Source organism: Lonchura striata, chromosome 4, assembly GCF_046129695.1.
Source record: "Lonchura striata isolate bLonStr1 chromosome 4, bLonStr1.mat, whole genome shotgun sequence".
Taxonomy (NCBI): Eukaryota; Metazoa; Chordata; class Aves; order Passeriformes; family Estrildidae; genus Lonchura; species Lonchura striata.
Genome location: NC_134606.1, coordinates 23,998,467 through 24,142,645, shown reverse-complemented (window position 1 = coordinate 24,142,645; position 144,179 = coordinate 23,998,467). Strand labels below are relative to the sequence as shown.

At 36.3% G+C, this 144,179-nt stretch overlaps 2 protein-coding genes across 10 annotated transcripts in view; one reads left to right on the top strand and one right to left on the bottom strand.

The window, feature by feature from the left end:
• The first annotated feature begins 33,518 nt into the window (after positions 1 to 33,518).
• ATP8A1 (ATPase phospholipid transporting 8A1) lies at positions 33,519 to 139,112 on the top strand. Of its 9 annotated transcripts, none has more exons than XM_021553144.3 (37): positions 33,520 to 33,765; positions 41,438 to 41,552; positions 42,712 to 42,811; positions 45,278 to 45,376; positions 48,448 to 48,493; positions 52,221 to 52,261; positions 55,793 to 55,866; positions 57,252 to 57,321; positions 57,919 to 58,046; positions 60,200 to 60,311; positions 61,125 to 61,290; positions 63,466 to 63,593; positions 66,231 to 66,308; positions 68,708 to 68,796; positions 69,331 to 69,375; positions 71,962 to 72,034; positions 73,821 to 73,926; positions 75,121 to 75,203; positions 75,371 to 75,420; positions 80,837 to 80,906; positions 81,893 to 81,977; positions 85,491 to 85,630; positions 87,514 to 87,652; positions 88,852 to 88,916; positions 94,519 to 94,691; positions 97,242 to 97,425; positions 97,529 to 97,639; positions 104,153 to 104,227; positions 104,348 to 104,470; positions 106,971 to 107,049; positions 110,915 to 110,976; positions 114,151 to 114,207; positions 114,662 to 114,769; positions 126,114 to 126,202; positions 126,627 to 126,719; positions 134,226 to 134,317; positions 134,659 to 139,112. In XM_021553144.3, the coding sequence occupies exons 1-37, from the start codon at positions 33,717 to 33,719 to the stop codon at positions 134,754 to 134,756; spliced, it is 3,495 nt and encodes a 1,164-aa protein (XP_021408819.2). In that variant the 5' UTR covers positions 33,520 to 33,716; the 3' UTR covers positions 134,757 to 139,112. The 9 variants fall into 9 exon arrangements, with proteins under 9 accessions (XP_021409623.2, XP_021408819.2, XP_021408024.2 ...); XM_021552349.3 differs by lacking the exon at positions 55,793 to 55,866 and adding an exon at positions 53,184 to 53,257 and having other exon boundaries at positions 33,625 to 33,765; XM_077782824.1 differs by lacking the exons at positions 33,520 to 33,765; positions 55,793 to 55,866 and adding exons at positions 38,295 to 40,403; positions 53,184 to 53,257.
• A 3,488-nt stretch (positions 139,113 to 142,600) lies between these two features.
• Positions 142,601 to 144,179, bottom strand: part of SHISA3 (shisa family member 3) — a 2,950-nt gene continuing 1,371 nt past the window's right edge. Inside the window, exon 2 of the mRNA XM_021555719.2 lies at positions 142,601 to 144,179. This exon is cut by the window's right edge and continues 214 nt beyond it. Within this exon, the coding sequence (XP_021411394.2) occupies positions 143,942 to 144,179 (238 nt within the window). The 3' untranslated portion in view covers positions 142,601 to 143,941.

Genomic DNA, 144,179 nt, shown 5'->3' with positions numbered 1-144,179 from the left:
GGAGACACACAAAGTTTGCATGTTCTTGTTTACCCTGTCTTTCACACATTTTTGGCATGACAGACACCTGCTAAACCAGGGTGGAGGTCCTACCTGAACAAAATGAAAGTCTGTCCCTGGATTTTCATTTGCCTCATGGCTTCAAGACCCTGCCTTTCAGGCTACCAGAGTAAAAAACCTGCACAAGCAGAGGTCTCATGTAAGACATGACACTACATGAACACGTTGGGTACCCTAGAAGGGATTTCAGTTAACTTTTACTCACTAAGGTAAGTGTCCTAGAGCAGTGAATAATGCCAGCAGTACTGTTTACAATTTTCCTTTTAAGGCGTGGTTGTTCTGTTCATAGGTGTGCCAGGAAATGTTGTCCATGAAGGCTCCCTATTTGTTCTAAAAATGCACATACACAAGGGAAAAAGAAAGTATAGAAAGTAGCAGGAACAACATAGAAATGGATGGAGACATGCCTTAGGACAAGGCAGGCTTTTTAAGATCACATCACCCAGCACTTGCACCTTGTAAAGGTTCATTAATATGTCTCTTATGAAACCTGAAAATGGCAAGGATTTGTTGCCATTCTTCTAAAGATTATGTAAAGATTAAAGGTCTATCAGCCCTAATTGAGTATAGCTCAATCCTCCTTCAGCTCTAAAAGCCACAGCAAATAAATTCATGTACCCGGGTATGCAGTATGAAAATACTGCTTCTTTTTTATATGCACAATAATTTGGACTTTAATTTTACATGGAGAATAAGATAATAATTTGCTAAACATACGAGAGGACAGATGCCTGTTAGACCCTTAAATTTAAATCTGCTGTTGCCATCAATAATCATTCACCAGTTCACCAGTTCTGTTCTCTGTTTAAAAAAGTATTAAGCTGATGTTTTAACTAAATGGCCAAATTCACTAGATCTCTTTCCAGTTCCAGTTTTCATCTGACATTCATTTCACAGAGCATGTCTCAGCATTACAAGTCAGGTACATTTCCTTCAGTGAATTGCCCATCTCACTGAAAGCTGCTGCTTCAAAACCTGAAGAGATTGTTGCCATCCGGTCTTGCTTCCTCTCAGCAGCACTTCAATTCCATGGCTCCCTGCTAGGATGCCAGCTTGTCATTCCTCACACAGGGCACTATTTGCAGGGATTGAAAGACATAGGCCATGCCGTGCAAGCAAAGCCAGTTTATTATACCAGTCACCAGTATTTATAGTTCTCTAAGTTCCATACAAAATTTTCCTTTGCCCCTACTTCTGTAGCAACACAATCTTTTTGGTTACCAAGTCCCTGTTACATTCTTGTGCCAGCAATGTCCTTGTTACATCTTCTCTCATTAAAGTGGTCAGAGTGACCAGACATGATGTCTTCACTTTTGTTCTTGCCTTGAGTTTATCTCTGCCATGGTTTCCACTGTACCTGGGCCAAGATATCAGCAATGCTACCCAGCTCAGCTTCTGTAGCTGTCTGATGTTCCACACTCCCCCTCCTTTTATAAAAAAAGTAAAAGGTCACCACCATAAAATACCAATTTTTCTTGAAGCCAAATAAGCATCATGTGTGTCTCTAGCCCTGCTTTCACTATTACCATCTTCTTAGAGCACTTTGCTAACTACCTCACTTCTGTGCCTTCCTGACTGTCTCCTTGCAGCTCAGCTGGCATAATCCAATATCTTCTATTGGACTTCTATACCTTTCTGGGGTAATCAATATCTTCTATTGGACCTCAGAGCTGATTTTGATATCATCACTTGCCCTTCTTCACTGTCTACAAACATGCTGGAAGAAAACAGTACAAGTCTAACTATTGCACAAAAGATACAAGCCGTAAAAAAGCATCAGCAAACAGAAACAATACTTTAAAAACAAAACAGTTGGATATTCTACAAGAATGTGTTTTTTGTCTTGAAGTGAAAAGCACAGCAGATTTCTCTCATATGTTTTTCAGTTGCTCATCTTTATATCTTTATATCTTTATATCTTTATATCTTTACCTAGTAGGAGATCGCCTTAGAATAGAAATTAAAGTCATTCTCCATATGATTTCACCTCGTTACAACATTGTTTTGGTGGATGAGCAGTGTATCTTCTCAGTCTTGCCATGTATACAGATCCATATCTTGTCTTTCCTCATCCCTGTGGCTTTTTCCAACCAGCATCAGCTCTGCCGTTTTATGATAAACATTCTTTATTTTCTTAGACTTTCACATCAGTAGATTTCATCTCGGGCCAACAAGAGATAAACTGCCCAATAGAAAACATTAGTCAAGGGTGAAATGGGTGGGGGAAAGAGGATCAACTGAGACTACAAAAATTATTAGTCAAATTAAGGCACATTAAGGATGAAATGGTTCAGATTTAAGGCAATAAGAAAAAAAAAAGTGAAGAGAGTAAAAAATCCAAATAACCTAAAAAAAGAAAAATCAGCACCAAAGTTAAAATGGACTATGAGAATCAACTTACATCCCTGGAAGTTCATACACATATGCTAACATGGGAGTTGTGTGAGAACAGCATGGGAGTTGTGTGAGAAAAATATTTTACCATGTATAGCTGTCAGGATGACAGCAGGTCAGTGGCAAAACCACAATGATAATTTGCTCAGAGGGTGACAAGTCCTAGAAAAACAAGTGAGATAATCCCTTTTTATTCAGGAAAACAAAGCTTATGATTCACTGTGTGAAATATAGAACCAGTGGGTCAGAGCTCAACATTAAATCATCTATCTATAAGTACTATGCCAACAAATGGAAAAGCAGACCTGAGGAAAGAAGAAAATGAATTATACATAAGCATTTCTGCAATATTATAAGCGTTCTAAAAAAGTAAGTATAGGAATGAGTGTGCAAGCAGCTTCTTTCTGTGTGGTAAGGTCTACTTAACAGCCTGGTGTAACTGGAACCCTTCCTATTGCTTCTCCATGTCCCCAGGGTGTGTGCAGAGACTGGACACCAGCTCTTAGGAAGGGACATGCTGCACCATGGAAGAGTAAATCTAAGTATGAGATTGCTTGGAAGGATCCATGAAACACCCTCATATTTCTCCCCCATAGGCAATATCCTGCTAGTACATTACTGAAATCTTCAAAAGGCAGGATTTTGGAACTTATATATTTACACACACCAGGAGCATACATATATTTACTTATATTTCAAACTATTGCCATTACCAAACAAAACCATGGAGTATGGAGTTACCCAGGTAGTGGAGATCTTGACAAATTGAAACCGGTGGGAGGTCTGCACAAAGAGGTACTTACAGTAACAGAGGGAAGAGAAAGGTTTGTAGGAGCTAGGTGTGTCCAGTTAAGTATGTAATTTCAATTACCTAAGTTTAAGGACATTTTCTCCCTTGAAACAATACTTTTTTTTTTTGCTTCTGTGTTCCTACCTAGCACATACCTAATGTGTCTTACTTTAATGCATCCTTCAGAAATGGCCAGGCTGTATATACTGGGCAAAGAATGCAAAGTGACTCCCTCCTATAAACTACACAAAACACATGGGAACTAAAACCCCAAATATTATAAAAAGAATACATGTTCTGTAGGTGTGTGGGCTTTCACCATGAAACAGTATTTTTATGGGAATCTCTCCTCTTTCATGTGAGCACACTCTGCTGAGAATTACTGCCATGTTGTATTACATATAGCTGCAGTATAAAGGACATACAACAGAAATATCTCCTGTGCAAATTATGCATATTTTGGTTAGACTTTAATCTGTTCTATTTAAATTCATGACTCATTTCTTATGTGTAGATGAGATTTAAGGATCTACATTTAAGTTAAAGACTGTGAAATTACAATATTTTGACAAATCAAAATGGTTAGTGTTCCAAGTTTTCTACTTCAATAGCACCATAGATTTTTAATATGTTATAATTCGTCACCAAGTATTATTAGAAATTAGTCAGTGGTTTTAATGAACTAGACTCTTCCCTATTAAACAAAAAGAGAGAAATTTGAACAAGAATTTGCATCAAATAGGCAACTCTCTAAAACCCATACTGTATGTTTCATTTTCAATCATCTTCTCTAAAATTTCAGCCTGATGACCTGGATTGAACCCTCCCCAATAGATCTTCCAGCCACACCTACATTTCCACAGCACTGTATCCTTCTCTTTCTCACTCTGCCTCAGAACTGGCCAGCATTTGGTAGTTCCACCCCAAATATGAACTATCTGAGGTGTTTGTTCCTATAATAGTATGGATATAGGCAGATCTATCCTATAATTTCTCTCCTGTAATGCTGTCTCCAAAGTAGAATCATGGTCCTAGTACCCATATTATGCTAGATGACTGTCCTGAGGTGACACACATAGTTATGGCACAGAGTTATAGCTTATTCCCATTATCTAAAAACCCACAGACAGTCCACCTCCAAGCAGGATTGCAGATACTGGTTTCCAAGACAGCTTATTTCCATGACAGACAGAAGTGGGGGTGATAGAGACAGGTCAGCAAACTATATATTTGTGAGCAAGCTGAGCCTTCTGGAAGACTAGGTTTTGGAGATCCTAACTCTGCCATTGCAGAAAAAGGAGTGCAACCACACGGCTGCACTGGCATGCTGCTGCTCCTGGCATGTTCCTGTATGAATTCCAAGAGGCTTGTGAAAAAACACTTCAGTGACAGCTGATATGTTCAGTAAACACCAGTCCAGCAAGTATATTTGCCACCTAAGGAAAACCCCAGCCATTAGCTTACACCTGCATCTGGTGACAGGAGATGGCTGGGTTGCGTGGCAGTTTCTGCATGGAGTCCAGGAAGCTGTGATGTGCTGATTGTTTTATTTTCTTACCTATACAGCTTTGAAAAGACTTCCAGATATGCAAGACAAAAATATTGTCTCTAGTTTTGACCCCACGCTCTATGTGCTGGAAATTTGCTAAACTTATAACACAGGAGTTGCAAAGTCAGGAGATACAGACTCTGGTCCAGCAGAGAAAGGAGCTGACTAAGCAGGCCTGGCACCAGTAACAGAGAGATTAGATTAATCTAGAGCCAGAAGTGGGAAATAGTTCTTTCTCAGCAGCCACCCTGCAACAGTAGTTTCTGGTTTACGAGCCCTCAGGGAGCACTGGATCGACAGCAGCTGTGAGAGCTATTTGTCAGGAGTATTCAGTCTGATCCTGAGCCTTCCCTTACTTTTTGCCATTTACAGTGAATGCTGAACAACATAAATTCTGGGCAAACCTAGCTGTCTCAGGGGGAAGTGGGGCTCGAGTGAACTCTCTGGTAAATCTCTCACCTCTCAGGTTCCAAGAGAGAGCCTAAATTACATTGAAAACTCCTCTACAACAGGTGAGTGAGCAGGATTCAGCTGAGTATCCTGCAGTAGTTGGGATTTGGCACACTAAGATTCCCAAGGTATAGTCCTAAACATTCCTGGGAGGTGCTGAGGTTAATGATGGATGTGTGTTTCTTCTGATGAGAACCATACATGGGAAAAGGAGGCACCTCTGTTCAGTTTGTATTTTTCTGTCCTGCAGAAAATAAGGCTTTTCTTAGATATGTTTTCATCAAGGCATCACCAGCTTGGATGGTAGGCTCAGCTCCTCCTCAGAGGTCACTCTGCATCCCACCCACTTTGAACACCTTTCCATGAATACCCTTATGCTTGGGCTTTACCAGCTCTGAGAATGGCACCAGACAGTTAGAGCTGCTTCAAATGGCAAGTATTTGTCAAAATTATGTTCTGTGTAGGATTTCAAACAAGTCAGCACTTAAAGCATGGAAAAAACAATGAATTAATTTAAAGATTTTTCCAAAATATCTATTTGTGCAGTATGTGACAGGACATAACACCTACACATTATTATAGGGCAAAAGTTTTTTGCTTCCACAGTCTATGTATGGATATTGAAAAGAGCAGAGGCAGACAGTCTTAGGAAACAAACTAAGAGAACTCTCACCACTGCATAACAGTCTGCATAGTAGATCAGGGAAGTGAGATTAATAGAATGTAACAGGATCTCCAGAGGGACGCCTGCATCTAAGGAGGTACCTGTAGCACTGTCTTCCCTGAATATAGTGAGATGTCTTGCAGGTCTTTGTCTTGTACCTCCAGTGGCTGCCTGGAGACATCACTTACAGGTCTTTTTCATGCCTTCAAATAACCCACGCAAAGTTTCTCTCAGGCAGGCAGAGAAACCCTTGTAATCGTGACCACAGAGGCTGGTATGCAAAATATCTCAAGTTAAAATTGTGCTGTAGAACATTACTTCATAGTCTAGACTTATCACTTCTGCAACAATTTAATCAAGGTTACATAAGCTACAGAAAGCTCTTCACTATATGAAGATAAGCCTTAACAGAGTTTTGTAATAAAGCCTAATAGCATATACTGATGGGTGGGGGGAAAAATAAAATAAAATTTAGTTTCCATTGCAATAGGAGTACTGTGACTAGTTTTGCTTTCTTTCTTTTATTGTTATTGCTGGTTGTAAAATATATGAAGGAACAGCTAAAGTGCCTCTACTCTAGGAGATACAAGAATCCATCATTCAAATTACATCATCCATCAAGGATTAGTTTCCAGAAGTCCAGCTTAGTGCTACTTTAAGCAGTCCATAGGTGGGAATGGACATATAGAGCAAGAAGAGCAAGGCAAATGCCAATCTTCATCCAACCAGCAGCACTGAAGCAATAACATTAGATTGTCAGCAAGACATCATCTTCAAATTGAAATGTTCTCAGGACTCATTTTATTGTACAGATCAATTACACAGAGCCTCCTCCAGTCAATGTTATAAAAAAGCCACCTTGAAATTCATCTGAGACTCTTTCACCTAAGCCTGTTCTGTGTTTGCTGAAAGTGGCATTGGACCTTTCATCCCCTGTGTACGGTATGCAGGAAGATGGATAGAGGCCAGGCAGCCCAGGAGAGGAGAAGAAGAGCATCTTCACTTACAGCTGTAGAAGAGCATCTCCCACAGTCTCCATCAAGCAGTGAAGCCTCGCTCCTATTTTCCCATTAGGACTCTGGCATCAGTCCAGCTGCTGTATGGAATTGGTAAGCTCCTGAGACTTCTGCTGCTACCTGGCCTCTCTGAGAGCTGTTTTTGGGACTGCCAGCCTTATGTCACTGGGAAAGGTTTATGGAGTTCCAGGTCATTTCTAGATAGTTCCAATCATCTTTCAGGATGTTGTTATGAACGTGCAGCCTACCTGAAGAACAGAGGTAGTACAATACAAGACCAGCTGTAGTTCTCATTGCTGCTGCTGTTGTTACATCCTTTAACTGCATGTGGATTTCTGATGGAACTGGCTTCCATCGCTCTTCACCACTATCAAACAGTAAAGGCTAAAAAGCACTCATTCTTAAAGAAATGCACTACTTAGTTTTCCACTCTTACATAAACTTGGTACACTTAATCCACTTAGTCTGACATGGCAAAGTCTCAAATGGCTGGTAGAGGATAAGACAGCAGTTCTGCTTCAGTCTCAAGTCACCAAACAAGTATTAGTTTTCTAACTGTGAGTACTTTGTGGGAGGGAAACTTTGTGGGATAAAATTTCCCTCTAAAATGGGAGAAAGGCTGAGCTGGTACAATGGAGTAGATTAAAAATTTTATTTGTTTGACTAAAAGGTGGGAGAGATTATTTGCCACATGGTCTGTAAAAAAAGGGATCTTTTACTTAAGGCTTGGCCATGACAATTTATGTAATTAAACTATGTAATACTTGTGTAAGACATTTGGAAGAATTTATGTACCCCTCAAACATTAGAATTTTCATTTTGGTTTAAACTGCAATGATAGTAATTTTTTTCATATCAGATACTGATGAATTTTAGGTTCATTATGTTACATCAGTATATTCTAAGACTAAGCTTGTATAGGTCATTGGTATGAGATTTTTCTTCTCTTCTGGCATTGTCTACTTTCTCCGATTTAATTTAAGCATTTTACATTGTTTCTTTGCTGTTTAAAATGGCACATAATTACTTACAGTCTAAGACTCAGCAGAACACTCAATCACTTCCTAATGTATGAGTGTTACAGGTTTACTAGAGGGTAATAAAAAATCCAAAAATGTCACCTGGCTAATTGTTTAATAATACTCATGCATTTATTATGCTACATCCTGCCACTGATGCTGATAAAATGGAACACAGATGAATAGCTGTAGGCAACTTGCAGAGAAAAACTTCAGCCCCCTTGTTCAAATCTTCCTATCCTCAGAGTTTGCCCTGTGAGCACAGTGTGCACTGGAGAGCTGCATATACACAGCAATAGACAAAGCTGGCAATATCACCTATTGTCAGTCTCCTGACATTTCCATTGAAAGACCCTATTTTGGTTGTCCCTGCCTAACTGGACTAAAATGTTCTATGGCAGGTTCTCTGCCTCAGGCTGAGTTTTATTGGAAATATTACAGGGAAAAAGTACTCTGCTGTGTCAGAAAGTAGAGTTGGAGGAGGGGAACACATTGCTTTTTTCACATTACCAAAGCAGTTTAATTATCTAAACTGGAATCTGCTTTACCACTGCTCTTCTCAGCCCTTGCAAAGTGCTGTAGCTGATCAAGTGGCTGGGCCCATGTGACTATGGAAAAAAAACACCTGGATGATGAAAATTGCTGTGGAACAGATGTGCTTGAGTAAAGCAGGTTTCAGATCTCCATTTTTGTTTCAGTAAGACGATTCCCAGCTAGAAAAAGAGGCTAGCTCTAACCATTTAGAGAGAAACTGGTATCTCACAGTGGAGAAGTAGGACACAGTATTGGGATGAGACAGAGAGAATACACACTTGAAGAGGAAAGGAGAAAGGGAGAAAGGGAGAAAGGGAGGGAGAAGGCAAAGGGGAAGTGAGCAACACAGCCTGGGGCTTGCACCAGACAGCAGTCTATACTTCAGACCCTGATGGAGACAGAGATCACCAGGTTCCCTACCCTTTCCCTGCTAGCAGAAGCTTATATTGTCCTCATCATGTGGCTTCTCTGAGAACAGAATGACAAGTTGTTATCTCACCCACTGATGGAGATTTGTGTATTGGAACTGAAATACTCAATACCGTTGATTGACCCTGACATGTCAATATAGTTAATATGATTCCTCTGTAGCAGCAGTGGTTTCCTCAGCTCTTGGAATGGTTAGATCTAAAAAATATGCAGGAAAAAAACATAAGATAAATTGCAAGTCATATATATTAAACTACATTAAAGACTGATTCTGTATTTCTCATCACGTGCCATGTGGGATTGATCCATTTAATTTCTCACAGCAGTTAGCTGCCAAATTCTGCTTCCATGTTTGGAGCAGGGACAAACAGGACCAATGGTCTAAAATGGGATAAGGGGAAGAGCCTGGGCACTTTTCAGTTTGCCTGGCCCTTGCTCCCTTTCAAAAGTATGAGGAGAATTGATTTTGTATCTATGATTTAAAACCAAACAGTTGGTAAAATTACTGTTAAATGCATGTGTATATATAATTTACCATTTGTCTTAATTTCAAACCTCCATTCCAAGCTCTTTCAATAAAGAACAAATTTCTTTGGACAGACTTTTTTATTTCTAGTTCCCTACTTATCAGTACAGCAGGCAGTGAATGCTGGAGTCGTCTCTCCTGTCTTCCTTTCTTCCTCCCTCCCTCACATGGAGGGTGCATTTACAAATCATGTTTTACAGGAAACTTCCAGACTCTAAACAACCATAAGCAATGCAATGAATCACAAGCACAGACATAATGCATACACAGGAAGCTACTGAAATCGCTCAAAAAAGTAACTGAAAAAATAAACATGTTCTGTGGTGGTGTTGGAGGTGATGGAGAGGCAGGAAATGCTCATTTCTGAACCTGTTCACTCTGAGTCATTTGAGGAATTGCAAAGAAAACAGCTAGCATTTGTACCTCCCATGTGATGCTTTTCATCAAATGAAGGGTGCTAGCCAGAGACTAACCACTTCATCAGGTGTCAGGCTCAATGTGCTCTTCCCCAGCTCTCAAGGAAATGTGTTCTGCAGTCACACTGGTTAGGCGGAGGGGAAAAGGCTTATTTTTAGTGGTAGACATTTGAATCACTCTGATTTCTGGCAGTTCAGAGGCGGGCAGCGAACGCTCAGGCCGAGCGTAGCAGGTGGGGACTCGGTTGCCTCTGAGGTGCCCCAGCTGGGCAGGAGGAAGAGGCAGATGGCTGCCCCAAAGCCCAGCCCTGGGGAGCTGCCTCGGGAGAGCAGCCACTGCCTTAGTACCAAGGACAAGGACTGGGGACGGGGAAGAGCATCTCGGAGCATGGACCAGCCAGCCAGCTCCGATTCAAGCGCCTGCTGTTCCCTTTCATTAGAAAGACAATCAGACTCAAAGTCAAAAGCAGCGGTGTTGGATATTTTTATTTCATAACTCAATCCAAATGGTAGATTTCATGATAGCCTGAAGTGATGAAATTTAGCAAATCAAACAGGAATGTCCATTTAGGCAGCAGTAGTTACAGCTGTGTATGTGCCTTTGCATCAGAGCATCTTTGGGACCTGCTCCACCTATTCCTGCAGCTCCTCACAGGCAGCCAGATCTGCTCTACTGAAGTGCAGTGTCATTTGCTCAGTGCAGCCTGTAAGGTGACTCAGGTCTAGTATGCTCATCAAAAACAATATTAATACATTAATAGGACACAGATTTCAGATATATCAACAATTATCTGGAGCACAGCACAAGTCTTGACAGAAAGTATGCTCCTACACATTAAAAAGATTGAGAGCTAAAAATCAGTTAATGGTAAAATGGAAAAATATAAAAGAATACCACAAATAAAACCCATCTCTGCTGTGGGCATATTTCTCTTTAGTTCAGAGATCATTTCCAGAAGCTGCAGGAGGAAATAATTGTGAGTCTGCCAAACAATCTGTGACACAAAAGCCTGGAGTGGAATAATAACCAGAGAAAAGCACTTTATTCCCTTTATGTGATATATTTGTTTTCCCATCAGAAACCACAGAGCCATGATAAGCTGATGTTAGAATTCTGCAGCTCTTTCTTCATGAGGATCATTAAAGAATAGAATATAGCTATATTAAAAACTTGTGGTGGTGAAAATTAGCCATCCCTGTCCAGGAAGGGCTCTTTTTAACTACACAGGAGCATCTCTTGGGTGTGAAACAGCAAATGGCATACACAGGTTTTGCAGTAGACTAGTGTAGGAAGGTGAGCAATTCTGGTAACTAAGAAAGGGCTTCATGGAACTCATTGCTATTCTGGGACTGCAGTGGTTTTGTAGTTTTATAGGAACATTTCTCCCTCTAATGCAATAGCCAGCAGATTCCCTGCAAACAGCTCATTTCCTTAAGCCACGGGTGAGAGGGACATTTCTGACCTAAAAACAATATCTGACCTAAAAACATCTCAGAAAAGAATGGGGAAGTGAATTGGGAAAGGTATTTTTTCTGGAAAATGGTCTAATCAATCTTCCTTTCTTCCCATGATGTGTATGAGTGTCTTCCAGACACTGAAAACCCACCGAAGAAACAGTCCTCTCTGAAGCAACAAACAGCAGAAGGTGCTGCTCTGAAGTGTTACTGCATGCTTAGCAGAAGCAGAGAAGTGGTTTATCATGTAATGCAGCACATAAAGCCCTCATTTGAATTAGCCATGTAAGTGACAAATAGGGTTAGCAGCCCAAATGAACCCAGGGAAATTTGAGCAGAATTTAATTAATGACTTAAATCAATAATGAAACTACCTATGTTAATCTTTCAAAAACAGTCATTAATTTTTTCCTAAGCTCAACCAGTACATGGATAAACGGGCAAAGTCAAAGCATTATTTTTTTTCTTGAAGTTCCTTACTACAGAAATTTCAAACTGCAGTGAACTACCTAGTGAAATATTAATTCCATTTTCTTGTAGCTAAGCATAAGGGGATACAGCAGAGGAAAAGAGAGATGGCAATTAATAAGTTAATTTATTAAAAATTAAATGTAAAGTAAAAAATTTAAAGTAAACACATGTGGTTTATTTCTAATGCTATTGCACCTAATTCTATCTTGTGATTATCAAGGGAATGCACTCAATTGCAAATAAAAGAAAAGTCGTTCACTTGAGTCTGGAAATAGAAGAGATTGTGAAGTTTCTTTTAATGCAGTCCACTCTCTGAAATTGCAAAATTCCTTTCTATGTGAAGAATCTTTATCAGTAGTGAATTAATTGTATCCATATTAATATGAGTTGACATCATAAATTCACTTTGAAAGTCAATGACCAGATTTTTTCTGTGCAGCTACTGAAAATGAATATCACAAAGTATTTTCTTTTCTCACTCCTTTCTTAGCATATATATATTAAAGAAAATTTTAGAGGGGATATAAAAGCTCCTTCAACATTTTTCCCATCTCCAATGTAGTGCACACTACATAACAGGTCGCTTGCCACTTTTGCAAAGACTGCATTGCAATGTAATATTCTCCTCCTTGCCACTGTTTGGTATACAGCTTTTACCAACTACATCACAGTACTCTTTTATTTTGTCCATTAAGGAGTTGATAACGCTCAGTGCTCAAGGATGCTGGGTTTGCACATTTCTCAGTGTGCCTTTTGTACTGAGCTGTGCCAGGAGGTTTGTGCCCGATGCTGAAGCTCAGTTCTTAAGGATACATTCTGAGAAGTTCTGCTCTTCAAAGGATTTTGGGGAAAAAAACCACCAAAATTTATGAGTAGCTTCTCAAAAGACAGTCATAAATGAAACTGAAGAGTTAAATCTTTATCTAAGCTACCTCACATGCATATCTCTGAACACCAGCAGAGAAAAAGGACCCTGCCTTGGACAGCCTCCACTTTAAACAAGGATGGCTAGAAATTGCAGAAGCTGATTTGTCAAGAAGCAAACTCAGTTTACAGCAATGCAGTTGTTCGATCTGCTGCAGACTAACAGAATATTTGACTGAGGTCAGGTTTCCAGAGTACACAGCAAATACAGACCTGTAGACCTGGTTCTTCAGAAAGTCTTGGAATTGCTTACATCTCATAGTATTTTCTGATTCCTTCTGTTGATTTAGTAAGCATAGGAAAAAGAAAAAGCATGATGATTTAAAGTAGCCTGCTTTACATTGATTAATCTATTTAGACATCGAAAGGAGTTTATATTCTGAAGATGCAGAAATTCCCAGACCTGCGTTTTTTTGTAGACCCTTGAAAACACAGGTTGCCTCAGTGTGATTAGAGGTATGGAAATAAACTGAGGCAAAAGTGGAAATGTAAGTTATAAGTTAAACAGTGCACTCTAAACATATAGCTATGTTTAAAGGTCTAAAATCAATTGTTTGACCATCTGGAATAACCTTTAGTCTAAAATAATACAATTAATCTGGAAATAAAAATCTTATCAATCTAGAGTGGTTTATATTATTGCACATTACCTTATCAAAGTTCCTTCACAGTGACACTCATTGACTGGTACAATTTCTTTGCACTTGGCATGCAGGGTACTCAGTTTTCCTCTGGGAAAAAATAGCTCTAGCTCTGTGATGCCAAACACAAATGAAGAATTGCTATCCTAAACAGCTAAAATAGATGAAAAGTCTAATTGAAGGAAAGCATGCCACCTCTTCTGCTCAGGTGCTCCTGCCAAATTGCATGAAGGGCCACACTTTACATCTGGGTCAGGTCACTGGTGGTTCTTTACCCTGCCCTTTGTCTCAATCAAACCCTCTCCCTACACTCAAAGCCATAACAGTGCTTTGTTAATCATACATAATAAATTCTCCTCCCAGACAAATAGCAGGAGAAGAAACATAAAGAGTACCCTAAATCTTTACTTCACTGTTACTTGTTTTATACACAAAGGTAAAACAAAGTGAGGTTTTAACAGCAGCCACTGTGAAAAAGTACATACATATTTACATGAAATGGTTCAGCAATTGTCCAAGGAGGAAGAGTTATATCTGAATAATAAAAATTAAGGTTAGTATGGTGATGATGTTACTATGATACAATAACATATAACACAACCTTTGCACTAACAAAGTTTGCTAGATTCTATCCCTCCTTTCCCCTGTTCCAGGAAGCTTTGTTTCATATTTGATCTTTTATCCATAAATCAGGTCTACAGGTATTAGGTTCACAGCATCTGTGAATAAAACAACTACATAAAACCAAATAATATTAGGCCTAAGATTGCATGTGAATGGGGAGAAAAGAGGTAGCTGGAATACCAGAGACAGTAACAGAAGACTGGCCACAGACTCATTTTAGTCTGTCTTTCTGCAGTATGGAGTACAATCCCTGCATCATATTGGCTGGGAAGTTGACAGACGAGAAAAGCAATAAGGGGCATTATTGTCTCTCCCATCATCCTGTCTTTAATGATCACAAATTCAAACCAGTAATCTGTGGTAGTGCATGATGTGAGGTGGCACAGAATTGCTTCAAGTAATGTGGGTAATATCTGACATAGAGGGAATAGCTTAGATCAGTGTTTAAAATTTAATTTCCCAGACATTTCAAATTATTCTTCACTTAACACTAATTTAATATTTAGATATAAGTCTCCTCAGGGAAGGGAAGAAGGAAGAAGTGTGACTATGATACCAATGAACAGGGTGGTTAGAATGAAACAGCTAATCTAGAAAGTCAAAGCAATATAAAAGACAGAATTTATAGCAAGTGTTCTTATTGGCTCAAGTGGAAAAATTACACAGATGATTCTACTGTTTTGAAATACAATTGTTGAATTGAATGTCAAAAACCTTATTGCTGGCTCAGAAGATAGAGTGGTATCATTCTGCACCCATGCTGTATAATCCTAAATTTCTTAGCTATTGAGATCCTGCTCCTAGAACATCATGTCTCTGCTCTTACTTGAGCCTGTAGCAAAACCAGGAGGCAAACAGCAGAGAAAAAGCTCTTCCAAAAAAAAGAAAAAAGAGGGGCACAAACCCAAAAATTCTTCTAGTCTTTCTAGTTATTTTTGTAACAGAGATTTATTGTCTTCTCAAGAACCAATTGAAGCAGATTGCCATCTTCCAGATGTAAAGAACTATTTAAATGAACCAGCAGTATTAAATTGTTCTGAAGATAAAAAAAAAAAAAAAAGTGTAACCATGTTGCTGCAGGTGAGATACTGAAGAGAAAAGTCTGAAAGGAAGTGGAAGTACAACAGCTTGCACCAGTTTTTCCCCTGTTCCCTATGCAGGACCCATCAGAGATACAGACTGCAGTGAGAGGATTGATGGGCTGGTCACTAGAGATAGTACTTCTGTAGTAGTCCCTTCATCTGCAATATGGATACAAAGGCTAAAATATAATTTTCTCTATGGATAGTTTCACCTGCGTTGGTTCTTTTAAGAGAACCAAATTATTCCAATTATCTCCACAGCAGAGATGTCCAGCATTGCATGTGATACACAGACCCTGGAGGAAGCTTGGACGTCAAAGCCAAATTCTACCACTCTCCCTGAAAACAAAATAAGCCCAAAAGAATGAAGAATGCTCACCACTTCTCTAATCAAGCCATAGGAATCTGCTGCTGTGACATTCAGTGAAATGTTTCTCTTCTGTTCTCAGGGGAGCCTGTGCAATGTACAATGCTTCTGCTTTCTTCCTGTTCTGCTGGGCACCAACAATCCCATCAGAATACCTTTTGTCCATCAGAATACCTTCTGTATGTTCACCATGTATCTGTGACAGCAGTGCTTTGTAGCAAGACCTTTCCAAATGCAAGAAAGTTTAAAAAAAATTTGAAAGTTACCACAAAATCAACCCACATATTTTCAAGGACGGTATTTAAATGTAACAGCAATTCTTTGTCATATTGTCAAGAGAGTTTTCTGTATTTTTAGAAACTAAGCAGCCAAAAATAGAATATGAAGTCTAATATTACTCTGCTCTCTTGACATGTAAGCCATTACAAAACCAGTTAAATTAGACTTTTTAAATTTATCTAAAATATTTTTCTTTTCTTGTTTTATACTGTAATTCACCAAATTTAACTATGAATTGGAACATGTCTTGATAGAACAATATACAATAGAAGTCAGATTATATCGTCTTCCCTTTCAAAATTAAAATAATAATTTGCTTTAAGACAATAGACACTTGAAGCATCAGGAGTGCAAAAAAAATTTATTTTGCAAAAAGAAAGGGGAGGAGAAAATCTCAGATATAATTCCTGCAATCTCTATTCATAATTGTTTATGTCAGATGCTCTATGGTTTGAATTGCTAAAGTAAGTTCAGGAGTGGGTAAATCAGGGGCAGGAGGGGTGAAAGAGGTAGGAAGAAGAATCAAATGTTTCAAACTGGAACTCTTGAATGCAGGTAATTTTGTCAGTTAATTTGACACAGTCAGATTCCCAGTGCTCCTTGGATATTGCTTTTCTAAGGTCATTTAGTACCCAGTTTAAAAGAAAAATTTTAAATTACAATGGAATTCCATTCCTATGACTATTCCATTATGTTTGAGACAAACATGCACTGTTCCACTATCTTAGCTTCTTGAGTCATAAAAGAACAAAGCAGGCAAAGCCAGGAGATAAGGCAAAACCACTACTTGAATTCAGGTTGATCCTGAATTTCTAGACTGAGGCTTACATTTTTCACTTACTACTGTCTCTTTATTTTTTCTTTCCCTTTTGGTATAGTGTGTAACTATGTTTCAAGAAAGCAGAAACTTAAAAACAATAAAATACTTTTTCAGGGAGAAGTTCCCACATAAAATACAGGAAATGAGGAAAAAATTATCCAATAGTATATAAATTTCAAATGTGTCCTCCAAACAAAGCAAAGTCAATAGCCCAAGCAAAACAACTGGCTCACTTGACCAGCTTTTTCCTTGTGTTTTAGAAGAAAGGATTAAAAAAAAAGTTTTCTTAAGAAAAGAAGACACAAACAAATAAAAATTTGGCAAGGTTAGAAAATGCAGAGTCAACATCATGTTAAAAGTATTTAACACAAGGGAAGTACCCAATATTGCTCAGGGATGGCAGAAAAAAACAAAGAAAGGTAACTGATTTTTTTTTTAAAAACCACACATTCATCAAGATGTTCTGATGGGGAAAAATTAATCAAATAGGAAAAAGCCTAAGAATATTTCAGTCCTTCTATAAAAAGTATAATTTGATCTACATGGATGCTGGCAAGTTTTGCATTCTTACATTCTTAAAGCAGCTTTTTTAATATGTCACATAACTTGTAACCCAGATTTTTTTCCAGCCATGTCCTACACTGTTCTCCAGCATGCCTCAGAGTGGAGAGTTGCTGAATTAATGAAATAAAACATTAGGACTTCTATGGTTACTTTTTTTGCTTTCTAGTCTGTCTCATTTTGTGAAAACAGCAAAGACTGGAAAAGTAATTAGGATGAAAGTAGTTCCATTGCCAAATAAACTTAATGGTGTCATTAAATCAAAGTATGCAAAGAAGACTCAGGTCAAGTAGAATTCTAATGATGTAAACCCCAGAAGTAGAATTCAAGGCCTACTCATGAACACAAAAGGGAAATCTTCCTCCTCTCCACAGAAATGAGAATTTCCAGATAATAGCATGTAAATATAGCATCACAAATGTAGCTACAGCAATGCCTACAAAATATATCTCAGATAATAGTACTTTATTTGAAGATGTATTACTTGGTTTTTATCTTTAATAATTAACATATCTGGGACCTGGACACACAAAATCATCTGAAATTATTTCCTTCTTTGTTATTATGAAAAAATATGGGCCTGTTTTTCCCATGTGTCCTCCATACATATGCACACATCTATACACACAAAAGCCATTTTATACCACACTGAGCATTCAGTCTTTGCTCTTTTCTCCTACAGAGACAGAAGAAGCTCTCAAGAAGAATGATGTGAGTTTGGAAGTGGGGATGGGGAGGCCTAGCAGGGCAGGGATTGCTGGGGTGAATATGCACTGTTTCCCTGGGTGGAACCTTAGCTGTCCTTTGGGTACACCAACCAAAGGATTGTGAAGAAACTGTGTTGGTCTGCTATTAATACAATAGTCATCTCTGTGATTGCTAAAATTGATTCATGCACATATACTATTTTTCCACTTGTGTGATTTTCAGGTGGATTTTCAGTTAGATACTGAATACTCCTATATAGTTAAATCTGTGGCAGAATTATCCAGCAGTTTCCTGATATGCATGCTCTACCTTATATTTTCAGAATAATCAGGTGCACTCACATTGCTATGCTATCAAAAAACTCTTTTTGACAGGGATTCTTTCAGCCAATTCACATTGCTGTTCCAGAGACAGGATTTGTGTCAGGTCAAACAACCCTCAATTTTCTTTGACAAGAGGACGATGACAGATTAAGCACACACTGAAAATGAGCACCGAGAATGAGGGATGTTTCTAAGGGGGGAGAAGAGGCCAGCTTTCTTCTTGGAAGGCAAGTGCTTAGGAAAACTACTGGGCTTTTTTGTCAGCAGGCTAGCTCCTGATCCCAGCAAGCAGCTGGCAACTGTGCTTGCTTGGCTGGCTGTGGCTGCAGAGGCAGCGCAGGCGCGGCGCTGCGGTGGAGCACAGGAGCTCCCAGCATGGCAGCATCGCTCTTCAGCCACTCAACTGTCTGCTGCAGAACACAGGACTGCAAAAGAAAAATATCACATCACGTGAAGGGCATCTCTCATTTCAATTGTGTAATGAAAGTTCTTCACTGCAAACCTTTTGCGCCCACTTTAATCAAGTCACTCAACAGAGCAGTGACACCTTCACTTCAACCATATAAATAGTGGTTTTGAACTAATATACTACATATTTCATGGTGAAATAAGAACTGTAAAATACTTGGACTGTTTTAAAAGAATCTTCAATGCATTGAAGTCTCAGGACTGCAACCCTGAGACAAAGCACAAGGTAGCAGTAACTTGTGCCATAAATCACTGCATGATAATCCAGCAAGCACCTTAAAATCATCCAAACTTTCTTTATCCAAACAAATAATAATTCTTTATTCAGTATTTTGACAGACTGATCACCAAATTGTATTGATTTGTATCAGGTCATAAACATATCTCAGTTTGAACTTTACTTCACTATTGACAAAACGCCTAGATTAAAAATGTTTAAAACCTAGTGAAAGTGTTTCAAGGCCTGGAAATAAATCCACATAAGCTGTGTTTAATTGGTGGCAGACAAATACTTTTAATATTTGAGACAGTAGTTTTTTTAAAGTATCAAACCTTTTTTAATTTATTCATTTCAGAAGTCTTGTCAAGTAGAAACACATATGGGGGTTCTTGTAAATTCAGTGGTAAGAAGCAAAATACAAGAACTAAAGCAATAATATTTGACATTCTGGAAAAGAAAATCTGAAGTCTGACAAATATCAAAATAAATTTAAAAGTATCATAGCATATGCTCCTATAACATCCAGCATTTATCTTCTCAAATACGATTAACTGAATAATTCATAATTGCTGAAGATGGGGAATGAATGAGTTTGCTATACTAATCTTTGTGAAAGTGATTACCAGCATTGCATGGGGTTTCCAGTACTCCCTTTTACACTTTGAATGGATGCTTTACTTCAGTTTCATAAATGACCACTCACAAGGACTTTTTTTCTTCTGTGTCATTGTTATGTATGGAACATAAGCCATTGCCAGCTATTTTTTTTTTCTTTTTGTCTTGCAGTTTGTATTATTTTCAAAAATAGTGCAATATTACAATTAGGCATTTGTCTTCCATGGAAGCGAAGATTTTCATGCATAGGACTGAAACCAAATTCTCGTTTTACAGAAAAAAGAGCATGCTGAAGCTGTTGATTGGGTTAGAGATTGTGTTTAAACTCAGGACTGCTTCTTTTACTCTCAACTGTGTGTACAAAGCAGGGACTTCAACTGAAAATATCAATTTTATTACCTGTCAAATGTAGTATATAGCAGGTGCTTTTTCAGTGACAGCATCCCTATCCTCAGAATGATTTTATCTCAGAGCCAAGTAAAGATAATGTTCCTGTGCAATCCACAAAAATCCAATTAGTGCATGGGTCTCCTTGGCTTTATCTCCACTCGTCAGGCCTTACTAAGGGGATCCAGCTCTCTCAGCCTCGCTCAGCCTTGTGCAAGCAAACGTTTCTTGGAGCAGAGGACTTTGCATTGGCCAGCACACTTGCACAGCACAGTGCTTTTGCACACCTCTTCTGCTTCCCCTTCAGATGGGTCCTGCTTCTATCTTTGCCTGTGATCATACTACCCAAATGTATCTGACACCCTCTGTGGCCATTGTTAGTAGAGGCTCCAGCTTTCTTTCCAGGTGGTAACAGGCAGTTCCCGTTGGGAACAGGAAGGCAGTAAGAGCAAAAGTTCTGGGAGTGAAACTGCTGGCTACCCACACGAGAGCTGAGAGCTGGGTAGAACACCTGCAGAAACCTGAACGAGTTTCTGTTCTTTTTTCTTTCCCTATGAGAGAAAGGAATAAATTTATTTTCACTGCCACATTTCCTTTAGGAAACTAAGGCAAAGGTCATGTGCTGAATGCTGAGTCACTGTTTTGATTTATGCACCCATTGCAGTTTGCGTTTTATCCCTGCATGTTGAGTAATCATGTGACACTGCCAACTATTAGAGTCAACTGATTTCCACAATTAAAATAATTCTCCATAAATATACAGGAAATGCTTAGCATGATTGTAAAATAGCACATAATTGTATGGACTTTTATTTTTGAAAGTTGTTCTACTTAGTTTTCTATATTTGATCCTTTACAAGGGAAGAATGAAAAGTAAGCAATACTATTATTTTTTTTTCCTAAACTAAGTATTTTTTTACTAAGTACTAAGTATTTTATAGTATTAATAAGTATTATTTACTTAATACTAAGTATTATTTTCTAAACTAAGTATTTTATAATTGTTTCCAAAAGCTATTATTAAATACAGTTTACAGGTAAAGACACAATTGTGGAAATCACTGCAGGAAACAAGAGGTGCTATCTGGAGCTATATTAATGTTTTCCTTCTAGCTCACTGAAGGAAACAATTAATAAAACAGGGATCCTATCAATTGGACACATGGTGCTCTTCCACAATGGAGGATGAAGCACCTTTACTTTTCTCCCTTTGGTGTCCCAGAAAAGCATCTGATTTAGCAAAATCATGCTTTTCTTGTATTTTGCTATGGCAAACTATACTTTCCCCTTAAATCAGCTCTGCATAGAGTTCCATTTGGGTTCAAGACCACTCAGTTCTCTGGGTCCTAAGTACACTGCAGCTGTGTGCAGTACTGCTGAGATATAAATAGATCATCATCTCAGCAGGTTTTAAAGCTACAAATAAGCTTATTAAAATTGAGACATTGCACAAACTGCTTTCAGTTCTATTAATGATTATCCTTTGATTCAGTAACACTGAATTCAGTTATTCCATAACATTGCATGGAAAGGTGACAGTCACAGTGATGTCTCTGGATCTAAGTTTACAGTACATATTTCTCTGAGTAGGAACAGCTACTTTTCATCAGGCAAATGTCTGAGAATTGAAAGAATATATAACGCAATTTTTTTTTGCTTAGAGGAAGCTTACCTTTATATCCTCGTATCAAATTCATCTTGGTAAGAGAGACAAAATGTACAACAGGTATTGCTGGTTCTGGTGGAAGTTTAGCAACTAGATGAACTGTTAAGCTCCCACCATGGTAAATGCTGTTCTGTGTTTCAAAACCTGAATAATCATCTGGTTTAATTTCCAAACATCTGATGTAATAGTGATTTCACTTGGTAGTCTTTTATGATGACCCTTTTCTCTCAGATAAACATTAGATTAGTCTCTTGGTGTCTAAATAAATGCTAATATCTCTAAAGAGCTAGAAGAGAGATGGAAATAGAAGACTTGGAGAAATTAAAAAATCTTTTAATTTCTCCTTCAATTTCCCTTTTCTGGAATAATAGAGCTTTTTGACTTCTTTGAAGTCTTACCAACCTTCCCCTACATTTGCATTTTATAACAGATTTTTTTATATTTAGCATTTTTCTTTGGCTAGCAGAAGAGGTTATGATATTGGATTAGTGCTTTATTCATAGTAGGATTTCAGATGAGTCATGGATATATCGCTGCAGCAGCTGTTGCAGACCTTGTAATGCCATTATGCCCTGACTCTGAGAAGTTGCACTGAAGTACTGTGGCTATCCTCTTAGTGATTTCTACAACACAGAAGCCCTTTAATGTAGATGATGGGAGACTATCAAAGGAATTTTTATGTAGAGCATATCCTGCAGGCATAATGCACACAACATGCACTTTTCATGTTTTGTGACCTTTTCAAATCTTATATGGAAAAATACTGCAGAAGATGAGGAACATGTACTTGCAGAAGTTTGTAGCTATGACCTGTCAAAAAAGATTCACTTCCTGAATAGTGAAAAAAAACAAAATAGAACATTTCCTAACTCAATAAAAGAAAAACAAAAACCCAAAACTCCCAACTAGACAGTGAAAGAAACAAGGAAAAAAAAAAAAAAAAAACCAATAACAAAAAACAACCAAACAAAATGCTTCCATGCTCATAGTAAGGAAAAAAAAAACACAAAAGAAAAAACAAACAAACAAAAAAAACCTCCTCTTTGCTGATGATTTTTAAAGTCCTATTTCCTTGCTTATGGTAAAACACCTCTGCAGCCCCACTAAAGACCATTAATGTCTACAAGAGCTTTTAGAGGTCTTGCTGAAAAAGTACACAGTTGCAGTACAGAAGGAAATAGGTCTCATTTGACACCATAAATTTGGTCCGGAATTTAGCTGAATGTCTGCAGAAGATTAGAAAGCATCTTATACATTCCCAACACCATTATAAAATTCTGAGTTCTGGGGAAGAGTTATCATAAGCATAGACCCAGGTAATGCTTGACATTTTAAGCTTCAATCCCAAGAACTCTGCTAAGCTTCCACCCTTGAGTGATGCCATCTGCACAGGAATATTAATCCAGTATTTACCTCTAAGGTCTCTTATGTTAAAATTGTCACTCTCAGCTAAATTCAGATTTAGAGCAGATAACCTGCTACACCTGGGGAGAGGTACATAAAGTACAGCCACTTGTCCTAAGGACTCAGTAAATAACAGCTGTGATCACTTTTTTCTGTCAAGTCATCCAGTCAGGTAAAAGGCACTGCATTAGACTAATGGAAGATATATACCTGGCTTCTTGCATACATTTCTAACATTAAACTTTCTAGTCAATGCTAATTTAATTTGATTTTATTCCACTGCCTTTATTTGAGTATATCTCGAGTTAATCTGGTTTGTGAATATATAAAAAAAGTAATAGAGGACATGCATACAGAGATTTAATAGTAGCAAGTTCTCACTGCCTAATACAAAGGAAGGGGCATCTGTCATGTTACGCATTCACTCTGTATCAGAACTTCCTTCAAAGCTTTTCAGAGACTCCCATCATGCTGCATGTTTTGATTTTGCAATGAACCCAGTACATGGACATTATTTTGTTTAAAGGTCATGCAAACGTTGGCTGAGTACACTCTTAAACAAAACTATTTCATAAATACACATGGTTAGAATATTTCATAAGGGCCCGGTGTTGCAAGGTTTTGAGTATATGAGCAATGACCTTATTCCCCAGATTAGTCTGTATTTATCACCTACATAAAAGGGAATAGACATTGTAAATACTTACAAATACATCAACACAGATCAAAATAATCTTGTGCTATAATAGCAAATATTACCTCTGGGCAGCTAGGTATAGGCTAGATATAGTGTGTGTGAACAATAAGGTACTGTTCAATTGAAAGTTGGATGTTTTAGTTTGTTACATTGAGTGTTCTAGAGTTCCTGAAGAAAGTTACAACAGAATCTTCTTTCTTTAAAATGTATTGCAGCTGCTGTTCTATCTAGGTAGCTTTATATCTCTTGTCACTGTGATATTGCAGAGCTAAATGAATGCTGAACACAGACTTTATTAGAAAGTAAAATACCATGCCATGAGCATCTAACTTAGAAATAAATATAATTATATTCTTAATTTAAGAGTGGCATTCTTTTAAAGATTACGTGAGCATGCCCTTCTGCTCTTCATCTGTTTTTTTAATTGTGCCACATACATTACCTTACCCTAGAGAAGATAGAAAGGAAATGGATAGTGCAATAGGTCACTTCACTGATGAATAATCCTGATATATAGCATAGTATTATTTGGCACTATGTTTTTTAGGCAGAAGCAGGTTTTTTGTTTTTTTCTACTGACTAGAAAATAACACGATGGGTTTAAAATTACTAAAAATAAAACAATCTGGGCAGCATCCTTACACGCCTAAGGTTAATAGCAAAAAGGATGGTCACATTTGTCATGTCCAAGATTTAATTTTGAGGTTTTCTTTTTATTGAAGGATGTGGAATATATCAGAAGAAAGTTTTCACAGAAGCATATGAACACAAAACTTCTTTGGGAAGTTGGGAAAAGTGGTTTGTGAACAAAGTCTAAACTGAGCAGGGCTTCATAGGTGCATTAAAGCCTGTAAGGTTCAACAGGCAGCCAGGATACTGTGCCTTTCAACTCAGGAAAAACTGATTCTGTAACCCTTACAGTAAAACTTCCTAGTTTTTACAGGCATTCTAGAGCCGAAGATAAAAAAATCATCATGCAGGTTATTTTCAGATTTAATTAAAATTATTAGATTTCTGTCTAAGACCTCTTTAATGTCAAAGTTACTGTTTTACAGGCAGACTAACATTCTCCTGGAATGGCTTGATGAAATGTGCCATAAACATCATGAGTATTCTGACACTCCTGAGTATCAAATCTTACCTGTCATAAGAGCTGGACATTTGGTTATTACCCACAGCCCAAGAGCTGAAGCTTTTAACCAAGGACTATGACAAGTACCAACTCCAATGCCAAATACCAGACATTTGTCCACGAGTGTGTAGAAAGCATGAGTTTCTTGATGCCCTAAAAGAAGTGTACTTGTGTAGCTTAAAAGTTGTTGTTGTCTTAAAAGACACTTTATCCATTATTTTAACTACTCTCTCTCTTCATTTGCTTTGTACAATGTTCCATTACTCCTACTCCTTCCCTGTCTACAACCATCTCCTGACTCCAGTCCTCAGTGCTGCAATCACACCTCATCCTCCTTGGCATGCAATTGTCTCCAAAAGTGACACTGAAAAACACAGGAAGTTTAATTATTTCAGTTGTTCAATGTTAATCTAGTACATTTCCTCCTGGTCTGAGAAAGACACTGTGAAAAGCTAGTACAGAGGGGAATCCTGCTCTGTCCTTCAAGTCCCAGCAAATGGTGTAACCTTCAGAGATTTGGCTGTCAAATTCTGCCTGCACTGAGAATCTGCAAGCTCAGATGGAGTCATGACTCGCACAATTTCAAGTTGACTTTATTCTCAGCCTCTTTGGAGCAATGTCATAAAACATTCCTCTGACAAATAGGCAGATCAGCTGCAGGTCTGCAAAGGTTTAGCAGTTTCTTAAATAAACAATCAGTGAATATTTAAAATAGGAGTCCCTCACCCCACCATTTTCTCTCTCCCAAAAGGTTGGCTGCTCATATTTGAATGCAGTGAAATCAGGAAGTGACAAGAAGGCACAGAGATCAGTTTCCAGCCTCCTGCTACACTGCAGGAGGGCACTACAGACAGTGCCCATTGTACTGCCCTACTACTACAGAGTGACATCTGCTCACTCTCCTCAAACCGTGGAGCTGACTCATGCACTGTATTGCTTTATTTAACAGATTTTTTAATGAGTGGATTTCAGACTGATAATGCGTTTTTGGTTTATGATTTCCTTCTCTTTACTCATATTTGAATATGCCTGCTATCATACCTCTTAACTATCTCTATCTAGATACTAGGATAGATACTTAAATCTCTTATCAGTGCTTTCTGTAACTGACTGCCTGTAAAACTGAAAGCATTTCTTTTGGTACAGGTTCTCCTTATTTGCCCTCCTCATTTTCCCAAAAACATGTGTCTAATTGGATACAAGTATTTTAACAGTGTTTTTTGGAAAAGTATCCCAGCTGTTTTCAATTCAAACTTCAGCAGCCTTCCTCACCATCCAGTTATTCTATACGCAGTGTCATAACATCTTTAAAATTGAAAGTGTTAAAGCCAGCATAAAATGGAGGAAACAACAGTGAATTCTACTATTTTTATCAATGTAAAATTATATAACTTTAATTTGCACTGATTTCTTAGAGTGAAAGTAATCACTGAACAGAAGAATTAAATAGTCATGCTGTGTAATTCAGACCTGTGTGTGCCACCAGTCATTACCCTTTTAGCATTTTCTCATAAGAATTGCCCTTACAGAAGAAACCAATCTAGTATAAACATCTGCATTTTGTTTCTCTTCTGTGGTTTTAATCTAGTATTTGCATAAGCATGTGATCAGCCACAAAGAGGCCATCTGGCTGGCCACACTCTCCCTGATCCATTTTCTTTATGTGCCAACAGTGCTTGCTCCTGTGCCATCTTCCTTGTGGATAAGTCTGTTCACCATAACACTGTACCCAAACTATCAGCATGACTGTTTCAGTTTCTGTCTGCTGAGCAATGAGTACTTGTGTATTTGCCACAGCTTCACAAACATCAAGGAATTCCTGCAGAATGCTACAACAGCCTTGAACCCACTGTGAAGGCCAAGAAGTCTGGCAAGAGTTCAAATCTTTGCCTTGTTGGTTTGTTTTTTAATTTTCAGGCATGATGAATTTCCTCTTATTTTCAACAGCTGTGACTATCAAGTGAGTCGCATACACACTTCCACTTTCATGTTCCCCTTTAATGTCTGCTCTTGTATGACTGCTCTTCCTGTTTATCCAGTTTACCAGTTATATCATGACAAGGTCCTGTGAGGTTCAGCAGATAGTTACTGGTAGTGCTGTAAGACACTCTGTCTACTATGGAACTATATTTATGACTTAAGACCATGGAAACCCAAGATTATGATCATTTCAGTCCAGCCTTGCATGGTCTTCAACACCTGCAAAGAGACCTTGACAAACTAGGCAATCACCAGTTTGAAGTTCTGAAGTATTGACGGGGCTATTACCAACCAAGTAAATTCAACATGGAAAGTGCCAGACTCTGCACCTGGAATGGGGCAACCCTGGATGTACAGACAGACTGGGGAATGAGATGCTGGAAAGCAGTGCCACGGAAAGGGACCTGGGGGTCCTGGTCAACAGAAAGTTGAGTGTGAGTCAGCAGTGCCCTGGAAGCCAGGAGGGACAACCCTGTCCTGGGTCATCAGACAGACAGGCAATGGAGGGGTTTGTCCTGCCTTGCTCTGCACCGGGGTGGCCTCACCTCAAGTCCTGTGTGCAGTTTTGTTCAATATAAGAAAGATATAAAAATACTAGGGAGTATCCAAAGGAGGGCAACAAAAATGGTGAAGGGCCTTGAGCAGAAGCCACATGAAGAGCAGCTGAGGTCGCTCGGTCTGCTCAGCCTGGAGAAGAGAACCTGACTGCAGTTACAGCTTCCTTTTGAAGGGGAGAGGAAGGACAGACACTGATCTCTTCCCTGTGGTGCCCAGTGACAGGACCCAAGGGAATGGCCTGGAGTTGTGTTAGGGGAGATTCAGGTTGGATATTAGAAAAAGGTTTTTCAATTGGTTACTGGAAAGGGCTATCCAGAAAAGTGGTCACAGCCTGACAGAATTCAAGAATTTGGACAATGCTCTCAGACCCATGGTGTCACTCTTGAGGAGGGAAGGTCAGAAATGAGACTCAATGATCCTTTCAACTCAACTTATTCTCTGATTCTTTGATTCTGTGACTTCTTCTGAAGGGCTAAGTACTATTCTTAGCATTATTGAGGCCAGGACCTCATTATAATAGGGCTGGCATTATTCATATTAATATCAAAAGGGAATAGCAAGGCACCTTAAGGATATTGTTGTTCCAAACTCCCTGCCATGGACAGGGAACCCTTCACTAAACCAGGTTGCTCAGAGCCTAATCCAGTCTGGTCTTGATAACCTCCAGGGATGAGGAGTCTACCACCTCCCTGGGAAACCTATTCCAGTGCCTTGCCACCTTACAGAAAAGAATTTCCTCTTCATATCTAATCTAAACCTACCCTTTTGATTAAGGAAAAAAAAAATCTGTTCAAAAGATAAATAAAAGTTGAGAATTTGGAATTTGGAAGTCATGTGTGACAGCTCATAAAGTATATGGCACAATAGACCAGGAGACAGAAGACAGCAGAGGTCTCCAAAGATCTCTTCCTACATAAGCTCTCTCTCTGATTATATCCATCCCTCATTCTTGCAAATTGAGTTCTAGCAAGGCCTTTTTTGGGAAAAGATAATGAGTAACTTCCCCTCCCTCCACATTTAAAAAAAAGTTATGAAAGAAAAGGATAATGAGGTAGACTTAAAGAAGTACTGATACACTAACTTTATTGACCAAAAGGAATGTTTCTGCCCGCATATTTAATAGTATCTGGACTGTCTTTTCAAGGCCAACCTACAAAGCAGACTAAGAACTGACCATAACTGTATAGCACCATTGTGGACATCTAGGTTGACTGCTTCCAACTACCACAAATCCTTTTTTCAGGATCATACCTTTTCAGGAACTTGCATGTATGATGTGGGCCAAATGATGCTGCCACACAGTTTTTCAGGATGCACATGAGAGAAGATGCTCTTGCACACTTCCATTGCAAGCAACCACGTGTTTGGTTTTATCCTATGGAATTTTATATCCATAAGCATTTTTTTCCTTCAGTGCCATGAACGTGAATCTATAAAAGTATAAAGAAAATTTGAGTAAAAGATCTTTAGGCTCAGGTGTGGAGTTTAATCTACAAAGAACAGGATTTACAGATGTAGCATCTGTTACAGTCTGGATCTGCTTTGTTTCTGTTTGTCTGGGGTTTTCTTGCTTTCCTATGATTTGTTTATGCAGTCAGATACTGCTACAGCAGCTGAGGGAGAAACTAACAGGAATGCCTTCACAGGTTTCTATAAATCAGCCTAGAGATCGAATTATTTAATGTGATTTGTGGCATGTTCTATATGTCTAAATATCCACTTCAGGGGGTTGCAGTTTCTTTTATTAACGTCTCACCTCAGGAAAGGAGAAGTTTTGTATTTCATAATCATAAATGATACGCTCAACATAAATTTACATTGGCTTGTACAAAACAAGCACATTCTATAATAAAAATTTCACAGATGTAACATGTGGGGAAACAGAAGAATTGTTGTTTTCTGTTAAACCACAAAAATAACTGTCAGGAATTTCACTAGAAATATTCAAAATATCAGCAAAGTCAAACAGGTTTTAAAAACTTCCTTTGGAGATATATTTAACTGAGAAGATTAAAAACCTAACATGAGAAATTACAAAGATTAGAAAATAATGAGTTATTATGTAATTTTGTAAATAAAACTAATTACCATTTTATTGATTTCAGGAAGAATTTTAAAGCACTTAATCTAATCTATTTACAGATTAGTTAGCAGAAGTATATACTTAGAAATATGCAGAATGGATTTAAAATCAGAACACAAAGTCTGTAACTTACCCTTTCAGGGGTCAAAGAAAGCAAAGAAAAAATATGCTATTGCTCCATTGAGCACAGAAATAGTTGTTTTCAGCAATAGCAGACTCATCTGAGCTAGAGTGGTTGCTTCTCTGTACCTTTTTTGAGTTTTAGATGCAGTTATTTATGAAGTTTAATTAGACACTTCCCATTCTATGGGAGTATCCTGTGTATTCAATTACAAAACTAATGGTTCAGAATTATGAGAGTTTGAGATTAATTGCACAGTCACCAGTTGCTGTACTATCCTATGAAGCAGAAAAAGATATAACAGAAATCCTTTCCACAAACCTCTGGAAAAAAAGCAAAAGTTACAGTATTATTTTCCCCTCCATTCCCTTCCACTACTGTATGAAACCTGGCAACTTATCAATATATCACAAAGGGAAACTGCACCCTGAAAATTCATATGAATTAATAGCATTACTGGGAAAATCTAGGCTAAAATTTTATGTATGCCAAGTTTGTGAAAACTTCAAGCCTGCAGACCTCATTTATTCTGCTTTATATATGCAGTATTTTATATAGAGTATTTCCTACTCTGGTAGGCTACTACAGTGCACAGTTAGTATACCAGAAATGGAAATTTCTATATTATATAATAAAGTAAGCGTTTATACCATTTGCAAGAACAGATTTGAGTTGGGTAAATAGTCTTCACCCCTGAAAGCCATTACAGGTGAAATGGTGATGCAAGACTGGATCATCATAGATCACTCAAATCATCAAACTATGGAATAGTGGAGGTAGTATTTTTTGACATATGTATAAATGTGTATCCTTTCACAATTTTCTTTTCTAGCTCAAAATTTCAGCTGTCATTGCAAGACACTTTATGTCTGAAACAACTTATTCTTCTCAATGAATATGCAATTTTTCTGCATATATTTTAAAAATGAGGTTTCTGTCATCTTTTGTTCCAAAAGGTAGGGTGTGCTAACAAATTAATGCTAATAAATTTCTATCTGTTCCACTAGAACTTCTACATATTTCAAAATACGCATTGAAATTGAAGAGAAAACTTAATTAAGAATGTAATCTAATCTTAAAAGCAGAATACAGTCATATCATTTAATTTATAGCTGTGTTGGAAAGCAGGCTAACTTGCTTCTGTTTTGTAGTCCTGTCATGTACATTTCAAACAAGTGATGATCCAAAGCTAAATATTGGATTCCTTAAATATAGAGCACATTTTCAAGTGCATAAACTAAGCATATTCTCAGCTTAAAAAGTGGCAGAAGCCTTTTCTGACCTGTTTGTATCAAAACAGGAAGAGTGGCATGTGGAGATGGAAACTTCTTGAGTAACACAGATTCAATTTGCATAGAAGAGGTGAAAGGATGGACTTCATGCAGTTGTCTTCCAAAGGAAAAAAATAAATACAATGGCCAGCTGGTTTTGCTGGCTGATCACATGGGGGAAATGTAAAAGAAATAGACACTATTGTGCTTCTCCTAAAGTAATGCTGCAAGTGGATGGGGAATGTCAGGAAATATAGCAGCTGAGTTTCATTCATCTGGATGACATCTGGATAAACTGTCTGTTGTGTAACTATATGGTTAAACATGTTTATCTTACCTTGAGACTTTGTAGAATAAAACCTGGAAAAATGGACAACTTCTTAACTGATGGTAAGATTTTAAAAGCCATACTCATTCTTTCAAATATTACTCATGCTATAACTTCAAAAAAGGCTTTTTCTTAAAAAAAAATACTTTTAAGCTTTTATAGTAACTCAGAGTACACAAAAGTATACCAAGATTAAGGCTAGTAATTTTTTGGTTGTGCTGTTTGTGAGGTGGATAGTGGCCTTATTTGTAAAATAACTATTCACAATTTTAAATAACACTTGGCAGCATTGCTATAGTATCTTCTGTTCTCAAGAGAGTATACACTTCCAGCTGCCCAAAGGTATCAGTAATAAGCACCACTTGCCAGGGATATTACAGCCAAAAAACCCAGTTTAGACATAAAATAGCATCCAAATGTGGATTTAAGTGACAATCCTATTTGTCACCAACACTCCAGTAATCTGGGGGGAAATGCATGTTGACTGGCATTTATATTGATTTACAGTGAATTTCACAATTTCGTTGCAGCCTTTTAACAATAGTGAAGCTGCTAGAAATTGCAAACTACCACTCCCATTCCCCCTCCCCCAAGATTCTCTTTCACAAAAGGGTTCTATTGATGCTGGGAGGTTTATATATATATATATATATGTTGAGTCCCCTAAATGATTGCTTCAGTCAGGCTTCAGTGGAATGTCATAGAAAACTAGAAGCTGTTTTTTGCTGAAAGTAATTTGCACCAGCCAAGACTGCCCACAGCTGACTGACCCACACTGAGTATTTCTTAAAACTGGATGAGCAATACATGCTGTTTCCAGGTATTTTATTTTACCAGAAAAATGCATGAAGAGACATCCTTCTACAATACTTGTTTCTGGTTCAGAAAAGAAAAAACAAAACTCAAAACCCACACAAAACCACAAACAACCCATACAGATTGCTGCATAGGATGATGGAGAAAAGCATTCTCTTTTGAAGGACACTCTCAAGCAGGTTTTCTGGCCTGTGCCTTGAAAGAAATCCACAGTATTTATTTCCTAATGCAGTTTTCTCTGAAGCAAAGTATTCCTCTTCCTTGATATTTAAGCTCAGCATTTAAGAAAAACAAATTCTTGGTTCACTTTCCTCCATGAATGAAGCTTCATAGAATCATAAAATTAATGCTGAGAAAGACCTCTAAAATCATTGAGTCCAACCATTAACAATACTGCCAGGTCAATCACTAAACCCTAAGCACCAACAACATGTTTTGCTTCATCCATTTAGAGATTAAATTTATACAATTTTATCAAATATTCACTCTGTTGCTGTCAAGAAAAAATAAATATATCTCTTTATTTTCTTATAGTGGGTGTATATGCTCTATAGTGAATACAGCATCAATCCTACATCTGTAATCTGTGTTATGTATTTTCTTGGGGACACAATGGTGGCCTTTAGGGGACACGTCAGCCTCAAAACCTCTCAGGACTCATGAGACAATACTAGCTTTATTCTATTCCATCATCCTCGCGGCAGCCTGTATGCTTTCTGCCTGACTGAAACAGATGCAAGACATAATTATGCCAAGCAGACCTGCCTCCAAATCCCATCACCTTTCCTAGTGTTCCGCATCCTGTTTTTGCTGTGGCTGTTTCTTGCCGAGCATGGGGACGGACTGCGGCAGGCGCGCTGCTCAGCCTGTTGCAGCCACCCCGGTGTCAGGCTCACGGGCTGGAAGGGAAAGTGCCGCTGCTGCTTCCGCCCGAGGCATCTGCGGCTGGGACCTCCTCCCCAACAGCCCACACGGGAGCCGCGCTTGCATTCACACTGACTCACGGCTGTCAAGCTGCGGCATCCTCGCTGAGATTAAAAATAAAAAGTCGGGCGAGAGCTCGAAGGCTGCCTGTCAAACAGAGCGTGGCACCAACACTCTCCTGGCCTGAACGAGGGCTATGGAACACCGTTTCAAATTCCCTCTCCGGATGAACGCCTCCCGGCCCCCACCGCGCCCCTCTGCACCTCGCCCAGCAGCGAACGAGACGGCGCTGGGCAGGGAGGGAGTCAGGGAGCTCTGCACATAACCGCGGCTGAGCAGCTCTGCCGGCCCGCCCCTGCCCCTCGGCAAGGCCCCCGGGCTGCACACGCCTGGCGGGGCCCCGCGCAGCCCGCCCGCCGCGGCTGCCGGAGACACCGGGCGACCTTGCCCGGGGCTTCCCCCGCCCGCCCCCCGCGCCGGGCAGCGGCCCAGGGCTCGGCGCGTTCCATTCCCCCCGCCTCACGGGGTGGGGGGCGCATGGAGGCCCTTCGCTCGCTCCAGTGGCGGGACGCACACCGCCACAGTGCCGGTGACCGGTTAGGCGCGGTGACCCGAGAAGCCCGGGGGACGGGGAGATAGCGGCGGGACGCCTCGGGACGGGAAGGCGCGGAGGGGGGGCGGAGTTGGTAGGTTCCGGAGGGGGCCGGCGAGTGCGGAGCGCGGGCGCCGCGGCTGTCAGTGAGCAGCGGCGGCGCCAGCGGGGAGAGGCGCCGGCGGAGAGAGGCGCTGCCCCGGGTTGCCGGAGCCGCTGCCTCGGGCTGCCGGAGGAGCCGCCGCCGTCGGGACCCGCCGCCCTCGCCCCGGGCCTCGCAGCGGCGCGCTCCGGCGCGCAGCAGGTGCAGGGCGCGCCGTTGGAGGGAGGCGGCCGCGCCGCCGCCCCGGCGATGCCGGCGGTGCAGAAAACGGTGTCCGAGATCCGCTCCCGCGCAGAGGGTAAGAGCCGCCCGCCTCTCGGCGCCGGCAGGGAGCGACCGGGGAGCCCGGCCGAGGAGCCCGACCGGGGAGCCCGGCCGGGGAGCCCGACCGGGGAGCCCGGCCGGCGTTCCGGCGCGGAGCCGCGGCGGGGCTGCGCCGCCTGGCCGGGAGGGGGCGGCGGGAGCCGGAGTCGCGCCGCCGCCGCGCTCCTCGCCCCGGCTCCTTCGTGCCGTGCGGCCCCGGCGGGGCTGCGGCAGCGCCGGCCCCGGCCTGGGGCGTGAGCGGTGCCGGTGTTCTCAGCGAGGCCTCGTATTTATGGTTGTCTGTATCCGATGAGCCCCGGGCAGCGTTTTGTCCCCCAGCGATGGCAGCGGTGGTTTCGTTTTCCCCGCCGTGTGCGGCTGCTCGGCACGCCGGCCCCAGGCGGCAGCGGGGGCTCATAGCCTGGGGTCCTCGGCCTGGGAGTCAGCCGGAATCCCTCTTTTGTGTGTAACATGTACGTGTGCGCTCATCATCGGGAAGAAGCGTTTCTGATGCGCGGTTTGTGCCAGGAGGCTTCGGACACTGCTGAGATCTGGTGCCTAAGTGGGTTTGTTTAACCTGAGGCAACGTGTCAGCAGCTGCTTTGTGAAAAGAATCATTGCCCTAGGATTACGTTACTATAAAGTTTATTTTATGGAAAAGTAACATTTGAAATCGTGGACCTCAAAGCAGCAGTATGTTAGGACTGCCTGTCATTTTTGGTTGCTGTAGGTAACAATAACAATGTCCCGGTAATGGCATAAGTGGTATTGAGGCAGTTATGCTCGATTTGTCCCCTTGTCTGAAAGTTTCCTTGCTTAAACAATATATCCAGTTGATTTTTTTTTTTTTGCTTTGTTGTGCTTTGTTTGCTATTGGGGGACACAAACTTCCTCCCTGTATCTTTCTTCCTTCTTCCAAACAAAGAACATTTTAATTAATTTTTGTGCAAGGAAAAGCACAAAGAAACATAGATTAGAAGTAGGCTGTTAGATTTATGTTCTTTTCCAGTTTTACCATGTTAAATGCCTTCCTCCACCAAAAGTAGGTTTGTAGGAGGTCTGGCTCTGCCTCTGCTTGGGAAATGTTAGTGTCAAAGAAATAGAAGGATGCATCTAAGAAGGAAGGGAGAAAGTGCATCCTTTCAGGAGCACTTCTGAAATGTGTTTACAACCAGAGCAGCCTGAGACTCAGCAGAGAGTCCTGTATACTTATGGTGATTAGTAGATGCGTATAATGAGACTAGTTAAATGTCCAATTTTTCAGTGCTTAATTTCAATTCTTTTCACTTACTCTTGTTCCAGACAATTGGTTTTCACTGCAAGCTGAGCATCACATAAATGAATTGGTAAAATTGATGCTCTCTTTAAAGGTGTCTAGTTCCAGAACTCTTAATGGTTATTAATGGAATAAATGTGGTGTTCCCTAAAGGTAACTGGCTATCTAATATTTACAATTGCAGTAAAAGGGGAAAAAAAAAAAGTCTGGTTTATTTTTCAAGGTTGAATGACTGTGAATGAGTTAAATACTGGGTTTAAAAAGCTTACCAAAACCATTTTCTTTAGGACTGACAGTAGGTATAAAGCATCTTTTAAGAAACTTAACTTTTGGAAAATGGCATGATAGTTTTTTAATTACACCAGTCGAGTTGATTCTGTATGACTCATACTGTACTTTACTATATATATAGTACTACTCAAAAAAATTTGAGATCTGCTACTGTTTTCTTAGTCTTATATTAATGTGACACTTACTAATTAATTTGATCTGCATTTATATATACTCCATACATTTAGACTACATAGTTGGCATTTCTAAACAGCTCTTTCTAAATGTGACTGTTTTCTTGAAGAAAACTCCCAGGCTCTACTGTGTATTTGACAGGGACATAAAGGAACTGTCAGACCCTAGTTCTGGCAACCACCCAAGTGTTTTAGATAAGCACTATGCCAAGTGATGATAAGGCTGCTTTCAAAGAGCTCCACCAAAGTCCTACCCCCAGTGCAGAGTTGTAACTGGCAGGGTCCCTCTGTGTTCTTGGAACACTAGTAATACTGTAATCACAAACAGCAGCTTCCATGACTTCTGTCATGGTATGGACCATTCCTTGGCCTAAGACCTGTGGGGGTCTGACAGACAGTATTACTTTACTTATTCTAGAATTTTTGTATTGTATCTTTGGGTTTAAAAATCTCACTTTTCTCTCCTGTCACTGCAGCAACTAATTTCTGCTTCAGAGACCTTTTCCATGGATCATGAACTACATTACCAGGCTGGACTGTCTTGGACACCACAAATGATATGCTCAGATGAAACAAACCAAATCAGAACTATCAGCATGATGTAGCATTCCCAGGAAGTGGTCAACAGTTGCACAGAAGAATTGACACTACAGTCTGTAAATTACTGAAAAATAAAAATTGTAGGTGTTTTAGTGTCTGTAAGCCAACATGTTACCTGCGTAGAGAAAAGAATTTGAGCAAAAAGGAACTACCGATTTTGTGCCGTTTTTCCAAACCTCTGCAAATTCTTCATGGCTGAAGAAGGATAACCAAGCTTGCTTATAACCATGTTTTAATAGGTTTTTATGTCTGTTATCTTGTTGTGAGAAATAGGTGCAGCTTACTATTCTGAAGTGGTGTGTGTATCAATAAAGTCTCGCTCAAAGCACAGAAGATCTGGCCCTCAAACAAATTTAGGAAATTGATGTCATGTATTCTGCAATTGCAAAACACAAGGGGAATCTTTGAGTAGAGTGGCCTACATAAAGCTTTATTAAATACAGTAACTAACTGTGGTTATTTTAGCTATATACAGTTAATATATACATCTATTAAATAATATGAAATTGGATCATTCACATAATTATATTTCTTTTGAGAGGTTCTGGGAAAGTGGAATTGTTCTTAAGTTTTATTAGGGTTCTCTGAAGATTGAAGCATTAATCCTTTTCCTCTGTGTGTTGATGGAGTTCAGTGAACTATATTAGGCCATTGAAAAAGGATAGAGAGTTGAGGTGCCATGATGCTGCCTACCAAAACTAGTAGGTAATAACTAGTTCTTGTTGGTGTCCTTGTACAAAATCTAGGTGAAGCTGAACTGGGGTAAGATAACTTTCAGAGAACTGGTGAAATTATTTTCACATGAAGAAGGAATGTATTTTGAAATTCTGCAGTGGCCATCAGATTGTCTTCAGCAGACTATTGGGTTTTGTAGTGCCTAATGTATCCGTAGGTATTTCTACTTATGGTCTTTAGGACTGTATAACATTTTACCAGATTTAGCGATCATTATAGTCACTTTTTTCTAGGGTTTATTTCTGCCAAGTGTGTTTTGATCCCAGTGTTTCACAACAGGGAAAAAACTTGTTTTAGTTCTAGACAGGCTTGTCCATCTCAGTGGAACCAACAGGTTCAATCCGGTCATTTAAATTCCCTTCTGTTCTCTTGATTCCTCAGAAGAACAGACTGATGGGTCAGGTTCCCAATGCCTATTCTGTTACTGAAGGTCTGTCATGGCTTTGCAACAAATAATTCTGAAGATACTTTCTTTTTCATTGTGATTCCATCTTTGAACTATGCCACATGCTTCAGAAATACAAGCTAGCAAACAGACTATTCTGGCTTTGGCTGGGATAGACTCAGTTTTCTTCCTAGCAGCAGATACAATGCTGTGTTTTGGATTTAGGATGAGAATAATGTTGATAACACACTAATGTTTCAGTTGTTTCTGAGCAGCACTTACACTAAACTAGGAACTTGTCAGCATCTCATACTGCCCTGCTAGGGAGGAGGCTGGGAGTTCAAAAGGTTAAGGAGGGGACACAGCCAGGGCAGCTGCCTCCCTGCTGACCAAAGGGATATCCCAGACCTTTTGGTATTATGCTGAACAGCACAACTGGGGAGAGTTGGCAGGGGTCTGGCAGCCTGCTGCTCAGCGACTGGAGGGACAGTGGTCAGTGGTTGGTGAGCAATTCTGCATTACTTGTTTTGTACATTCTTTTATCATTATTTTCCCTTCTTCTTCTGTCCTATTAAGCAGTTTTTATCTCAGCCCATGAGTTTTACCTTTTTTCTGATTCTCTGCACCCACCCTTGGGATAGGCGAGTGACTATGTGGTGTTTAGCTGCCTGCCAGATTAAACCACAGCACTTAGTTGTATAAGAGGTTCTTGGCTACAGCATCAGCTTTCAGAGGTTTCAAAAGCCCTACTTAGAGAATAAAAACAAAATTTTTAGTGATGAAGAGGAGTGTATTAAAATCCTTTTAACAATTTGGTTGAGGGTTTTCTTTCCTCCCCTTTATTTCTATATTGTAGTGTGTATATATGTAACAGTACAATCTTGCAGTGAAAATGAGACTGTTTTAAGGAATGAAAGCTTAAAGACTTAAACTACCCTACCTAAAGAAAAAATTAGGGGTATGGAATTTACTGTTGTTGTTTTACTAATACACAAACTTTTTAATCAAGACTGGTGTAGGAGGAGTCCCTGCAAATACTGAGTGTTTGAAGAGAGATGCTTCTTCCAAATTTATTATTGGAATCAAAATATGGTCTTCAGTGGGTGTTCTTGTTGAAAGACACTCTAGTTGGTTTGGAGGCTGTGTTTGTTTGTTTCATCAGTTATTTATTTGCAGTTTGTTGGTATTGAAGATGTTTGTTTGATTTTGTTGTGGTTTTGGGGGGGGGTTTTTTGTTTTTTGTTTTTTCTGGGTTAGGCTGCCAAATGAGCCTGTGTGATTCCTTGAGTGTTTTGTTGGCACCTGTTAAGGTGGACAAGTCTGTTAGGCTGACTATCCTTCCTCTGAAGAGACTTCTTGAGATAAATACCAATGCTTGAATGTGTGTGCCTTTTATCGGGTGAGGAAATAAATAGAGAAATTGCAGATGGTGAATGTAGTAGTGAGGATTTCCTGTATCTTAATAGAGTCTGTGAATTATGAATGGGAAATGCAATGAAATTAAAAGTTTCTCCTGAGCCTTTTCTCAGTGTGTGGAGACTTGACCTTGAAAGTAATGTCCAAAATGTTTTTTTGGATAGGTAAGAGGCAATATACTAGGCCAGTGGACTGGATAATGATTTGGGTTTTGCCTAATATGTTTGCAAGCATATATAGAATGTACTAGAAATAAGTGTTGAGTTTTTATGTACAGCCCTAATTGTCCTTGACATGCTATACATTCTGATGTATTCAGTTGCATTATAACGTAGGGGTTTTCAATGTCTTATTCTCATACAGAATGGACAGTGTATATTTAACTATATACACACATTATTGGTAGCATATTAAAACTTTATGGTGATTGATTTATGCTATACCTGTTGGTACTTTACAAGCTCCAGCCTGAAGACTGGTTAGGCCTGTTGTCAGCAATGTAGTGGCTCACTGGTTGACAAAATATTAGTGAAAAGCCTTGGGAGAGAAGAATACATTGGTGTCCCATTTTACAGATGGAGGTTGGGATGCAGGCTGGCACAAGATTCCTCATAGACCATAGAAGAAGATACAGAAAACTCAACTTTGGCTAGTGGAGGCAGGTGCTGGGAATGTCAGTGAGCCTAATAAAACTATTTCAAGTTAAGCACACACAAAATCGAGAATATACTGATGCCACTTCTCTGGGAATAATCTGGCTAATGTCACAAAGAAAATCTGGACCAAGTGCAGGAATCTCATTAACCAATGAGATCAACCAGTTAAGATTAACCAGCTTAATGGCCTTGGCTTCCAATGACCACATCCTTCCAGCTCAAGATCTGTCCATCACAATGAGCACAAAATCAAGCCAAGGTGGCAGGACTGGATGAAGCAAGGCATTTGACACTGTCCCACACAGTATCTCTAGAGATACATGGATTTGATGGCTGGACCAGCTGGTAGATAAAGAAATGACTGAATGGTTGCATTCTGAGAGATGCAGTCAGTGGAATGCAGTGACAACTGACATTCCTTAGCTGTCAGTATGGGTATGAGAGCTGACTTTTTTTCACATTTTGTCAGTGATTTGGACAGTGAGATTGAGGGACTGCCCAGCAAGTCTGCTAACAATGCCAAGCTGTATGATGTGGTGGATGTGCTGGAGAGAAGGAATGTCACCCAGAGGCACCTTGACAGTCTTTAGAGGTGGCCTGTCTGAACCTCATGAAGTTCAAGGAGGCCAAGTGCGAGGTCCTGCACCTGGGTCAGGGCAGTCCCAAGCACAAATACAGGTTGTGTGGAGAATGGACTGACAGCAGCCCTGAGGAGAAGGACTTGGGGGTGTTTTTGGACTAGAGACTCCACAGGATTTGACAACGTGCATTTGGAACCCTGATGGCCAGCCATATCCTGGGCTACATCAAAAGAGGTGTGACCAGCACGTCCAAGTGTCAGCACCTCGATGGGCAGATGAGAGCTTCTGCTCATCTTCCTTGCTCTTGTGAGACCCCACCTGGAGTACTGAATCTGGTTCTGGGGGCCACAGCATAAGAAAGGCATGGACCTATTGAAGCAAGTCCACAGGAGGGCCACTAAGTTAATCACAGGGCTGGAACATGTATAAAGACTGGTTGAGAGAGTTCAGCCTGAAGAAATGAAGGTTCAGAGGAGAACTTCTAGCAGCATTCCAGTAGCAAAAGGAGGCCTGCAAGAAGGTTATAAAGGAACTTTTAACAAGGGCATTTATTGATAGGACAAGGGGGAATGACCTTAAGCTGAAGGAGGGTAGTTTTAGATTAGGTATTAGGAAGAAAATCTTTAAGGACGGTAAGACATTGAACAAGTTGCCTGGAGAGGTTGCAGACTCACTATCCCTGGAAGTGTGCAAGACCAGGCTGGATGGTGTTCTGAGTAACCTGATTGACTGCAAGGTTCCCTGCCCATGACAGGAGCGTTGGAACTACATGATCTCTAAGATTCCTTCCAAACCAAACCATTCTATGAATTAGCAAGAAGTCCCTGACAAAGCTCACATTTAAAAAGGGGAACCTACAAGAGGTCAAAGCAGCAACGGTGGCTTTGACCTCTTGTAGGTTCCCCTTCTCTGGCAACAGCTAAAGGATTAGAGAGAGATGGATTTAGGTGGCAAAGTTACAGCCTACCTGGGATTTAACCTGATGAGTGGCTTGCAGATGCCATTCTTGTTCTCTTTCAGATGTAACAGCAGGAAGATGAGGATTGAGAAGGGTGCTGCCTCTAAGCTGCTGCCACAGGGAGCCCAGAAACAAAAGACAGAATAGGATGCAGTAAACAGTGTCCTCTCCCCTTTGGTCTCTACTGATAAGATCAGCTTTCAGGAACCACAGGTTCTTGATACCAGTTGGAAAGTCTGAAACAAAAAAGACTGGCATTAGTGGAGAATGATCAATTTAGGGAGCAGTTAAACAAACTGGCAATACAAAAGTCCATGAGATCTAATAAGGTGGAATCATGAGTGCAGAGGGAGCTGGCAGGTCTCCCTCTAAGTGATCTTTGCAAGGTAAGGATGGTCTGTGGGGAGTGTAGGTTTTCACTGAGCATCTTGCATATATAAAAAAGACTTTTTTGTTTTTCTAGGGGTCATTACCTGTGAGAAATGCAAATACATTGAGGCCACATTCACAATAAATGTCCTTTTTGTCTCATGAAGTGCCTTAAATTTTGTGTAAGTAAATCTGCTTATTTAGAAAATCATGCTGTGTCTTTCCAGGCTATGAGAAGACAGAGGATGTTTCAGAGAAAACTTCCCTAGCTGATCAAGAGGAAGTGAGAACTATATTCATCAATCAGCCCCAGCTAACCAAATTCTGCAATAATCACATCAGGTACTAGCAAAAACACTAGAACATTGCATGCTGAATAGCAAAATTGAAAAGGTTTCATGAGTTTCATTTATTCTACATCTGTCATTTCTACTGGCCACCAATAATAGTCTTAGACACTGGAAGGAGTAGTGAAGTGAAATGAGGAGACAAGTAAGCTGTTTTGGTTACAAACTTGACCTTCTGAATTTTTAAGAATGGAGTGGAGAGGATACAGCTGCTTTACAGCTGGGCCATCAGTGTGTCCCTAGAGGATGCATTTGTTCTTCAGCTTTCAGTTCATCTTTGAACCTATTCCTGGCAGCTGAATGCTGATGCAGATGTACTGCACTTGAGCACAGCATTGTTTGTGCTTTGGAAGCACTTCACTTTTTCAGCCAGCCAGTTACAAAGATGCTGTGGTTGCCTGTGAGACTAGTGTTCAGTTTCAGGTTCAGGCTTTAGAGACTTTGCTGATGGTTTATGCTGGGGTTTTTTTGTTTGCTTTTTTTGAATTTTAAGTCATGCAGTAAATACTCATAAGTAATGTGTGTTTAGATCTGATAATATTCTCACTTTTGCTGTTAAAATTCAATGGAAATTAATGGCAAAGACACCTCTGTACCAAGTAGGTCTGTTTTCTGAAGGTACCTTTGATAATGTGCAGAATTTCTGTAGACATTGAGAATAATGTGGTGGGATTTTCCATGGCCTTGAGAAACTTCATATGCTATTTCTTGGTGTATACGACTTATTCTTCTGTCTTATGCTTACAGAGTAGAGGGCTTTTGCAGGATGCATCATTCCCCCTTATATTGTCAGTTTTATGCAAGGTCAAAGTAAATATTACTGTCTTATAAATAAGTACAAATATTCTTACAAGTGTTTTGTTTTAGAACCTTAGATGGAGGTGGTCTGTTCTTAAACAGATGTAAAAGGCTGACAGAGAGATGGGAGCTCAAACATTTTGTGAGGATGGCTTAGGAGAGATAGTTTTGTTAGGATAAATTTTATTCTCTTCTTCCAGCCTAGCAAAAGCACACTTAATATCCAGTATTTATCAGTTTTGAATCAAAAAGTAAAATGTTTCATTTGAAAGCTTGTATAATTGAGAGGGAAAGAATACATTTGAAGACATTTCTGTTCTTTAATAATAGCATGTGTTTTTGTCTCTTCCTCTCAGCACTGCAAAGTACAACATAATCACATTCCTGCCAAGGTTCCTTTATTCCCAGTTCAGAAGAGCTGCTAATGCGTTTTTTCTTTTTATTGCATTGCTTCAGGTAAGATCAACAATAAGATTCTAATGTTTTAAACTTGTTAAGACACCATTTATGTTATAGGTAGAGATAGTGAGATACTTGAGATTTCTGTACTGTTCTTTCCAAGCTAGCTGGCCTATCAGAACAGCTATATCATGTAGGCATATCTTTAATAAAATTATTGGGTTTGTGGCATTCTTGCTCCTTGGAGATAACAAAATGCACACATAGATTTTTCTATAAAACAGTTTAAGTATAGCTGAAATTCTCTTGGGTCAAAAATACTTGTGAGAATAAAATTCCATTTAAAAGTATCTGGCATATACAGAAAACTGTTGCCTGTAGTTGCCATTTCTTCTATAGGGTAATGTCTAAAAACATACTGAACTATATGAATTTTATTCCTGCAAGTTCTTTTGAGGGACAGGAATTACAGCTGAGTGGAAGTGATTATTTATTCATAGAGATAAAGATTGAAATTGAGCCTGGACAAACAAACCAGTTATGGAGTCCAATACTACAGCAACTATTTCCTGTAAACCAGCTAATCAATGTAGTGGTTAGGAAGGAAGCACATAGTCTGTTTATATCACCATTGTAGCTCCATTAGGTATGTTTATACAGTGTACCCAGCTTACTGAGACTTTTTTGAAGTACATAACATTTTGTACCTCTGTATTTTAGTTTTGTGATAGTTCAAGTTGAAAACATCGTGGGGTTTTTGTGTACTATTCTTTCAGTGCATTAGCTGATGATAAATAAAAAATTGTACTCTGTTCAGGTGCAGTCATAATTACCATTGACTAGTTCTGCATTTCAAACATATTTTAAATGTATTGTTTACAATATGTTGGTTTGTCTTTTGAGGTGTCATTGTGTTAGGGATTGACATACAAAACAAAAAATACTGTAAAATGGCACACTAACTACAATATGTACTCTTTGCTTCCTCACTTTGAATGTTTCTGCAAGTCAAAGTTTATTTCTCTGTCCTTACTCCAATGTCTTTCCTTCTACTTTAAGTGCTTGGGGCAGTTTTTTTTATGATGCACCTGCATAAGTAGCTTACAGTTTTCTAGGGGGGAGAAAGTTCAGGGTTTCATTAGATTTTCTGCCTGCAAGCCTGTGGCTTCTAAATAAACACCCTGCTAACCCCATCTGGCATCTCAGGTTAATCCAGTGATCCAGCAGCATTCCCTGCGATGCCACTGTGCACCTCAAGGTAGAGACAGAGAATACAAGGTTTCAGAAGTGTTAGCAAGTGGAGTTTTTAAAGTTAGAACTTTAAAGCCCACTAGTGTGTCAGGCTATCAGTGAGCCTGCATTGCCAAGAGAAGGAAATAGAGGAGAATGGAATTGGAGTACAGGCTGGTGACCCTTTTACTTTCAGATTTTGCCTGCAAAATAACATGCAGTTGGAATGGGAATTTGGACATATATTTAGGAAGGAATGAAAAGGTGGGAATAGCTGGAGAAGAGATAGATCCCTTTCTTCTGTAGCCAGCATATAGTCACTTGGTGGACAGTAGCTTTTGGCTTAATTTCCATTTAATTCCTTGAAAAACATCTGTAGTAACCTGGAAATAACCTGGAAGATAGATCTATATTGGTCTTACAAAAAGCATATTATATATAGCATATATCTTGTTTTCTTTCAGAAGTGCAATATGGTGGTAGCAAAAAGAAATGTGTAGAATTCATGAGTAACACTGGCTGTTTTTCAAAACATTTATGATAAATTGAGGATCTCTTTTAACCACTTTGGGGCACCACTAGTTAGTGTACTCTTCTCTTGCAGAGTTCTCATTGTCCTCACACTGCTTTACCGATAACTCTGTAAAGGCAGCAATCCTTTCAACTATCAGTCTTGCCATTAAGAACTCTAGTCAATATAATTATGGATAACTATCCAAATCTATGTATATCACATAATATACATGGATTTGGATAGTTATAATAATCACATTTTCTCACAATTTACATACATGTTTGCTTGCATCATCTGTGCCTGTACCTGGTTAGCAAAAATGGGGTTTTTTTTACTGTAGTCTGGCAGCTATTTGAAATTTATCATTTAATATCTAGTATGATTAAAAATATCTCTTAAGATATTAAGACTGTAAAGAAACAAAAATACCTTGGACTAGTGTCTGGTCTAACAAAAATCTAAATTGGCAAGTTTAGTTATATTTTATAAATATGTATTTTAATTCAATTTGAAACACAGAAAAGGAAGGTGAATATTTTGCAAACACTAAAACCTCTGGAAATAGGACCACTGAACCCTATACTTTTTAAAATGCAAATATTCTTTTATTGTATCAGCTGCTTCTGAATTGAAGACTATAAAGCTCTCTTGGAAATAATTAACACTGTGTCTAAAAAGTGAACTCATGTGTCTTTATTTGTACAGAAAGTACTGTGTCTTGTATTAAAAATGTTTTCAACCAGCAATACAAAATATTTTTTTCTCTTTTTTTTTAATAGCAAATACCAGATGTGTCGCCAACAGGCCGCTACACAACATTGGTTCCTCTCTTATTTATTTTAGCTGTAGCTGCAGTGAAGGAGATAATAGAGGATATTGTAAGTATTTAATAGCAATATTTTGTAAATAGCTATCATACTGTTCATTTAGAATATAACAAAAATGTTTCCTGGTTGTCAAATCTAGGTCCAAGCATTTGATGCACCTCTTTATTTCTGATGTCCCATGCATAAAATCCTTAGTTGCATCATTGTGACTTTTCATGGGTTTTTTTAAACAGATGGAGAATAGGCTTTTTCAGTTTTTTTCCTGTTGCTTCAGTCCAGTGCAATTAACTGCTAGCATTTCCTAAATGTTAGCATTTTCTTGGTGCTGTGATCTGCTGACTACTGATGGCCAGGAACAGACATAGAATTGGTCCTCGTTAGGCACCTATGCCAGGATTTCCTAGACTCTTTCCAGTAGCTGTCAGTGGTAATGGTTGTTTTGCTTTCTTCTTGCACTGATACAAAATTGTCTGTGGTAGTGTTTTGCTTTCTTCTCGCATTGAAAGAAAACTTTAAGGAGGTGGGACATTGTAAACACAGAAGCGTCCATTCTCATTTATTTTATTTTGAGGGACAGAAAGGAATTTCAGTCTCTGTTTCACTTCACACAAAGATGTTGGGGTTTTCTGAGTACCTTCTTTCCTTCTCTTCACTAGAAATATATGATAGAAACCTGTCTCTCTAACTTGCTTAAAATAACTGAGTCCTTTAATTAATGTCTTTTGTATCTAAGGAATTAAAGTAATCTTAATTATTTACCAAATCACTCTAGATGCTAAGAATTTCTTTATCTGCTTTTGTTTTATTTTAGTTCTGCAAGTATGTTACAAGAAGGACAAGACATTAGATATGTCATGATCCAGCAGTGTCTTGTCCACTAGAGGAGTAGTGTTCCTGTTTGTGGGCTCTTCTCTTTGAGTTTTGGAAAGTGTTTCAGGTAGTGTAGTCTTTCCTCGCACACAAGTAGTAAGCTGCCTGGGAACGCCAGATTTATTGTGTTTGAGCAGAATTACAATGTATATGTACATGACCAAGAGGAAGAGTAGTTTGGAATGGAGAGTGGTTGGTCACATGCTGCCTTCATTCTCCTCATTTACCTCTGTGAATGGATAGTAGGCTCCCTAGGTTGTATGAAGCTCGTGGATCGCAGCATTAAGTGGTTCTGCAAGACACAATGAGGTTTACATTAAATATTCTTCTTCTGTTTGGCATTTCTAGTTTTTGCTGCCTTACAGTCAGCTTTCTCCTTAAATGCCTTTGTTGCTTTCTCTTTACATAAACAAAATCTCTTTAAAAAAGCCATAAAAGCAATTCATGTTCTTTTAGATATTTTTAACCATTCTGCTGTTAATGCTTACAGACTTACACCATCTGTCAGTGTCTAGGCAAATATAAAACTGAGGCTGATGCTACTGTACAAAGTGTCCTTTTTAAAATTATCTCATCCAGTTGCTTTTCTTTTGTTGTTTGTTTCTACCATATGCTCTTTGCAACTTGAAGTGTACAGTTTGGTGTGACAGGGGAGAAAGACAGGAATCAGGTAGAGTAGGTTGTGGATATACCCGCTAAATAAAGTTCTCATTACCAAATGCTACAGAGATGCCTAAAACCAATACAGCTGTACCTTTTTTTTTTTTTTTTTTTTTCTGAGAAAGCTAACCACTTTCTGCATAGTAAAATATTGAAAGTGTTTTTCCTTAACCATTAATTTTCAGTATGTCTCAGTTTTTTTTACACAGTGAAATATCTAGGACCCCCATGAATGGTAATCTTCATCTAATATTAAAGCTTTTGGATAGGAACCTTGTATACTACAAGGTAACAACAAATACACATGTCAAAATAATACTTTTAGCTCAAGAACCAAATGTTTCTCTTTATGGAATGAAATACCAAGAAGAGAAAGACATTAGCAGAAGATAATATTCATGAACAGCATGTGTTTTCCATATATGCATCAAAGGTGTTAGCAAGATTTGTGACATGCAGTGTTAGATTGTCAACTGTTTCCAATGATTTTCACCCACCATACCTCAGAAACACTGGATATTAATCACTTTTCAAAACACTTTATAAAATGGAGGAGATTCACTGTGTGGGCAAATATACATCTTCTATGGTCAAGTTATGCTTTCCCTTTGATCAAAAGCTATTTATCTGTACAGTCAGCATCTTTTTAAAAGGAGAATCTGCTGGTAATCTATGAAAATCTAGTAGAAAATAATATTTCAATTTTTCAAAGTTAAAAGACAGTCTTTTAAGAGCTGCTAGCTCAGAGTCAGATCTACATTTTATTGTCAACAAATCACTCAAGTATGTTGACTTATTTTTTTTTCATTTTACAAGATTGCTTTTGATTTTGTTTGTATCACAAAATCATGAATTCTGAACATCTGTTTAAAAAGTATACCTATTTAAATTAATTTTCTGAAACATGTTCCTGCTCAGGAAAAACTGAGTTCATGAATCCTAAATAGTGTGTTTAAACTAGCACTCTCCTAAGCTAAATAGTGTGCTTAAACTAGCACTCTCCTAAGCTTTTTTTATCTGAGTTTGGTCATACCTTGAAAATGCTGGCTGTTAATTGCTGTATCAAAAGATTACTGTCAAAAGATGTCTCTTAGCTCTATTAAAACTGAGGGGCATCTTCACCTGTTGGGGGGGGGGGGGCTGTGCTGTTGAGTTTTTGTTTGTCTGTTACTGTTGTTGAAGCTTTGTAGAAGTGGAGTCATGTTTACACAGTCATTGCCTGGCTTCAGATGTCTGTATGAGACACTCAGATGAAGAATTGTTCCATGATCTTTGCTGTGGTAGAGTCATCTCCCAGTTCCAGGAAAGGACAAAGTTATGGCTTTGAAATGCACCAGTTCTTTATGTAAGGAATGTGTCCAGATAGAGATTGCCCACCTGAAAAGATATTTTAGTACAGTATAATTAGCCTGGAACTGGATGTGACTTTCCTGGTGTTCATAACTGTGCAAGTAATTAATAGTCCTGTTTAAATACCTACGTGGTTTATTGAATAGATGAGTAGGAGGGGCTAATAGATGGGTTTGTTATAGAAGTATGAAAGCTTTATCTTATCAACAAAAGTCTTTAACCACTCTGCATTTTTAATTTAGAAAAGACATAAAGCTGATAATGCAGTGAACAAGAAACAAACTCAAGGTAGGAAATTTTTTTAACCTTTTTTTGGTGGGAGGTTGAATTTGTCAACTTGAACAACTGACATAATTGAGTGGGAAATTGCATGTGCAGATTACTTCAAAATTTCTCATGTAAACAGTTGAACTAATTATTTGCAGAGATGTTAGCCCTACAAAATAGAATATGTTCTAGATTAAGGTTGTGAGGTTCCTAAGAAACTTGAACATTTACTCATTTAGCAGAGGTAATGCTTTCACTGTTAGAAGTCGTAATCATCTGTATATTTGATGAACTTACATTATAATTAAAAGTCTGCATTTTTGAGTACAAATATATTTTTTTTCAGCCAGCAGTAGGAAGGAAGCATCAAAAAAATAGAACTGTCTTTCTATTCTGCTTCAAAACTGTGGATAAAAACGAATGAGTTATTTCAGGTTTGATTTGTTGGGGCTTTTTCATTAAATCTATGTAACAGTTTGATTAGAAATTATGAGATACTTAGCCAGTGTACCCTAACCAAAACATTGGCATGTTTTTTTTGTAAAAGATTTTGATAAAGTAAAAAAAAAGCTCAGAAAGTGAGGAAGATATTAGTATATCCTAAACATGCTTGTCAGGTAGGATGTCAAAATTTAGGTTCCTGCTTTGCTGCTCTTCAGCTTTTCATGTTACTTGTTCTGAGGTAGACCTCTCTTGATGGAATTAGTCTCGTTTTTATAAAGAGGAGGAGGAATGAGTGTCATGTGAATGTGATTGCACAAAATATGAAAAATACCACAAGGAGAAAAATCTTACATGGAATCCTTTGAAATATATTATAAAAATAATAATTATTTTTTTTAGGGAGAAATGTTGTTATCACCTAAAGATGAACAGTTGTGTAGCACTGCTAAATACTGGAAACATAAATTTTAAAGCCTACCTAAATAGTATATAAATTTTTACTGTAAAATGTATGGGGGCTGGGAGGGCAAGATAGCTTAGGAAACTATTGAGCATGTAGAAACTACTGAGCTCAATAGCAGGTATGGAGAGATTAGGATGGGACCTCTAGCAGGTTTGGAGAGATTAGGATTGGACTTTTCAATTTTTCTTCTTGTCCAGAGTGTAAAAAGATTTAATAAAAGACTTGTTTTACTCTTTTCTTACTCTTCTTCTTGGTTACCTCTCATCAGGGTCTTTGGTAGCTGTTCCTAAGATTCCTGGATGTTCCATGCATGCAGAAGAGTATCTTGGAAGTTAAATGTGTGATGAGGATAAATGAAATACTGCTCACACTGATAAATATGTTTCTGAAGCTAATGCAGGATTTGCATAATGTGCAGCACTGATCCTAACATCCTGACAAATCAATTTTTAAATCTGTTGTCAAGTACAATCTATTCTCAAAGCAATAATTAAAAAGCTAATTGGTGTGGTACTCTCTTACTTTGTTTTCATGTATTCAGCAGTTCTGAATACAGCAGACCCTGAAAAGTAGCAATGTGCATAGTACGTTGTAAATGCAGCTCCACCTTTGACTGCCTTGTAAACAAACAAAATTGTTAGTGAAGTGACATGTGCAATTGTAGATTCTGTATATGGGTACCCGTTCAACTTTCTGTTGCTTAATGATGATCTGTATCTCAGTTAGCCTTAAGTAATTAGCTTTCTGAAAGTTTACTATCAAAAACCTTTTCCAAAGGATTTGGATATATTAGGCTGCATTGGGGATGCTTTTTGTTGCATCAGGCTGCATACATGTGTGATACAGCAGGACACCATCAGACATTCTGAAAGGATGAAATCTGCTTTTCTGTAGTATTATGAAGTAGCCTTCTGTAGGGCAGATGGAAGATGCTTTTGAAAATTAGTTGTTAGAGACAGCTGAAAAGTGGGAGATAAAAATAAGAAAATCAGGCTGCAGGAGGCTTTATGGTGCAAGTTCTCTAACAATTATATAAAGGGTACATAACAACACCACTTCTTTTTTTGTTCTCATCAGAAATGGATTTAACTGAATGTTAGTGTGTGTTAATTGTCCTTAAAAACATACCAGATCAAGCTAGGGTTAAAGAACACTTGAGATTTCAGGTGGCTCAGCATATCTTCATGAGTCTGACTCATCTGGTTTTGTGCTGATTTTAACCAGTTAAACCAGCAAGAAGCAAATCCAGAAAGAAAAAATGATAGTGTCCTTCCATGGAGTGGATTAAAGGGTTCATCAAAGGGCCCAGCAAACCCTGGAGGCAGTTTGCATGACTCAGTGAGGGCGCACACCTTGACACAGGTTGCAGCAGGACAGGACCTTCCCTCTGCAGCCAGAATCCCCTTCTTACAAAGCCCCTAGCCACATCTGGTGACATACTTACATTTCAGAGCTGCAGAACTCCCGTGGTAGTTATTAGAGTGTAACTATTTGTGAAATGTAGTTGTCTGGACTGCTATAAGGTTATTTTTAATTCTTGTCAATTCTTTCATCTGATTGGTGCCATGGCCCCATCAGTATTGCTGTATTAGAAGCTGTATTGCTGACACAAGGGGATGGAAATAGGTAGTTGGTAGCACAATTATCAAATGTCTTGGATTCCTTAGGACAGTGTTACAACCAGTCATTACACTGAATCTGTAGTTCTAGCAGTGGAGGGAAATGGTTTGTCAAAATAGATTTTGTATAACAATCAGCTGGTTGGTGAGGCAGTCATTAAAATATATTGCTTACTGTCAGAAAGGGAGACTGCCTGACCTACCTTTGCCCTGAGCATATCAGCACTAATAAATTTGGGGGAAAGAAGGGGCAGACTTGCCAAGCAGGTTAAGTAATGGTTGCAGATATAATTGAGATACGCAAGAAAAGGAGTCAGTCTGGACAGAACCTCCAAGAAGATTTAAATGTAAAAGCCATGTGTAGTCCCAGATTTTGATCCACATTTTTGAAGTCAGCATACTCTTGTGTAAGAATTTGGTCCTGATTGGGAACTGATGCTTCCTGATGGTTTAAAAGCTGGAAAACACAGTGAAAGGGAGCAATCTCTTAAAGTTATCTGAGTATTGATACATAGCAATGTTTCTTTTTCTTTTTGCACATCCATCTTCAGTAACTGGGACTAAAAAACCATTACCTTTATTATTCTCTGAAAATAACAATCTTGGCATTAACTAGCAACAAGGCATGGTTTTTGTATCATAATAGTAACACATAAAACTAGAATAGTGGAGTGTGGTTACAATATTAATTCTTACAACCAGTGAAAAAAATATACTAAATTCTACTCTAAATAGCTTGGGGTATTTTCAAGATATGTGTGGAGGAGGTGACTGTAGTTAGCCTTGAGTTCTCCGATATACCAATAACAGAATAGATAAACTACAGTGAGCCTCCTGGCACTTTTAATTAATATTGAATATATTCCTCTTGCCCCCCCCCCACCCAATATTTTCAGAACTTTTTAACTTCAGAACTTTTTATTCCAGTTACTGATTTATTTTGAAAACATATTGTCGTAAAATCTGTATCAGATTTATTCGATTCTCTAGCCCTATAAAATGTTCTCATTGACTTTGTAATAAGATTCAATGGCACAAAACCTGTTATAAAGAATATGTGCTATATATTTGTGATACTTGATCTGAATTCATAGAAACAAGGTATGCTCTAAAATATTATGTAAATTAGATATGTCTGTATGGCTTTTCATAAAGAATCTAGCACACAACTTTGTACCGCAGTTACGACTGGAAAATTTTTTAATTTTTTCCTTTTTTTTAGTACTACGAAATGGTGCATGGGAGATTGTCCACTGGGAAAAGGTGTGTGTCTTTATTGGTGACTTTTAGAGCATAAATAATATTTAATATTTGTTTTATTTCTCCATGTAATTATTAATGATAAAGAATAATTGGTATTATGGGAAATGTATAATCTCTTGTATTTTATTTTTTCTTTGTTTATATTTGTCTCTCAAAACATACTTTGAAGTCAAGTCAGTTTTCATGTCATGAGTTCAAACTGGTCAAGTTCAGTGGAAATAAGATGAATGATATGATGGCTGTGGCAAAATTACTCACTTCCTTAGCATAATGTGGTTTTCCAAGGCAGAAACTTCTTTATGGAAACTAGTTACTTCCTGAATTTGTTGAATTTCATCAGCTTAAATCATGAGAACTTTAAAGATGTTTATGCAGTGGTTAGGAAGGGACTCTTAAAGGTATCTTTCAAGATAAACTTTATGCTGTCATCTAGTCACTTAGTTTTAATGGTTGCCATACCTGAAAACTTGAAGAAAATTTGACATGGTTTCCATACCTGAAAACTTGAAGAAAATTTGACCCACCATAATTTGGAGCCAAGGTTCAGATGGCTTATACCTTTGAAGAAGCAAGAATATAGTGTGATGCAGTAAAACTGTGGTTTTAGGTGAGATTAATTTCTTCTTTAACTCAGCTTCAGTCTTTCAGTAAAGTATTTAACAAAACCAGCCAAATTAAAGAACTGCATAGACAAGGCTATTAAATATTAGGCTTATTTGGCTAATTAAGCTTATTAAAGGTTAGATTTCCAAAGAATTCCAATAACTTTTGACAGAACTCTAGTTGTACAATCAAACTTCTCTAAGTGTGTGAGTTTCTAAGTCTTGCTAGGAAATTCAGCAGGTAAATATTTACTGTGCTTAAAACAAGGGTATAATACATTTTGTTTGAGACCATTAACCAATTCCCAGTTTTCTTTCAGGTAGATGTTGGAGATATAGTTATAATAAAAGGCAAAGAGTATATACCTGCTGACACTGTACTGCTCTCATCAAGGTAGAGATGCCCACTGATACTTATAGTGTAGAGGCTGGTTTCTCTACCCTGCATTTATTTATTTATTGTGATTGCTCCAAGGAAATAAAGAATAAACAAAAGTGCTGCTGTTTTGAAGTGTGCTCCTGTGTTCATTTGGTCATTTATCATTTAAATCAATTTTTTTAAATTGCGACAATTGCAGTTTTAAAATTACACTGGCATTCAATTTACCCCTAAGAAGAATGTAGTATGTTAATTTTGTTGTTGAATACAATACAAAAAAGGTTGGTTCCCTGTCTAAAAATTGGACCTCAACTGCCATATTTAGCCATGTTGACTTTTTGATATGTACCCAACAAATTTCATCCCATAAGTAAATCAAAATTTATATATTACAGGGAACAGAAATGGATTCTAAATTATATAGTCTCCAGTTTGATAATTGAATCAGGGAAAAAAGTGAACATGAGATGTGAATCATCAAATTAGTACTGTCTGAACACTCACTTTATTATCTAATATATATAATTATGAATAATTTCATCAGTTGGAGGCAAGACTTAATTTTTAGCATGTAATGCTGTGACCCTTTTACATGGACAATCAGAGATTGTTTATCATCATTTCCTTGGACAGTTTTATTTAAGAAATCCACATCTTAAGTGGGAGATGCATGTTTTTCAACATCTATTTGATCAGGTCACCAGACAACAGATTCTAAGAATGTTTTTTAATGGATATTACCTAAATGTGAATGTGTTATAATTTTTTTTTTTTCTGGCACAAGCAGAAGTGTTATGTATATGACTGTTGTTTTGGTATAAACCCTCTGTGACCCCACTGAAGTTAATTAATCTACTCATTACAATTAATAAAGTTAGGATCCTATGCATTTCTGTTGACAGGCTGTGGTATAGACTAGCACATTGTTTCTTTGCCTTCCATTATATCTCAAAATTAAGTGCAACTGTTTCTAAAACACTTCTAATAAATTATTATCTAGTATAAAGTAGTTCCCAGAAAATGTTGTAAATTTCCCCCACAGTCTGTCTTCAGTGCAACTGCTACTCATAACTTAGCCTGTATTTGGTTTCTTCTGTAAACCTTTTACTTCTGTACTTTGAGAGGCATTTATAAATTCTCCACCAAGATCTTTGCTTCTCCACCAAGAACTTTGCAGGCAATACACCATGCAGTAAGAACACTTTTTCTGTTGGCCTGGTAACAGTTTCTGTCATGCTAACCATATGTCTTGCATACTCTCAGAGCAGCTTCTTCATAGTCTTCCTGAGTAATCCCCTAAATTTGAATCTATTCCTAGATATCTTCACAGTTTTGCCCTTTCACATTTGGAGGACACTTGCATCACAGTTGTGGTTTACACACAGGAAGCACCAACTGCCTGAAAAGCCTACTTTGCAATCCTTGTACCCCCAGAGGAATCTTGTATCATAAGTTGACAGTGAAAATACTAGTTAGCTGCTACTGGCCTTTCCACTTTTTTTAACCCCTCTTTAGTGCCTTTTTTAGAACAAACAATGTGTGTCCTACTATGTGTGTCCAGCTATGACTGTTACCCACACTGAATTTTCCTGTCAGCTTTTCTTCTAGGATCCAGTGTGCAGTGGGGACTCTTTGAATCACAATTGCTTTTCTAGGCCCAGTTTAGGCATTTCTTCCAGCTAAATTGTTTTCCCTAATTATATTACTAGGATCCTGTTTCAGCCTTGCTTCCAGGAGAGAACCCTGTACTACTACATGACCTGTAATTCTCTCTGCATACTGGCATTTGCTCTCTTCCATCTCTTATCTCCATATGGCCATGTTTCTTCTGGAAGACTCTCATCAATTTTGCTTTCAGGTCTTTATTGATACCCAGCTACATTTTAGGTTCCAGAAGCAATACAAGTCTGTGGGCCTGGTTTTAATTCAAACTAATAATACCGGATTTTTTTTAACAGCAATAGCAGTTGCTGGAGAACAAGAGGATCTTAATTATTTTAGGAAACTATAATCTCTTACAGTGAAGGACACAAACCTCTGAGATTTAATTCTGTATGGTTCTTGGTAGTTCAGTGTACACTAAAATTTGCAAAACAGGAAAAAAATACAAAATAATTTTCAGCATGTCTACATAGATAAGGTACTTGTTACCCGGCTCTTCAGAAAAGCTGCTGGAAAATTGGTTGTTGTGGCTTTTATTTTTTAATTGATGTATGGACTGTTTAGAAACTTGGTCAGTTGAGAAATAAGCATAACACTTTTTTATGTTTACGTACAATGTCAGTGTGTTCTGCAGCTTAAAGTTTGTGCCTTAGAGTAAAATAAACCACTTGAGTAAAAATGAAAGTGTTCTAGCTCTTTTCTTTCTGACCTGATTAAAATAGATTTTGAAAAAATTGTCATCAGACATTTTAATTAACATGTATTGTTTGAATAATAATTTCAAACTCTGTCTTTTTGTCTTTGTTCATTTGTTTTGTTTTGGTTTTGGTTTTTTTTTCCCCTGTCAATTATTTTTCTGTTCTAATCATTTCAAACTGGGATGTGTAGGTGGCAGTAGGGGAAGTAGTGAAAGTGACCAATGGGGAACATCTCCCAGCTGATCTCATCAGTCTGTCGTCAAGGTTAGAATAAAGTAGTTGCACAGGATACGTGTATGTGGGTCCTCATATACCAAATATGAAAAACACTGCCATGTTGATAATCTTTGCTTTGCTAGTCACCTTTCTCCAACAAAACCTACATATTTATAAAATTAGAAAGGGTTCTTTTATCAAACACAGATTATGAACGTGAATATACACAATAACACTTGAAGAAGTTAAAATTGTTTCAGTCCTCTTGGTTTTTACACTACCTCCATGAAATTTTATCAAACAAGTTGTCACTGAATAAAAACAATTAAACACCAGGTTGAATATATTTTTAACAGGAATAGACATGTTTCTACCAACTTGCTATTTTCAGCAAATATAGTTTAACATTGGTAAGAGTGGTAGAGGACCCTCTGCACAAACTTGGATGTTGCACAATCTCTGCTGCATGTGGTGGCAAAAGCAGCGTTGTTCCTGTGTATTGTGACAAAATGCATGTTTTTTAGACAGCTTTATGCTATTGTCTGCACTATTACCACACTGTTTTTTCCCTAACCAATCAATGGGCCTGCCTTGATCTAACTTTAACTTACTTTGGAGGTCACTGTAATCTGCTACAGTTCTTGCAATTAAGCATGTGTCTCACTTGAAATGTCTTTGCTGCCTTAGTTTGTTTTACAAGTGCTTGACAAAAATATTGTTTGGTTTTTATTGTTAACTAATAAAAATGTTAGAATTATGAAAATTGTCTCACACAGGTGGTTCCATCCAAGCAGGCTAAATAAAAGTTATTTATATTTCTAGAGAAGTTTGCCAATAATAAAACAGTAGCCTGAATGTGCCGTATTACAATTTTTCACACTTTAATGCTTGTACTTTACAAAATTTTGTTAAAATAACCTACTTAACATCCTGCAAATAATCTAAAATTAAATCACTTCCCTTTAGCCACTTTTGCATTAATAAAGGAAATTTTAAAAATAATTGATGCTCGAATTTCATGCTAGAAGGAAGAAAAACACTAGAAGGAATTAAGTGGTGTAGAGAGTAAAACTTAATTCTTTTTAGTGTTAAGAGGTTTTTATGACTTACTTGATCCTTTTCAGAATTGAAACTTGTTTCTGTCTTAGATTTAAATAGTAGATGTTCTGTCCTCACACTCAGGAAATGTGTAAAGATAGAACACTTCTGTGTACAGTGCTTTTGTCAATTTTTCATTTAAGAAAATAAGCTTTGGCAAACTTCTCTGAAAATGTAAAGTACTGTTTGTTTTTATAGACTTGGCTGTAAATTATTCTGGTTTTGAAGATTTGATAAGACAAACCTCTTTGCATAAATAAGTATTACAAGATTACAGGATGTTTATGGATGTTGCCATTATAATTTTGAATTCAGGACTTTTTTTCTCTTAATAGTGAACCACAAGCCATGTGCTACATTGAAACATCTAACTTAGATGGTGAGACAAACTTAAAAATTCGACAGGTAGGAATTTCATTTTTGGGAATATTGCTAATATTATTTTTGTCTATTAATGCTTAAAAAGACATTTTATTACATTAATGGATCTTCTAGAAGACTGAAATTTTAGTGGTTTGAATAAAAAACTGGATTATTGGCATCATAAAAGTGGAGGAATGAGTGGTTACTCCTAAGTCATTCTTTGTGCTTTGTTTTAGGGTTTTTTGGGAGAATAGGTAGAAACATAAATGGTTTGGATATTGGCTTTGTTTCTAGAGGAACAGATGATGGGGCAGAAGCCCTGCAGAAAGCAGCTGATGGGGCCAGTATTGCCCTTCAGGGACAGGTAGGGAATAGCAGATTTTGACTGAGTGTGCTGTCAGTGTGCAGGGACATTCTTGCTGAGCTCTGTGATGGATTATAACCCTATATTGGTCATGGTATTTTCAGATGCCATGGTGACTTCTTCACTGTAGCACCCAATTGTGACAGTAGAATGCAGCTGGTCCATTTTGCTCCCATAGGGATGATTGGTTTTGGTCTTGCTATTAGGTTTGTAATACGTAGATTTGTTATTGGATAGTGATTTTTAATGTCATGACAAATGAATTTTGTTTACAGGGTTTGCCACTGACATCAGACATCAAGGACACAGAAAGTTTGATGCAACTCTCTGGCAGAATTGAGTGTGAGAGCCCAAACCGACATCTCTATGACTTTGTTGGAAACATCAGGTTGGATGGGCATGGGTACGTAAATACAAGGTAGAAGATCTTGGGCGATTCAGTCTATACAGTAGACAGCTATGTGTTCTTAAACTACTGAAGTAAAAATCTGAACAATAAATTTTCTTTTAAGTATTCTCTGCTAGACTTTAGTCTTTCGAAAACCTAGAAGCATAAAACCTTACTTCTAATGTCTGCAACTTGAGTTGTACTTTACATTACAACTAGTTGTACTTCAGAAAGCATTCGGTATTGATAATAGGAGAGACTGCTAATCAAATTCTGACAGTTCTGGAATATATACCTAGTAACTCACTTCTTAGGCATGTCGTTTGTTACAGAAGCGGAATAGAAATAATGTCTCTTTTTTTTTTTTTTTTTTTTTTAATTGTTTTCTTCTTTTTGTTGAAGTGTGGAGTGGAACAGAGTCCATTGCTGTATACCTCAAATCCTTCTAATTTGGTAGCTGAAAAATGTTTAATACCTTAGTTTACTGAAAGCAGGTTCCTTTAAAAATAGAAAATGTGCACTTACAACACACATGCTTGTAAAACTGCTTAATAAATTCTGAAAATACTGAAATGTTTACCAAATACTTACCAATACATCAATAGTCAGGGTCCTCTGTGGATTCACAGATTTACTGCTAGATCCAAAATTGATGGATCCTTCATTCCCAAAGACTTACAGTATTTCTTATTTATTTGTTAGGTATTTATTTCTCCATATCCAATATTGTTCATGTTTGTAGTTTTAGACTGATACATATAGTATCAACTAAATACCTCTTTTTTTTCCCCCTTAATATTCAATTTTTTATTTACTGATTTCTTACAGATGCATTCTGAGATTTTTCAGTCTCAAGAGTGTGGAGCTATTATAATTCCATTGTACTTGTCATTAAGAAGAAAAACTATTTACCTGTAATTCTTCTCTGAAGGTAATAGTTATAGAAGATCCACACATTAATTCTTCCTCCTTGGCTTGAAGGAAAAGCATACTTTCCTTTTTACTCTAATAATTCAATTTTTAAAATTTGATTAAAATAAATACTGAATGTGTTGATGGCTGTTATGCCTCAAGAATGTGTAGGAGGACGCCATCTGCTGGTCAAGAAATTTTTCATTTGAGAAATTACGTTTTAGAATATTTTGCCAATCATTCCTGTGCAGTAGGATTGTTCCAAAAGTGTGGCTCTAATATATTTACCTTCAGTGAAAAAGAATTGCAGGTAAGTAACTCTTTTTGGATCTTAGCCTTACTTCAACCTGAAAAATCAGGGATATGTTCTTTTTCTGCCCATAATAGAGGGAGTGAAAATTCATCTAATTAATATTTATTTGTCCAGATCTTTAGACCTTCCTACACATTATGTAGATCCAGCAGGTGTGATTTGCACTTTATTCTTTGCCATCTTAACATATTTTCAAAAGCAATAGAGGATGCTGAAAACGTGTCTCCCTTTTCTTTCACTTAATATAAGTCATTGGACTGCCATAAATGTATCTTGTTGACCCTTTCAGTCTTTCCTTTTACCCTTCATGGGAGAGCAACTCAAAAAAAAAAAAAAAGTTTGTTTTTTTTTTTTTTCTTTTGGATATCTAGTATTCAAGGAGATAGAACACCATTACAGATTTTTGCCTTTTGGCTAAATCTGTGAACTAAAAGAGGCAAAAGTTTTCTGGCTATCCTCAGCCTTTGAATGAGCTAATACTTATCACCAAAGTGTGCAGCTCTTCATTATGTTTTTGAGTATAGAAAATCATGCCAGCTTGGTTTTAGTCCTTGAAGACAATTAGCTAGAGAAGGGAGAAAAATTCTTTAACCTGGTTTATATGAACCTATGACTTGACAGTGGCTTGGTGAATGGTGAGGGGATTGTGCAACACAAGGTCAAATTCTGGTTATCCAGGCCTAAAGTATATGTTTTCTGGAAGACATTCTTAAAGTTTTGGATAAGAGTGAATTATTTTTGAAACCTTAGATTTTTAGCCTGGCTTTTATCTGTCAAGTTTTCTCTGTCAAAACTCCCAAAAAGTTAACTGTGAAAATTAGATTCCTAACCTATTAACAATAATAATGTAAATTTTGGGAAATTAGTTTTAACAAATGCTGATTACATTTAATCATTGCCATTGACTGGTTTAGTGTTAAAATGTAAAACTTCTTATTTCTAGTACTGTTCCATTGGGATCTGATCAGATTCTTCTACGAGGAGCTCAGTTGAGAAATACTCAGTGGGTTCACGGGATAGTTGTCTATACTGGACATGACACGAAACTTATGCAGGTTTGTCCCTTGGATTTTGTCTGACCTGTCTGTTTTATTACCTTAATTTACCATTCCATGGTACAGAAATATGGCTTGGTACTAAAATGTCAGTGATAGAGCATCTTTCATATCAATTAAAAAGAATAAAAATAAAGCAATTTCTTGTTATTTTAGTCACTTTATCCCAAAGTAGTTTTTTCACTAATAAGCATATTCATTGATTCTATTTTGTAATGTGTGCATTGAAAACTCTTTATTAGCAAGTTCTTTTATCATAGTTTTTCTTTTTCCATTTTTGACTGCTCCTAAAACTGCCCTTTAATGGGGGTTTCTTTCAAGTACAAAGGTAATCATTCTTGTCAGAAAACAAACAAAAAGTGAGGAGGGAAGAGACTGAAATTACTTTGTGTTTCGAAGTATCAGAACTGAGATGCACCTTTTGATAAAAAAGAATTTCAGATTGGTCATTCGTGCCTTATTTATTACTTTTCTAATTTGTAAAATAGTTGCTTGAAAAAGTGTGTCTGTTTTAGCAGCTGTCTTCTATTGCACTGACAAAGTGTATGCGCATTCATTTTTAATGTTTACTGTTAACTATTGTTGTTACCAGTGTTCTGTGTAATTCTTGTGTCACAATCTAAAGCTCCAGTTCATAGATTTATAAGCTGCTGGCTTTTGAGATGTTTTAAGTTAAAGAGTTACGACATTTTTGGGGATGATGTATTTGGGAGAACATTGAGAAAAGTATACAGTAACATGTAATTTGAAAAGCAAGAGCCATGTTACCTCATCTAATGTTTAATAACCACTGTTGATTTTTGTCTTTTGCAGAATTCAACAAGTCCACCTCTTAAAATGTCAAATGTGGAACGGATTACAAATATTCAGATTTTGATTTTGTTCTGCATCCTTATTGCCATGTCTTTGATCTGCTCTATTGGTTCAGCTATATGGAACCAAAGGCATACTGGAAGAGACTGGTATCTTGATCTAAATTGTAAGATCTAAAAGATTATATTAATATTTTATTATGTGGTTGCCTTTCATATTTGGAAATAAGGATAATTGCACAGTGTTTTTTGTCAGTCTCTCTTTGTTTGCTGACTAAAGTCATTAGGCTAGGTATATCATAGCAAGTATAAAATTTACCTAACTGTGCCGTCTGAACTCTTGCTAAATTCAGGAAGGGCGCGATGATTTGTGTGTCTCTACTTTTTTCAGGCATTCCATCTCTGCAGCTCAGCAAGGTCTGCATCAGCATTCCAGTGGCATAAACAGTCAGCTTCCTAGACATCAGACTGAAGCCTCTTTGAGCTGCTACCAGTAGATTGCACTTAAAGCTGCAGTGATTTTTCTGAATTTTTAAACTTGCTTGTCTTAGGAAATGATGCTGTGGCTTTATAATTTTTACTGGGCTTTAACTAGTCAATATCAGCACTTAATAGATTCCTCCTAAAGAAGATAAAAGAGACACAAGTTTCATCTAACATATTACACTGGGCAGCTGTAGGTAAGGTGGATGTAGGGCAGTGTTACACAGGCCTTCATGGCAGCATGCAACATACTGACAGAGTCTGACACTCTGGTAGGAAACAAAATTTAAAAGAAGTTTTCATGAATATATTTTGCAGTTAATTATTCATATTTTTGGAATTTCTTAGGGCCCTTTATACTTAGGCAGAGCCAGAACTGAAACAGAGCTCCTGAGTACAAAGCTTCTGAATGTAGTCAACAAAAAGGGGTTTTTGGGGGTTTTGGTAAGTTCTTAAAGAAAAATATTGAAGTTCTGATTTGAAGGCATTCCTAAAGTTTCTGTGTCTGCATTTATGATGAGCTTTGCTTTCCTTCTTTTTGATGCTGATAAATAAACATTTTTTTTTTAATTAAGAAACTCAACTTTCATGTTTTCCTAGTGAGATAAAAAAAATGAACTAGTTCATAGAATATTGACAATTTTGGGTAATATCAAAGAAGGTCATTAGATGCGCTTCATCTGTGCATTTTTTTTTTCTTTTCTGGGAAATATAAAAGTTTTAAGGATATGGTGGCTAGCACGGTAGTGAAGCAGCTCATAAATTGTTGTTATTTCTGAAAAAAGAAACATGAAATAGTGGCCATTGATATTTTGATTTGTGTGTTCTAAATTGATTATCCATGTCAGTTTATTTTCTTATACTTGTCTCATGATTAAATGAAATTGTTTTGAACTATGTAAGGTATATCCTTTAAGACTGTATTCAGTATATAGTTGTTCTGATACCAGAGATGTAAGAAGCATTATAATTTATATGTAAATGCATTTTATACTCCTTTCTCCTTAGTTATTTAATTTTTTAGCTCTCTGATCTTTTAGGCAAGTACATCATTTGGTGTTGGAATTTATATTAATGAAAGTCTCCAAAACCTTCTTTCCCGGATCTTAGAGTAACAACCAAAACCACATTGGACAGACAGGGGAAACCTATTTGAGGCTGATTTTCTTTGAGATACCTTAAATACAGCTAGGCAGGCTCCATCTCTTACCCTTTTGCAGTACTGCACAGCAGACTTTCTCATCCTTTCTGAGGTGCTAGTCTAGAGTTATCTTTAAAAGAAAAACCTAACACTTTAAAGGAAAAAGTATTATAAAACTACTTGTTTTTTTATATGTTAATACTCACATTTCCAGTTGTTTAGAACTTTCACTAGACTCTCTAATTTCATATCTTCCTTTCATGGGGTGTGAATTTAACCTCTTTCATAGCATTTTGCTCTGTTGAGGGAGAGTATATGATTATGTGAAGGCAGATTGAAAAGAAATTCATTCCACTATATAGTTCCCCTTTCAAAATATAAAACTATTACATTTTGAGTTTAGAACTTGGTTGCTTATGTAGATATTCCTAGATTTTGATCTTAAAATGTAGCAAAAGAGGAAATGGCTGGTAAGTTTGCTCTTCAGAAATTGGAGATCATTGTAAAGATTGCTAAATTTGAACTCCACTATTATAATAGAGGTCCTTAACTCTGAGGAAGGTCTTATCTATAGGCAAGTGATACTGTAATTAATTCCAAAGTTTCTTCTTAGAACACTTTAAAAATCAGCTGTTAATGCAATATTTTGAATACAGTACATATATGTACTTCTAAGTACAGTCTCAAATATTTATTTGATTACTTTGTTTTTTGGCAGATGGTGGAGCAAGCAACTTTGGATTGAATTTCTTGACTTTTATCATTCTCTTCAATAATCTCATTCCAATCAGCTTGTTGGTTACACTTGAAGTCGTTAAATTTATCCAGGCATATTTCATAAATTGGGTAAATATTATTTTTATAATATTGATTTCTAAAATAAAGTGGTTCACAAGTAAGTGAAAGGATAGATTGCTTGTCTATGTTTACATATTTTCAGGCTTTTTCTAAATGCTGTTTATTTATTACTAGTGGAATCTGAGGATAACAAATTATCCTTATATAATATATAATTATATAATTTATTATTACCTCACATTATAAAATCTGAGGTAATAATAAATTATTTCATTTAGTGCTCTTATGCCTGCACCAGATTAATTTTTGTAGCATGTTTGTTGTGATCCACTAATTGTAGGGAAGCAAAGTGAACCTTCTGTGGATTGCAGATAGAAATTTAAGGTTCAAATATTCCCCAAAACATGATTAAAGCCAAACAAGTTTAAATGTTGATACCCAAAAATTGATACATTTTATTTAACAGTAAATGAGAAAGAAGGAAAAAAAAAAGGGGGTGGGGGGACAGGAAGAGACAGATTAAATAGAAAGAGACAGATTAAATAGAAATATATCACCGCTCTGTGGGTCCCAACGATGTGTCATTGGTCCTCTCCATCTGTCTGGTCTTCTTGGTGATGAGGGTCTGCCTCCAAAAGCACAGAATTCAATGGATTTATATTTAATTAACCAGCCTGGTTTGGGCCATGTGGAAACGTCCAGGGCAAGTTTGACACCGTCTCTAGGAAGACTCTGCATCGCATCACGTGCATTGCTCTGGGGCAAGGCCTCAGGAATGAGTCTGGAGAGCACTTTGGAGGTCTTTGATGTTTGTGACACCCCCTCAATTGCCCCTCACACGACTGTCCTGTGGATGTGGCTTTCTTGGGCTGCTGGGGCATTGTTTCACAGCTGAGCCAGTTAGTGGGATGGAGGATGGGTGTTCACTACCTCTGGCCAGAGGTTGTACCGCATGCCCAAGGCCCTCCTCCTCCTCCTCCTCCTCCCTTGGTGGGGAAGGAGTCTGCACAAACCCGGCAGCCAGACTGGGAGGTGTGGCCTCCCCCAGCCCATAGCTAGGGAGGGATGATTTTAGGGACAGCTGCTGGGCTTGGCCCTCCTGTGAATGCTGTCCCAGCCTCACTTGTTTCTTCCCAGACCTGAGAAGATTGAGCAAAAGTGTCGCTTTATCTTACCTCAAGCTCTCTTAGGTGGCTTAACTCACAGTCCAAGGTTTCACGCAGGGGGCCCATTCAAGGTGGGCTTGGTGGTTGCAGCTTTTCACGTCAATGTTTAAGCCATGAACTAACACATTTCAGTCTCTTGACAGTGTTTTTCTGCTTTTTACTTTATTAGTATTGATATCCAGGTATCATTCAGAATGACAAGAAGAATGTGTTTTGCAGCACTGGGGAGTTTTGTCCAGTTTCATATTTTCTTCCCAGACTTTGGTATTTTGATTTGGCATTTTGCTTATTTTTTTTTTCCAAGCACAACCCTAGTTTAATGGAATGGGATTTATTGTACAAGGCAGTGTCTGCTAATATTATCTCTTATGAAACATATAAAGATCATTTTGACATCCTTTATTTTTTTTTCTTAATGAATTAGTGAGGAAAATGAAGGGATTACTCTGAGCTGGGAGTGAGTTATTTTCCTTAAAGCCATGTAAACATGCCTTCAATTTTTCCATTTTTTTCCAAATCTAAATTTATCATAGCATTCTGAACACTTTAATCCAATTCCTTGATCAAATATGTCAAGTACATTTGTATGTGTGAGATATGTTCTGGAGATGATAGGTAAGAATCCATGTGAAGTAGCAGGTGAAGCATATGCTTTATTTTAAAAGTTAAATACTTTTGTGAACAGTCACCTGGCTTTGATTTCCTAAGGGGTTTTTTTTGTACTGTAAAACAAATTGGAGAATGCAGTGAAATTCTTCCTTAATTGTCTGTATTTTAAAATAAATATTCAACAAAGACACATCTCAAATGTGTATATTGCTACTGTTTATCCAAGAAATCAGAAAGGCAGTTTTAACTTTTCTTCCTGTCCCAGTTTCTCATTATGAGGGATTAGTTGCCTTTAATTTATCCTAATCTTAAGTAATATTTCTCTTTCTGTGTAGATTATATTTTTATGGAGAAACTGGTCATCTGCAATCTGTTGCACTACGTTACCATGTTTGACAATGTTTTAATCTTTTACTGTATGTAAAAACAAACTCTGATGTTTATTTAGCAAGTAGGAGGAAAAGAATTCACACTATATGAATTGTATCTTATGTTTATTGTGTACTCTCAAATTTGTCCTCATGTTTTTATCTCAAGATATATTTATCTTGCTATTTAGAAATGACTGGTTGTGCATACAATAGAAGTAGGTAAGACTCACTTCTCCCTAAGAGTAATTTCTGCTTGTTGCTAATGTCATTTTAAATGTATGGGTTAACAGTTTTTCAATAATACTGATCACTAGAAATAATCTGAACAAAATCACCCATGAGAAAATCTTCCTTCTTCTGGGGTCTCTTGGAAGTGATCTGATAGTGTCTGTGGCTTCCCATGTTGAAACAATCTTAGGTGTATCTATCCATGTGTGGTCTTTTCTTCTACACTTAACTGTTCTATTTATGTGCTAGATTTTTTTGTGAGAAGTTCTGGAAGATTGATTTTTACATATATGTACTTTTTTTATCTCTAGGACATAGACATGCACTATGAACCTACGGACACTGCTGCAATGGCTCGTACTTCCAATCTCAATGAAGAACTTGGACAGGTAGATAAAAGAATTATTGGTTGTAACTCTGTATTGAAATTATTCATGTGAGGATTTATTTCAAAAAATATACACTCTAGCCTTATTATTTGCTTATTTCTATCTTCTTTGTTTTGTCAGATATTTTTAAAAATACTTGCAGTATCAGTGAATTAAAACCAGTATTACATGAACAATCTCTGTGTCAATGTGCATGTGGTAATCACAGAAGATGGAAGTATATCAATAAAGTTACTAAATCAGAGGAATTTTGAGCATTAAGGCTGTCTGAGCATTAGTCTCAGTATATACATTTATGATCATGTGTATCTTTAATTATGGCATTTTTTTTCACATGCTCTGCTTTCCCCAGAAATGACAGTGAGTGTCTTAGGGTTGAATTAGTTCTATACGTGTCCTCTTTTCTTGCCACTAAACACTGAAAGCTGTGAATGGAATGGGGGCTGAATTAAACCTGGAAATTTGGGCTTAATTCTTTGTGCTTTGGAGTTCTCTTTTAATACTGTAAAATCAGTTCAACTTTTCACAAGCCATCACTTGTTATGTGTTGTTCATAATTAGGAAGTATGACTTAGTACAAGTGTGCCTGGGGCAGAGGGTATGCTTCTAGAAGAACTACACATGGTATTTGTTTTTTCAGTCAATTATATTTGCAGTCTGGCTTTAAAAACATGCTGAACTTTCTGGTATACTGGTGATGAGCAGCTCTTGCTGTGGAAAATAAATTACATGCTCATTGAATTGAATTGTATTATGAACACAAGTATGCGTGTTCTTGCATTTCCTAATAGAAGTTCTATTAGAACTTCTCATAACTAATTCTTTACTTTATTGCATGGGCATGTAAAAGTTGTCTCTTGCTTTCCAAAACCAATAAATAATAGCTTAGTTTTAGCCATATAGTAAAGCAGTCCTAGGGAGTAATACATAAGAAAAGTACCTTCTGGAAAAAATGGTTGATGGTTATGTTCTGTGACTGCTCTACGTAGAGTACGGAGCCTTTGCCTGCTGGGTTTAACATGTATGTGGAGAAAATTTTGTTCTTTTCCTGGCTTTGAAGGGGAGCACAAGCTCCTCTAGAGGGTAAAAAGTCTTTGTTGAATCTTAGCTTTCCTTCTGTTTCATTTTACAGTATCTGTTTTTATTATCTCTGCTGCTAGTTTGTTATTCACATTCCCAGACACATTCTTTTCTTTTGACTTCTATAGTTTTTGTCTTCATTTCTTAGGATTCTTATCAAATTCTTCTTCACCATTAAGAGCTAGTCAGGCATCTTGGGATCTCCACTTTCATTTTTTGACGGATTCTTGATTTGAGCAGATTTTTGTATGGAGACCAAAGGACTCTACTAAAAAGAGCAGGTTTCTTCTTTGAAGTACATGAAGGTTGCACATAATGAAGACATTTCCCCCAAGAGATCTTCAAGTTTTAAGAAAGGCAAAACTTTGGTGTTGAGAAAAAAAAGGTTGACTTTTTTAGCTGTAATTCCCACTCTCCTATTGTGCCCATACACAAAAAAAAAAATAAATTTGCAGCATAAACCTGACACAGAAGGATTCCTTCTAACTGCTGATTTGGCTAAGGCATAGTTCCTCAGAAACATTTTTACTAATACATAGCTGTCTTAGTCCCAGGTATAATGTAGTTAATTCCTAATTAAGAATCCTTGGATTTGTTTTTTTAATTAGAAGTAAATTTTAATGAATTGAAGTTTACCTGACTCATAGAACTTTTGGTTCTTCACAGACTACCTCATTTCTTAATATATTGACTTTTTTCATAAGATTAGGTTTAAACAAAACTTTAAAATATAACAGGTTCACATATTTCAGCTTTGAATTTTAAAATGCTTTACCTAGTAGTTTCTGAAACAGAAGGGTTTCTAATGCCAGGGGAATAGAAGATGTAGAGTAAGTAGAAAGGAATGTGTTTCTCCTTTTCCTGTAGTTTGGCATTCCTGAACTGTTGTGCTTTACTAACATTTTGGCTTTAAGAAGATATTTCTACATCAAAAAGTTCAGTTTAGAAATGCATATAGATACTTTTCTTACCATATTGCTTTCTGTCAGAAGTTTAATGTTTTACTGGCAAAGTCATTTGTCTTCACAAGTTTCTTGCACTTCAGCAAAATATAGAGTGAGGAGTGGTTAATTACACCACTGTGCATTGAAGAAAGCTTAAGTTTCCTGACATCTCAGTTAATTGATTTCTTTGGAAATGGGTATGAAGGCTGTGTATCTGCCATGTTTATGTGTTGTTTTTGTTGTTGGATTTTTCCTGTGAACTGTGAAAATTGCAGAACAGGTAAAAATATTTCATATGTTGATAGTCATGAATTGTACTAGATATGTCACTAACTGCTGAATGTTGATGTATAATGTATTTTATCATTCATTTAGGTCAAATACATATTTTCTGACAAAACTGGTACCCTGACATGCAATGTCATGCAATTTAAGAAGTGTACAGTAGCAGGAATTGCATATGGGTAGGTATTTTTATATATTTCTTCCTCTGTGTACCTCTGCCTGTCCATATATACTCATGCATTAATACTGTAGTTAAAATAAACTTACACATGAAAATGTCTACAACTCAGTCAGCTTTTTACAGTGACTATAAAATGTTACTTACAAGAGACAGCATCACTTCTGTCACAACATCTTTTTTTTCAAAGAGGAACAAAAATAAAGTTCGGGTATACCACAGGCTTTCTGCTGTAAGGCAACTTCAGTATGCATGGTTTTGCCATCATTTACTCTGTTTAATGTTGTTACAAACAAAAGCCTGAAAGAGACTTGCAAAAAATTTGTTTGTTATAGTTTATGAAGTCTCAATAGAAACACCATATTTTTGCAATTATCATAGCCATCTAGGCACTAGCAAAATAGTTGAAAAGCAGGGTTTTTTTTGCAATTTTGTTTTATTAACCAACTACTTTTTTTAACATGTGATCCAATTTTTTAGCATTTGTGATTCTTTCTCCTCTCCCTGTTCTATTTTTCCCTTGCTTCTTGTGCAGCCATTGCCCTGAGCCTGAGGATTATAGTGTTCCTTCAGATGATTGGTAAGCTCTAAAAATCATTTAGCTTCTGCTGTTTCTTGAAGATTCAGGTTTAAAAATACTGAGCAATATATTTAGAGATGGAGCTAAATGTGAGATAGTGTACTGCTCGGAAGTTAATTCAGCATTGAATTCACACAAACTGACCATCTTGCACAAAGTTATGCCATCCAAATTCTGTGGCATTAAGTTGCAGACTCTGGAATACAATCTCTAAGTGGGTCCCTAAAATATAGTGCAGTCATTATACTGACAGTCCTGGTGCAATTCAAAACTACTTATTGGAGAGAAAGTTTTGTGTTTTCTTATATATCTGGTACTATGGTAACTTTAATCCCACTTTTCTGCTGGTAGTCAGTGATTAGTTAGCAATAATCAATAATATGTTTAGGGAAAAAATCCATATTTGAGGGTAAAAAATATGTAATGTTATTGTTGCTCTTTTACTTCCTCCAGATTTAGAATATTAGCACTATGTAGTTCTTAACTGGAACTGAGATTAGAGCGCCCAAATACACTTGGGACTAACATTAATGTCTTAGTGGGGATTTCAGGAAAGAAAAGTCCTGGCTTCCTTTCTGCTGTCATCTACATGAAGCCTTGTGCTTCTTCATCATACTTTCTTATACTAAATATTTGCAATACCATTCAAAGTAAGCTCAGATACATCAGAGAAAAAAATATCATTTTCAGTCTTTAAATAATCTCTATTTTATTTGTTGAAAGTAACAATAAGACAATATCACACAAAATTGGAATGTGTTGCCATCTTTTGTTGAAAACAATTGAAGAAAAAAAAATCTTTACTAAATTAGAATTAATAATTCTTTGTTTAGATAGAGAAAAAAACCAAAGCCAGAAAAATTCCTCCTGCAACACATAAAATGTAGTACACATGCATACCCCAAAATCTTACCTGACCTGAATATCATTTGATGTAGAAGGAAAATATTTACTAAAGATGCATAAGTTTCCAAGCAATTTCATTGAAACAATGCAGTGCCTACATGAAATTAAGCATGCTTGCTCATAAGCCATTAATGAAAAAAGACTGGTTTTGAATAAATATTTGTTCACATAAATATCTTTATGAACACATCTGAAATGGATAAATAAACTGATATCTAAAATATATTTAATATTTAAAAACAAAACAAAACAAACCTTATAGGCAAAAAAATATATTAGAAATAGTTAGAAAATATGAACTTGAAATTTCTTGGTGTGTAAATCTATTGCAACTAATAAAATCTCTTTGTGCCAGTAACATTTCTAGCCCTAACATGACTAATATACTAAATCCCAGATATTTTATATCTTTTTTTTGTATTAGAAAGAATTGTTTTCCACTTTGTTTTCTGTATTTTAGCACTGAGAATCTGTAAATTTTATATCTGAAAGGTTTAAGTGAACAAAGCTTAAAGCTTAGATTCTAAATAAATATAATGTGTCTGAAGGTGTTAATACTTGGCATTTCAAGATCTATTTGCTTTGCATTCAAAAAAGAAGTCTTGGTGAAGAAGAATGCTTCAAATTTTTCACTGTAATTAGAAAGTTAGAAAAGGTAGTCCTTGCATGGCAGAAGAGAGAACAGAGGAAGTTCTGCATTTTATATTCCTCCATGGTAGTTACTGCAGGACTTAGTTCACTTTTGGTTTTCATAGAGAATCTTTTGTCTGCCTTTCATGTATATGGCTTATTCTTCAACTTAAGTCACCAAATGTATTTATTCTTTTGTAAGATTATGTAATCCAAACCAAAAGTAAATGAGAAAAAAAATTCCTTCAACTGGATTCACTTTTCAGAATTGTTTTGTTTCACTCAAATTCAAAGTCATCTGGATTGTCTTAATACTTAGCTGTAGTATTAAGACTGTAGCTATAGTCAGCTGCAGTAACAAATCTTCCTAGAAGTGTCTACATATTTGAGCTCTCACATTCAGACAGAATATTTGTGCAATTTGGGAGATGTTAGTGTATGACTTTATTTCTCTAGAACCATCTCCTCCTTGCATCTCTTAAGTCCATACTTCATGACTGTTGTCTTGTCTTCTTTATCGTTCAATTTCATATGTTCCTTTTTGATCATAAGCAATAAAAAGCAAATTCTCTGCATGCAGACTTCTCTGATGTCTGAATTAATTTGTTTAGCTCTTTCTGATACCAGTTTCTAAATGTCTGCTTTTCTGCAGACATTTAGAAACTTATCCCAAAACTGCTAATTTCTTGATGACCTGTGATCTCTTTGGGCATATATATTTTCTGTGTCCCTTCTATAATCTCATTCTAGAGATCAGAAGACAAGAAGCCTCAGTTTTACAGTGTGGATATATTTTTATTCATCCTTCATTACCTGAATTCAGTAGAAAGACTTTGCTGGATTTAAGTGTATTTATAGAAACCAAGGTTTCTTCAAATTAAATAAACTTTTGAAATGTGAGACAAATACCTTTTCAATTCTTTTTCTCACAATATGTGATTTCAGCCTTTATTGTAGCAGCTATAGCCCAAAACTTGTGTTTGAAAGATTTGTATATAAACTGTTAAAATCATGCTAAGAGTGATCTCTTTTTTACTCAATTATTTCTAGGCAAGGCCCACAAAATGGAGAAGAAAAAACATTTAGTGACGTATCATTACTGGAGAATCTTCAAAACAACCATGTAAGTTATATAGAAATAATTATTATTGTTTTGTGAGATGAAGCCATTGCTTCCAGTAATTCAAAATATTATGTCCTTTGAGGGAAAACAAATAAATTGTATATTTTTACAAAATCAGCATGTGTTCATGAATACTTTTGTAATTGCTGATATATGTTAATTAGATCAAACCCTTATTTTCTCCCATCCATTTTTGTTTTGATGATAAGGATCAGATGTTACGAGTTTGAAGTAGTCTTGCGTTCTTCTTTCATCATCTTCAGATGATGAAATGAAGGAGGCATTTTGGAGACTTGTATTTGCCCCAAAGAGACAATACATTTCTCAGGAAAATAACAAGTTATTTATTATCTGGTTAAGAAACAGTACCATCATTACCACTTTCTACTTTTTGTTTGTACAAGAGATTTTTTTACCTAGCCATAAACAACACCTACTTTAAACAGTGTAACTGTTCTCTTTTTGAAGAGTTAAAGTGAATTGCTCTTTTCTTAAATTTTGTCCTTGCAGGAGGCTAGTTCCAGTTTAACTGGCAGACAGTGAAGCATTTTCTTCTTGCCAGTGCAGCAGTCTTTAATGGTAGACATCTGAGAACTATTCTCAAGTGTATCTAAAACAAAGGGGACTCATACTTACCTGCACATTTATATTTACAGTGCTAGTAACAGGGAGAGTGGCATATTTGGAAGGAGGTATCAGCTATTGCTGCTGTATTTAGAGTGTCCATGGTGTGCAATTGTTGAATCTTCAGTTTTCTGGTAGATGTGTAGTGTTAAGTATATATAATATGAGCATGCTATAAAAATGTGTTTGCATCTTAAAAATTCAGGTACACATTCAAAGCGAGGTTTCAACACTATTGTAAATGCATTCTGAAGTGCTTTGGAAAATAATTTGTAATTCAACTTTCTGAATTCATCTTAGAGGATGTGGGGGCTGTCAGTGGAAGAGAGTACAAACCTGCTCCCATTAGTGTTTCTGCACTACAGAATTAAATTATCAGAGATTGTTGTATTTTATAGAGTAATTGTAATGTTATTCTTAGTCCACTACAAATCTGAAAAACTATAAATATGCTACAAGAAGCCCTCAGCTGAGGTGGCAGCTGCTTTGAGCTCACTTACAGGGAATGCTGGGGTTTCTTTTAAACCAATCAGTTCATTCATTTTGCAAATGCTAGCTGTAGTAATAAGGTTCTTAGCTGTATTTGTCAAGTTCAGTCACCTGTTCTACTTACATGTTTCTTTTCCACTCTTTTGGCTAAATTATTTTAAGCTGTTTCCACTTTTTACATTTTGAAGTGCCTGATATATTCATCTTTAAAAGCAGTCTGATCTTGCAACATTTTCTATGTGATTTTTGTTTGCTACATATTTCTAAAGGTTCTCAAAAAGTGTTGTCAAATACAGTACAAGACAAAAGTAAGGGACTATTTTTTAGTAAAAATGACAACATCCAAAGAGTCTTCTGTGAATAGAATTCTTTCAATACATCGTTCATACTTACCTTCCCTAAAAAGTAATTGTTTGAACTGTTCCATGTTTCTGGTTATCTAATTTTGATTGTTATGATAGCAAATGCCGCTAAATTCTATTTATATAACCAGTATGTAAGTACAGCAGAAAGAAGGTAACCTTCATGCTGGAATTAGTTTACAGATAGTATTTAAAGAAAAGAGGTGCCTTTCATTAAATGTTTGTGGGCTATTATTTGTCTATATCTATTACTACATTTTGGTTGTTTATTGCTTAAATGATTAATCACACTGACCTATTTTTTTCCTTAGCCTACTGCACCTATAATATGTGAGTTCTTGACAATGATGGCAGTGTGTCATACAGCAGTTCCAGAAAGAGAAGGTGATAAAATTATATATCAAGCAGCATCTCCAGGTGAGACTCAAATAACTCAGTGAACATATTCTATCAACTCAACAAGCAAATTTTACTCAGTTTATTGTTTTTGAAGTATCTTCCAAAATTAAAAAAAAACCCAAACCTATCCCTCAAAAAATAATTTGTATCAGCTAAAATCAGTTTTCTAAAAAAGGATTTAGACTTTTTAAATTTTCATTAGAAAATATATTTGAATGTTACGTGGATTATATAAGGGCAAAGAATCAGCAACCATACAGCACTGCTAAGGTGTTGTCAGATTGCTGTGGAGTTCTAAAAGGAGTGCTCAAAAGTAAATAAAAATCAAATCAGGACAAAAAATTTATGTTTTTGCTTATTCTATAAGCCTATTCTGTACTTGGTAAGCATGATACTGATTTAAAACAGAAACTGTGTAATCAAAACAGAAATGTTTTTAATAGGATAGAAGTTGTGATTAATTCTGTTAAGGATTGAGAAAATATTATTGTGCCAAAGGTCTGTTTCAAGCCTATTGTGGTCCATAGACAATGTTTGAATTCAGGAAATGATTAAGCAAGGCAGAATGATTAAAATGTGCTCAGCTAATGTGTTACAATTTATGACGGGAAAAATTACCTCAAGTGCAGAGGTTCTTCCTTGGTTCCCCAGCTTCCAGGTGGCTACTTCTGCGACTCCTGTCCTTCAGCAGCTGAAAGACAAGGGCAGAGGTAAATAAAGTTAATGTAAATAAAGTTAACTGGGTCATGGCAGTATTTTACAGGGCATTCGAAACAAACTCCATTCTGACATCCTGAGCCACTCGGAGACAACTGATGACTGTTGGAGATGTGGTTGCTGGTTTCCTGAATGTAAACATTGAAGTTATCTGTTATTTACAGCAATGACTTAGCACTCTTTTCCAAACCAAAACTTAAACAAAAAGCATTGTATATTGTCCAGTGACCCAAGGAAGATGCTAACCTAGGTGCTTTGAAGAGGGTGCTCTCATTACTGAGCTGAGAGGTGTGCTCCTTTCAGGGCTTATTTTCTCTGAACTCATTTCATCAGTTTTCACAGGAGAAAAAAAGAGTTCTTTCCAGCAACACGTTTAATCTTAAAATCCATAAAGGAAAAAGAAAGTGAAAAGTACAAAAGCCTCAACTGTGTTGATCAAATAATGATTAACAGTTTTCTGGCACATTTGTAAAATAACTATTGAACTTGCTGCAGATGAAGGAGCATTGGTCAGAGCAGCCAGGAATCTTCATTTTGTTTTCACTGGAAGGACACCTGACTCAGTAATCATTGAATCTGTAAGTACTTTGGAGTAACATTATAATTACTGTATTTGCTTATGATTTAGTATAAATAATCTGAATAACTGCATTATGATACATTTTGGTTGTTTTTGGTTCTTTTCCTTGAGATTTTTTTTTTAATTCTTACCCTTCTGGTTTGTTTTTTTGTTTTTATTCTTCAGCTGGGACAGGAAGAGAGATATGAACTGCTAAATGTCCTGGAATTCACAAGGTAAATTTGTACTTGGTGGCTTTTTGTGAAAATACTTAGACACTTCTCTCATGGATAAAAATGCTTCCATTTTTTATATTTTTACAGGCAAAATATGCAGTTTGTGTAGCTTGTATCTGTGTAGTATGTAAACACACTATAGACAAAACAGAGTATGTGATTAAGATTACACCTCCTAGTTTATTGTGAAACATTTTTGGAGGGTTTTTTTTTTTTCTAGTTGTCTACATAGTGACTAATATTTTTCACTTTTGACTTTGGTCAAAGATTAAAAAACCTTTGGTTTCAAAATTTAAAAAAATACATGGAAAATAATATAGGAAAGTACTCAGACTTCTAAATGTATTTCTGAAAGCCCTGGCACCATATGACTTATTAAAAAGTAAGTGTATTTATCATGACGGATAAAATAAATTTTCTATTTGACCTTAAATACACTTGTGTAATTATGGCTTGTTTAAATACTCTGGACTGAGACTCATTATTTTCTGAGCAGCATCACTACAGTATTGACTAGTTGGTTTACTTGGGATTTGAGTTTTTCACATCTTTTGCTTTCAGTAAAAATTTTGTGTTAAAGTTCTTGGAGTTACAAATGTCCCCATAAGAAATATGGATGCAGTTTCAATTCTTATGTAGAGCTGTTTATATTGTATCTGCATTTGCTGCCTGTGTTCTAAATGTTTATGTAGGTCTCTTGCTTACTTTGGCACAGGATAAGGAAGAGATTTGCATGGAGAGGAAGTTCCCTTTTTTCTTAAAATGATTCCTCATAATTGTGCCTGTGGAAAGTGATTGTTGTTTTCCTTCCTGTCGTATTATATTTCCCTTAAACTTAGCTAAAAACAATCAAAAAAAATCCAATGCATGAGACAGACTGAAGATGTATAAGTTGTGTGAAATCAGAGTAGTTGCCTATAGTTATAGTAATAGCAATAATAGTATGAAACAATGAAGGATTCAACAGAAAATAATTTTTATAGTTTTGAATGTATTTTAATGTATGTTTGCAATTAATGTTTTTTTTTAATATATTGTAGAGGACATACGTGCATTTTTTTAGATTTATGTCATGATTTCATTTTTTTCTGCAGGCATTGCTTGCATATTATTTTTTTTGTAAGTTAGCAAGTTTGTACTGCAAAGCACATTGCTGTTAATTTGACTTCTGTGAAAGTTCATACTGTGCTTCTGGAGTAGCAGTGAAGTATTGCTACTTTGTTTCTGATTTTGATCTTTGTCTTGATTTTATAGATTTTATTTAAACTTCTGCGTAAGTATAAAATTGTAATTTAAATAGTGATACTTTAAATCTCAGCCTTTGAAGGTATAAGGTTTTTGGTGGGTACTGATCCCAGAATTTTATTAAGTATTCTGTTTTTATAGATGTTTTTGTTCTTATTCTGCAATATTTAGCTATGTTTCGAATTGACTTGTTGGAAGCACTAGAGGTCACCCGTGTTCCACAGCAAGAGAAATTTTGGCTCCACAACAGCACTATTTGTATGGACAGGAGCATGTACCTTCAGAGCAGTAATCTATTTTGAATAAACTGTCAAGAGTTTGCAGGTGTTCCAAGTTTTTCTCAGAAAAAATGCAAATTAATTCCTTGCCATTTTCCAGTACAGGCTAGATTAATATTCTTCTGAAAGTACAGTGCAACAGCATCAGCATTTGATAGGACAGTCTTACAGAGAGGCATGTTACAGAAGTAAAACTTGTAGGAATACTTGGTAGACTTGTCACTTCTGGTATTCTCTTTTTTAACTGATTACACTTGTGCCTGTGAAGAGAGAAGTAAACTTATACAACACAGTAATTATACTTGTTCATGGTGAGAAAGTAGTTGTCAGTCTAACTGGCAGGTGAGTATACTGAAGGTACTATGCTGATAATTCTTAAAATTAGCAACTAATGTCTGTGTTTACGTAGCCTCCAGTAGATAGTCTGCTTAGATGCTGTAACTGCTGTGGTACCTTTAGTTCTAGGAAGTGAAGGGTTGTTGAGATTCTCTGCTGTTCAGGCCTCCCTGTACTGTTAGGGAAGGAATTGTGCAATGCTGTGCCTGTACTTGTATTCTGTCACCTGGTGCTATAACAAATGGAAAAACTGCAGCTGTCCCTTGGCAACCCAAACCAACTCCTAGGATATGTGTCTGCAGGGCAGGGGTAGGCAAGTCACTGTCAGAGATCCAAAAGCATAGAAGTCTTATGTTTGGTTTCATCCCTGTGCCAAACTACATGCACTGTGTTTTCACCTGGGCCAGTTGTGAAATTGAGTAAGATTTTGAGTGTGTGATTCCTGGTGTTATTAAGGATAACCGATGTCCACTATCAGTGCACAAATTGCACATCAGTCCTTGCATCAACATGTCTTTTCTAGCAATGCTACTGAATGAGGTTTTGATTTGTATCTGCTTGTTTTCCTAGAGGAAAGAATTGCATTTTTAGCACCAGAATTAAGGTCACTGCCAAGTATTGAGTGCATATGTAGTAATAATATCTCAATATCTGGAGTATGTACTATCGGTTGATTTAATTACTGATTTTCGTCTATATCCTTGGGGCATATCTCCATAGCCTAGCAGAAATCATCTGTTTAAAGTTTCTTGTCTGAATTCCTGTGTTTTTGATTTACCATGCCATTGTATTTACCTGTAATTCAAACCTTGATTAGTCTGTCCTGTAGTGATTGGTTTGATGAGTAATCCACATATCTTAGCTGTTCTGCTGGGCAGACAGAAGGCATCCTAGAGCATTTGAGGCCTTACCTCCTCTCAATCATTTAGAGAGCTCCAGAATACTCTGATTTTGTGACTGAAGACCTGATACTTCTAAAAGGAAAAAAAGAATAAGTGGCTGGCAGAGGAGGTACCAAAACCTCTATAGCGATGTTTGTTTTCTGTGGTTGTTTAATCTTAAATCCAGTCAGATTGTAGAGTAACTAGACCTGTCAAGAGCTGCTTGGCAAATCTTGTGACTGAGGGAAGTATTTCTGTCTCTTTGACATGCTTGTGTCTGTTTATAATCCCACTGCAACTCCTTGGGAATTACCAGCTATTCTGCCTCTTTGTAACATCCCAAGGGGTTACCCAGCCTGCAGGTCCATAGAGATCACAACAGTGGGTTTGCAGCATTCCATAGCACACAAGAACATGGGGGCTTTTTTCCTGATTTTTTTTTTTAATTACTGATTATTAAAAATTACTCTTAGCAAAGGAATGTATTAAAGCACACCCTGAGGATGATTTTCTTGGGGCTGGCTCTTAGAGAGGTTCCATGTTCAGTGCAAGTAAGTCATTTATGTGGGGCACAGATATACAGGAATGCAGGGCACCACCACATTCAGCAGTCAGTAGATGCTGCTAATTTCTGTATTTCACTTGGGACAGTCAGTAGATGATGGTGTGTTCTTTTCTCCCAGATCAGTTTATATTTTCCCAGATTTTTGTAAATTCCTAATTTCTTATGATATTTTCTCCCTTTTCCAGACAAAAAGTTTTAGTTACAGTTTTGTGCATATTGATGGAATCTCATGATGTCTCCAATTTCTAGGCTTGCAGACATTTTCTCTGTTACTATTTCAGCAACCATCTTCTGTTCAGTATTTTTCCTGTTGTAACCAGGTCATCTCTATAGCTGCTCACATTACTTCTACAGAGAACAAGCAGAGCATAACAGTGGTCTCACAATTACAGTTATTTGTAGTCGTGCAATTTAGTGGTTTACTGTAGTTTCACCAGGAAGAGGAAATAAAACTGTCACTGCCATAAAAAGGTTCATAAAAAGTTAGAAGTCCTTGACAGTAACTGTTGGTCATTAGCTTTATTGCAGTTTTACTAAAAAAGTTTATGTCAGTGAGGATTCAATATCTGTTTGTACAGCTAAAATTTCAGAATGCTACAGGAAGTCATTGGTTATTCTTTGATACAATTCCAGTAGAATAATATGCAGCTCCATACAGGACTTCAAGGTTTCAGTCTTCTGGTATTGCAAGACAAGTACAAAACTGCAGAGTTTTTACTTGTCAAGGGTAAATATATCAAATTAGTGTTTTATACACCCCCCTAATCTACTGTAATTTCTTTACTATTTCTGAATTGAACATTCAGGCAACTCTAATGAGTTCAAGTAGCAGAAGCTAGATAGTCTTGGCTGGAATCAATGTGGATCTTAGACTTGCTTTTATTTTAGGCAGCTTAAGTGTAGTTTAGATGATCCTGATTTATCCAGTGTTGTCTAAGTAGATTCACAACTGGACACTGTCTAAAGCTTTTTGGAATTCTACTTATCTGAGGTTTAGAGGTGAAATGGAAAAGAAATTGCAGTAGTTAATGGCTTTGTCTGTGCTTTTGTGCAGTTTTCACAGTAACAATGTCATTTAATACTGCTATTCAGAAATTTTTACTTGAAGAAGAGTGCACACCCAGGTGAAATTAGAAAATGCTTTCCTGAAGATACATTTCAGCCTGCTACTTCACCTATAATTATAAATTTATTTCCTCACCTATGTCCACATTCCATTTACAGGATGTTTTCCATGGCAGTCTGAACTTCAGGAACCATTCATACAATAATGCTCTTTGATGATCTATAAATGAGATCCAGTTCCAACAGGAACCAAAATTGTTAAAGGACCATTTATTTCCATCTCTGTTTTACTGTGAACTGTTCTATGAGAAGTGTTTGGTTCCCTGAATAGTTTCTGTAGATTTATTTATAAAGTTAAAATTTGAAAGAGTTATGATATAAATACTCATCTTGACAGGACATGATCTTGCGCCTAAAGAATGCTTGTTGGCAAACCTAACAGGGAAGAAGACTGAAAGCAGACCGTGACGGTCTTCTCCATGTTTTCTTCCAATTTCTACCTCAGTTATGAGGACAAAAAGAAAAAAAATAACTTGGATTTTATTAATAACTGAGGGCCAGAGAGTAGTTAAAATTAGTCCAGCCTTTTTCCAGCTCTTAGCATACTGAAATTTTGCGTGATAAATGAAACTCTGGGATAACAGTAATAGGATTGCTGTACAGTATATGAGCGACTCTGGCTGGCTGGGAAAGAAGAAAAAACTGAAACAGTCTATGATACCTCTTTTTGATATTGATGATAAGTGCTTTGTGCTTTAAGGTGCTTTTTTGTCATACAGTATTTAGATTAAGGTGAAAATTCTTGTTATTTTGATGGTAAAAAGGCCTACAGAAGTATACACAGCAAGAAAATTAGCATTCATTTCAATTGTTAGACACTAAAACTATTTTCCATCCCAGTCAGCTGAGAACATAATTCAGAATAGATAGCATTGACTTTTTATACTTTGTGTAATATAAGATATATATTGATATTATTAGGTAAAATATTGGTAAATGCTTATATTTATGAACCACCTTTTACAGAGGATTTAATTTTCTTTCAGCACTAGGAAGAGAATGTCAGTGATAGTTCGCACACCATCAGGGAAGTTAAGACTCTACTGCAAAGGAGCTGTGAGTTTTATTCTTTTTTCACTGTAACAGAGAATACATACTACCAATACAAATACAAAAGCAAAAGATTATAATAACTGCAGTCAAAACATTGAAAATATGGGGGAAGGAATGTTGATGTACCTCTTTCAATTTACATTGTTTTGCTGTGTAGCTGTTCAATGTGATGAACTAGTTAATGTCTTTTTTTACTAACTGCCTATGAAGGTATGACATCTATTCTTTCATCCTATTCTTTGTACTGGACTAATACCTTTATGTTTCCTAATAATTGCTTCCTTCTGTACTTCCAAGAAAATGGATGATGAACCTGTATTAATTACTTGCTGGAGTAGCTGAGTATGGATCACTAGATAGAGATAGTAATCTGGCATAACTGACTAAATGGGAATATTAACCAACCATTGATATTATGCAGAAGTAGAATTTCCCAAGAGCAGTGAGAAGTACCTGTGAGAAGGTACCCTTATCATAATGCATATGGGAATGGCAGAGTTACTCATTTGTTCTCAGTCTGTATGTCAAGTCAAGTTTGAGGGGAAAGGAGATGAAATCCAATTGCAGAATGGCTTAAGGAAAGGAAATTTGTTGAATATAAGTGGCCATTTTTTATCATTTCAAGTGAAGAAAAAAAACTGTTGTTAATTTTCTGTGATGGCTACAAAAAAATCTGAGAATGGCCATTATGAAGTGCTAATTTTATTTTGTGGGCATAATATACAAAGAGGAGGACAACATTTTGGTACTTTTCAAAATAAGGGGAAATAACATCAAAAATGTAGAAGAAAAAAACTGCATTATAATAGAATGTGTAAATTTAGAAAATCTGAGGATTAGAAAGTCCTTTTCTAACTTATGAAATAAGGTTATGTCTTTTAATTTTTGATGCTATTTTTCACCCATTTTTCTACATTATTTGTATTGTCTACCCAATAGAAATCATGTTTCTATTAAAGTGTTCTGAGCTATATTTATTTGTTTTGTAGGATACTGTAATTTATGACCGTCTTGCAGAAAGTTCAAAATACAAAGAAATCACCTTGAAACATCTAGAGCAGTTTGCTACAGAAGGTGGGTGATACTATGCCACATAAAAACAAATATGAAATTCAATTACTGCTCAACTTTCCATTTTTTCAATTTTGTCTTGCTGTAGTGTTTTACTCATGTTACGTTTGAAAAGTACATTTTAGCAATGTCTCCTTAAGAAAAGTGTTCCTCTTCCTAAGAAATTTCAGTAATAACTTCATGCTTAAAAAAAACCTAAAAAACAACACACACACCCACAGAAAATTCAGCAGAATCTTTTAACCGAAATATATTTTTCCAGAGAGCAAACACATAGCACATTGTTTCTTTGAAGATCTCATTTCCCATGGTTGCTTTCATGTTCCATACCCAGTGAATGCTGTAGGGATGGGCACATAGGGAGAAGTAGCCAAAGTAAAGATGGTTGGAAATTATTAGTGTAGTGCTTTTAAGGTAGCTTTTAGCTGTATTGTTTCTGTCACCAGTCCCAATAAGGGGGATTGCCAGCATCCATATGGTTTGTTTTGGTGTCTGCAGTTTTAATAATCACTTTTACAAAACAGTTGCCAAAGGTGGGGAACCTCTCTTTGAGGGTTTGTGAAGAAGAAATAGTGAGTAAAATTTAACAGACTGTGAAATTAAGATGATTGATACAAGCAGCCAGTCAGTTATTTAATTATAGTGGATTTCACACTACAGATGCGAGGAGAAAAACAGACTATAGAAACATTTCTGCAGCTCCTCAATATGCAATGCCATACGCCATTAGTATCTCAGGAGTTGTACTGTGCAGTATCATAGTGTTACAATTTATCAATGAGTTGGTAGAGAGGAATTGGAAGCAGAATTATGAGAGTTATCTGAACAGCAGAGTTTCTACCTCTTTATTTTTCTAATACACTGCTACTGGAACATTAAAATTACTTTTATTAAAATTATCTTTATTAAATTTATCTTTAATGTGTCTTAAAAATAAGCTTCTTTCTAGTAGGAAGAAAACTAAAAAACATTGCTTATGTTTTGTTAACTGATCTCTGACCAGATATCCTTGTTATCATGAAAGGTCATTTTTTGTCATGCATATGACTTCTCTAGTTTTTCTCTTCTGGTTTATCATGGAATTTTGAGTTTTGGCTAGTGTATTAAGCAACTTCAGTCTCTTGATTCTATCAGTGACAGCAGAAACAAGTCACAGATCTGTTTCTTTTGTTAGTTTTTCATATCATGATCTCTACAGTAAGCATTTGGTTAGCCTTAAAGAATCTTAAAGTAATAAAGTTAGGATAAATTTTACAATAAAGTTGAGAGCAGAACTATACCCAAAAAAAATTGACTGAGCCCAAAGCCTTAGATACACACTAGGGTTCTAGAAAGGCTTAACCAGAATTAGCCAAGAAATAGTTATTTAGGTGTGAAGTTAGTTTGGGTCATAAGGTATATATTTGGTTACAGAAAAGACAAAATGAGATCACTGTCTTCTGTCCTGTGTGAATTAATGTAAAGATTTCAACCCAGTTCTTAATTACTATTCTCATTACATTGGTAGTACAAGTCCTTAGCAGTCAGGTTGCACTAAATAAATCAACATAAAAAGTGAAAAATTACATCGGTCTTTAGAACCACTGTACATATGATAGAATTAAGAAGTTTGTTCAGATATTTTTGTATCCTTCTTTGCAACAGATTAAAAGATTTACTGTTCAGCAAGTGAATTTATAACCTTTTAAAAAGCATAAAATTCAATCTTAAAAAAATCACATCTCTGGAATTGATTAAAAAATTGGTATTTATTTTTACTTCAGATTTAAATTGCAGCCAGCTATGTTGCAAAGTTTCTCATGAATATCCTTTCATGTGGCAGGACAGTATGTCCTTGGCATTTGCTGCCTGCTCTTGGTGTGTTGTTCAAAAATGAAGTGGTTAGCATGGCTGGCATTTATATGTAAGCATTTATTAAGCTTGAGTGTTAATGCCTGCTCAGATAAATAGAAAAAACCTCTGTAATTTTCCTGTATTGCTCCAGTCTGTTAACAACCAGGCATAATGATATTTTGTATTCCACATTTTATTTGGAAGATTCTTTTCAATCACAATGAAGAGAAGCATATTAAAAATTAAAAAAATATAATTAAGCAGTGATTTAAAAAGAGAGAGCAAATACCTTGAAAAAACTATTTGCTGACATTCCATACACTTGGATTTCTTTTCTTCATTTTATTGTCTGCAGAAAATATGTTGCAAGCATTGTACAAATAGTATCACTATTAGACACAGATTCCTTTCCTCTCCTTCACCTATATTCATTGCTTTGGACCTTTTAAGTATATCTCAGCATTATTATGCAGAGAAAGACAATCAGTTGAATTGTCAGCCTTGAGTTTATTCTTCTAAGTCTAGATGGTGAGACACTGTGTTCCTAATGCTGTTTAGTTGTCAGAATACCCACATTGCACATATTTTTTATCCTGAAGATACTAAATTACTTTTACATCTAAGACACATGTATTATTTCATGCCCAACTTTGTATCATTTCAAAATCGCCACTGGTGCTGAGCTGTATGTTCTAGAAGCCTGTGACCAAATAAAGGTCACATTTAACCATCCCTGGTTGTGGTGCTATTTGTCTTCTAGAACAGAGTGGGCAAGTGACCAAAGGGTAACTACATTAATCCTGCCTTCCCCCCTTCCAAATCTACTGGCCTCCAAACTGTGCCTAATATATAAAGAGTTACATCAGTGATATTCTCCAGAAATCTGGTTATATGTGAAAATGAGCTGTTAGAAAATTCACACCTAGCTACTTAAATTGAGTGTAAAATGTGTGCCATCAAAAAATAGATATTTCTAAACATCATGCCGTCTCAAATTCTTGCTGTAATGCTTAATTCATATTTTTGCTGAAGGAAAAAATCTGTTAATAACATCAACCAGCTCAAAAGTTGGTAAGTAAAATTGCCAAATGGTACATAGTAATTTTATTTTAAGAATTTGGAAAGCTGAAACAATCTGTGAGATGGGAAAGTTAAATGAGGGGATTCAAAGTTGGCTTCTAGATGATAAATTTAAAATGAGAATTCCCTAAGAATATTGAGGAGGGGTGAAGAGGGCAGTTGTAACATTGTGCTGATATATTTTAAATTTACTTCTTTCCAGCATAGCAGCATAGAAGTCAATAAAGCTTTTTCTCAGAAATGCAATTAAATTTTGCCCTTTTAATGTTTCGATGTACATACTTGTTCAGCAAATGTTGGGATTTCTTCATGTCTTTTTACAGTTTAAGTCAAGTCTTACACACATTATTTTTCCAGTGAAATACATCACCTGTATTACATTCAGCTTCTTTGAAACTGTTACTCTGTTAAATAAATTTCTATTTATAGTTCATTTTTACTTTATGTATATCTTTAAAGTTCTTCAAGATGTGCAGCAGTAATTTGAAATCAGGCATAAGCATACATAAAATACAGAATAATTTCAGCTTTCAAAAGTACTCATTGCAAGCTTATCAGGGAAGGGACTAACAAATACTGAATCATTATCTGCTTTCTCTCTAGGCTTAAGAACTCTGTGTTTTGCTGTGGCTGAGATTTCAGAAAGTGATTATCAAGAATGGTTGGATGTCTATCACCGTGCTTCTACAGCTATACAAAACAGAGTACTCAAACTTGAGGAGAGCTATGAACTAATTGAAAAAGTATGTGCAGCTTTTTGGGGTTTGGGTTGGTTGTAGGGAGGATGGGGTGGGCAGAGGGGTGAGCAGAAGAGTGGTTCTAAATTATTGTCCTTATTTTCTATACCATGAAAAGTGAATCACTATTAAGGAATAATGCTTAGATAGAAAAACGAAATCTAGCAATATACTGACAGTTCTGTCAGGTAGTCCTTGCAGTTTAAATAATCAAAATGAAGGAAACAATTAATCTAACAAAGTTTTTGCAGCAAGTAGCTACCTTGCTGGAAAGTGTTGATTATGGGTTGAACTACTGGAAAGCTTTTTTCAGAGTTCTTCCAGAGTGTAAAAACTGTAATAACAGCTAAACAACATCTGCTTCATTATATAATGATCTTGGAACAATGGAGTAGTCAAGATTGGAAGGGACTTCAGGAGGTGATCTAGACACAAATCCCTGCTCAAAGCAGGGCTAGTTTAGGTTGCCCAACACTCTGATGAAGTTTTGAGTATCCACAAGGAGGAAGTTTTTTAAGGTAATTTTTTTAAATGCTCAACTTAGGCTTTTTTCCTTCTTCTGAATTAAAATTTTTATTGCTGCAGAATGTGACTGATGCCTCTTCCTCTTTCACTCTGCGGTATACATTTTGGAGAAGGATGGCTGCTCTGCAAGCTTCAGTTAGCAGAAGGAATCCCTCCCTTAATCTTCTTTTTTTCCCTTGTTAAAGTCGTCCTAATTCTTCAGGTGCTCTTAATATAGTGTGCTCTGGGCCCTAAGCTATTTCTGTGTGCCTCTGTTGGACTTGTTCCACTTTATCAGCCTCTGTTTTACTGAAGGCCTGTAAAGCAAGCTTGCACCTAGATACAGCATCACAAGAGCAGAGCCTTAAGTTCTGGCAACACTGCTTCTCGAGTAGCCAAGCATGAGGTTAAGACTTCCTCAACAAAAAAAGGTCCCATGACTATTAAATGTATAAGAAAAAGGAGTTCATGAGACCAAAACTGCTTGAAATTTTGATACTTAAATTTTGGAGGGTTTATTTTGTTGTTGTTTTTTTTTTTTCTCAGAAAGTATAAAATTCTTACTTAAAATTAATAAAATATAAAATTCTGACTTAAATTAAAATTCACTTAAAATTCAGAGTCTCACGAATCTATGGTGTTTTTTTCATGAAAAAGAAAGGTGAGGGTATATAGCTTCAGTCACTAATAAACATTGTTGAGCAGTTTATTTGGATGTGACAAAACAGTCTTGAAACTATGTTACTTTTTAATGCCATGACAACCCTGCTACCTTTACAAATTTGTGTATAAGCTGCAGAAGTACTTCCTCAGGATGTAGTATGCAGACCATGCTGCTACCAGGATTGCACACTATTAGATGTATAACGGTGTCTTGAACATTTAGCTAGTTTTAAAGGTATGGAAATAGGAAATATAAAAAGGGCTGTATTCACAAAAACTGTGCAGATTTGCTCCATAGGAAGCTAAAATAAAGAATAAAATGCTAAGATAAATTTACAGGTGTTTTGTATTTTTTACAAAGTGAAGAGAAATCATTAAAAGAGAGAAGGCGTGGTAATAGTACTCCTGAAGCCTTGAAATCAGAGAGGTACTCCTCAGGAAAAGGTAACTGTTGTTGAACAAGATACTGAATTACTGAGTGGATAATTAGTTGAAGTTTGAGTGGTCACACTGTGCAGTTTTGTCGAGCCACACAGATATCCAAGTTAAAGCTCATGGAATAAACTGGAAGTTCTTTTTATGTTGATACCAAATCTGATTAAAGGGTATAGAGTGCATTAATCTTCTTATAAATACAGAGAGTTAAATAGAATAAATGGAACATTGACATTGAATTTAAACAAAAAAAAACCCTGTATATATGAAATATTTTATTTTCACAGAATCTTCAGCTGCTTGGAGCAACAGCAATTGAAGATAAACTACAAGACAAAGTGCCTGAAACCATAGAGACACTCATGAAAGCAGACATAAAAATCTGGATACTTACTGGGGACAAACAAGAGACTGCCATTAATATTGGTATTATACTTGTATTTATTTTATGTCTTTGTTACAGGTTTAAAAATAATAGCAGTAGATGCAGTAAAATTTCTTTCAAAATGGAAGGTTGTCGTGTAAAAAATAATATGTCACTCCAGAATTTGAATGTGAACTTATTTTTTAGTCAGTGATAGGGGGAGGATAGGGAATGATGGATTCTGCCTCTGTTAAAATACTAAGAGCAAGAAAAAGTTATATTAGAGAGGAGACAAAAAAATAGGAAATAGTACTTTTTTATAGTAGCATACAAAATGAATTTAAAAGAATATACTGACTTCTGACAGTGAGAGAGAATAATAATATTCTCTTAATATTATTATATTAAGAGAATGTAGGTAGTTAGTTTTCTTTCTCTATTTTTCCTTCTTTCCAAGAAAAGTAAACTAAAGTACTGTAACATTTTAACAAAGGTTTATTTTTATTATTTCCTTTTATTATGAAGGATGGTAAAAAAGACTGATTTCAACAAATAAATCTGTATCTTTACATAGTTATACATGAAAGCTGTTTTTAACATTTAATAGTCTTTACATATGACCACATCAGCACTACTGCTGTAGTGTAGATACATGTCCAAAATAAAGCCTTACTTTAGTCGTATCTATGCTTTTTATTGGATATTATTATTTCTAATCTTAAAGAACTCTCCATATGCACATGATACAGTTGATCTAAGGTTATTTTCATTTGTACCTTCAGGTTTGAGGCAATACCCATAATACCAATATTTCCACTATATTAAGAATGGTGATATATATTTTTGACTGGGCAGCCTACATTATTAACACAGAAAATACATCCTATTTAATGCATCAAAGAATAAAAGAAACAATGAAAAGATGTACATATCCAAGTTTTGAATGAAATCTATGTTGCATTCTAAAAATTGACATGGCTTAGGGAGATCAGTTTGTTGTTTTCTCTAACTCTCTTTAAAGCACCTCTGAATAAGGCAGAGCAGCTGGAAGTTGCAGCAAGGGAAATTCTAAATGTTCTGACTTAGTACCTGTATGTACTTTGAGAAAATGCAGTAGAATAGTTTTTTATCATTTATTTCAACTAGGGAAATCTTATTTTTAATTCTGTCTGTAGGTCTCTTACAGGAAAAAAAAAATGCCTTATTATGTTATAATGGATTTTATTAAACTGATTTTTAAAAAGAAAGTATTTTCTAACAGGTCATTCTTGTAAACTTTTGAGAAAGAACATGGGACTAATTGTTATAAATGAAGGCTCTCTTGATGTAAGTAAAATCTTTAAAAGTTCTCAGTTAATGAAACATTATTTTATTGCTTAAAATATCCAGACATTATGGTGAAAGTGGTGTAAAAAATAATTTGGAGTGTATATTTATCTGGATAAACATAGAAAATTCTGCCAAAAGCATGGTTTGGGGGGAAGCTGTTTATGTTTGTTTTGAGGGGTTGCTTTCTTAATTTTAGTATTCCATGCTTGGAAGACTGTATGAGCTTTGTGACAGAATGTTACTGAATAACTGGAAAATAGTCTACATCTTCTGAAATCACAGTGCAGCTACTACACAAAGGAACTTCACAACCACGAGCAAACAAATTCCATGTAGTAGACTTCATCCATGCAGGCTCAAAGCCAGGAGCTTCGCATTATACTAGCATTACAGATGAACCACTTCTAGTGTGATGATTCAAAAGTTCAATAAATATCTATCAAGCAATATATTTTTATAGTAAATTTATATAAATATGGTAACAGAATAAAAGGTAGTAGCTGCAATGATAGCTGCAGTGTACTCCCTGTTCCAAACTGGAGTGTCTATAGATTCTATAGAAATGGAGAGATCCTTTCCTTATATACCTATAATACAGGGTACATGGAGATGCAAATATGTTATGCCAGCTGAATTTGTACGTGCAAACTGGTCACTTGAAAATCTCATCTTGGTGATATAATGGCTTTTTCAGCAGCAGGTGAATGTAGTCTGAGAGGCAGTTCAAAAAATAAGAGTAAACTAGCTCTATGCAAATATTTTGACAAGAGACTATTTATGAAGTTTTCTGTCTGCCTCGCATGATGGTGTGCATTCTACTGTTTGATGAATGTGTATCTTGTGTCCTACCCTTTGCTTGCTAGTGTGGTTGGAATGACAAGTCATTCTCTATTTCTAGTGTGACTCACTACCTTGAGTAAACTACCTTGTAAGTTCTAATGGAGGAGTGGATCAGGTCTCAGGAAATGAAGAGAGGGACAGATTGATGTGACTGCAGAATGCTGAGTCAGTGCAGTTGCAAACATGGATCAATTCCTCTCTCCTTTCTGCATACTAGTAACAGTTGGCAAGAGACTGTAATACTTATCTGGAATATTATCTGTTAAGGAAATCATATGGAATGATACTTTGGCTTTTGAGTAGCATAGGTCCACCTCTTGTACTGGGACTCTGAGCACCCATGAGGGTGGCTGGACAACCCAATTTCCTCTTTGTGAGAGGAACTGAGCAGCCAGGAAAGCTTGGAGAAGATGATCTCAGTTTTGTGGCACTTGTGTATTTGGGATTGTCCTAGTTTAGGGCAAATTTGGGGAAAATCCTCTGGAAGGAGCCCTCAGAAAACAAACCCCCACAGCCCCTCCCCACCCACCTGGTTTGGGAAAAAATTTTCTCTGAGAGAAGTGGAAAAGAACCTGTTTATTTAACAAACAAAGCACTCCCCAGCACCAAAAAGAAAATTAACAATACCAGATGACAGCAAAACTCTTTCACCACTCCGAAGAGATGACAAATCCAGAAAGTCTTTCCTGGGAGTGGTCGCTGGGGATTGCTCTGGGCACTGGGGATGGCTGCTGCAGATCACAAAATGCAGGCTCTGGGTGCTCGTCAGTGTTTCCAGGTGCCAGTCCGGAGCAGGTTGGATGGTATTCAGGAAAAGGAAAGGAAAATAAACAGTCCAGGGAAAGAATTGGAGTGATTAGCTAAACTAACTAGGAAGCAAAGGCAAAAGTAGAAGCAAGCAAAGCAAGCCAGCCAGCACCAGCCTCTTCTAGACAGCAGACCATGGGGGGAGGTGAACCAGCTGATAACAAGGCAAAACAAACCTTCACTTTCAGAGTCATAGTATCAAACATAAACAGAACACTCGATTGGAGATACAAACACCATAATGTCACCCTAGGATAGGGATCTTTGGTAAGAGTTGCTCTGTGGCAGTCCTCTCCTCCTTGTTTCTGAAGTGTAGCCTCTTGTTATATAAAGATGTTTATAGGTTCAGTGGCATTAGGGAGATTGGCTTTTCTTGGTCTGCATACTCTTGTGAAAAACACTGAAACCTTGCACTGATAACAGTGGCATTAAGTGAATGCTTCTTCCCCTTGCTGTTAAAATAGTAGTATTTGTCCATTGCATACCAGTGGCTTTTCCTAAAACACAGCTTGCTCAAATCTAATCCCTTCATGGACATTCAGAGTCCCCTGTCTCACAGACATGTAAAAAAAAAGGTGTAGCAAAACAAATACCTCATCAATTTGATCATTGTTACGACTTAAGCATGCAAGACAGAGGAAGTTAGAATACAATATATTTGTTCAGACTGTATCCCTGCTCTGTCAACTGAGCTTACAAAGAATATGCTAAAATAAAATATCCTTTTTTATTTGAACAAATATCCTTATTCTTGAAATTACAAGTAAAATATCTCAACCCCATCCACCTCCTCAGTCCACAACATTAGCTGGTATAGAACTGAAAGTATTTAGGTATCTCAACTCTTTAGAACATTGTTTGGGGGCTCTAGTCCCATGAACATCTTAGCTTAGCTTCACAAGCAAAATGTGGGGTTTGTTAGTCAGTTCTTATAGTTGCGTACAAGAGCACTGGATTTTATTTGTCTTCATATTGACCTAATGGACTGCTAAATTTCACTATAGTACTGTTAATCATAGACAGATGTCCACGTAGCCTTTATTCTTTTATTTGTGAATTTAAACTACAACTAGAAAAGTTTGATTGCCATTCAGTTTTATTGAAAAATATTTCATTGAAATACGCAAAGTATTTAAAAAGGGATATTTTTATGCTGCATTTAATCTGTGGCATGTGATTGCAGCACAGGGACTATGCCCACAAAGGAATTTTAAATTCAACAATTTTACAATTTGAGTTTTGTTTTGTCTTGGGGTATGAGGTTTTTTCTTTAAAATGCAGTATTCTTGGAGCTACTTGTTGGCATGTCTGCTTCTGATAAAAAATGAAGATCAGTTTAAGCAAAAGAGTTCACCACTAAACAATATCCCCAAGTGCCACATCCACAAGCATTTTAAGTACTTCTGTGCATAGTGACTCCACCATTTCCCTGGGAAGCCTGTTCCAATGTCTGAGCACCTTTTCGGTAAAGTTTTTCTTATATCTAATCTAAACCTCCCTGGCAAAACTTGAGACTATATCCTCTTGTCTGTGGCTGGTTGCATGAAAGAAGAGACTGTCCCCTCATCTCACTACAGGCTCCTTTCATGCAGTTGTAAAGAACAGTAAGGTCCTCCCTGAGCCTCCTCTTCTCCAGGCTACGCAATCCAAGCTCCCTCTTCTGCTCCAGACCCTTCCCCAGCTCCGTTACCATTCTCTGGACATGGGCTGATATCTCAATGTCTTTCTTGTCATGAGGGGCCCAGAACTGAACACAGGACTTGAGGTGTGGCCTCACCAGTGCTGAATAGAGGGGGACAATCACTGCCCTGGTCCTTCTGGCCACACTGTTGCTGACACAGGCCAGGATGCCACTGACCTTCTTGGCCACCTGGGCATACACTAGCTCCTGTTCAGCTGGCTGTCAACAGCACCCAGATATGCTGGTTTTACAGTTCATACCCAGTAAACAATGCACCCATCTGAGTCACTATAAGCCAGTTTTTCCAGGAGAATGGCTTGAGAGACAAAGGCTTTACTGAAGTACAGGTAGACTACAGCTTTTCCTCATCCACTATTCGTGTCACCTTGTCAGAGAAGGAGATCAGGTTGATCACGCAGGATCTGCCTTCCCTAAACTCATGCTGGCTGGGCCTGATCCCCTGGTTGACCTACACATACCTTATGATGACACTCAAGATGATCTGTTCCATGACCTTCCCTGGCTGCTAGCCCTGTAGTTCTCCCAGATCCTCCTGGTTCTTCTTGTAGGTGGACATCACATTGGCAAACCTCCAGCTACATGGCACCTCCAAGGTTAACCAGGACTGATGAAAAATGTTGGATGTGGAAGAGCCTCGAGCTATTCCACCAGCTCCCTCAGCACCCTCAGGTGGATTCCACTGGGGTCTATATAGTTACATATCTAAGTGGTAGAGACCATTTGCTATTGGATTATGGGGATTTCATTACACAGAAGAAACAGTAGATGGAAGGAATATGACTATTCATGTGTTGTTTAAACTTTGTTAGAAATTAAATAGTCCTCAGAGATGAGAAAAAATGATACTTCCTTTATGTTGCAATATTTCTTAATTAGAGAAGAGGTTCTGGAAAATAGTTACTGTTGTCATTTTAAAGACTTTTTAACATGTAATTTTAAACAGTGTAACTTCATTTCTGTCACAGTTTCTAGTGGGTGAGAGCCAGGAAACAAGTGCACAATTCCCCAACAGCCTAATTGCATTCTAGATTAACCAATGACTTTAGAAGGCCAGTAGCAAAACATTCAAAAAACAATTAATAACAATGTGTGGAAATGGGAGGAGTAAGTTGAGTTGAAAAGGCAAAACAGTATCTTTAATTTCATTTCAGAGGGTTTTGAGATTTTTAAATAGTTCAGTGTTTTACTTTTAGGTGGCTACACCAAATTTTGTTTATGTATGCCTGACATCACTGAAGTAGCATAGTTATTTGGTTGGTAAACTTGTAAAAAAATATGGGAACATGTTGTCATAGGATGTCACTAGCTTCCAAAGTCAGTATTTTACAAGCAGAAGAGAGACGTTTTCTCATCTTCCTTTCTCCTCTAAAATATTTTTTACTTCTGGGCTTTGAAGCAGGAAACAGAAGAAAAGTATGTTGTACAGCTCTGTAAAGGTCTTTCAAAAAGAAAGAAGGGCAACAAGCAATATTTTCCATCCTTCACGACACTCCGTGGTAGAGCTGCACTGTAGCTAACTAGATGTCAGTGACCTTCCCAAAGCAGGCTGCTGTGTAAATAAATGCATATGAATGTATTGTCTACTGAATGTAATCTGAAGTTCTCAGTAGTAGATCACAAAATAGTGACTTCTGTAGGTTTGATTCCAACTGTCATTAGGAATTGAAAAATAATTGAAAAATATGTTCCTTTGTATAACATGTTCTTTATGTTATAATTGTTAAATTGTCTTAAAATATTAATTTAATGTGATAGAATTATCAACTATAATGCATATATTTATATCACTAATTATCTGTGTTTCCTTTTTCTCAAACATTTAGGAACATTTTGTATAATAGTAAATTCTAGTATCCCTCTATATGTGAGTCAACGTTTGTATTATATTAGTTTTCTGTATCCCTGTGTCTTCTGGCAAATATTTATGCAACTATTGTTGCTGTCCAAAGAGCATTAAAAGTTCCACTGCAATTTATACACTTCTTTTTTGGCAGAGTGAAAGAGCAATCCTACACAGCATTTTTCTACTGTGTTTCTAATAGTGCTACCATTGCAAATTTATCTTCAGTTTATTATTTTCACTTTATAATATTTCACCTTTATATTATTTCACTTTATAATATTTGATAGCAGAAGCAAATGGCACCTTCCTCAAAAACCAAAGTGCCAGTGTTTCTGATCACACTGAAGAATTTGGATTTAACAATATTAAGAACTAAAAATAATGGACGCCATTTTTTTGTGCAACAGGGAACAAGAGAGACACTTAGCCATCATTGCAGTACTCTTGGTGATGCTTTAAGGAAGGAAAATGATTTTGCTCTCATCATTGACGGTAAATCTCTGAAGTATGCTTTGACATTTGGAGTAAGACAGTATTTCCTGGATTTGGCTTTGTCATGTAAAGCTGTTATTTGTTGCAGGTAAGGTTTATGTTATTCTTTCTCCATGCTATTTTTATTGATATATAAAAATAAACTGAAGTTATGAAATAGTGCTATTCAAGTGAAATAGCACTGTAGAGCAGTCTGCAACAAAGTGTACTTGTCAGAGTCACTCAGACTGCATATTTCCAGGAATATAATTTGTAATCCATTGCGAGTAGTCTCAATAAGGTTGAGACACTAATCTTGACTTTGAATTGATATTACAGTTAACCACAGGTTTTAGCATATCTAGAGTGGACTGTGGATCTTTCTCCACAGGCTGGTTTTCTGTAAAATGTGGATTACACTGTATAAGAAGGGCACAAAAATGTTAAAGGTACTACCCAGCATGCTTTTTATTACCTGAGGCTGGTGAAAATGCCTTTTTTAATCATTATTATAGGGTTTGTTTATACAATGAACCCTTCCATCCTTTCCTGTAAATATCATCTATTACATCTATAAACTACCATTGTTCCATTAAAATAAATCAGCTTAATCTGAAAAACTCTGTTCAAAATGGAACTATTTTTCTGCTTTGCAAAAGGACACAGAAAAGGAAGCAATAGTGTGATATCCAAATAATCACCAGGGTTCTAGTTGTTCCATCCCTTCTGAAAAGCAATGTCATGCTACCAAGGGATTTTTCAACTAATGTTTTTGTGTTTAAGCATTGTAGACATGGTTCAGCCTGAAACAGTTCGAATTTCAAACTAAGATTTTACTGTCTGCTAAACTGAGAAGTTACTCTGATGAACAGTTTATACTGTATATAAATACCTTCCTGATGTCAGTAGTCTTTCTGACAGATAAGCTGGAGTATTGTGCTTGTTCTGCTAGGTTAGGTTGCTCAGTACAGTAACAAGCACGAGATGCATGTAAAACTGATCCTTTAAAGCTATATTTCTTTTTCTTCTCTTTCCATGATTGTGTTTTATGCCATTTGAAGAGATAATTTTTCTGTTTCTGTTGAACTGGGGAAACATTGAGGGGTATTCTGTACATAAATCTGTATTTTAGTGTTGGCATTTTTGTAAAGAAACAGCAAAGTGCAAAATGAAAGTTTCTGCTCTAGTAGTATTCTCTGCCATTTCTTCATTTTACACTACTATAATATCCTTAGGTCAGTTGATTTCAATGCATATCTAGATATATGTCTGACATACTTTGTGGTTGCTTAAAAATTGGCTACAGGTTTAAAACTAAAATGCTTGCTTGTAAAACTTACTGTTTTAATATTAATATATTTAATATCCCATGTTTCTCAAAAGTCAAAATTCTGCTAAAATACTTGTTTCTGTTAAATGCTCTGTCTTTAGTAACAAAAACTTCGTTTCCTTGTTTATGAGCTTGAAAATAAGAAGTTTTAAATGATGTTTTTTAAAATTTAAATATATATATATTTATATTTATATAAATATATATATAACCCAGACTTAACAAAAATGTAAGGTCTTTCTTCATCCATATAAAGGCAGTAAACATCTCAAATTCTCTTTCGTTCTAGAAGTACAAATTACACCACTTTCTTTTAATTTTGCTGGCTGCATTGAGTTGTGCAGAAGCATTTATTACCAGTGAATTCTTCCTTAGACTAGCTGTAGCACAGATGATACTGACAAATATTCAGTAGACATTTCTCTTCAAAAAAAAAAAAATTCTATGCATGTTATTAATTCCAAGCAGATGTTTGGCTTAAAGACTTTAGCAAACTGAATTCCAGCTCTATATTGGTTTCAGAGTAATATATGCAAGAAGAATGTTAAATGGCTTATTCTGGAGTAAAAATGTACAGCTAAGAATGAGCAAAATTAATGAAAAATACTTTTTACTGGTTTCACCATGAACTTGAGGCAGTCACAGTGCCATCTTCCAGCTGCCCCTATAACATTGTCTAAAAAGTAATTAAGGTACTGTTTGTGAGTAGTTAAAAAGATGAAAAAGAAGTACTCATGTCAGGAATCTTCTGTAGAAGCTGGCTGCAGCAAGTCTCGATACAAATCTCAATAGCAAAGTTCAAATAAAACATGTACCAAAAGATCATAGAAATATTTTTTTCATATAGGTGGACCACAGAATTTTTCAGAAGGGCTGTTGCCCAGATACTTTCAACCCAGGTTTTCCATAAGGCTGTACTCATCCCATGCAGCTTTTTCTGAAGTCAAGTAGTTGTGCATGTGTTGTGCTGGCCACTGAATAATGTGATTACATAGCCACCTTCAATTTGCAGCTTTATTATTTTTCATTCCTTTATTTTTTTAAATACATTTTTAAATAGTTCTCTCTAACACACTTGGTAAGGTGACTTTCTCAACATAGAATATTCCTTCACCTTTTAAGTAGTCCAGAGTTTAGAAACATTGTTTTTTATTAATTTTGCTGTGAATGTGCTTTTGGCATATACCCTTGAAGGGCAATAACAATACCACCTTGCTGACCAGGATGTTAATTGACCTGAGTTTATTACCTTTTCACAGAATATAATGTTTTAAAAGTACATTCATTTGAAAGTCCTCTATTAAACCTGTTTCCTTTTTTATCCCTTAGGGTATCACCACTTCAAAAATCTGAAGTTGTAGAAATGGTTAAAAAACAAGTCAAGGTAGTAACTCTAGCGATTGGTGATGGAGCAAATGATGTTAGTATGATACAAACAGCACATGTTGGTGTTGGTATCAGTGGGAATGAAGGTCTGCAGGCTGCTAATTCTTCAGACTATTCAATTGCTCAGGTAAGTCATTACACTGCAAAATACTACACTAAAATATTTTAAAATACTACTAATTCACATATGTGTGTTTTAATTGTATGTTCATTTTTCATGTGTTTTGCAGTTCAAGTATTTGAAGAACTTGCTGTTGGTTCATGGAGCCTGGAATTATAACAGAGTAGCTAAATGCATCTTATATTGTTTCTACAAGAATATAGTCCTTTATATTATTGAGGTAATTTTACAATACATGAAATATTGCTTCTTGAAAGTAAAATCTTAATTTTGAGCTTTTGGTTATTATATGATTTTTTAAAAGTATTTTAACTAAATAAATACCTACTAGTAGTGAATCTTGAAATTTTTAATAAGCTGGTTAATATTAATCTTTTTTACTTTAAAAAAACCCAGTTGTTTAAAAATGCAAAGTAAATATTAGTACTAAATGTTTTAATAATATTGCTAGCTTATTAAAATGCTGTACATATAACATCATTTCAGTACTTAGGGAATCCAGTTACAAGATTGCCTTAAATATACCCAGAGATGCGAGTGCTTCAGCTCTTTGCTCTGGTCAGGGGCTGTCAGGTTTGCAGTCTGCAGCCCTTTGGAAGGTCTCTGCTGCACTGCAGGGCTGCTGCTGCTCAGAGCAGTGCCCAGGATTTTTACAGACAGGTTTATTTCCATTCTTTCACCTTTCCCTTGCTGAATGGGGTGGCCATGCGTCCTCAGGCTCCTGTTCAAGAACAGGAATACTTTCCTGAAAGTAGCTGACCTAGTTTTTCACCTGGGATTTTAAGGAGTGAAATCTTGCAAAAAATACAGTGATATGAGAGGATTGTGTTGTAATAAATGTACATTTCTTGGTAGGTATGGTTAGAACAGAACATATAATTGTAGTTTTCACTCCTTTCATGACCACACAGCAATCATAAAATGTTGAACATATTTTAAATAATTTTTTAAAGCTCCTCTCTCCCCTCCCTTAATTTTTTCCCAACAACTGCTGCATCTTTTATAATCAAGTGTGTATATATATATATACAGTAATTGCATTTATAATTGATTCAAACTTTCACAATGAAAGTTAGGGTTAAAAATGTGGAAAAATATTTAATTTTTGAAAATCGTGACCATAAAATAAATTTTGTAGATAGTCTTATTTATTTTTTACATTAATAGGGTTAATAGATACCCTTTAAATTTTCATCGTTTTTTAAAATACATTTTCAAATTGGTATCTTAAACTTGTGAAGTAAGTTTTTTTTCTTCCAGTTTTTTTTTCTTCCCAGGTTTTCTGTTAAACCTGATGTAAACATTACATTAATATTTCCAATTTTTATACTTATGTGATGTTACTCGTAATATTTCAAAATGCTTTAATAATTTTTTAATATACAAAAGTTGTAGCCAAAAGAGTGCATTTTTCTTACCATATTTTTACATTTTCTAAATTTCCTCTTTTTTCTCTCCTTACTGTGTTATTACTGCAAATAGATTTCTATTTAAGTAGCAGCAAGTTAAGTGAATTTAGTCTGTTTAGAAAAATATAAATTAGGAAGCTATAGAAAAAGCAAGTTCACTAAAGGTCCTTTTTTGTGTAGAAGTGGCAGACTTTAATTGCTGTATTTCAAAGGCTGCGTATCTATTTACATGATCAGACTTCCAGAAGTGCTGATTAGCAGTAGCTCTAGAAGTATTTGAAAAAAACAATATTAATGTATACTTTGTTATGGAAAGCATACAAAGGTTGGCTTTAGAACATATCAACTTATTTTTCTTAGATTTCTGTCATTGTCACCTGCAAATATATTGTAAATTTTTAACTTAAATCAGATGTAAGTATACCACTTAGAGAAAGAAAGTTAAATGCAGGATACAGAGATCGTAGCCTAAAGATCCAAAGGCTTTGATTTTATGAACAGGTAGTCTCTTCCTCCTGAGAGATGGAAGGGCAAAGAGATCATTTTGATATGGGTTGTTATGACCCTTTATATATAATGCATGCAATTATTTTCCCATATACACCTCCTCTGGAAGACAAAATAAATTCTACTTGAATTCCTGTATACCCCACGTTTGTCAGTTCGGAAAACTTTTCAGAGATGTTAATAGCTCATGTCAATACTGTGAGTGAATGGGCAGAAATTCATCATTGAATGTCTCCAGAAAGGACAACTGCCAGTCTTGAGTCTCTCTTTTCAGTTTTTTTGTACAGACCAGGCGTGGGAGCAGAGAGCTCAATGAGTATTTGTAAGCTGCTGCTTAATATGCAGAAATGCTACATCAGGAAAACTTCTGTGAGGCTTTTGTGACCACACCTCCTCTGTCTTGGAGTTTAGAAAATAGTACTGTGAAAGGCATGTCTGGAAGTTACTTTAAACAAGTTTCCTTTTATTCTGACAATAACTAAAAGTACCTGCCTTTACTTAATAAACATGTATCCTGTTTTTAAATGCCTGCTCAGTACTAATCAAGAAAATAATGGAAAATATTCCATCTAATCTAAAGTACAGCCTTTATCCTTAGGCATTCATGGGCTGATATGAAATTGATGTAAATTGGTTTTTTAATTCAGAAAATGGTAAAGCTCTATGGTGATACTTAGGCACAGTGACCAGTGCTTATTGGCATTTAAACTATTCATAAGAAACTAGAAGTGGTCTGTAATAATGTTTTTCTACTCTGTGTCTTGATACAATTGCTGTTTAAATATGGGCCACATCTTTTGTCTAGGACTAGTCACAATGACTTGAGAGGATATATTCTGATGTATCAGTCTAAATTACAAGTGAAAACTTTGAATCTCTAATAGACCACTATTGTGCTTTATTAAGCCTGTACAGAGCATCACACTCATGTAGGACAAGCCTATACAAAGTCTCCTACTTATTCTGGAGGAGCTGTCATTATTTTATAAAGGGGATTGAGACTGATCTCATGATTGAGAACTCCTTTGTGGATTGGTTTTATTTTTATAATTACCATTACTGTATACACTCTGTCATTAAACTATTCATTTTATTAAGTCATTAAAATCACTCTTTGACATCAGAGGAACAAAATTTTCCCATTCCTACTTCTCATTTTGCTATCTAGTAATAACTAGTAATAATGTAAAATTACAATTATAAGCTGGTTCATATTAAGTAAAAGGGATTTACAGTTTTAAAAAATAAGATTTTATTTTACCCAACATGAAACATCAAATGAAACAGTAAAAGACCAAGACAAGCAGAAGAAACAGATGTGTGGAGTTGAGATTTAAATTTCCGTCACAGGTGTTTAAACTTAAATTGCTATTGTTCATAGCAATTTAAGTGATACTATGAAAATAATTAATTTATTAAGTAATTAGAGCTGTAATGACTTTTTTTACTCCATAAACTTTGGACTATGGAGAGGTTATTTTTCCCCTTTCCCTAGGCTGTTCATGGCCATAACTGGAATTTACCATTTTGTTCCTATTTCCTTTGCCTGACCTATCAGATGAATAGCCATGATCATGTTGAGACCCATATAAAGCATAACCCCAAACATGAGCAGGCTTCTGGGCACACTCACACTGGGTCTGAGCTGCACAGTTCAGCTGCTGGGGTTCACTCTGCCATGGCTTACTTGAGGTGTGCAAACTGCACCAAGTTCAGTTTGAAGCACACACAGCAGAAAGTGATTGTGCTCATGTCCATATTTTGGCATTACATGGTTGGAAAGCTTAGAAATACAAGGATCTGTGTTGAGATCCATCTCATTTTAGACAGGCTGGGGACCTAAATCTTTCCATTTCAATGGAAAATTTTGTAGGCATTGAACTACAAAATGGTCTGAATTTTCACTGCCTGTTCACATATATAGTCTAAAATACTTTGTAAGAGCACCAGTCACTTGTCCTTCTGTAAAAGGGAGCTGGATTAGTAATTTGAGTTGTTAAAGTAGGACCTATACCCTAAGAGAGAAGTGTTTGAGTCTGCTCCTAAATTCTTGTCCACATCCTAAAAGCTTATTTTTCAGGTACAGCTGCCTTCATTGTCCATCCAAATAGGATGAAACACACTTGTCTGAATAAATTGCCCGCTGCAGAGCAAGTGTTTCTTGTCACTATTAATAATGTAGCAAGCGCCATATTAATTTCTTCATGTAGGGTTAGGAGTATAATTTTTTAGGGCCTGAGATTCAGAAGTTTAGGCAAATAGGTAGTTGATTTTCTTCTTCTCTTAATTTGAGGTGAGTGCTGTATTTGTCTTTGTCTTTTCTTTTTCTACCTTTTAGATCTTTTAATTTTGAGCCATTATGGCTCGAGCCAGTTGTTCTTAATGTGAATATTCAAATACTATCTTGTAAATAATATAAAATTAATGTTTCTGCTGAGGTACTAAAGCTGTTTTGTCTCTTAAATATGTGGTATTTCCATTAAACAATAGTGTTTCTTCTGGAGACTACTGCTTTTAGCCACATTGAAAGATTTCTTTTTCATGGACTTTTTTTGATAGATTCCATAAGAACTTCAGAACTTAGAGATGCTACCAAATTCCATCTCTCTTTAGTTTGCATCTAGGCCTCTGACCAAAATACATTCCACTCCCTTATTACACTAAAATGACTATAACTTGTGTGCTTTCTTTAGAAAAATGTTAATGCTAATATTTCAGGAAGTCGATACTATACCTTAAAGGATTTATTTACAATTTTATACTAAAACTGTTTTCAGCTTAAATACCTTGAAAATTCTAATTTAAATTCTGTACCAAATAATAAGCTGATAGCAACATTCAATTGCAAATTAAAATTTATTCTAAATATTTTCCTTGATTTTTAGAAGTCGCTCCAAAACATTTCCGAGTGTTACTTAATGTCATTTACCTGTAAGAGCATTCAACATGTGGAATAGATTCAGTGTATGTATTTAGGCCTTTCATTTAAAGCTAGCATTTTATAACACTTCACCTGCTGGTTAAATCACAGTGGAAAGTTAATGTCTTTTCCATATACTCCTTGGTTATGAAAGGTCAAATCTATATGTACTTGTGGTCTTTTATTTTCTTCCTAGAGAGTGATACTTTTCTTAACTCTATCTGAAATTACCAGCAATGAGATGTACACATTTATGACCAGCTACTGAGTCACATATCTTCCACCACCCTAACTCTTTCAAATCAATATTTCTAAAATTTACTCCAGTATTTGATACAAACAAAGGAAAAAAAGCATCAATTGTACTGATGTTGAGTGTATAATTATTCTGTAATGCACAATTGATTATGTACTCATCATGGACCCTTACACTCAGCTACTGAGAAGCTGCTGCCAACAAATTCATCACAATCAAATCATCATTCGTATTTTGAAAGTCAAAAATCAAAATACAAAAGAGATGTTAAAAATCTGATTCAACTGAAATAAAGTAATTCCATTGTCTTTTCAGTTTATAGTCTGAAAGGTTAGAAAATTGTGCTTGTTGCACTTAAATCTACCTAGGTATACAAATTTAGCATTTATAAGATTTTGGAAAATTCAGGGTATTCTCTCTTTCTGTATTGCAGCCTTGAACAGTCATGACTTTGTATCCAATCTTGTTTTAATAAGTGGCCACCAAAAAAAAATTTACTCTTATCTGTTGAACAAATAGCAATTTTGGCTGGATTTCACCTCCCATTTTTAGTGTTAATAGTTGCCACATTCAAGAGGTTTTCCATGTCAAAGGATTCACAAACATGTTCAGGCATTGCACCACATGATTAAAGAAAAAAATCTTGAGTTTGATCATAGAATCCAATTACCTGAAGACCAGACTGGGTACATACTGATAAACATACATATTGATTATAGCAATTCATGCTTCCTTAATGAAGTTAATTAAATGTGAAGTGTAAGAAAGCAGCATCTAAATTCAGTTGTAAAACATGACTGTTAAACAGAGTAGAATGTTCAGATGATTTTGACTTACCTAAGAGCTTTCATTTTTCTTAGACAATATAGTTTCAGTTTTAACAAAGATTCATCAGATGTGCTGCTTCTCCACTTTGCCATTGAACTAATTCAAGGATAAGAATAATAGGAGAAAGTAGATAGACTGCATGCTGTGCTGAAAAACATTAGAAAATATGTTATCACATATTTCAAATTCAATCTCTTTTCTTTTAACCTTTTAGCAAAAAATGATTAAAATTATGCAATTAAAGAGGTGTCTGCTTCCCTCTCTACAGTACCCCCTATAGCTGAGTTAGTGCTTCTTAACTAAGTAGTTCTAGTTTAGTGCTCTGGTAAAGCCTAATCCTTTCATGAGTAAGGATTATTGGTAGTTTTAAGTTCCAAGCAGCAGGTTAATGAATTAATCCTGTTAGTCAAGTTTGCTAGCAATGGGAAGTCTATGACTACTAGTCTGTAGGTTCCCCTTCCACCAGCCCATATTTCTCGGATTTTTTTTTTCATTAAGAATTCAGTGAGCTTGAATCACTCTTAAAACCTTAAAGAACCTGACATTTCTTCTGAAAATAGTAACCTCCTTTGAATGCTTTCCTATTTGCATGGAATTGCTGACATATCTGACTAGATTGCCCACTATTGCCACTGTTCCTGATTGAAAGATGGGTTTATAATTAATTTTTTCATATGGATTTCAACCAGAACATTTTCAACTGTGTTATAAATGTGTTATAGGGGGTATCCCTTTTTGTGAAGCTGAGGAAAAAAATCTGTTTATTGTACCTTGCAAGACATTTGAATAATACACAGTTCTAATCTTTTGCAGGTCTGGTTTGCGTTTGTCAATGGCTTTTCTGGACAAATTCTTTTTGAAAGATGGTGTATAGGTCTTTACAATGTGGTAAGACAATTTGTGTGCCTTTAGTTACATTTATCCATGAATGTTTCTTGAGTAAGCAGTCTTTAAGTAAATCCTCACCTCTAAAGTTCTGCAATTTTTTCTTTTTAAACCACCTACTAGATGTTTACAGCAATGCCTCCTCTAACTCTTGGAATATTTGAGAGATCCTGCCGAAAAGAAAACATGCTGAAATACCCTGAGTTATACAAGACTTCCCAAAATGCACTGGACTTTAATACTAAGGTAGATCTTTGTAAAAATCAAACATAAAGCAAAAATTCATAGGAATTCAGTGTAGTTAGTTACCCTTTTTGTTCTGTGCTGATCATAATTAAAAATGGAGAGGATTTTTATTCCTACTCTTTCCAGATATACACTTGTCAGTGAATGGTACAAATCATATATATTTTTTTTCATTTTTACCAAGTATGGAAATAGACAACAAGGATTTCATTTTTTCAACCCTTTTTTTTTTTCTTTTTCCTGCTGGTAATAAAGCTGTCTTCTGTAGTTCTGTAGGCAGAAGTGATTAGACCTCACTGTCACCGGGCTGTACGTATTTGTACTGTTATATGGAAATGGATTACTGAAGCCTGTGGAGAAGTGTTGCAGTGGACAATAAGAACTGTCACTAGATTTGTAGAGGGAGGGTCATGGTACTATTCTTTGTCAATTTGGAGTTGTGATTTTATGGTTTAATTTTGAGTTTTGGGAAAAAATACTTGGAGTCAAGAATGTGTTAGTGTAGATCAAAAGGAATCTGAAGTTACTTTAGTTGGAAATGTTGGGTGATGTTCAACTTAGATTACAATAAGTAGTACTAAAAGAATTTAGGACTCTTTAATGCATAAAATACACAAAACTTCCACAGCATTACCTATAAAAGTCTCTTCTAAAAAAACTAAATTAAACTTTTGCCTGAATCTGTGATTTCATGAGTATTTGACTTTTGTAAAAGATTCTTCTGATTTTATTTTTTGTTAATATAATTGTGACATTACAAGTAATGTCATTTTATGTTGAATTTGGGGGCATTTTTAGTATATCCTGGAATTAACAATGCTTATATGTGATGATCTGTAGTAAATATGCAGAACTGATACAGCATACATAACTCTTATATCTGCAGCACTTGTGCTGTATAACTGGAGTTACCCTAATAAACACATAATTATTTGTCTAAATTGTTTTTATTCACTGAAACAGATCAGATTTTTCTCCTCCTTCCTCATTTCATCCCTTCACCTACAAAAGCCAGCTGAAAGCTGTAAGGACACTGTAACAGAGTCTCTCGTGTCCCTGTGAATGCTTTCCAAATATGAGGCTTTTCATGGTCCCATAAATACAGACACTTTTGTGTTGTGATAGTTTTAATAAACAGTGTAAGTATGAGTTATAATAGTTGTTTTTCTGTTTTAAAATAAACTTTATATTTTTTTTATTGCACAGAGTTATTACTGACTTAATTGGAAATTCTGTGACTCTTCCCATACAACATTTGCTATGAGTAAATGTCTACAAGCTCACCAGCTACAAAATTCCCACCTATATAAGTTGCATAGTTGGTGTTAAAGATTTGGAAACATTACTGCCTTGAATGTTGATGCAGATATTTGTTATGGTAAAAGGGATCAAAGGTTATGAGGTTGTGACAGGGGTTAAAGGATTAGCATAGGACAAAAAGAATTGGTCAGGAAAATGGAAAAGTAGAACTAATTTTTCTTGCACCCACCTGTGCTTTCTGTCAAATAAAAACTTCTGGTAATGACATAGCAAGAAGGAGAGACAAAGGTTAATGAGTAGCACAAGTTTAAATCTGCAAAGTATTAGAGTGTAAATTGGACCATGCAACCTAGTGTAGCTGTATAATCTAACAAAAGACGTTGAGACATTGTGGAAAATGTGAGACAGGCAACTTAATTTCAATTGTTTGAACATCTTACCACTCAAGATACACAGCAGTCAGTTACAGTAAAAGCCATAACAGTCAAAAGCATTGTTAGTTGAAAAAATCAGTATTGTCATATTGAACGAAATGGGTTACATATTTTTTATTGTCTTTTTATGTCATTATGCAGTATATTATGGAAAGCATTAATAGAGTGTTTTTTCTTAAACTTAATACAATCCTTTGCAGAAGGCATCTTTTACAAATGAAAATAAGTTTGGAAGTAAAACTTCAATTGTTTAGCAAATACATTAAGGGAATTTTAATATGATCAAATTGTGCTCCTCAAGAATGGAGTATGTAAGACAAAATTTAAGGAAGAAACTGATATTTGTCCTTTTTACATTCCTTAGTGTGTGGGAATATATAGGTTAGGCATATGTGTAACTCAGATTTTAATTTTTCTACTATCTAAATTTATTCTTATACTAAATGCAAATTATAAAAGCTAGAGTCCTTTTTAATTCCCCACTTAGAAGCTAGCAATTGTTCCAGCTGTCTAGTTTAGTTTAATTTTTCTGATGATATTCCCATATTTTTATATTGTAATTTCCCTTCTGAATTGAAATTAAAAGGAGGAGATAATACACACTTTTTTTCAAAGCATAAAAATAAACAAATGACCCATGAAGAGCCAAGAGGCAGAAAGTGCCTGTCAGTTATATTACTTCACAGTGGTGGCCTAACAAAAACACATTTTGTGAATCTAACACACAGATAAAAAAAAAGGTCAGGGTTCACAGAGCTAGTTTATTGCAAATGGTTCTCATGGATTTTCTGTTTTCTCTTTCTTAGGTTTTCTGGGTTCATTGTTTAAATGGCCTCTTCCACTCATTCATTCTGTTTTGGTTTCCACTAAAAGCCCTCCAGCATGGTAAGTATTATGAAAAATAAAAATATAAATGTTGAAAAGTAAAAAATTTGTAGATATTATCTTTTTTCTAAGGGAAACTTTATAAGTAGTAAGATTTCAGTGTGATTAAATTTCAAGATACCATTTCTAGACCTAAACCAGATGTCATATACATAAAATGTTTTATTTAAGATCTGTGTAAAATTAGGAATAATAATATGTACCTATACATTTAACTATCTCGATAGTGTTGATGTAAACTGAAACAAGATGGAAAAAAAGAGATTGCTATTTAATTATGCTATTTTTTATAAAATACACTACCACCGTAAATACCTACACGATCTTAAAATGCTACAATCCCTTGTATTGTCTCTTACATTTTGTCAACATTTAGTTTTATTGTGTATGCATTCTGTCCTTTTAGTTCAAGGCCATACTAATCTGCTAATTTATATATTTATGAGTGGGATTGTGACAGAGGAACAGTGGTATATTGGACTGTTCAGTCCTATCCATCTTCTAGTTCAGCTGTTGTATATGCTTGAGCTGCAGAAGGAAATGGGGTGGTTGAGAGGAAAGTGGTGCTAATTAAAGCAAACTTGAAAGCACTGCTTCCACTTTGTGAGAATGTTTGGGGTTGGAAGAGCTCTCATAAAGGGGATTTTGTTTTGTTTCCAATTTGTGGGGAGAAAAAAATCAAGTGTATACTTTGCAGCTTTTCTGAAAATCAGTCTCCTTTCAGTTTTGGTAATGTAGCCAAGCAGTCTGCCCTGGCATAGTGGACAGAAATGTTCTCATGGACTTTTGAAACTGCTGAGACTAGTGGCTCAGCTCAGCTGAGTAACACCTGCTTATGCTCTAAAAGCTTAAGGGGAAAACACTCTGTGACTCCTAATGGTAAAGGGAGGGATGAGGCAGCCTGTTTTCTCTGAAAGACCACTCACATCACACCGAATGTGAGTTCAGTGGCAACAGTTTGCATTGGAGAGGTTTAGGTGGCCCAGGAGGAATGAGATTCCCAAAATGTCAGTGCGTACTCTAAAACCATAATCTCAAATTCAAACTGAAATCCCTGTTCAAAGCTGCAGCAAATCCATGTGAGAGATTTCTGCATTACATGTTCAGTGTTCAGTGAGTGTCTGTGGTGATGAAGAGTAGAGTTCATTTGTGAATGGCAGAGGTACCTGTACAAGCATTTGTGAGAGCTCAGCAATTTCAGCCCACAAACCCTGGACTAGAACTGTCTTGCTGGCCTCTGTGAGTCTGAACAAATTGCCTGCTACCTTCCCTTCATTGCTAGAGAAAGGATAGGTAAGGGAGCAGAACTGGGATTTGGGGGAATTGTGTACATCATGAGGTGATACAATCTGTACCTAGCATGGTTCTGGTGGTGCTCAGAGTTTTACATGAAGGAGATTCAAGTGCAAAAAAAAAGATATGCTATTAATTAAATCACTGGTGTCTGTGAAGAGGAAACGGAAATAATGCTATTAGTTTCCTAAGGAGTACCAGAGACACGAACTTCTGAGAACAAGTCCCTACTTCCACCTTCTCTTAAAAGAAAAGGTGCAGGTAGATCCTGAAATATGAAAGCTATAGCTCAGCTTTGTGCATTAGAGTGCTGAGTTCCAGCACTCTGACCGGTGGAAATAGACTTAGCTGCCTGCCTGTTCCTCTGTCTTACTCTCATTATAATCTTTACTGCTAGGTATGTATTGTAAAGCAGTGCAGTGCATATATTAGCAGGTATTTATTAGAATGTTGAAAACCAAATCTTGAAGATTATTAAAATCTCTTGGAGCCCTTCTCTTGGTCAGATTCTCCTGTTTAGTCATAGTCTTGTTTGTATGCCAATTTGTTATCTGTAAGCAGAAAATTTCAAACTGCATCTGTCATAGTAGAGTCTATCAAGAAATATGGGACCAGAGAATAAGTAAGGATTTGTAAGAATTGTCAGAATTGGCTCTATGGGACCTTACCATGTAAGGTACACTTACTTACTGTACAATTTACTGTTGTACAGTACTCAAAATTTACACTAAATGTATTGTCATGTGGGTACAAAAAGTGGCACATAAATCTTCCCAGAAACTTCTTGAGTTGCAAATTTGTCAACATAAATAGCAGAAGCCAAACTTGTATGTACTACTAGATTCCCCAGGTGCTCCCTTTTTTGTATCATCTTTAAAATAAGCTATCCTCTCAGCTTTTTTTGGGGGGCTTCAGCACCTGTAGTCCTTCATGGTGTGCTACTGTGTCCAGAGAGAAAGTTAAATAGGGGAAGTGTCAGAAATGCAGCAAGTATCACTAGAGCTGAGGATGCAGCCATTGTGAGCTCCTCATTGTGGAATGGGAGACAGCTAGGTTAAGGAGGACTTCTATCCTATTATTTTTGTGTGAAGTTGTCCCCTGCTCTGATATTCTCTTCCAGAATATCAGTAAATACATCCTTTTTTTCTGTGTTAAACTGTCTTCACATGTCCTGAAAAGCTTTTAGAGAGGAGTATTCTTTATCCACAACCAAAATGTATTTAATTTTAAGCATATATAAAGATGATACAAAGGCTGGAAAAACATTCAACACAAATATGAAAACATACTTAATTAGCAGTGTTTAATATACCATATGCCAGCTGAGATAGTGGAAAATAAGTGCTTCCAACAACAGGCCATTTTTAGCAGCATTTATTACCATTTCTGTCACCTTCCTCTGTCCAGCCTAATCAGAGGAGTTATAAATCCATCTCTTATTTCCCCCCACAGAGAAATACCTTTATTCTTCTCTTTCCCCCAATACAGCTTTTTAAAAAATCCTTATTATTCTTTTTTTTATTGTCTCTTACTTTTATCCTTACTTACTACATACACAGCATTATACTCCATATAATGCAGTAAAAAACAATATCCTGGTGGTTAGAGCCTCTACAGCAGAGTGTTATAGTTTAGTTGGTTTAGTTGCACTATATGAACAACCTTGAATGCCAAAAGCATTTCAAAACTGAACAAGGGAAAATGCAACCCCCCCCCAGCACGTTTAATTGAGAATGAAGAATTTCCTCATAATAATTCAGTTGTCTAAATAATAATCCTGTGTTTAAAAATAAGTTTGACAGAACTGAGATCAGAGAGGCCTATGCTGTAAAAATAGTCATGAACTTCTGATAAATAATGGAAAATTCACTGCTTTAGAATCTTAAGCTTAGGAAATGTGTTTTTTATGAAAATACGATTTTTTATGAAAATGCATCTCTTGAGAGTTCTGACTCTGCATAACTGATGTGTGTGTGTGTTTCTATATGTGCCAAATGGATATGTACTTATATGAATCTACATATTTGAGTTGGGTAAATTTTGAAAATTTTATGAATGACAAGCATCTCAAGAATTTAATCTGAGTATATTTTGTATTCTTAGTAAAGTTGAATTCAGAAATATGAATAAGAGCAAGGATAAGTTTCCATACCAAAAATAACAGAATTCATGAAAATCTGACTCTAAAGCTTTGTGCTTATTTACATGTTATAATCAATATATACTATAACCATTATATTTCACATCTTTCTGAAGATAAGATTTTATATCCCTGATATTAAAAGAAATTGCACTAATTGCACTGCTACTGAGTACTGAAAAGTTGGTCTTATTGGTATATGGTGTCACAAAAAGTACCTGTTTCCTGCATAATCCCTGGAGTCACTGAACATTTTAAAGCACTAAACATGATACAAGTCATAGTTCTTTAGTGTTCACTGCAGTTCAAGATGAAATCTCATAGTATCCTGTAGAAAATGCTGCCACTTCTTTTGTATCAAAATTAAGAACATACATAGTCCTGTTGTGAATATTTCAGTGTTTTTATTTTTATCCCTTTTTCCTTTTCCAGGTACTGTATTTGGCAATGGCAAAACTTCTGATTACTTGCTCCTGGGTAACACTGTATACACTGTAAGTTCTACATTGGCTCTATCTGTTTTAAAGATGTGCTGATACTATTACTATTAATTCTATTCATAGAAGACTTAATTCAGTGCAGTGCCTTAAGAGTAAGAAATGGCTCTTGAATGACTCTTTGAGAAGATTTGGAGTGCACTTTGTGTTCTAATTCCAATTTTTAAAACAAAGCACTTTAATAAAGATGCAGACAATACGTTTGTTCTTTACAGTTAACAGTCTGGATTTTTGAATAATGGGAATTATAATTCCCTAATTAGCATGGTTATTAATTTAGCTTAAGTTCTTGCATTGGAAAAATCTCAGGCTGTTGATTATAGAAGTGGTTTGTGGATTTGTGATGTTACAATCATGTTCTCTCTCTCTTAATTTATCATGAGGCCTTAAAAGAGGCACTGAGCCATATTGAATAAAGGTGGTGGGATGCCTTTTCAGAGGCAATCAAACCACCAGAAATACACCTGATCCATACCTAACAGTTGCTCTCATAGACAGTAGTCATAATTGGGTTTTTTCCTTTTAATCTTTTATCTCCTAGAACAAAATTGTAAAGCTAAATATGTGCTTTTCATTTACTAGATATGAATGTCACTTAATAGCAGGGTTTCCATGATCTTTCTTAGAAGCTAAAATAGATTTATGCTTACTGTTTTTCAGTGTTTAAAGTTTAATTAATTTTTGAAGTTCCTCACTGGTGGCAGGTACAAAAATGAAATTAATTCTTTCATTAAAGTAAGGGGACTGTAATATGAATTTACATCAAAATCACTTCTTTGGGGAATAAGGAAACACCATAACTGAAATAAAAGGGAAAAATTTTCTAGACACATGCTAAAACAGTGGTCACAATGCTGCTTATATGTCACATTCTCCAATTGCTTTTCAACTAGGAGAGCTGAAACGTGACCATCTTGAGAGGTTAATTTCTTGATACTAACCTGCAGAGTGGTCAAGAATTAAAAAAAAAAAAAATATTTTCCTTCACTTTGGGTTAAAAGTCTGGGGAAATCTGGAAGTTGAAATTGATGTTTTCCTGCTCTTGCACAAGAATTCAAGGAAATCTGGAACATACGTGATTTTTGGAGAGATTTTTCAGAATTAGGGTGGAGTGTTTTTTTAGTTTTTTTTAATCTGTTCATGTAAAGTATATGAGTAGTAACAGTTGTCAGTCTGATCAAAATTCTGAGGCTAAGGTAATTCTCATTCCTCATACTGTATACAATGTGATTTTCGGATGTCTGTAGTCATCGATTCTGCAAAAGTCAGTAAGAAAGGAATTCAGAAGTTGATAGAGTTTAGTTTCTTTGGATCCACAAATAAAATTCAAAAATATGCAATGATTCATAATACATCCTGGAATTATTTCTTTAAACATAAATTCTAAATAGGAATAGAGTGCTGTGAAAATACCTGTAGGAACATTTCAAAGAATCTTTTTTCTTAAAAAAGCTCAGTCTTTATACAGAATACCAGTTTGAGTTCTTGCTTCCTGGGTGGGATTTAGTGCACTATTGAAGCAGAGGAGGGAGCAATAAACCCATATTCTTGAGGGAGTGGCTGTGCATAGTTGGTGATTTTGTTAGGGGTATCAGGTCTGATCCCATCACAGGTCAGTAAAGGCCCTATACTCACACTCTGTATTTCCTTTTATAGGGATTTGCAGTGTTTGTTTTGTGGATACATTTTGTCCATGTAGCAGAAATGTTTGATGTTATCCTGAAGGATGTTTACTTCTCTTATGACTGACCTCAGTAGCGAACAAGTGTACCAAAGGAGTTTGTTTGGGTTATTTTTCCATAAATCTTTTTTTTTTTTCATGCATCCAAATACAGAACCCAAACTGGATAGACCAAGTAAATTAGAATACTCATAATCATCCTCAATTTTCATCTAATTAGTTTTCATACATGTTTTAGATAATGAAATTGTGGTGGTGTGATTTTTTTTCCTTAATAGCACAGTTGCAATAGGAATTTTCAGGATTTCAGAATTGAAAGTATAAGCTTATAGGTGAAAGATTTCTGGCAGTATTTGTATCCTCTGTATCCAGATAGAGTGAAAGATTTGTCATACATATTTAACTAGTTGCTTCAGCTTCTGATTGAAGTACATTTCTTCTGAATTTCTGGGTTACTTGAAGTTCAATACAAATAAACGCACTGACAGTCAGTGCTGCCAACTTGTCCAACAAACTAGAAAACTCTAGTTTTCTAGAAAAAAGCTATTGCTATTAGAGTTGGAGCTTGATCTTTGTGACTCCTTTTTTCACCGTCATGTTCTTCAGATTATATGTAAAGCAAAACTTGTGATACACATTCAGGAGTGAGTTACAAAAATGTAATAACTATTTCTTCGGTAAACAAAAAACTTGCTTGGGTGAATTTCAAAGAAAGGAGATAAACAATTTTCCTGGATCAACTAGTCCTTGCTGTGGGATTATAAACTTTCTCCTGTTGCTCATCTGCAAGCTAAAATGGAGCATGTCCTACAAACGTGATGTTTTCAGAGACTGCTCTATAAAAAGTGTAAAAATAAGAAAAGAGTAAAGATGAGAGGAAATAATGAAAATGACATAACAGACTTACTCAACATGTTATTTGTATGCAGAACATAAGTTTTATATTACCAGTAGTTAACTCGGGCTTTTCAGGGTTTGGTGCCAATGACTTATTTACTAATGAAGTGAACAGAATTTTTGGTTGTTTAGACTAATGTAAACTTGAACAGTTGCAAGCTTTTAGTCCAGCATCTATGTCTTCTAAATCTGTCTTGGTGTAGAAAGTTGTAGTCATCCTGTCTGTAACTAAGGGGTCTTTAGTCTCTACTGAAGAAGACTACTACACTTTCCACAAGCCTTTCTGTGTAACCAAAATACCATCAATAAAGATGTAACACCTTTGTAAGAGCCAGACTTACAGAGTTCTAAGAAGCAAGGATAAGATTTCTAATGCAAAAGAAGAGCTTTCCAAACCAAGGGAGTGGCCATTATTAATGGAAGGTAGTAAGTCTTAATGTTCCATTATTAGCTTATTACTGGGTTGTATCCTTAAATCTTCTAGTGGCAATTTACTTTTTCTTGTCTTCTCCTGAAAGTTTAACCAAACTAATAATTTCTGTATGTTAAGATTACCATATCAAGAATCCTTTCTCTGTCTTTCTCTCCTCAAGTTTGTGGTTCTGACTGTGTGTTTGAAGGCTGGATTAGAGACCTCATATTGGACTTTGGTAAGCAAATGTCTCTACCATATTCTCAAATGTTCTGTGCAATATAATGGATGAATAACTGTATTGTTTTCTTCTTATTTTTTATATTGCACTGTCTAAGAGTTTGTCAACAGCAAACTGTGGTTACTGTGTGGAAGGACAGAATATCCACATTCAAAAAATAATGCTCAATATTGAAAATTACGACAGTTGTAATACTTAAACTAGAAAAATCAAATTGCTCTGGACTTACTATAACTGAATTTAAATTGGCTTTAAATACAGTAGTATTGCTGCTGTTAGTATTGTTTTCCTTTAAGAAATAGCTAACTGAAGTAGTAGAGTTAAATTAATACAAGGCATGTAAATTTAATCCTATATATCAAAGTAGCCTTATAAGTACTAGGTAGCAAAGATCTTATTTTATGTTATAATGCATCTGTGATAATTGTTCTTTTTTGGTTTATTTTAACAGTTCAGCCATATAGCAATCTGGGGAAGCATTGCACTTTGGGTAGTGTTTTTTGGAATCTACTCTTCTTTGTGGCCAGTCATTCCTATGGCACCAGATATGTCAGGAGAGGTAAAAATATATTTTAACTAACATCCAAATGTGTGAAAAAAAATATCGTATCAGTCTGTAGTACAGACCTAATCTTTACTGGATCCTTCTGCTAACTAGAAAAGCATATGTCATTCTGTCTTCTATACCTTCAGTATGGTAGCCAAGTTTATTCAAAACTTTTACTCTTGTGAAAATGGAGCTTAGCTAACAGGCTGTGGATATATGGTCTAATGAGAAAGAATAGACAGGTAAGCTGCTTTTCAGTTCTTAGGTAAGCTTTAATTTTCTAAAGAAAAGTCTTACCAAATGCAGTTCTCAGAATTACAGTGCTTATTTTTCTGGAGCATTTTTTTATAATGAAGTAACCAGTAGTAGCCTGGTTAAGGCTGCTTTTAATCTTGGTTTTTATAAATTTTCCAAGTACTTCCATAAAATGCCTCAAAAAATTTGAGGTGCCATAACATTGCATGAACTGCTTGTCATGAACACTTTCTTTTTTATTAATGTGCTGCTTGGAATGCATTATTGTAATGTATCTTTAACCTTTTGACAGTAATTAGTAATTTCGCATTCTTTTTAATCACATTTTTGTAAACCTGCTCTGAATATTCCAGGTTGGATTGAATCTGTAAAAGATGCTTATTTGCTGTCTTATCTGATTTAATTGGAGCTGCAGTCCCAAATTCTCAATATCATTCAGTTCCAGAAATATCTGAAGTATTCATTTCACAGACACTAATGTCTGCTTCTGGGCATGATCAGTACCTCCAGAGCTGAGAATTTTGATGTGCATTCTCAGTGGGAATCAGAAACTAAGAATACCAGCTTGTGTCAAAAAGATATTCTTCTAATTTTTCTCAAAGCATATCAATTAAATCAAGCCTTACACAAGTGAAAGAGTGAGTCCCTTTAACACCACCACCACTGTGATATAATTCAGCACTTTAAAAATTTATATACGATGTGGGAAATGTAGGTGCATATCTCTCCCTCACTTGAAAGTAATTAAGACTCATAAATCCAAACTCCTATTTAAACAGTTAGAGGGAAAAATAATATACAGGCATTTCTGTAACTACTACATTTTTATGGAAAGCAGTGTTATCTTAAATACATGGATGCCTAAGGAAAATAATTTTAAAATACACCATTTCTAGCTGGTTTTCCTCTGTATCATAATGTCTTACCTATATATATATATATATAGAGATAGATCTTGTACATTACCACATTGCCTCTACCACTCAAAACTAATTCTGTGTATTATTGTAAATTAAAGTAATCAAAGCTATTGTACTTCAGCATTTTTCTTCATATATACTGTGTTTTATACAGGAGACAGAATGTTTTTGGAATTTGGTGTTTTTAGAGATTTTGTAATAACTTTATGACTTTTAAGACTGCAGAACATTCCTTGTGATAAACACATTGGAAACAAAATGGTGTGTTATACCTCGTGTGACATAAGGGTGGATACTACTGAAATAAAAATATTATAGTTAGTACATTTTCAGACCCTGAAGTTTCTGTGAAAACACCAGTTTTTGAGGGACTGTAATTCCTGTGATCTTCTAGAAGTGGTTCTTCTTTAAAGAGATCTAGCTGTGAACAAAATAATACTCTTGTGGTTTGAATTCAACATTGTGCCAAAGTAGTCTGACTTATGAACCTCAAATCATTTATTTGTTGTGATAAAACTTTATCTGTACTTGAAACAGGTAGTCTTATTTTGCTGGGGTGTTCGCTTATGCATGTATGTGTATATAGTAGTTTTGATGTGTGTATGAAGTTGTTCGAAGGGGGGTGTTGTTGACTGAGGTTGGTTTTGTTTTCTTTCTAGGAATATATTTCAATGTCTGTGATGTCAGAATAAAGTCTTCTAAAAGCATCACAGGCCATTGAAGATTGTGTTCAAAACTCTGGTCCAGCTTTTTGCACTGCACTCTGGGTGGCTAAAAGTCCCGTTGATGCATACTACAGCTCAGACTGGAAGCAGGATTTTTGTAAGCTTTCCTGGAAGCCCCTCTACTGACTGAGTGGTCTCTGACAGGGCAGAATTCACTGACTTTCTCTGTAGCAAATCAGGCCTTCCAAAAGTATTGAAACTAAAATATTCATGGATTTATCTGTGCAAAAGATTGTGATGTGGCAGAAACAAATCCATATAAGCAACTCTACTTACATGTGCAAATACTGCTTGCCTGATTTACTCAAATGTGTGAGTCAGACTTGAAAAAGTCATCCAACTATACTTGGCAAAAGTTAGAGTATGTCAAAAGCTGACAGAAATACTGCTGATATGTCTCCTTCTTAGCTTTTTGTCCATTTTAGCTGGTATGATCTGAGAAATTATGCTAAAGGGGACTTTGATTTTTTTTTTTCAAAATTCCCCCTTTTTAATAAACTTCAGATTTATAAGGATATGTAAATAAGGATATATAGTTGTGGGTTACATAACTGTAGTCCTTAGAAAGTTTAAAAGTATTGTCTTTCTTCTTCTTAGAGCTGGTAACAATTCTGTCTTAGTAGGTTTACAGTCTTTTGAGTTGGTATTCTTGACATCATATTCGTCCAACAATTAAGTTCCAGCTAGATTATGTCTTCTACAAACATATTTTCATGTCTTCTTTGCAATAGAAAAGCACTAAATGAAACATTCTAGTAGGGATTCAGTTTTTCTTCATGTTAATGTCATAAAAATAGTAAGAGTCTTCCTGTTTATTCTTGGTGCTGTTCCAAGAAAATAAAATTCTAGTGCTCTTGAAAGGGAGAAAAAAAGCACATGGAGGTGATGGAAAACTCATTCATTGGATGCAGAGGAAGGTTTTAATCTAAATGTTTTGAAACTAATTTTTTGTATCCATTCCTATAAAATATTCGACTCTGATAAATGTGTTTCAGTGAGAACACAGCAAGGTAATGATTTGAGAAAAAATTGAACTGTAACAGAAGAAAAGAAGAAATATGCTGCTAATGCTCTTATGTTGGAGCACTAAAGCTAGTGGCCCCAGGTTAAAGCATAAGAGTTTTTGGTTTGTGTTCTATCCAAGCATCATCCAGTCACTTTTTTCTGACTTTTTACACTAATTGTTTCCATCATTTTGTGTTTTGTTCCAGTTATACAGAAGATAATCAAAGTTGGCTTTTACAAATAGGTTGCTGCATGTTGGTATCACAGAAGGAAATATTGCAGAATGCCATGCTCTAAAAGAAAATACAGTGAAATGAAAAATTAAGGCAGTTAACAGCATTTTTTCTCTGTTGCCTAGGCCACTGGAACCCCTTTCCTTGACATATTCCTAACAGTACAATCAAGTGTACTTCTGCTTTGAGTTTTCCCAGAGCAAAAGCACACAGGGCCCACCTTGATCCAAAATGTCCAGTTCATCTAACATGCTGAGGCAATTCTGGCCCCAAGACCTTTGTTTTCTGGTTTTTCAAGACTGGTAGACCTGCACTAGGTCAACTCACCCACCTGTACAGTGCTATTTCTCACAGTGTGGGAGCTATGTGGCTAGTTGTGTAGTGGTACAGTAGCCCTAAGTCCTGGAAGTAGTGGTAGTTTGTTGCTAAATAGGTAGGACACCAGAAGACTTGCAATTTGACTTTTGATTCACATAAGTAAGGTATCCTGGCACCAAGTGTTTTCCTGATATGAGTAACTGGTAGTTCTTTAGCTGATTATCTGTTAGAGATTGACAGTAGGTGTCTGGGTTTAGTAGTTTTCCATATTAAAATTCTGAAAAATTTTGAAACCGGTTACATATTGCCAACCTTAAAACAGTTTCTATTCCAGTTGTGATTTTTTTTTTTTCCTTAAAGAAGTAAAGTTCCAAGTGAAGAAAGCTTCATTCATTTTCACTAATTGATGATGTTCAGATAAAAACTGTCAGTTCACCATTGTCTTTTGGCAGACACAGGCTAGAAGGAAAAATGGATGAAAACTACAAGAGAAGCAATGGGCTTTATGAAGCTGAAGAAAATGGGAAAATAGGCCATAAAACTGAAGAAGAATATGTGATAAAAAGGGGTGATAACCTAAGTAATTAATTATATAGTATAGTATCTGTAGCTAGTTGAGGTACTGTAGCAAATCAACTTCATGCATCGTTTAGTAGAAACAAGACATAAATATTTCATCATTAATTAAGTGAAACTTACTGCTTACTTTCATATTATTTTTCTTGTACTTTAAAATCACTAATTTAAACATTACTTTCCTTGAGTTTATTCCAAGAATTAAGGACTATATTCTTCTAGTCTTAGACACAGATCCTAAAAAACTAGGAATTCAAGTTCTATCTGCTCAGAACAAAATATTAAAATACCTTTTATGTAGGGAGGATTTTGGTAGTAGTAGCAAAACACTATTTCTGTTAGAAGGAATGGGGATGCACAGCTTATGTGAGAGAAATACTGAAAACATTTCAAAAGTTTTCATTGATTTTGTAACAACTTTGCATCCTCTGTGGCATAGTCTTTATTATATTTCAATTTGCATGGCATCTGCAGGAATGTTTATTCATGCATTTGCTTTCTGTTGGTACTGTCTGGTATGGAAACATGTGAACAAGGAACTTTATGGGTTATTTTCTTAATATTTTCTATTTTACTTAATATTTTCTTACTTTTTACAGTAAAGACTGTACTTTTGGGTGTAGGTTTAACACCATATGTTTTGACCCGTTGCATTTAATTTCAAAAAAAGATGTCACTACAGAATAGAAGAAAATTTTTATTTTGGACTTGAAAAAATCAACTGCCTGGGTCTGTCTTTCTACTACATTGATATAAATTAGGTTGATACTTCTATGTATAATATTAACAAATAGATAATTGAAATATACTTCCAAAATATTTTAAACAACTTACAGTATTTTCTGTTTAGGCCAGATGAAGTTTGCATACGTTTTTTAAAAGTAAATGCCAAGTCTGTACATATTTAATAAGGTATTTGCTTTGTAGGTGTATTTTCTTTTTTCATTGAAACTCTTCGATACACAAGAAAACTGTTCCGTCATACTGAACAAAATGGATTTTTAATCTTCAGGAAATTGCCAGCGGTTTCCTATTTTCAGTGTTTTGTCATATTTAGAAGAGAGTTTTATCCCAGAACACCTGTTTTTCTCCCACAAAGTACTCACAGTTAGGAAAATTATACTTGTTTGTTGACTAATGAAATTTCTGGAACTCAAATCACCTAATAAGAGCAGCCTCCATTCATGTGTCAGTAGGCTGTAAAGCTGCAAGAACCTTCCATTAGTGCTTCTATCCCTGCAGTTAATAGGTCTACTTTTCCTTTAAGTCCTCTTAAAAAAATCAGATTGATTTTTAAATTATAAAAATAGATACATTTCTAAACAAATATGGTTATCTCTTTCTTGAAAAGAGCTGGTTATGGTCTGAGTTGCAGACCTGTAATTGAGGAGGGGTGAAAAACAAATCAATGTGTTGTATATTTCACACTAGTAAAGCTCTTTGTTACTGTTTTGTGCTCTGAATTGTTAGGCCTCTTTTTTTACACCTATATGATTAATAAGATAGCTTAGAATAATAATACTTCACTTGAATAAGAAGTATGACATTGATACTAAAGCAAAAGTTCAGTATCCATAGAACTTTTTAATTTATTGCTGTACTGTAGACAATGCACTGTAAAGTTCTCCAGAGCACCATCTGTTTCTGCTCTGTCTGACCCAGGGGATTTATAAAACTACTGGCGGAAATTGGAGTTAAGGTACAAGCATGTATTTTACAGAATTTAAGATCATTTGATTGAGGTTTGCAGAAGTCTTGTGAAAAAAAGTAATATTTCTTTGGGAAGATTTAGCTGCAGTGTGTAGAAAAGGTGTATTAGAATATACTATATTGACAGCATTGGTTTCTTAAATATTGTTTCTCTCTGTATTATGCCAAGTATCCAGCTTATATGAAATCGTGTTTATTAAAATATTAGATATGCATCCTTTAATGCCTGTACTACACTGGGGTTTTTTACACAAAAACACCAAATAACTTTTTTGAAAATATCGTTTTGCAGATACTTCAATCTCTAATGAACAGGTCTTTAGTAAGATGTTTGTCTAAAGTTTGATCCAAAAGTGGGAATTGGTTTCAGTCTAATGTAGAGCAAAGCCTACAAAGCAAAGTATTTAGGGTAGGATAGAATACAATCATAGAACAGTTGAACAGGTCTCGGGATGTCATCTGATATAATGCTTCTTATGCAACACCAAGTTGCCCCAGACTGTGTTGCTCCAGACAGCTTTTGATAGAGAGACTACAACATTTCTGAACAACCTGTGTCCCTGTTCAGTCACCCTCACAGTTAGAAAGGTTCTCTTGATGTTCAGATTCAAGTTTTATTTCGCGCTCCTTGCCTGTTGTGCCGTGACAGGGCTTCACTTGAAATAGCCTGGCTCTGTCTTTGCACCCTCCACTCAGAGTGAGAGATCCCCCTGAGCCTTCTCTTAGGCTATAGTCCCAACTATCTCAGCTTTCTCTCCTGTTTGAGAGATGTTTCAGGACATTGGACTAATTTCAGTATGTCTGTGTTTCTTGTACAGGGGAGCCCAGAACTGGAGACTTCCCTAGGTGTAACCTCATCCATGCTGAGTAGAGGAGACCTGCCTTCCCCTCTGCTGGCAATACTCTGTCTAACGAAGCCAAAAGATACCATTCACTTTGTCACAAGGGCCCATTGCTGGCTCATTTTCAGCTTAGTGTCCATTGGGACCCAGTCCTTTTCTGCCAAGCTGCTTTCCAGTTGGGTGGCCCCCAGGATATACTGCTGCCTGGAGATGTTCTTTCCCATGTGCAGGATTTTGCATTCCTCCTTGTTCAACTGTATGAGGTTCCTGTCAGCCCATTTCTTCAGCCCTTTGAGGTGTCTCTGATGGCAACACAATGCTCCTACAGCATTTGCCACTCTTCTCCCCATTTTGTGTCATAGCAAACTTCCTGAGGGCACACTTTGCCTCTCATCCAGATCTTTAATGAAGATGTTAAATGAAACTGGACCCAGTATTGACCCCTGGGGTATACTTTCAGTTACTGGCCTCCAGCCAGCCTGATACTGATCACCAGCTGCCATTCAGCCCATGTTCAGTGTATCTCACAGTCCTTCATCCAGCCCATACATCAACAGCTTCTCTGTGAGGGTCTTAGAGCTTTTGCACCCTGTTGTGTTGTCACTCCAGCTGTAAAAGGTGTTATTAATGGATACTTGTCTCTTGCACTTTTAAAAAACAGCTGAATATTTTTAATAACCTTTGCAGAATATAGCATAATAAATAAAATTAAATGGTTGTATATTTAAGAAAAAATACAATGGTACTTTTCCTCAGCAGGGAGAGTTATAAATAATGCCCCTAAAATCTGTTAAGAAATTATTTATCTAAATTCCTCCAAACAAGAGAATTACTGTGCCATGCTTTTAAGGGAACCTGGTAGATAACTGAGTTGGCAATCTCTATTTCAAAAAATTGCTTTGAGCTCTATATGGCAAGCAAATACCAAAGTCTATCGACTCTAACTTCATTACCACAAAACTTGTGGAATATGGTCATTCTTCAGTGGCTAATATCTAGAGTAGCTCTGCTCTATTTTTGCTTTTTTTTTTCTATTTTTTTCCTGTTGCACTGCTTTATTACCAGTCTGGATTAAAAAATATCCAAACTCTGTGTCTTTTTTCTTTTTTTTTTTTATACAAATAACTGGTGTGCTAAATTTTCAAGAACATTGAAATTATTCAACAATAAAAGTTAGGCTTTTCCTTCATAGTCCAAAATATTTCTCAAGCCCATCCTCTTGTAGGCATTATCCTACAGCTTTAGCACATTTTCATCCCCCTTTGAAGTTTTCCCAGTTTGTCTTTTAAGACCTGTGAGTCTTTACAAAACAAAAACCAGTAATCTGTATGTCTTCCTTTCTATACCTATGTGGATCTCTTGTTTAGAGAAAAAAGTTTTGACTCCTCAAACCTTCACATTTAATTGTACTTTGTCTAGTAGCAGACATTTATTTGTGAGCCAGAATCTATTATTCCCAGATATACTTTATAAAGATCCTTCTCCAAATTCAGTAGTTACATTCTCAATCTCTCAAACAGGAACAGCAGAGGTGATCTTTGAACTGCCCAATTTATCTTTTTTGCTTCCAGTGGTCTGTCTTGGTTAATATACTTAATAACCCAAGATCCCAATAGAGAGGAACTTAATTCGTTGAAATTCTGAGGAACACAGTTCTTAATTAAAAGGAGCTAAAAGGTGTTTTTTAAACTCTACATAGCAAAGACTAGAGGCAATACAAGAACTTATTTGTAGGAACTTCATTGCACTGGAAGTTAATGCAGATCTGGTTTAGAACTACAACAGTAAGTACTTTGGCATATATGAAGGCAAATACATGCACATACTAATGAAGTTTGTTCTGTAGGTTGAAAAGAGAAACTTTTGCTGGTTTGATGCTGTTGAGGTATTTTATAGCTTCATAGTTTATAGGAAGGAGATGTGTACTTGAAATAGATAAACTGAAAAGGGCAAGCTTTTCTGCAGCAAGAATTTTACCACTGTTTTCATTTTTCTCTTCTTATTTTTAAAGGCTTTTTAAAATCTGAGCCAGCTGTTTTGGCAGATCATTTCATAATGAGGAAAAAGGAAATATTCTCTGTTCATTCTGACATGTAATTTCCTAACACTACATCTTCAGCAGTGCTTTAAAAATGTTTTGCAGCCAGGATTTCTTATCTGCTACTAAATCATGAAAGGGAGTATTTCTCAGCAATTTTTTATTTTTTGAAAAATGAGAAACTATATAAAAATCTAAACTTAAAAAAAACAGATAATTTATTTTAGAAAGTCTTAATATTGAGCATGAACTACACATACAACAAATTATTTATCTTTCCTGCAGAATTTGTAAGTCCTAAAATAAACTGGGCTTCCCAGCTCTCATTTTGGATTACTTCTAAATTCCCCTGGGAGCCACTTTTGTGGCAGATTCCATTTGGTTTCACAAGGCCTAAAGGGGGACGACTTGGCATAGACCACAAATCTCTCACATTAGGAACAATTTGTAAACCACAAACAGAGGCAGCCAGAGTCCGTCCCCAGAACAGGCTGCTCCTGTTAGTGCCATTGTCTGAAAGGGATTGGTTTGCCATTTCCCAGATGACCTGCCTATGTGTAGAGAGATGTGAAAAGTTAGAGACAAAAATGTTTTCTACAGAGTGAGGGGGGAGCTTTCTTGTACAGAAAGGAAGGAAATACCTCTGTGGGATTTTATTTTTTCCCCTCTTCATCCAAAAAATACAAAGAGGGCCTCTGTCTTTAATGCGAATGTCGGCTTTAAATCTTTTAGGTTTGGATTAACTCTGTAAAAGAAAAAAAATCTGACAGGCTTTCAAATATGACGCAGAAAAACTTTTTTTTTTTTACCTCAATTCATGTTGTTCATTTGTAAAGCCAAAGGCTGGCTGGAGTGAATAGTAGGCACCAGTTGTTCCTTCATTCATAGTTAGCATTACAATGGTCAGAATTAACATCCTAAGACCTACATTATCACTTTTGCTGTTTCACCAGCAAACATTTCATACTGGGTGGCTAACACAAGGACAGCTCTTTGCTATGTTCTTGTAAATATAAAAATGTTGTTAATAATAGGAAGTATTAATTGTAATTAGTTCAAATTGTATTTTTTTGCTTTTTCCTTGCTTTTAAGGGAACGAAGGGAATAATAATTGCTACTTAATTATAAAATGACTTGCAAAATGCATTTATGATAGACATTTCCTATTAGCTCCTGTTTTAGAAAATGAGTATTTCATCAAATATGTCAAAAGTCAGGTTTTGCTTATAAAGTGACTGCTAATACATTTTTTCCTCTAATATATTTCACCCTGATACAAAATTTTCTCTTTTTTTCCCTTTAGAAAATATGAATTGTTTTAATTTGAACCTGCCACTGCTCAGTGTTTACACCTTTGCTAGCAGCTGTTGAGAGAAGTAGTTAGTAGGATCTCAGGGCAATATCTATGTCCTTTTAAGATAGCCATGGGAAGGTTACCACATTTTTAAAGTACATTCTAATGCTTTCTAAAGAATCAATGTCATTAGGAATTTGGATACAAAAACAAGGTAAATTGAACTTTTTGCTTATCTGAGAATCAGGGTTTTTTCCGAAAATAATTCACTTCTATTTTCATATATCTACGTATTGAGTATAATTCTTAAATGTTCATGTATGTATGTTGAGAAATTAGATTTCAGGTACTGCAAGCCACCTACTATTTGTCTGCTAATTAAAACTAGTACAAATTTTTATTTATTTTACATATCAAGGATTAATCTGTGAAAGAAATTAGTCTCCAAGTAATGAAATAAAGGATTTGAAAGTGTACTATTGTGTAGTGATATTACTTTCAGCCTCTCTACAATCAAATTGCATTATAAAATACTTCTAATACTGACTGCAATTCAAACCTGTAGTAACATGCTTCAGTAAGTATTTATCATACTCTTTGCATCCATAATATTATCCATGTAGACATTTGAGCATGAATTACAAGGGTAAAGACATTTTTCCTTTGATGTCCATATGTTGTGATGTTTGTTTTGGCCATTCAATATGTTTTCGTTTTTAGTATTTCTACAGACCAAGTTATGAACAGCAGAAATTCCTATGTATTACATATAGTGGTGTATAGGAAAAAAACAAATACACAGATAAAAAAAATTATGTGGTTTTCAAACATTTCACCATGTATTAATGTGTTAGGTCTTCATTTAACAATATGTTGCATAAATGGTTGTTTCCTTATTTCTTGTTTTTAAGCAATCTGTTTAGCAGGAGTCTGAGGCAGTGTGGGAACTGTGGTACAGTGTGGGAGAAAACTTTGCTCCAAGTTACATTGCAGGATAATTGTAACAGTGTCCAGTATTCAAATGAGGGGTCTGAAAATGTTATATCCTCTTAGAGTAGATGGCAAATTGGAAAACTCCGGTCATAATGTATTGAGAAAGTTGGAAAAGGGTGGATTTTTGATAAATCTGATTTCAATAGAAATGCCTGTAATCAACACAGTGGCATAGAGCAGCATTGTGGAGGGGTGATTCCCCCATACTAAGAGCCAAGCCGTGTATCTTTCTACCAGCTTCTTAGCATGAAATAGTGCTTACTATTTACTGGATTTATGTTGCATCTCAGGGGATTTTAGAAAGGAATTCAAGTTCCATTTCACATTAGTCAGACTAGAATGATTAATTTAAATTTGCTTTTGATAGCCTCAACAAACTACTTGATATTTATACGATTTTTTGCTCGTTCTTGTCATGACATTGCATTTTATGCATTTTCTCTTCAGGCAGCTATGATGTTCAGCTCTGGAGTGTTTTGGATGGGACTTCTGTGTATTCCTATGACAGCTTTACTTCTTGATATAGTATGCAAAGTGTGAGTACAGAAATGTCGGTGTTTACAGAAGAAAGTACTGACTTTTAATTGTGTGTTATAATTACTAATATAATAAAAACAATTTAAGATCAATTCTGGGGTTTATATAAGATAAATTATGGTGATTATATGAAGTTATTCTTTACCGTCTTTGTTTTGGAAAAATTATTACAGGAGTTATTGCTATTTTAAATGTTTCAATAATCGTAGTGTTTTATTAATAAATAATTTTTGTTTCTAATTTGCAAGAACAGATTATAAAATAAGTTATTTAGATTTGTTTTTTGATATTTCTCCTTGTAAATCTTTGTTTTAAGTCTGAGGAAATGGATTTATAAATTGAATATTTATATAAGCATTAAAACTATCTGTTGTTCTACTTTCAAGAAGAGTAAGTCTGGCAGTATTTTGCATGTACTTACAGGGTAAAGAGAGCTACTTACAAGACACTAGTAGATGAAGTTCAGGAGTTGGAAGCAAAGTCTGAGGATCCTGGGGCAGTTGTGCATGGCAAGAGGTACAGTAAAAATCTGTAGAACATTGTCTTAAAAAATAAAGCTAAAGATTTTTAGCTTTATACATGTATCAAAGAGAAAAGGTTATTTTTCGAAAGCCATACGAATGAAAAGCATCTGTGAAGGACCTTCAGGTCTACTGAGCCTATGTGTTTTTTCATAGGCTTATATGGAGGTTTTTATCAAAAGCTTTAACTGATGTGTTTGTAATTGACTGATTTCTGGTTCTTATGTATGGAACAAGCTTGAGGTGCAGTTCTAATTCTGTGACTTTTGCATGTGTTAACAATTAATTCACAAACAAAATAAGAAGAAAATGGGTTAGAACAAAATTAATTTAAATCTGCATCATTTTCTAGTATAGCCATAAACAGGGCCTAAGGACAGAAAACAAAAATTACAAAAATTACATAAATGTGTCTAGTATTTTCTGAAATTGAATATAACAAGCTGGTTTTGTATTTAATTCCAATCCAGGGCAAACTAATTTGATTAACCTATATGAAGGAAGTAAAATTTTTAAGACTCCACAAGAATTCCCTTGTTATGTCCTCCTTCATGGACCAGGCAGATAATTTTAAAAGGGAGAAGGTAAAACTGAACAATTGGACATTTTCTACATGTAAACTCAGCATAAAGGTGTGCACTCACTAAAATATTTCTGACTTTTTAACCCCAAGCTGAACTTGTAGCAAGCACTCGCTGAATGTATGAAATGCAAAATCCCCTTCTCCCCCACTTCCAATTCATTAGTGCCATTTGGCTGTACTAGAGCTTTCTTTTCTTGTCTTGATTTTCATGAGTTTTGTGAAGTCTAAAAAAAAGCCAAAACTGCTGATACTTGATTTTCCTGTTCTTTCTTTTCTTTGGACTGCTGTTATTTAGTATCTTCATGGCAAAAAGCATAGCCAAGAAGACTTTTTTCCTACCAAGCTATGCACAGAAAGAGACCAGAAAAAACACAGCCACTTCTTTTACTAGAGGTTCAATTTTCAGAAAGTACCTTTGGTTCATAAAGATATTTTAGCAGTCTTATTGTATTCCTCTTCCAGCTCAATGAGAATCTGTTTACTAGGATTTACCAGGTTGAGATCATGTTACATCAGATACCAAGGTGATAAACACCATTTTTAATGGGACAATATCCAGATTGTGTGAGAACTTTCACAAGAGTCTTTTGTCTCTAGTTGGGTTTCTTTCCTAGTAACGAGAAACCAGGGCTCCAGGAGGCATGGAAGCTCATCCTGCCACCCATGGAACTCCTAGTCTAGTGTGGTGGGTTACAGAAGAGGACATAACCTGCATGCAGTCTCCTATCAGGCTCTCTATGCTGTCTTTGTAGCAGCAGTTTCACACTGGTAGAATCCCCTAGTTGGTGGCAATTCCTACTTCAAGCTCACTTTTCATTCATCACTGCAAGACCTAACCATTGATTGCAAGAGTAAGTTCTCTTGCTTTTAAATGTTATGTAAATTGATTGTTACAGATGCTTTTCTTTAGTGGCAGTGGTCATTGAAGCAGATTTAGAGCAATTAACTTCTTCCAAATTAACCGATTCATCTATCAGTGTGCTGAGCTTTGGAGCAATGTTTGCTCTGTGCTCTTTTGCAAAGAGCAAAAGTTGTAGAAGAATGAGTTGCAGAAAAGAAAGCAGACATTAGCACTAGACGGTGCTAAAAGGGGAACGTCTTGTGGGTATAGAAAAAAGTAAGGTAACGTACCTTTGTAGTGTTTCATACTTGCATTCCCAAGACTTCCCTTGTATTGCCAATTCAGCTACTTTAACTTCAGTTACTAGGCAGGATGCTTTTTCCTCATTCTACACCAAGCATGTCTTCCAAATACCTTCTTATATAGGTAAAATGAGCTTGGTGTTTTCACCACCGCTTTTGTAATTACCTTTTTATCCCACAGTTAAATAGTTATAAGGGCTCCATGACAGCTGTTTAGTAACCTGCCAGAATATCTTTCTTAGATCTAATTCTTCTCCACAATTACTTTTAGACCAGTATTTCTGAAGGATACAAGCATCCATCTTATATGCAAATCACTGGATGTTACACAACTCAATATCTCTCAAGATTTTATTCCCTCACTTATTTTTTTAATGTATTAAAATTGAGGTGATATAGCCAAAATTTAACCTTTTATGGAGAAAGTATTAATTGTTAAAGAAATGGTCTGATGAACTGACTTACTTGCATCTAGAAAAATTTGATTCCAATTTGTAAACATTGCATAAGCCCAGATTAACTAGTTACCAGTACAGAGTAAGTAGTTAAATGGGTGAGGAATGTCCTCTACATCTGTTTAAGATATGTACATGAGACTTTCTTATTCTAGTGTGTATATCTGTGGGAGTACCTTTTTCTTTTACAGCAGAAGAAGGGATGTGTTCTCATTAAATGCCAGAATAACCTAAGAATATATAAATCACTGCATGACTAAAAGGTAACTGGGAAAGAGTGAGAAATTTTTCCTCTCTGTTCATTCCCATCTTAGAAATATAGAACAAAATAGAAGTCTCAGCTTCCACAGATAACAGGTCAGGACTCTTGAAGTGGATAGCTGTTGTAATCAGCATGTATCTGAATGTTTACTGAGAAGGGAGCCTACAAGAAAGCCAAAAGAGTTTATATGGGCATGCAGTGATAGGACTGAAAGAGGGTAAGTTTAGTTTAGATACTAGTAGAAATTCTTTACTGTGAGGGTTACAGGAATTCATAAAATAATAATTTTTTTCTATAACTGTGTTTAATTGCCTGTAAAGGTATACATTTCATGTTCAAAAATAGTTAATATTCTGCTTGTCCATATAGGTACACATAATAAGCATAAGCATTTACTGTATTACTGTGATCTAACATTGGTTAATTATGAAACCATGTCGTCTTGGCTTCACATGTAGATATTTAAATATGCATTTGAATGGCTACAGGGTGAGTTATAATAGAGAGCCCCAGTATTTCAAAAATAGAAAAGGAACAGAATTTAATACTTGAATAGCTGAGGCACTTTTCTCAAGTGTATTTCCTATGTATTTTGTATTTTCTTTACCAGCAGTGGAAACTTCACTATACATTAACTAAGACATATGCATACTTCATGTTCTTGTAAAAGTTTAAGGTAGTCTTTTCACTGCTTACCATTTAAGCAATGAAATGTGGTGAAATGAGGAGGAACATCAATAAGACTTTCACATTGGACTTCTGAAGGGGAGACTTTGGACTATTTAGGAGACTTATTCAGAGAGCTCTTTTCGAAGCAGCCCTTAAAAACAAAGGAGTCCAGGAAAGGTGTGTGTGCTTCAAAACAGAGATCTTGAGGGCACAGGAACAGGCTGTCCCTGTGTGCCAAAAGATGACTGGGTGAGGCAAGCATTCAGCCTGGATGGGCAACAAAGTTTTGAAGGAACTTAGAAATAAAAAGAGGATGTATCATCTTTGGAAGGAGGGTCAGGTCTCAACAAGTATTTAAGAGGGTTGCCAGAGCATGTAGGAAAAAAATTATGGAGGCCAAAGCTCAGTTCAAACTTAATTTAGCAACTTTTGTAAAGGAGAATAAAAAATTATTTTACAGAATATATTAATGGCAAAAGGAAGGGTAAGACCAACCTTTGTTCTTGGATGAGAGAGGGAACTCAATAAATGCAGATGAGGAGAAGGCAGAAGTGCTTAATGCCTTCTTTTTCTCAGTCTTTAGTGGGAAGATGACTTGTCCCCAGGGCAACTGTCCTCCTGGGTTACCAGATGGTGTCAGGGAGCATAATGTTCCCCCTGTTATCCGAGATGAGGCAGGCAGAGAACTGCTGAGCCGCTTGGGTGTTCATAAATCTGTGGGACCAGATGGGATCCACCCCAGGATGATGAGGGAGCTGGCAGATGAACTTGCAAAGTTGCTCTCCATCATTTACCAACAGTCCTGGCTCACTGGTGAGGTTCCAGATGACTGGAAGCTGGCCAATGTGGTGCCCATTCACAATGTGGTGGGAAGGAGGATTCTGGTAATTATAGGCCAGTTAGCCTGACCTCAGTACGTGGTAAGGTAATGGAACAGTTTATACTGAGTGTTGTCACACAGCACTTACAGGATGGCCAGGGTATCAGACCCAGACACGGTGGGTTTAGGAAAATAAGCTGTGTTTGACAAAACTGGTCTCCTTTTATGACCAGGTGACCCACGTGGTAGATGCAGGAAAGGCTGTGGATGTTGTCTGTTTGGACTTCAGCAAGGCCTTTGACACTGTGTCCCACAGCACTCTCCTGGAAAAGCTGCAGCCCATGGCTTGGACAGGAGCACTCAGTGCTGGGTTAGGAACTGGCTGGATGGCCAGGCCCAGAGAGTGCTGGCGAACCGTGCTTCATCCAGCTGGGGACAGTCACCAGTGGTGTCCCTCAGGGGACTCTGCTGGGGCCAATTCTGTTCAATGTCTTAATTGACAACATAGATGAGGGTGTTGAATCTTTCATTGTAAATTTGCAGAGGACACTAAGCTGGGAGCGTGTGTTGATCTGTTGGAGGGTAGGAGGGCTCTGCAGAGAGGCTTGGAATGGTTGGATGGATGGGCAGAGTCCAATAAGATGATATTTAATAAGTCCAAGAGCCACAATAACCCCCTGCAATATAGGGGGTAATTATAGGCTGGGGACAATGGGGCTGGACCGTGCCCAGGCAGAAAGGGACCTGGGGGTACTGGTTGACAGCAGCTGAACATGAGCCAGCAGTGAGCCCTGGTGGTCAACAAAGCCATCCTGATACAGGCATCCTGGCCTGTGTCAGGAGTGGTGTGACCAGCAGGAGCAGGGAGGTCATTCTCCCCCTGAACTTGGCACTGGTGAGGGCACACCTTGAGTGCTGTGTCCAGTTCTGGGCCCTCAGTTTGGGAAGGACACTGAGATGGCTCAAGTGCGTCCAGGGGAGAACAACGAGGCTGGTGAAGGGCTTAGAACACAAACCCTGTGAGGAACAACTGAGGGAGCTGGGGTTGCTTAGCCTGGAGAAAAGGTGATTCAGAGGTGACCTTGTCACTCTACAACTCCCTGAACGGTGGCTGTAGTCAGGTGGCGGTTGGTCTCTTTCTCCAGGCAGCACTGACAGAACCAGAGGACACAGTCTCAAGCTGCATCAAGGGAAATGTAAACTGGATATTAGAAAAAAGATTTTACAGAAAGAGTGATGAAGTGCTGGAATGGTCTGCCTGGGGAGGTGGTAGAGTCACATCCCTGGATGTGTTTAAACAAAGACTGGATGTGGGACTCGGTGCCATGGTTTAGTTGAGGTGTCAAGGCTGGACTTGATGACTTTGAAGGTCTCTGCCAGTCTAGTGATTCTGTGATTCAATATGAACATTCCATTCAGGAATACAAGCAAGGAATAATGGTACCAAGAATTGTATAATAAGCATGCTAATGTTTTAAATAAAATATTTTTATTAGAAAATAACACCTGTCAAACATTTCATAGAATTTCACCAATGTATTGCAAAGGAGATGCAGCTGATAACTGTAACTAAGTGTACCCATAGTCTTCCACCTCCTTGGCCTCTTAATTTTACATGAAAATACTGATTTATTTATTCATTCTCTGTATTCTAACAGTTTGGATTTCAGTCTCTAATTTTTTATTAATGTCACTTAAACAGTTTACAGCTCTGAACTAAAAAAGAAGTCTCCTACACAGCATAGACGAGCAAGCAGGATGAAAAAAAAATCCCCAGAGAGTTAGATTAGGAAAGGACTGAGAGTAAGATGAGTTTCAGTTTCAGTCTCTCCATTCTTGATTCAGTCAGCAGATGGCAACTATCTTCCTGGAATTGGTACCAAATTTTTTTTTTCTTACAAGGAAGTCTCATTACATCTTTTCATTCAAAACATGGCCACAGAAACATTTTCCCCTGCCTATCACCTTACCCTTCAGATTTTCCAGCTAGCATTCCTCTATGGGTGTGAAAATTTTAGGTTTATTTTCCTTTTCCAACTTGGAAAAGCCAAGGTTTCACCATATGCTTTAACCACCAGACTAGAGGGGAACAGAAAGATGAGATAAACCATTAGTTTCTCCAGCTCTAAACAGTGATTCAGCTTCATATATAAGTATAGAGTCACTTAAGAAAGAATGAACATTTCTAATTTAATGACTTGAATGGTAAGCTAGTAAGGAAGGCAGTCTAGTTCCCTTCTTTGCACCACTTAGTCTGGTTGATAGCCTGGGAAGGTCAGTCTGTTGCACTAATTCACAATAATATTAAAAAGTAATTTGAGTAATCAAAACGTGGTAACATAAGGTGTGTGAAATATGTTTTTCTTACTACATCATTGCACAAGAGACAACTTGGCTAATCTAGCAAAACTGTAGCAATATGAAATCACTATATACTCACATTAAACATAAGGTACATCTCTTTTTTAATTGAACTAATTTTAGACCAGTTTACATTGAGACTCGGCTGGATTTTTCAGCATTTGAGGTGTTTAAGTTATAGGTTGGTATTTCTTGAAACACAGGCTGTAATTCACAGTGAATATCAAATCAAGAGGACACTGAAGAGTTTGGTTTTTATAATATAGTCCCTTGCGCAGATTTAATATGTTATTATAAAACGATAGATTTTGCAGTTTTTCTGAGCTATGGCTCATCTACCTGGTATTTGTTTAGTATGTTCCTATTAGAAAAAGTTCAGCATAAGACAGAAAGGAAACCAAATACCTTTGCTACTTGTTTCACTACAGTTTGCAGCATTTGGCTGATGCTTGAGTCTCAATTTAAAAAATGTTTAATGCTACTGTTTTCCACTTGGGCTGAAATAGGGAGTACCTTGGGTCACACTAAAGGTACCCAAGTGTGTGTACACAACAACACAACTCAGTAGTGCTGGGAAGGATGGAGATGGGTGGAAGTGGCCAACCTTAGCAGCAACAGTAGTTTGTTAGTTGGGTATGATCTCCAGAAAAACACTTTTTAGAGTTTCCTGGGGAAAGCTTCTTTCTAGAGCACTTTTCATGGAAATAATGTTTCTGTACACACAGCTGATGACCATGAACGTGGCTTTCCCTCCACTCATTTCCCATCCCTTTGGGGTACTGTGTCAACAGAGGCTGGGAGCACTTTCTATGTAAGATAAAAAGACTAATTCAGCCTGGCACTATTCAAGCTGTGCTACATCAAGGAAGACAGTACCTTCCCTTTACATTGTGTGTTTCTAAAGGAGTCACACTCAAAGGTTCACAATATCATTCATTTATTTGTGTTGTCAGCACACAGCAATGTTTCAAACAGATATTTTGCCTGCACTGTGACAAGTAAAATCATTACCAGGGATCAGAATTTAATCTTCTGTCCTCATGCAAGCTTTTAATCATAATCTTAATTATGGCATCAGGCACAATTTAAAAAGAAAAAGGAGGATGGACACTTCTCATTTAACAATTAATTCCATTGAGCAGACTCAAACATAAAGGGATAGGGTAATTAGTAAGTAAATATTTTTCACCTGTCTGCTTTCTCTCTAGCTTAACTGAAAGAGCCCAACTACTGAAGAATGTTTTTAAGAAGAACCATGTGAACTTGTATCGCTCTGACTCTTTGCAACAAAATTTGCTTCGTAAGTGTTCACTGACAAAAATTAATATCCATTAATAACATAGCAATAAAATTCTGCCTTTCACTGTACTTATTTATAATAAAAGTGCAGTATCCTAAACCTTTTAGACCATGTTCTTTGCCTGTGGTTAAGTTGCCGTTCATACCCAAGATACTGTGCAGAGTTCTTTCTGCTGTTTTATAACTGCAAAATTCTGTAAAAAATGGCACAGGATTTTACTAACTGTTGAAAAGAGGTTTATCCCCCCTCTATTCATCTTTGTTAAGTTGCTTTTATTAAAGCTTAAAAAAAATAAAAACAATCAAAACTTAATTTGTTTCTGTTTTGTTTTATATCTGTAGATGGCTACGCCTTCTCTCAAGATGAGAATGGAATTGTTTCCCAGTCTGAAGTCATAAGAGCTTATGATACCACAAAGCAAAGGCCTGAGGAATGGTGAAGAAACACAGCTGGACATTTAGGCTTTAGTTGTTACTTTTGTGAGACAGGCTACTAGATCTTTGCTGGGAGCTGCGACCATGGTCCAGTTATCAGACATCAAAAGATCTATGATGGTCTTGTTCCATAAAGTTTGGATTTGTGTATTCAGTAGACATAAGCACTGTGCAACTATACTGTAACACACCATCTCTAAATTTTTAACAAGTATTTGCTTAGCCTTTGTAAACAGATTGGAATTTACCTTGTATCTTGCCAGCTTGCTTATTTTACAATGAAACTGGATCAATACTGGTCATATACTAGAAGGGCAGTGGTTGCTAAATGTACTTTACATTGACAGATCAGCTAGCATCTGTGAAGGTTTTTAAGTGTTAGTATATTTAAATACATTTGATAACAAGCCTTTGATTTCAACAAGTGCTGAAAAAACCCAGTATCTTAATGGTGTGAATTCACCTTCTTTAAGAAAGATTTTGAGTCAAGATGCTCATAGATGTTTGTGTCAAACTAATCTAAAAACATTTGCCAAAGAAGTTCCATAAATGTTTTCTGTTAGAAACAGTTTGAAAGGAAACTATCTCCAGTCCTGATCTCAGAACTGCATGCTTGAGTCTCCACACTTGGGGAGAAGGTACAGTGAGTCTAATTTGAGTGGCCTTTTTGGCATTTTCTTTCAAAACTGCAAGTCTTTGCACCTTTGGCCTTATACAAGCTTTCCCCTTACTTTCATTTAGTATTGTGTATGTTGAATATGGCTGCCAACTTGTATAATGGAGTACACGTAATACTTTATTCAATTTTTAAGAATTGCTCTGCCTTACTTCCCTTTAGCAAATTTAATTATTTTTGTGATGCTTAGTTGTATCTGCTTATACTGTAGCTTCAAAAGAAAGTTTGTTTAAACATATTTTTTAAAATTAATCAAATTTTCAACATTTTTATACTAAGATTATTTGAAATGCATACATTGAAATACAGAGCAAAGCATGCCCTTTGTTAGTCTATGGTATGTAGTGGTTTATTTGCACTAAAGTCACTTCCTATAAAGGTGTGAAATACATTGCAGTCTCTTTACAACTTACTGGTCATACAGAATACTTATATACTCTCACCTTTAATTAAAATTAAGAGGAAGTGACTGCAGAAAAAGATACACAACTGGTATGAGGGGAAAAAAAAAGAGAGCAGTATTAAATGAGAACATTGTGATACATTCTTTAAGTAGTTATACTTGGTATTTCTCAACTTACCATCCAACAACTGTCAAGTTTCAAACTAAGAAAGGCTACTTGAACTTTAAAATTTAGTTAATTCTTGCCACTCTTTAGTCCATGTTTAATTTTGGGTTTAAAAGCCACTATAATTACATTAAAAATACAATTTTTTTATAGTAGCAGTTGGTTTTACTGTTAAGTAAATTTTTGTGCATTGCATAGGAATGATCTCTTTTTTCCTTTCAATGGAGATCAACCAGATGGAAAAGCAGAACAACAATATCCCCAGTGATCTGTTAAATTGAGTATTTCCTCTTTGCTCTCCAAATCATAACAAGTCATCCAGTGCCATCTTTTCTCTGCCCTCCTTCATTGTCATACTAAAAGTGACTTTACCTCCTTGCCTTTCATCTCGCTAAATGCTTAACATGTAATTAATCTCATTATCCAAGTTTCTTATCCTCCATTCTGAGAGAAACTTAAAAATACACAGAGAAAGCCCAACAGAAGGCACTGTCTAAAAGCACATGTGTAGGAAGGTGTATCAGTGGGAAGGCAGTCTGCATTTCGTATGCATGTTATGCAGTGTCTTCCTCTCACGAGTGCAGAGTGATCTTTAAACAGCAGGCACAAGGAGAAAGGGAACTAGAAACAGTACTGCTAGTCACGCAGACAAGAACTGCCTTCAGAAAAGCCATTGCAGGCATAGATAAATAGATGGATCAATATGGGAGGGCCAAATCACTTGACCTAAGGCAAGAAAAAATTCAGGGGCATGCCCCTTTCCTAAAAAGAGATCCCTATTTTCTGTCATCCAAGGGACAATGACTGCCTTCAAAACATTTCTGGTATTAACTATTACACTGTTGCTCCTTTATAATCTTTCTGTGTACTTAATTCATATAAAATTAATCTATATATAGGTTTTTTGTGGGCAATTTTTTTTCTGTTCTAATTGGTTGAATTGCTAATTATGCAGATATAGATTAGAATACACTGTGAAATACATACAGTGAGATATTTACATGATCTCTTATTCTTCCTATCAAATAAATTTCTGTCTTACCATTATAATACAGTTGAAGAAAACAACACACAGTACATCCCAAACTAACTATCTTAAAAAGGAAGAAAATGACTGAAACAACTCTAAAATCCTAAATTCAGATTAATTTAAGGGTTTGTAAGTTATCACAGCATTTCATGCTTACATCTTTTCAGAATTTGAAGGAGTACTTCACGAAGTGCATTTTTTTTACTACTACTGATGAATTTTTCCTGTCTCTAATTTTTCTGATAATTAGTGGTTGAAAGATACCACTTCTTAAAAATAGCAAAAAAGACAAATATGACAAAAACAGTGGGTTTTGATTGCTCATACAATTCCATTTTTAAATACAAGATTGTCTTAACTATGTGTGCCCACTTTTAAATCAGGCCAAGTATACAATATGCACTTTTATTTTCATGTTAAGTACACAGTAATATAATCTAGTTCTATCCTGTTAGTGTGGCATACCTTTGTTAAAATAAGGGGATTCTGCTGATGTTTGTTTAAAGGAAAAAAGAACAGTTGAGGCAGAAATGCTCATTAAAATGCCTCTGTTCTTACTGTTCAAAAATTCAAAAGTGTATTAAATAGAGAGTTCACGTGGACTTTTCCATCTCTTTCATGGGCACTGCAAGTTGGTATTAAAAATTTCCATCTAAAAGATGAACCTGTGCCACTAAAAAATCGGGTATCTTATATAAATAGTTGTGCTTGATTATTTTTAAATATATACATACATATATATAGAAATTATTCAAAAGAGTAAATGGAAACAAATTTTAACAAACCTATTGACAATTTGTATCTGGAATTTTTTCTTGCCATTTCCTAATTTTACACATATTTTTGCAAAGCAGTTTCAACAGATTTATACTTAGTCATCATTCTATTTGTATAAAATGATAAATAAAATATTTTGAAACACTAAGAGATAGCTGAAGATTCTTATATGTCCATATGCATCCATAAAATTCACCTTGTTACAAAGATGAGCATTAACTGTCTTAAGATGTGTATCATGACATTTGAACCCATCTTGAATGATGAGTAATTTGGAATATGTGTTAAATTTAAGGAGAAAAGTTTTTCCCTTTTTTTCTTGTGTATTGTGTAAAAGCAGTTGTAGTTCTGATGAATTTCTCATTCTGTCTGCATGAGGCACTATTTCTAAGTGTTCTGAGGCGATGCATGGTGGTTGTTGATCCCTGTTTTTTAATGCCTTCGTTAAAAGTCTGCTCATAATATATCGAGAAGCTAAGTGCTGTGTAAGCAAATGAGTTTGTCAGTTCAGCTTCCTTGGTACTGGATGTTTTCACTGGATACAAAACTCAACAAATGAGTTTCTCCTTCCCCCTCGCTGCCCTCGCTCCCCCAGTTTCCTTGCTGTTAACCAATAGATCTTTATTAAACAAAGGAATATTTTAGCATTCCAAACCTGGTTCCTGCTTATGCAAACCACTACTCTTATAGAGTTCAACTGGACTGCTTGTGAGTATAAGGACTACTCATCTGAGCAATGGTGTACAAAGTTGGGCATTTTTGAGGGTTGATACTGAAATAAAAGTATTTTCATGTAGAGTGTGATTTGTAATGCAAAGCTGTGACCAGAACAAGTTTTGGGTTTTTTTTAAAGTCATATTTTATAGCATTTCTTTTAATGTAGCATAGAAGCCATAAATGCATTAATATTGTTTTTCTACTTCAACATAATTTTTCGTAACGATTTTCAGTGTTTGATATGTGTTAACCGCTGCAGAAGGCGGTCAGTCTGAAACAGCAAAATTTGCATTCAAGATGAAGTGAGGTTTTACAGCTCCACTAAGCCATTATGCTGAAACTGTTGTGGAAATTATGAAGCTGCATGAATGAAGATTTTTTGACTTGGTGTTTATGGTAGTTTCTCAGGTTTCGTTTTAACTGGATGTTAAATGCACTGTGTTTTTTAAATAGTTCTTTCAGTAATACATTCAGTTCTATGCAGTGTTAAATGTCTTTTGGCATTTGGTGAATGTGCATGTTTTGAACTGCAAATTTTAAATGTTTTGTCATTTAATTGTTAAAAACTGAATAAACTTTGCCATTAAATTAAGATGCCTTGTTGACTTAATTGGTTGGAAATGCTAGGGATCACTTTCAGAGGAAAACATATCTCATCATTCTTGGGTTTGAATTTTTTAAAATGAGACATACCAGAAATATTTCACAAAAATCATAGAGTTCTTACATTTTTTTAAAGTAAACTGAAAAAGTAGTAAATTGGTTTAAAGTTTGTTGGGTTTGGTTTTTGGTTTTTTTTAAGCACCTCTTTTGAGATGTCTTTTTCAGTTTTCTTGTGACAAAGAGGAAAGTTAAACAAAACCAAAAGTTAAAAAAAAAAAAAACAAGGAGTGCAGGAGTCTGCAATTTAGTGACTTCCAGCCAAGCTCTGACATAGTCTGGTGGTGATACCCTATTTTGAAAGAGAAGTATGTAGTACAAGAATGATAAGAGTAAGAATAAAGAAACATCACCTCCCTTTTCAGATGAGAGTGGTAAATACTGTATCCTTTGGCTTTGATAATAGCTGGTATTTCTTTCTTCTAACAGAGCCCACCACTGAAAAAAATCAATATATCCAGACCTTAACTGAGGTTTGGTAGTAGCTGGGTGACTGAATTTTATATATACACTAGACAATGAATTTATTTTTTATTCTGTCCAAGCAGGTTCAATAATACATGCATCTTCTTATATGGTACTAGTTTCACAAGATCCAGTCTGTAGTAGCAGAGCTGGTTTAAGGATATTCCACCTTGTAATATTTAGCATCTCTTTTATACTGGCAGTCATGAGGCTATTGAAATTAATCATTTTATAATTCAGTTTATAATGATCCAGGCTCCCTCTCAAATCCTTTCCCTTCTTTCTTGCAGCAAACATTATTTTTAAGCTAAAATCATTCCACTAACCTGAACTACAGCCCCCTGAATTTGCACAAGTCATAGATGGAAAGAATAAAAAGAACAGAAAGGCATTTCTTTGTCTGCCTTTGCTAACAAAAACAGGATAGCATGGAATTACAGCCTTGGTGTACCTCTGAGTCAAAAACTTTATGTGCTATTGGGGGACAGTGGCTCCCTCAAAAGCAGACTCATTGTTCAAAGGAGTTCCAGTGCAGACAGCACATTGCAATAGGCAGCAAAACAGCACTGAAAACCAACTTCATCTCCTTAATGTTCCTTAATGTTCCTTAAAGTTCCTTAATTTTCCTTAATGTTCCTTAATGTCCTTATGTCAAGCTGTAACTGAACAGTAATGAAAAAATTCTTCTGAAATTGTCCCTTTTTTTTTTTTTTTTTATTCCAGTGGGATTAGTATTACAAATAATCCATGAGTTTACATAGCCACATACTGTACTGCTTACCTAGTTTCAAATAGAATCCTTCAGACATTCTTGCAAGTACTTGTAATGTTTTTCCAAGCACTGGAAAGTCTTGATGCATTTTGGAGATACAAACTTCAGAATCTCAAATTGTGGAAGCCCAAAACAAATGGCATGCCACTATCGCTCATTGTCCACAGAAGGCTTGGGTTTCATCTATTACCAGTTAATGGCAATCAAAGCATTTGTTGCAACGTGTGTGAATGACAGTGATCAATTTAATGAGTGTGAATATTCTTTGATTTTAGATTGATGTAGTGCTAGTAAAAGAAGTATAAACTGAATTCAGAATTCCAAAAGAAATAGTTAAATCTACTTTGTTAATATGGCAGTAAAGCAAGTAGTGCCTGTAAATGTTACTTCTGATTCTAAGCAATTGCTTTCAGTTCAAGCATGCATCCAGCCCTTCAAACCTTTTCATTAGTCATTAAAGTGCTATCACAGTGTCATTTCTGTTCTGTCTGCATGTTTTAGGAAAATTTCCTGTTCCTATAAATCATAGGAGTATCTAGTGCCAAAAGGCTCTTTCCTTTAGGAAGGAAATTCAGCATTCTCTCCTGCACACCAAATCCATCTGGGTCAGAAACTACTGGCACAGGCAGAAGTGTTTCTATCCATGGGTTTTATTCTGGCCACCTCCTTTTCTCTCCCTCCAGCTATATGGGTCACTGCTACTGTAACTACATGAACAATAATAGAGTTGGGTTTTTTTAATTTTTATTATCTTTGTCTATTTGCAGATGGTGCATAATCCCCACCTCAATTGTTTTAGAGGTGGCACTGTACAGCTATTTTAACTACAGCTGATCCTTCCCACCCAAAGAACCACATCTGCGGTATTTGTTGCAATTTGGCTACTGATCTGTGAAATGCTTAGCATTCTCTAAACTTACAGACTTATCTAAGTCTGATTAAATGAAATTATTCCTGTATGTCAAGTTCTTCAATTATTCTGTGAGGACAAACCCATTATGCAGCATCAGGGGAAGAAAGGAAGTGGCTCAGAGGGGTCTTCCCTGCTAGGCTGAGTTTCTTGCTACATTGCAAACTTCACAGCTCTCCTTAGGCTGAATAGTCATTAAAATTTAAGGCTGTGTGCAAGTGTAGCAAAAATCTGTCCCTATGTTAAAACATTAATAACTGACTGCAGAGCCCTCTGAGACCACCACACTGAAGCAGCCTGGCCTGTACAGCACCAAATGGTAACGGGCAGTGACTGAGCCAAACTCACAACTTTGCTGTGTACAGTCTTTTTTTGAGAGAAAATACTGCATTTAAACCACTCACCACCTGTGTCAGTGGCTCTGATGACTAGTTGTTCTTTAAAGGTACATAAATTGCCCCTTCTTAGTTAAAAGTGATCAAGTTTCTGCTTCCAGAATGGGTCTTGGTTTACTAGATAGAGATTTCTTCTAATTGGAGACTAACTATAATTTGTAAAAAAATACAGTTGAATTGGTTTGCTGTTTCTGCTGTACACAGGAGTGATCAGTGCATCTCACAGTATGCTTCTGAACAAGACAGTTGACACATCTTGAAATATTCAATGATTTTTCAAAAATGTTACTTGATGGACAGTCCCATTCATAGCCATTCAAAATATGCAGTGAAGAGTCCTATGAAACCTCATCAAAGGCAAGCAAAAATTTTCTTCCTTGAAGATTGTTTCTACAATAAAATTACGGGGCAGAACACTTAGCTTTCAATTAATTTCCTGAATACTCAAAATCTAATTTTTAGTATCTTGCAAAACATATACACAGCTGTGTATCATGATTTGGGTTATAATTAACGATTACAGCATTCAAGCTAGAGTCTGTTACTTAAAACATCATTGTAATATAACTTGTCTTTCTGCATTTCTAGCAAAAATTCTGTATTATAATGTTAATTGTGCAGTAAAAAACTTATTTAAAGGGGTATTTTGAAATATTTTTGTCATAACTACTGATCGCTAGATATTCGCAATAACATTATTCAACTCTTCAGAAAGAGCCAATGAAGCTTTTCTAAACTACTTGTTAAATAGGTCAGCTATAATGTACTTCAACAAATCATACACACAGGGAGTTTGAGGCTAATAAAATGGGAAAGCTCAGCCTCTGATATTGTAGATTCTGACCCACAGAATGACTTTGGCATTTCACAAAAACAAGTATACAGAGAAGTCCTTTAATGACTGCATTTTTTTACTTGTGTATTTTCCATTTGCTTACTGCACATATTTGGTTTAGATGCTTTTTTTTCATCTTCCACTTGGTTAGGAAAAGGAATGTAGAAGGGCAAACAGAATTTATTCCTAGTGCATGATGTTTAATCTAAAATACCCAACTAATCAGTGTCATTTTCAACACTTTTTCACTGCAGCTGCATGTAAAAGACATAAATTAATCTATTTGTTTGCCATATAGTCAGAATTTTGTATTATATTAAATCTGCACAACAGGTGCATTTAAAGTTGTAAATCATTTTAAAAAGCAGAATAAACTATTTTAACAGGAAAAAAAATACAAAATAGTTACACCAACCAAATTCAACGAATACCACCTGTACAGAGTCATACTGATGACACAACATTTCAACCACACAGTTTATTGGTAGTTTTTTTTGTGTATTACTACTATAATAATTAGTGATGTCAATGGTGTAAATGCATTTTAAATTACAAATTTGTCTTTACATTTTATACATGGCTAATTTTACAGAATTTCATTATCAGTTTGTCCAACTTACACTTGCTGAGCAAAAAGCTGACAATAAATACTTCCTTCTGAAGAATGCTCTAGTAGACTGCTATTTTTAGAATTTTATGTGGAGAAGTTATTGGTGATATTGCTGAATACATTCTGCTTTCCTCATAGATAATTTAGCTGTGTGAGACTGTCTGATCTTCAACTAGCCTAATTACCACTAGTTTTATCTACCACTGTTAAAGTTTACTAATATAAATAATCAGTGTAAGTTCAGGTAGATTATGTGAATTTTTAAAAAACCTCTGCATTTTGATATCTAATAAAATTCTTCCTCTTACTTTCATTGCTCATGGAAGTGGTAAGCTGTCAGGTGTTTTCAAGGATGCTCTTTACTCCTCTCTTACTTATCAGGCTTATTGCTGCTTTATAGAACTAGTCTGATTGTTATCAGTGGAAAGCAGCCACTGTTTGCTAACTAAGTTAACTGCATTAGGGTAAAATGTTATTTATAGCACTGAGTACCTTCATCCCAACATGGTTCTTTTATTTGTCTGTGAACGCATTCTGCACAAATTAGGCAGAGCAGTCCAGTTTTAGAGCAACAGTTTGGAGTGTTTTACAATTCCTTTGTAAGCATGATCCAAGTTTGGGAAATGCAATCTCAAGTGAGACCCCTCACTTTTCAAGGGCCACTCACCCACAGGAACAGTTCTGACTTCTGCAGCCACAGAGCACATCAGTGTGACACCCAACAGCAGCAGTTCCTGCGGTTTCAAAGGCTGCATTACCTCTTCACAAGTTCTCTCAGCTCTGAGTAAAATCAGAGCAGCTCTTCCCAACCAGGGTAGGCTCTGGCTGGAGAGGATACCCAAAGTATGGTGGAGACACCAGAAATCCTGATGGCTGGGTCAGGTGGACCGTGTGGGCTGTCTGGAAGCAGCCAGATGTGTAGGGTGGAGGCGAGGACGCCGTGAGGCACCCTGGCTCTGCCCGGGGGAAGGAGAACCTGCGGACGGAGCTGCTCGTCGAACTGGAACTTGTC

Coding starts and splice junctions, on each gene's coding strand:
- ATP8A1 (XM_077782824.1), top strand. CDS start 40,343: ATGAAGGTTCAGAGGAGAACTTCTAGCAGCATTCCAGTAGCAAAAGGA. Junction 87,653..88,851: donor AGAGACTGCCATTAATATTG/GTATTATACTTG, acceptor ATTTTCTAACAG/GTCATTCTTGTAAACTTTTG. Junction 114,770..126,113: donor CACCAGATATGTCAGGAGAG/GTAAAAATATAT, acceptor TTTTCTCTTCAG/GCAGCTATGATGTTCAGCTC.